At 41.9% G+C, this 144,179-nt stretch overlaps 1 protein-coding gene across 1 annotated transcript; it reads left to right on the top strand.

The window, feature by feature from the left end:
- Positions 1 to 27,687: 27,687 nt before the first annotated feature.
- On the top strand, positions 27,688 to 107,164 carry CCDC3 (coiled-coil domain containing 3). Its single transcript, XM_082257136.1, has 3 exons — positions 27,688 to 28,234; positions 35,279 to 35,444; positions 106,036 to 107,164. Exons 1-3 carry the CDS (start codon positions 27,858 to 27,860, stop codon positions 106,309 to 106,311), a joined length of 819 nt encoding a protein of 272 aa, XP_082113262.1. The 5' UTR covers positions 27,688 to 27,857; the 3' UTR covers positions 106,312 to 107,164.
- Positions 107,165 to 144,179: the final 37,015 nt, after the last annotated feature.

Here is a 144,179-nt window from a genome sequence, read left to right as displayed (position 1 = left end):
TATGCATAGTATATACCTTAGTATGGTGGGTCAAACCATCCGGGAGATGTCCAAAAAATAGTCTGTAGCAAAAAACTTTTGCTGTCGGGCAGGCAGCCTCTACTAATTGGTTAGACACAGTCTCCTGTGAATCCAATAGACAATATAGAGAGGGTATAAGGACATTATTTTAGAGAAGCAGATATTGGCGCCATGCCATTCAGGGTGCAGAGTACTAACCTGAAGATATCAAAAGGTAAGAAATATGATGCCGGCTGGACGGCCGTGACCTCCCACGAAAGCTCCAGACCGAAGGCTCCCTTCGGTCTGGGCTAAATAGCCCCCGACTGTGAGAGTCAGCACGCCGGATTGGCGTGTGACGTCAGCACAGCCCGGCATAGAATCCGCCCCCTGCTCCGGATAGGGCGGATATTGATGGAATAATCCAATCCCATGGTGCGGTGCAGTAAGGGCGGGTCCGAGAAGCGAGAACGATGTCAGCCTCTCGGAACGCGCCGCCCACTACCAGAAAGACTACGGTGATAGGGAGGGGCGGAAAACCGCCCACTCACAGTCCCGGGCTGAACCCGAACTCGGGGCCGTGCTAGATGAAAACAGCCCTGTGGTCTTTGTCTCATCAGACCACAGGACATGGTTCCAGTAATCCATGTCCTTAGTCTGCTTGTTTTCAGCAAACTGTTTGCGGGCTTTCTTGTGCATTATCTTTAGAAGAGGCTTCTGTGTGTCCACCATTGTAGCATTTGAATTAGCAAAGCAGTGAAGGATTGGCCATAAGAGGAATTACTTTGACGCAGTTGGCCAGCTTAACCACTTTAGCTCCAGAAGGTTTTACCCCCTTAATGACCAGACCATTTTTTGCGATTCGGCACTGCGTTGCTTTAACTGATAATTGCGCAGTCGTGAGACACTGTACCCAAATACAATTGATGTCCTTTTTTTCTCACAAATTGAGCTTTCTTTTGGTGGCATTTTGATCACCTCTGCGGTTTTTAGATTTGCGCTATAAACAAAAAAAAGGGCGACAATTTTGAAAAAAAACACAATATTTTTTACTTTCTGCTATAAAACATATAAAATTTTTTTTAAAAATCTATTTTTGTTTTTATTAGTTTAGGCCAATTAGTTTTCTTCTACATATTTTTGATAAAAGAAATCCCAAAAATCGTATATGAATTGGTTTGCGCACAAGTTATAGCGTTTACAAACTATGGGATAGATTTATGGACTTTTTATTTATTTTTTATTTTTTTGTTAGTAATGGCGGCGATCAGCGATTTTTATCAGGACTGCGACATTGCGGCAGACAGATCTGACCCCTAACTGACATATTTGACATTTTTTGGGGAACCAGTGACATTAATACAGTAATCAGTGCTAAATAATATGTGCTGTTCTGTATAAATGACACTGGCAGGGAAGGGGTTAACACTGGGGTGATCAAGGGGTTAAATGTGTTCTCAATTTTGCTTGCTATCCATAGGCAACACTTTAAAAGCCTTTACAGGCTACCACTTTAGATTTACAGATGAAGTCTGGTGCTAGAATTAAACAGTGTCAATTGTTCATGTGTCCCTATGAGAATGTGTAGAGGGGGAGGCTTCCCTTCAAGTGTCAGATTAAATTCAGCTCTCTGCTCTGTGCTGTGCAGTGTGTGATGTAAGATTCCCTCCCACTACCTCCGGAAAGATGAAAAATATGCTTTGATGTGTGTATTTTGAAAGGCTGTGGAGAAGAGAGGGCTGCAGGTAGACAGGTACAGCTTTTTAATCAAAAACTCATATTCTGCTATCATTGAGGTAAGAATAAAATAAAGAAATACAGTGCCTTGCAAAAGTATTCGGCCCCCTTGAACTTTGCAACCTTTTGCCACATTTCAGGCTTCAAACATAAAAACTGTAATTTTTTGTGAAGAATCAACAACAAGTGGGACACAATCATGAAGTGGAACAAAATGTATTGGATATTTCAAACTTTGTTAACAAATAAAAAACTGAAAAATTGGGCGTGCAAAATTATTCAGCCCCCTTAAGTTAATACTTTATAGCACCACCTTTTGCTGCGATTACAGCTGTAAGTCGCTTGGGGTATGTCTCTATCAGTTTTGCACATCAAGAGACTGAAATTTTTGCCCATTCCTCCTTGCAAAATAGCTCGAGCTCAGTGAGGTTGGATGGAGAGCGTTTGTGAACAGCAGTTTTCAGTTCTTTCCACAGATTCTCGATTGTATTCAGGTCTGGACTTTGACTTGGCCATTCTAACACCTGGATATGTTTATTTTTGAACCATTCCAGTGTAGATTTTGCTTTATGTTTTGGATCATTGTCTTGTTGGAAGACAAATCTCCGTCCCAGTCTCAGGTCTTTTGCAGACTCCATCAGGCTTTCTTCCAGAATGGTCCTGTATTTGGCTCCATCCATCTTCCCATCAATTTTAACCATCTTCCCTGTCCCTGCTGAAGAAAAGCAGGCCCAAACCATGATGCTGCCACCACCATGTTTGACAGTGGGGATGGTGTGTTCAGGGTGATGAGCTGCGTTGCTTTTACGCCAAACATAACGTTTTGCATTGTTGCCAAAAAGTTCGATTTTGGTTTCATCTGACCAGAGCACCTTCTTCTACATGTTTGGTGTGTCTCCCAGGTGGCTTGTGGCAAACTTTAAACAACACTTTTTATGGATATCTTTAAGAAATGGCTTCCTTCTTGCCACTCTTCCATAAAGGCCAGATTTGTGCAGTATACCACTGATTGTTGTCCTATGAACAGAGTCTCCCACCTCAGCTGTAGATCTCTGCAATTCATCCAGAGTGATCATGGGCCTCTTGGCTGCATCTCTGATCAGTCTTCTCCTTGTATGAGCTGAAAGTTTAGAGGGACGGCCAGGTCTTCGTAGATTTGCAGTGGTCTGATACTCCTTCCATTTCAATATTATCGCTTGCACAGTGCTCCTTGGGATGTTTAAAGCTTGGGAAATCTGTTTGTATCCAAATCCGGCTTTAAACTTCTCAAAAACAGTATCTCGGACCTGCCTGGTGTGTTCCTTGTTCTTCATGGTGCTCTCTGCGCTTTAAACGGACCTCTGAGACTATCACAGTGCAGGTGCATTTATACAAAGACTTGATTACGCACAGGTGGATTCTATTTATCATCATTAGTCATTTAGGCCAACATTGGATCATTCAGAGATCCTCACTGAACTTCTGGAGAGAGTTTGCTGCACTGAAAGTAAAGGGGCTGAATAATTTTGCACGCCCAATTTTTCAGTTTTTTATTTGTTAACAAAGTTGAAATATCCAATACATTTTGTTCCACTTCATGATTGTGTCCCACTTGTTGTTGATTCTTTACAAAAAATTACAGTTTTATATCTTTATGTTTGAAGCCTGAAATGTGGCAAAAGGTCGCAAAGTTCAAGGGGGCCGAATACTTTCGCAAGGCACTGTATAAGTTAACAAATATAGAACTGCTACAACCACTCAGAAAAGTGTACTCAATCACTTTGATATCAAGAACTATATGTGAATTAAGTGGTGCACTGTTCTTTTTTGAATATTTAACATTGTAATAAATAATTAAAAAATGCAAAATAAAATAATTGTAAAAAGTTTTAACATTTAAAAAAAAATATATAACTTTTTTTTTATTTATTGTAAAAAACAATAAACAATTAGCTAATTCACACAGGTTCTCTGTTATTTTTGTGTTAGTTAACCACTTACCTACAGTGCACTTTCACCCCCTTCCTGCCCAGACCGATTTTCAGCTTTCAGCGCTCTCACACTTTGACTGAGAATTACTCAGTCATGCAACACTGTACCCATTCAAAAATTGTGTCCTTTTTTTCACACAAATAGAGCTTTCTTTTGATGGTATTTAATCACTACTGGGTTTTTTATTTTTTGTGCTATAAATAAAAAAAGACTGAAAATATTGTGAAAAAACGCATTTTTCTTTGTTTCTGTCATAAAATTTTGCAAATTAGTAATTTTTCTTCACAAATTTTGGCCAAAATTTATACTGCTACTTATCTTTGGTAAAAATAACCCAAATAAGTGTATATTATTTGGTCTTTGTGAAAGTTATAGAGTCCACAAGCTATGGTGCGAATCATTGAAAATTGATCACACTTGATCACACCTGATGTACTGAAGGCCTATCTCATTTCTTGAGACACTAAAAAGTCAGGAAAGTACAAATACCCCCCAAATGACCCCTTTTTGGAAAGTAGACATTCCAAGGTATTTAATAAGGGGCATGGTGAGTTTTTTGAAGTTGTCATTTTTTCCCACAATGCTTTGCAAAATGAAGATTTTTTTTTTTATTTTATTTTTTTTTACAAATTGCCGTATTAACAGGTTATTTCTCTCACACAGCACATGTATACTTGCAACTACACCCCAAAACACATTCTACTACTCCTTCTGAGTATGGCGATACCACATGTGTGAGACTTTTTCACAGCCTGGCCACATACAGAGGCCTAACATCCAACCAGCACCGTCCGGCATTCTAGGAGCACAAATTTCACATATAATTTCCTGACAACCTATCGTACTTTTGAAGGCCCTGGAGCACCAGGACAATGGAAACCCCTATAAAATGACCCCATTTTGGAAAGCAAACACCCCAACGTATAATTTTTGAGGCATAATGAGTCTTTTGAATATGTCATTTTTTTCCACAAGTTTTTGGAAAATGTGGAAAGAAAATGAAAACACATTTTTTTTTACACAAAGCTGTCCATTTATGCAATATTTCTAACACATAGCATGTATATAGCAAAAATTGCACCCCAAAATACATTCTGCTATTCCTCCTGAGTATGGCGATACCACATGTGTAACACTTTTTCACAGCCTGGCCACATACATAGGCCTAACATCCAAGTAGCGCTTTACACAAAGTTGTCCATTTATCCACTTTAAGACTGGGCCTATTTTTGACACTTGGTGTTTACAAGCTAAAATCATTTTTTTGCTAGAAAACTACTTGGAACCCCCAAACATTATATATTTTTTTTTAGCAGAGACCCTAGAGAATAAAATGGAGATCGTTGCAATATTTTTTATCACACCATATTTGCGCAGCAGTCTTCCAAATGCGATTTTTTTGAAAAAAAATCACTTTTTTGATCTAAAAAATAAGAAAACAGTAAATTTAGCAAATTTTTTTTCCATAATGTGAACGATAATGTTACGCCGAGTAATTAGATACCCAACATGTCATGCTTCAAAATTGCGCATGCTCACAGAATGGCGCCAAACATTGGTACTTAAAAATCCCCATAGGCAACATTTTAAAAATTTCTGCAGGTTACTAGCTTAGAGTTACAGAAGAGGTCTAGGGCTTAAATTATTGCTCTCGCTCTAACGATCGCGGCGATACCTCACATGTATGGTTTGAACACCGTTTACATATGTGGGCGGGACTTGCGTATGGTTTGCTTCTGCGCGCGAGCTAACGGGGACAGGGCGCTTTAATTTTTTTTTTTTTTTTTTTTTCCTATTTATTTTATTTATTATTTTTTTATTTTTACACAGTTTAAAAAAAAAAAATGTTTTGATAATTTTTATTCCTATTACAAGGAATGTAAACATCCCTTGTAATAGAAATAGGCATGACAGGTCCTCTTTATTGTGAGATCTGGGGTCAAAAAGACCTCACACCTCACAACTACACTAAAAAAGAAAAAAAAAAAAAAAAATTGTTGAAAGAGGAAAAAAAAAAAAGCAAAAAAAAAAAGCGGCCCTTTAAACCGGTTGCTAGGCAACGTCTTTTGACGTAGCTCCGGTCCTCCAAGACCATAGAGTTGAGTGAGGGCCATCTTGCCCTCACTCGACTTCCTGTCTCTGAGGATCCGGGACCGGATAGTTTTCCCCGCTGCCGGCGGGTCCGGTAAGCTGGGAAAACGTCTGGGACGCGGCAGGAGGGGGGGGGGCACCTCTTCCCCTGCACCGTAAGGGTAATTCCGCGGCGAATCCGCCACTGGGACCACCCTTATCTGAAAGCCGACCGCCCGCCGTTTCAAAAAATACCGGGGTTATGGGGGCTATCTTCTGCCATAACCCCAGTATTTAGCTTTTAATGGCCGACGCATATAGTCGTTAGGCGGTCAGTAAGTGATTGCATGTATATGGCAAACAGGTGACGATGACTGATGGGGTGACAGGTGACGATGACGGATGGGGTGACAGGTGATGATGACTGATGGGGTGACAGGTGATGATGATTGATGAGGTGACAGGTGACGATGATTGATGAGGTGACAGATGACAATCACTGACCGGGTGACATGTGACGATGATTGATGGGGTGACAAGTGACGATCACTGATGGGGTGTCAAGTGACGATGATTGATAGGGTGACAGATGACGGTGACTGATGGGGTGACAGGTGACGATGACTGATGGGGTGACAGGTGACGGTGACTGATGGGGTGACAGGTTACGATGACTGATGGGGTGACAGATGACGATGACTGATGGGGTGACAGGTGACGGTGATTGATGGGGTGACAGGTGACGGGGCGATGGTCACTGATGGGTGACAGGCGACGGGCGATGGTGCACGGCGGTACTGTTGGCAGTCTCTGGTGACCGGTGAACTTTAGGCTACATTCACATGTGAGCGTAGCGATCGCGGGCAGAATCACTGCGATTCTGCCCGCGATCCAGAAATCATTGCAAATGGCGGGACGCCTGTGCGTTGCCCGCTGTGCGATGTTTCCGCCTGCCGAATCGCGGTAACATCACGCAAACAACGCATCACGCCCCAAAGAAACTCTTGTACTTTTTTGGGCGTCATGCGATGTTTGCGCGATGTTACTGCGATTCGGCAGGCGGAAATGGCGGCAACATCGCACAGCGTTTGGGGTGCTATTGCAAATCACGGGCAACGCACAGGCGTCCCGCAATTTGCAATGATTTCCGGATCGCGGGCAGAATCGTGGTGATTTTGCCCGCGAACGCTGCGCTCACATGTGAACGTTATGGGTGTCAATTTCTGGGCACTGATAAGGTGACTGTTGGGTGACAGGTGACATTGGGGGGGGCTGGGGACTGTGTGGGGACCTTTATTAGTGTGATTTTAGTGTGATTTTACTTTTTACATGTGTACAGAGCAGTAACTCACTATTTCTAGCTCTTCTCCCCTCACACTGGAAGCTGTATGAGGGGAGAAGAGCTAGTAACACTGAGTTACTGCTCTGTGTTTACATTTTGTGATCGGCTGTGAATGGATTCACAGCCGATCACATAGTAAACAGTCACTGTCAGTGACTGTTTACTACTGCCGGTGACAGCTGTGTTCCTACGGAACACAGTGCAACCGACATGACCGCGCTGCGCGCTCCCGATCGCGCATGCGCGGTCATCTCCCGGCCGCCTCCATTGTGATCGGCTGTGTCATTGGAACACAGCCGATCACGTGGGAAACAGCCATGCCTATTGGCTGTTTCCCCCCTGCCGGTGACCGGCTGTGTCCCGGGGACACACCGACACCGGCAGTGCACGGCGGCGCGCCCGCGATCGCGCGCCTGCCGTGCTTGAATGGGCGGACGTCATATGACGTCCGCCCAGGATAATAGCCGCACCGTCCCGCCGTCATATGACGGCGGGCGGGCGGTAAGTGGTTAATAATGATTTTAGTGTATTTTTAGTGAAAATATTGTCTTGATAAATTGGGGGGGGGGGGGGCCTCTACGGGGCCCCGTGATTTCTAATAGCAGCCCTGCCCCTAGCTACAGAGTGAGGTAGAGACAAAATGATTAAAAGGGAAGTAAAGTGTCTCTGCAAGTTAATGTCACAATGTGCTGGTATGCATCGCATACGTGCACATTATACAAGACTTACCTTGTTCAGGGTAAAAGCCATAAGTGCCCATGACCGAGAAAAAAAAAGACACCGGTGCAGGAGTGGGAAAGGTAATTGACCATGACACACACGTTCCTCGCCATGGGCCTCCCTGCAAGAGTCCTAATAAGAGGTTCTCTGCAACTGGATCCACTCTTTCCGAGGTGAATTGTCAACATATTGTGAAGGCTTATAGATTGCGAGATAAAGTGGCTTCGAGACAAAGTGGCTTCGAGATAAAGTGGTCTTCTGTTTCTATTTCCTCTTGGGTTGATATATCTTCCTCCTCAGATGCTAGTTTCAGTAAGAAGGTTCTGCAAGTGGATTTTTAATGCCCTTGTTTTCCTTTTTGTTATGAATAGTTAGCCTGGTTACCAGTGTTGTTTGGTTGTGCCCTCCCTTCAGGTTGAACTGTATTTGTATGACCCTAGGTTTCTTACTCAGTAGACAATAGAGAAAAAGGGATGTTTGTACTCTCTGTAAAATCCTTTCCTTAGAGTCCATTGAGGAACACAACTCCCTCCTCTCATATAGTATGCTATCTTAGGCTTCTTGCTACAACTGAGTAGATGTTGTTTGGGAGGGCATATAACCTTGGGGGGCTGGCTTTTTATTTCTCCTGTAGGTGTCAGTATTGCCCTAGGGGTCTTACTATCTACCTGTGTCCCTCAGTGGTTTCTTAGAAAAGGATTGTACAGTGAGTAAAAAAATCATATTATTTGTATACAGATCAGATTTAAAGTCAAATCCATTTTTTGTTTTAACCACTTAAGCCCCGGAAGATTTTACCCCCTTCCTGACCAGGCCCTATTTTGCGATTCGGCACTTCGTGACTTTAACAGACAATTGCGCGGTCGTGCGATGCTGTACCCAAATGAAATTGATGTCCTTTTTTTCCCACAAACAGAGCTTTCTTTTGGTGGTATTTGATCACCTGTGCGATTTTTACTTTTTGCGCTATAAACAAAAAAAGAGCGTAAATTTTGAAAAAATAACAATATTTTTCACATTTTTTAATATGAAATTCCCCCAAAAAAATGTAAAAATCTAAATTTTTTAACATTTTTGGTCAATTTGTTTTCTGCTACATATGTTTGGTAAAAAAAAAAATCGCAATAAGCATATTTTGATTGGTTTGAGCAAAAGTTATTGCGTTTACTAACTAAGGGAAATATTTCTGTCATTTTTGGTGTTTTTTTTAAACGAGTAATGGGGGCGATCTGCGTTTTTTTTTGCGGGACTGCTACATTGCGGCGGACAGATCGGGCCCTTGACTGACATTTTTGACACTTTTGGGGGTACCAGTGACATTACTACAGTAATCAGTGCTATAAATATGCACTGATACTGTAAATATGACACTGGCAGGGAAAGGGGTTAACTTTATTGGTGATGCAGGGGTTAAGTGTGTCCCTAGGGGCGTGCTTCTAACTGTAAAGGGGTGTGGCTAGTGATGTAACCACAGAGACATATGATCCTACATAGCAGGATCGTATGATCTCTGCAGTTAGATCAGGGAGAATGACAGGCGGCTTTGTTTTCATCAGCTGCCTGCCTTTCTCCCTCTCCACGGGGAGATCGCGAGTGACCAGCGGCCAGTCACACGCGCAGACATGTTAGGGAACGAGCAGGGGCGGGAGCACGCCTCCGGCGGCGCATGCTCGCCCCCTAGAGGCTCAAAGGCTAGTGACGTAGTACTACGTCACTTTGCCTGTACGGGGCTGACCGCCGCAGTAAATAGTCGTGCAGCGGTCGGCAAGTGGTTAAATGGCATATTCATCCAAAGGAATGCAGCACACCATATCAAATATGTTACAGGTCTGATTTTTCATGCAATAAAGTGTGCTGCGAACCCTGTCAAATAAACAGGTTGCATTTATGCAGCATGCTTTAACAGAGTAAGTTGTTTAACCACTTTAAGACTGGAAGGATTTGCCCCCTTAATGACCAGGCCATATTTTGCGATTCTGCGATAACTTTAACGGACAATTGCGCAGTTGTGCGTTGCTTTACCCAAACAAATTGACGCCCTTTCTTCCCCACAAATAGAGCTTTAGTTTGCTGGTATTTGATCACCTGTGCAATTTTTATTTTTTGCGCTATAAACAAAAAAAAAACGACAATTTTGAAAAAAAAAAAATATATTTTTCACATTCTGCTATATGACATTCTCAAAAAAAAAAAAAATAAATAAAAATCAAATTTTTTTAACATATTAGGCCAATTTGTTTTCTGCTACATATTTTTGGTAAAAAAATTGCAATAAGCATATTTTGATTGGTTTGCTCAAAAGTTATTGCGTCTGCTAACTACGGGAAAGATTTATGTAATTTTTATATTTATTTATTTTTTTAATAGCAATGGCGGCGATCTGCGATTTTTTTGCAGGACTGGGACATTGCGGCGGACAGATCGGACCCCTAACTGACATTTTTGACACTTTTGGGGGTAACAGTGACATTACTACAGTAATCAGTGCTAACAATATGCACTGTTACTGTAATAATGACACTGGCAGGGAAGGGGTTAACAGTATAGGTGATCAAGGGGTTAAATGTGACCCTAGGGAAGTGATTCTAACTGTGGGGGGGGGGGGGGCGTGGCGTGGCTTCTGAGATGACCATAGAGACATGTAATCCTATATAGAAGGATCACATGAGCTCTGTGATCATTTCAGGGAGAAGGACGGTCGGCTGTGTTTGCAATGGCCGACTGTCCTTCTCTCTTAGCGGGGAGTGATCGCGGGTATCAGGCCGCAATCGGAGCGGCCTGACATACGCATCAGCTTCCCCACTGCCGGATAGATCTACGTCGTTGCGGAGGAGAGCCACCCTGCCACAGTAAATAGGCGGGTGGTGGTCGGGAAGTGGTTAATTAACATAAAGCATAGTTTGAGGTGGGTTTTCTTAAGAGACACAAGGGGGGGGGGGCTAATATTGCCAATCCTCTTTGGAAGATGCAGGTTGTCTGGCTAGGTCATTGACCAGCTGGGTTGGGGAAAGCTTGAGCCACTGACCTGGAAAATGTACTGTATGTATCTTTGTAAAATCTGACATCCTTATTTGCATGCCTAGTCCAGGTAAGTGATGTAAAGCACTGAAGCAAGAGGATAAATATGACAGCCAGGAATCTACCATTTTTAAAATGAGAAGTGAAAGCCTCAATCACTCTAACATGAAAGGTTTCTTGTAGAAACTTTTAGGTGGGCTGTAAACACAAGACAAAGCCTAAGGCTTAGTTCACATTGATGCAAATCGGATGCATTCTTACCACATACTGTGTGAACTGGACATGCTTTCAATGGAGGTTAATGCATTTATTAACAACTCTTAAGATATATTAATATGAAGTTGTGAACTCAGTCTAGACTGTAGGGCCTTCACTTCCTTTATATTTAGATCTATATGGTGGATTATTTGATATTAACCATCAATATTTTTTGCTGCTATTTTTTGAATTTTGAGTTTTACTTACAATTGTTTGATACTTCGGTGTTTGTTAGATGTTTTCGGTCCGTTCATAGTTAATTTTTAGCTAGGTTGGGCTTGGAAATATCATTACTCCCTCTGCTGGTTGCTAGGGAGAATTATTTATATTTATATCTGGTCAGTCTCCTGGTTTCTATTCACAATTTCTGATAATAATGATAATTATTGGCGATCCACATGTAACATACTTATCTGTGCCTATATTAATTGTTGGCACAGTAGAGCCATCTAGCTTTATTAAGCAGTTTGTGTTTTTGGATGTCCTTTATGCTGCAGCTATTATTATCTAATAAAATAGTTTTTTAAGCTGCAGATCATGACACCGGAACATTCATGGCTGCATCAATTCGCTGTCCTTTTTGTTTTGTGTTTTTTAATCCTCTTTATATATTTGCTTTTAAGTATTGGCAGCTGATCCCATATCAAATATGGCGGCTGCGATATGACCCTGTGCAGTTCAGACTGAGGTGGGGCTTTGATTGTCATGTATTTATTGGTGGAGTCAGCACACCGCCCGCATCGCATTAGAAGTAATTTGTGATGAGTGCGTAGGGTCCGGCGTGCTGACGTCGCCTCGCTTCCCGGAAGGACGGGCTAGTCTATGAGCCGGCCGGCTTATTTGTTTCATGCGGTTTTTTTATTTCCTGCACAATTATTTTAATAAATTGTTTACGGTTTAACACTATGGAGCCTATCTTGTTTTTTTGAGAATACCGGACATATTAAGGATTAGTGCCTTGGAACATCGCTGTCCCAGTTGGTTGGCTGAAGAAAACGATCTCTCCTAAGGATGATATGAGCTTTTGCTCTACACAAGCCTATTTCCTCTGATTTCTGGTAAACTCATGAATATGCTAATTTAACCGGAGCACCATGGTGAAGCCAGTATTGCTGAAAATAATTATTCACCTTTATTTTCTACTATTCACCATCTTGGGACTTTCAACTACAAGGGACTTTCACTCAATTGAGTTATTTGTTCAATATTTCACTATTTTTTGTTACAACCTTTGTGATTTATTCACTATATTTGTTTTTTTTGTGACCTGTATCTATTGCATGCAAATTATTGGGATAATTCACACTTCATTGAAGAGATATTTCACTTTAATTTTTATTATTTGCTCACTTTATTTATATTTATCTGTGACAATTTGTGGTTATTGTCCATGATTGATTACAGTTTTCCAATTATTTATTTTTTTTGGCACATTTGGTTGTTCCACTTTAGATTAGCACAGCTTTTTCTTTTTCTTTACTTATGTTTGGTGGTATCTCACTATAAGCTGCAGCTGTTTGATCTCTGGCCCCATTAGTGTGGTTATATACTGGTGTTAGGCTTTCAAAGGAGCCAGTTTACACATGTCTGGGGCAGCCACGGTCCATTTTCGAAAAGCGTCCTGTGCGATTTTGGGTTCTGTTTAGGTGTGAAGTCAAGTAAAAATTTGCAGCTGAATCGCAGCAGAGCAAGTGAACAAAACTTCACTGGACTCCGGACTGCAAACCGCAGCCGGACATGTGTGAACCCAGCCTAAACATTTAAACCCAGCACTCCTTCAAATGAGAAGGAGGTGAGTGAAGAGAAGAAAATATAGTCTGAAATATGCACTGTTGTAGGAGATGTTAATTTGCATGACAAGCAAATGAAAAATAATGTTGTCACCTAAAATCAAATAACCTTATTCATACAAAAAGAGCTATTTTGAAGAATCAATCTGTATTAAAATGTATTTCACTCAATTATTATGTAAATTCCAAGAACAAGACTGTATCCATGTCAAAACAATTAAATGTTACTAAGAAATAAATGAAATAAGGTTGCGGGTTGAGGCATTTGCTGGGTAGCATGGCTTTGTTTAAAGAAGACCACCAAGTTTGTGAGAAGCATCGTGACAGAAGCCAAATTGCCATACCAACTTGGCATTCTGTACAAAGCTGTATCAGTGAATTCATCTGATGTCAGACTGAATAATAGTCTATTGTTTAAAAGCTCTAACTAGGACAGATCTAAGGCAGACTATACAAAGGCAATGATCAAGTTCATTCTCTTATATTTTGCAGTAGCATGCTAGTAAGACAGGTGTTTTTCTTTTAAAAAATGCAGTGCCATTCATCCATCAGCATATCCTACATAATTATCAGCAAATTAAAAATAGTTAGTGCTAATTTTATAATAACTGGAAGAAAGGGAGTGTAGAAGTATTACCCTTACTAACTAGTTATGTGTATTTATTAAATGAATCCCCGAATGAGCCGCTCAGAAAAGTGAGGTTCTCCGTTCTGCGCCTTGACTCCAAGAAAAACCTCAGCCCCTCTGACAAACCTGGTTGAATGAAAATCACTACAGACATAAATAATGACACAAGTGGAAAATACCTTTGTCCTGGCTGTGGATTATTACCAGTAAATAGACACACACCCGGTTTAAAATAAACATGCATATTAAATAGGCAAAGCTTAGTATAAATTGCCGTACAAAATAAATGGACACATAGCAAATAAAGCTGAATGTAACCTGCTAAGCAGAGTAGTAACTATGCTAGAATTACTGGGGGCTACTTCGTGTATCACTAGCTGGAATTAATACGGATATTAGCAGGCCAGCAATAAACAGTGTAAATAAACTTTAAGTGCAATATAAATGACAATAATACCACACTGGTTTGGAGTGCACTCTAAGGGAATTGACCTTTGAGTGCATCTCCGAAGAAGTACATCTGTTGCTGGCGAAAAGGAGTAAAGGCTTTGGGGCAGCAACAGTTAGAGGCAGTCTTTTAGTCTTGACGCCTTAGCCGGATAAAATTTTGGAACTCTTTATCCACTGGTGCACTTTGAGGCAGTCAGTAAGGCCTTCAGGCAGAGTTAGAGCTATAAGGTGGCTGGTTAGGTAGCTCCTAATGGCTCAGTCTTTAATGGAGGCAGCAAACGTTGGCCACAATGCCCTCTCATCAGACCTGTTGATACAGCAACAACGGTCCTTCTGGGTTGCCCCTGGTGACTCCACTAGGTAACGGCGCAGATCTGTGTCCCTGGATTGGCTCCACTCCTCACTTCACCTGGGGTTGCGCTGGGCTTTGTGGCTTCTCTCTGATGGTGTCCCACAGAATAGTCCTATCACCTCACTGTCCTCAGTAGCACTCCCTCAGAGAGCTTTTCCTGGGTTCCTGGCTTTCTCCTCTTTAGTAGAGTATGCTGGAACCTGTAGTTTCTCCTTCCATTCCAAAATGGGGCAGCCTGTTTTCTGGGACGATATGTCCCAAGATCATCCCCTCTGCCTTTTTTGATTGGTCTTCCTCTCTGCCCCTTGATTGGCCTTTTTTTATGCAGCCAGGAAAGGGGGGAAAGAAACAGGGCAGGCAGTGAGTGGGAATTGCGCAGAACCTGCAGCTGTCCTCTTCTAACTCGCACAGTAGCTCCATCTCTCCCTCTCGCTCTGTTCGGCTCCCCGCTGCTGATAGGAGGAGGGAAGGGGTATGGGCAGAAACAAAGAGTCAATCTGTCTTCTATCATGTAGACAGATGGATGCTAGTCACTTTTAGGTGAAACAGAAAAAGGTTTTATTGCTCACAGTCAATGGATGAGAGGGTTAGCGTTGCAAATGCTTAGACTTAAAGTAGAACTTTGTCACGTCACTTAACACAGCACAGGAAAAAGGGGCTTTAAGTTGAATCCTACACTTCTGAGGTTTAGCTTCCTTCTGTGAACCATGTGATTAGCAACAATTTATCTCCAGGAGAGGCACCCAACCCCCACACCTAAAGTTCCAGCATACAAGCCCTGAAGATACCCCCAGTGAGATCCGCTTCTGGGTCTTCATCCTGATCTAGGTCTTCTGCAGGAGTGTCAACCAGCTTCCGTGAGACTCTATCCTGCCTCTAGTGAAGATCAGCAGCTCAAGGCCTCATCACTTCTCAGGCCCACTCAGGAAGGCCTAAATCAGCAGTTCCCATACATTTACCCTCCCCAGGCCAGAGCTGGTGAGTAAGAGAGCTTGCATCAGCCAGCCCCGAATATAAATGCCCTTTTCGATACTGCACCACTGGCAAAGTAAACTCCTAGTGGTGGGCTTGGAAAAGAAATGAATATTCATAATACTACTTACTTTAGGATCTTACACTAATACCAGAGGCAACAGTGCCACCTACTGACAGAAGGGAGAACTGACAGCCAGGCTGAACTTAAAGTGGAGTTTCGGCCTATTTTGCATTTTTAGTGATTCCTGGAGTGCTCGCTATGCTGATCAACAATTGGCCATTTTCAATTTTTTTCGGGGCTCCCTTACCTCATTTTCAGGGCATTTTTGATTGTACTTCCTCCTTCACCCCCCTCTGTGGCCACGGCCATCGACATCACTTCCACCTTTGCATTGCATCCTGGGAGCGGTTTGTTATCACTCCCAGGAGGCTGGAATCAGGAAGAACTCCCAGAACACTCCCTGGAATCAGGAAAAAGGACACAGCAGATTACACTGCGGCTTCAGATGCCCACATCTAAGATGGCCGCGCCCAGACAGCGTTTTTAAAAGTACGATTTTGACTAAAATCCAATACTGTACACCTTGTAAGTATGAGAATAGCGGTTCTGTAAAGGGCGATGGAATAGTATTATAGGGGTATTTTTAGTTAAAAAAGGTATTTGAGGCTGGAACTCCGCTTTAAGGAAAGCTGAACAAATCACAGAGTAGAAATTGGCATTGGCAGACTACAGCAATGCTGAACTAAATTCACACTCCTGCTTAAAGCAGGGTGGCTACACATAATTACATGGTCCTGCTTGGACCAATGTAAGTGTAGCACTACCCCCAAAGAAGCTGCTGGAACTATCCCAGGTTCTTTTCCCAGTAGATTGCCCCACAGCCAGGCACACAATCACTGTCACTCTTTGCCTCAAAAACCAGTCTAGGGTGATCTTTTTGTTGTTTTTATTTTTGGAGTAGCTGGGTAAGGGTTGAGAGAATTGAAAAAGGAAAGAAAACAAAGAGAACTATGTACAAGTTGAGGACAGTGAACTCCTTGGCTAGGGTACCCCAGATGTCTACCACTAATACGTAAATACCGAACATATACTCTGGACAAATGACGAATGACACTGATCTGGAGAAAATTTGCCAGTTGGCCATTTATTAACAAATTAACCAATTAACATTTTCTTAAAACAGAAAAAATACATAAACCAGTACTCGTAATATATAGGTTGCTGGTCATGGGAGGCATCAAAGAACTAAAGTCAGATTGTGTAATCGGCTCGGGGACCAACACAATTCACCACAGATATCACTTTTTTACCACTTCCCCGATAATCCACCATTAACTGGGATCCCATAGGGGACGCCATAACTTAGATAGGTCACCCTATGTTTACTGTTCCAAAATTGTTAACGCCTCCAAAGACCCCAACTCCCAGAGCGCAAAGGTGTAAAGCCTTACACCCGTGGGCCCCTCCACAAATGTAATGCTCTCTAAACACCATCTTGGATGCCAAGGAACCACAAACCTGTTCCTATGGCATTCAAGGCTCTGCAGATACCGCCAGGTATCCACCTCCAGATCATGGTGCCTGACCATAAAACCACCACTGTGCATAACAAAAGGACTGACTTCCTTGTTGACCTTGATACGCGCCTTGTTCAGCTTCTTGACTGACGAATCGTATGGAACGTATGCGAAACGCATTGACGTAATCAGCGTGAAGGGACCTGCGTTTCACCTTGTGTTCCACAGCACAGCTCTCTGAACTTCCAGCTCCGGCTTTGACTTCCGGACGCCAGCTTATTGTGGCTACCTCAACAAGTGGACTCTTCTATTTGAATACGGACTGGGTGGCTGAAGTGGAGTAATCAGCCATTCAACTCTGGACTTGGTGGACTTTATGTGACAGCTGAATGGGGCCTTATTCAGAGGAATAGATCGGTTGGACTTAGAAGATGGGTGAGTCACCCCTTGAGACCACTAACCAAAATCTACTGCTACCCTAATTCCCTACGCTGTCTTAATGAACTGTAAGTGTCTATATATGCATCAGTCCACGAGTACCAGCTTAGCTGAATATTAATACCTATACTGGGACATTTTCACCTACTCCCAAAGATTATGCACTTCTTGAGAGATTATACTCTTCCTGAAATTGGTGGCTGGACTGACTAAATTGTGAATTTTTGAGGTTATTTATCCTCTCCCCTGGGCCTTCTTTGCGGACATGGCCATGACCCCTATAATGGGAACCAGTATCCAATCAACAGTTCTATTGAAATAGCCATTATCCGGGTGCCTGCTTTCGTTCTGAGCTGAAGACTGGATGTGATCTCCTTTAGTTATACTTACTTCAGTGTTAAGTCTACCATCTGAATGTGCTGAGAAGCTATCTTGAACAATTTTGTATTTCACTGACTCAAGTATCTGGATTTGCATACTTTTCGAGAGATTTTGAACGGAATGCATGTGTGTACGCTTGGGGCCTGTTTTATGTGCTTGTCTTGACAAGTTTTATTTTGTGTTTCACTGGGTGTCTGTGTGTTTTTACCTTTTGATATTTTCAGTAATTTACCTTTATGCCAGTATTTTCAATAAATTGTGAAATTCAATACCGTTGTTGGTCCTCTGTTACAACTTATTTCCAGGGTGCCCCTCTTGTGAGGGATCCCCCATTTTTATTTTTTGTCAATATCCCAGTTGTAGAGGTACCCGGTCCTATTGGACAGTGCGGTAATTGCTTTTTCTAGTACTACCAATACCCTTATTTTTGAATTTGAATGGAAGAAAGACCCTACGAGTTTTTATGCTCAGCTTCTCGAGTGACCTAGCCAAACGCTAAGAAGAGCAGCCAATAATGTCTGACCAAACCACTACAATGTCCAAAAAAATCGTGTGCAGTCTGAGAAAATCAAATTTATTATCACGAATGAGGTGGCGCATGGACCGAACGCCCAGGTCTTTGCCACCTACATGCAGCACCAATATGTCTGGTGCCCTGTCAAGCCAGGCAAAATGGTGTACTTCCGGAAGGACCCTTCACCATAACAAACTCGGAATCCCTATCGACCTAATAATGGCATCTATTCTAGAAAAACCCAGCTGACCCCATTAGGTGGGGCATCTGCCTGCTTAGACCCCCAAAACAGAAAAGAGTGCCTCAAGATCCACACGAGGCAAGCAGCAGAGTCTGTAAAAGAAAGACATCAAAGAAAACATGGCAGAAATTAATCCACCTACAACAACAGAACAACAGGACAAATAAACATAAAAGACATACTAGATCAATTCAGGACACACATACTGTATATCCTAAAGTGATCGGATTCCCATCTGCCGATGTGTTTCAAAACTGACTCATCCAAACCCCACTGAGCGGCTTCCATAGCCGCCTCGATGCGGAAGGAGTGTGAGGAGTAACTCCGAGCATCAAAACCCGATGCTGACAAGCAACTCCGAAATACAGATACAAACTGAAATTTCGACAAGGCCAACCTGTCCTGATGCATCAGAAAGGAGCCGTCGTTCTGCGGGCGTAACAGCCCAAATTCCTCCACCACAGCGTTTGGGCATATCGGGGAACCCCACATTCTGTAAAGGAGCAAATATATACCTCTGCCCACCTCAGTCTTAGAATGTCAAATGAACAGAACCAATGAAGAATGGGAACAACTCACCTCATCTGCCAGCAGCCCACCGTGCACCGTTTTAGAAGGACTTACCAATTCGCTAATCCAAAGAGCCCCAAAAAATGCCAGCAAGAATAGCTGAGACTGACACCCCCTGTTCAAAATTTAAACAGATGAAGTATAAAAAAAGAGAGCGAAATTCCAAACTGACCGTCTCAACTCCAACTCGCACTAAAAGATCCTTCCATTCCTGCCATACCTTGGAATACACCCACCAGGTGGACGTACTCAAGGAATCCTGTAACAAGGCGGCGGCGACCCCAGAGCAATTCACCACAGCTCCTGCGGACAAGGCACTCTGTGTTACTCCACATCCGATGCCAACTCTTGGAACCTGTCCAGCTGCAAACGAGACAAAGAATCCGCCAATGTGTTAGTCGCCCCCGGCAGGTGTACGGCACACAAGAATACATTTAACTGCAGACAACGCAAAACAAGATGATGCAATAACCTGATATCCGGCAGTGAAGAAGCTGAAAGCCGGTTAATAACCTGCACTACTGCCATGTTGTCACAGTTTAAACAAATTTTTCGTTTCCAGAAAGAATCCCCCCAAAGTTCCATGGCAAATAATACTGGAAAAAGTTTCAACAGGACCAGATTCTGCAATAGCCCAACCTCCTGCCACCGGCCACCAAGGAAGGCATCATAGCCTATGGAGCCTGCATCACCTGTATAAAGGTCCATATAAAAATTGCTGACAGGGCCCTGTTGACAAAGGGAATGGCTGTTATCCTGGAAAACGTGCCAAACCTGCAAATCCTTCCTATGCTCTGAATTCAGTGTAATGAAATGACGCAGTGAAGGGACCCCCACAGTAGCCGCCGACAAGCGACGGCTAAAAATCTGGCAAATCCGAATAATGCGACATGCAAAGTTGAGGTTACCGAGGAGAGACTGCAACTGCCAGAGTTGAATTTTCGGCTTACCGACTACCAAAGCAATTTCAGATTTTATCCTCAGACAAGCGACATTCCATGGCCAAGGAGATGATAACTATCCCTAAAAAACGTCAGGATGCAACCTGGTTGAGCGAAAATGATCCACCATCGGGGGAATTTGGATAAGAGAACACGGAATAACAAAGCCAAAGCCAACAACCAAGCAGCCGTCTGATCCGCATACCTACATAGGAAAGGCTGCATCCTTTCCACTTTCACTGGCATCATCCCTTTTGCCTGAAGTATTTCCGGAATGACCCCTGCCCTGCTTAAAGCAGCGGGAAAGGGCCTGAGCCCCCCTGCATCCCGAGCACTTGTGCTTGAAGCGACACCTGGAGCCAAATCGACACGTCCCCTCATTAAATTGCCAGCAGAACTCCCAGCGCTTCGTGGCCGACTGCCCAGGGGTGCTTGGACCACCGGCCCTACTCGGAAAAAAGGACGGAGAAGCCCGTGCTGAGGTCCTAAGATGCATCCACAAACTGATGTTCTTGTGATCCCATCTCAATGAAGGTCAGATGGCCTTCCGTTGACAGAATTGTTGGTCATTATGAAGCCATGCGACCCCCCATACACCCGGTGGGCCTCACTGATAGTTTCCAAATAACAGAAGAGAGCCGAGCAATTCCCTGGATGCTTCTCCCCTATCACGCTGGCCAAGATGGCAAAGGCCTGCAACCAATTGCTAAATGTGCGCGGGATCAAACGAAACCGACGCTTCTCCTTGTCTTCCTTCTTGGATTCCTCAGGCTTCAGCCTGACCAAGTTGAATTTTTCCAAAGGGAGTAACGTAAATATCTCTATGTACTCATTCTAAGTTCTCTCCCGCACTTCCTGCTTGAGATGCGTCCCCATGGGGCCCTCAAAGCACATAAATGCCTCGCCTTTCTGATCGCATACGCAGACTTACCTCCATTCTTAGGATCAGCTCCTCGCGTAGATGCCATTGTCGAGGTCCCGGCGACGACAACAGTCCTGCCACTGAGGAGGAAGCCGAACTGATCCCTGACACCGCAGTGTCACCTGTGGACAGGCCAGCAGTGGCCCCTGGCATCTAGGCGGTCACTGGGGTCGCTACTGTCTCAGGGCCTGCATCCAACCGCTGCACCAAAGACCACAAACCTGCTACCAATTCTCGTAAGCCTGAAAATGCAGCAAATGGCCCAGGTTCCGTTGCGTGAGGAGCAGAGGGTACCTGGGACATCAACGATGATCCCCTGCAACCCGATGCATTACCCCAACCCAACCCCTGGCCCAACCCCAAATCTACAACATCATGTAAGGCAAAATAAATAAATAGTATTGTGCAAATAAATTAAATTATATAGGATTAGCAAAATATATAAATATATAAATATATCAAAATGATTCTTAATAAATATCAGAACAAAAACGCACAATAATGCTCATCAAATAAAGTGCAAATAGTGCAAATATATAATATACGTGATCAATATGCAAAACTTTATGAATGGGCAAATATTGCCAAAAAAGTCCAATGATGTATCCACGTGAATAAAAAGTGCTGAAAAAAACTTATAGTTCAAAATGGTGAATCAGCCAACTAAAGGTGGCTAGTGCTCCCAGTGATAAGTGACCAGAGTGTCACAGTAAACATCAACCGTGCACCCCCTTGTGAGTGGGTGCTCACCTTAAAATATATACTTTAAAGCCTGTGTATATATGGGATCCTAATGCCCATCCATCCGGATCATTAGGGCTCCTCTCATTCAGGGCAGCTCAGGTGGATATATCGTGACACTGGCAAATATGTAAATAGAGAGCTCACAATAGTGCATGAAATGCTTTTAAAATGAACTTTATTAAAAAATTATATGTATCACTCACATGTGCCAGTGCATACCATGCACTTTTAAACAATCACGGCGATGAAATCCAGAACTAGTAGAATCGTGGTGGTATAGCGGGAGGTGCCGTGCACGTCTGCCTGTAGCTTGAATCAATATCGTATACTGAAGAAGCACAATTAGATGCAAAGGACTCACCAGGCTGATCATGGCGAAGCCCCACAGCTGCAAATTCAGACTTCACCACTGGCGAGGATTCTTAGACGTCCCCGTCTTTGGAGCTAGACAGCTCCCCTTCCGACCTGTTTGTGGCTGTGTCATCCTGGATGTCCTGGAGAGCGCTGATTGGCACTGAGAGTCTGGGCCGCTTGCCCACTGCTCCGCGCTGGCATGCAGGCCTTAACCCACCACCAACCATCCTGGGCCTCTTCCTGCTAGATCTCTGATCAGGCGGCTGCACAGAACCATCCACTAGGGTCACCACTGCACTGCGCATGCGCACAGGGGGACTGCCGGCCACTCCATCCGACTGGCCGGTGCCTGCAGAAGATCCTGCCTCGCCATTCAGGACATCACATACCAGATCTCCCACGATATGTAGGCGGACAAGGGGAGTGGTCCCCCCTGGAAGAGCTCCGCCGGCAAAGTGGGTTCCTCCCAGGACCCGCGCTGGCTACAGCGGGTGAAAGCTGAGTCGGGTCCTGAAGGATCCCTGTAGGGGCTCCCGCTGGGGGACAAAGCTCTGGGGGACACTCGAGGGCTGAAACGCTTTGGTGGCTGAGACCCCCGAGCGCGCTGTGGGAGCCAGGAGTGAATCCACATCGCCCATGGCTGGCACAGGCAGGCACACCAGAAAGAAGAAGATGATGCTTTTTTTTTTTGGGGGGGGGGGGGCCTTTAAGTTTAAGTTTCACTTTAGGTACTTCTTATATTTTATAACAGCTGCAATGTATGTAAATACAGTGTGTGTATATAACCAATGCCTTGCGAAAGTAATTAACCCCCTTGAACTTTGAGACCTTTTGCCACATTTCAGACTTCAAACATAAAGATATAAAACTGTAATTTTTTGTGAAGAATCAACAACAAGTGGGACACAATCATGAAGTGGAAAGAAATTTATTGGATATTTCAAATTTTTTTAACAAATAAAAAAACGGAAAAATTGGGCGTGCAAAATTATTCAGCCCCTTTACTTTCAGTGCAGCAATCTCTCTCCAGAAGTTCAGTGAGGATCTCTGAATGATCCAATGTTGACCTAAATGACTAATGATGATAAATAGAATCCACCTGTGTGTAATCAAGTCTCGGTATAAATGCACCTGTACTGTGATAGTCTCAGAGGTCAGTTTAAAGCGCAGAGAGCATCATGAAGAACAAGGAACACACCAGGAAGGTCTGAGATACTGTTGTGGAGAAGTTTAAAGCCATATTTGGATACAAAAAGATTTCCCAAGCTTTAAACATCCCAAGGAGCACTGTGCAAGCAGAAGGAGTATCAGACCACTGCAAATCTACGAAGACCTGGCCGTCCCTCTAAACTTTCAGCTTATACAAGGAGAAGACTGATCAGAGATGCAGCCAAGAGACCCATGATCACTCTGGATGAACTGCAGAGATCTACAGCTGGGGTGGGAGACTCTGTTCATAGGACAACAATCAGTCGTATACTGCACAAATCTGGCCTTTATGGAAGATTGGCAAGAAGAAAGCCATTTCTTAGAGATATCCATAAAAAGTGTTGTTTAAAGTTTGCCACAAGCCACCTGGGAGACACACCAAAGATGTGGAAGAAGGTGCTCTGGTCAGATGAAACCAAAATCGAACTTTTTGGCAACAATGCAAAATGTTATGTTTGGCGTAAAAGCAATGCAGCTCATCACCCTGAACACACCATCCCCACTGTCAAACATGGTGGTGGCAGCATCATGGTTTGGGCCTGCTTTTCTTCAGCAGGGACAGGGAAGATGGTTAAAATTGATGGGAAGATAGATGGAGCCAAATACAGGACCATTCTGGAAGAAAACCTGATGGAGTCTGCAAAAGACCTGAGACTGGGATGGAGATTTGTGTTCCAACAAGACAATGATCCAAAACATATAGAAAAATCTACAATGGAATGGTTCACAAATAAACATATCCAGGTGTTAGAATGGCCAAGACAAAGTCCAGACCTGAATACAATCGAGAATCTGTGGAAAGAACTGAAAACTGCTGTTCACAAACGCTCTCCATCCAACCTCACTGAGCTCGAGCTGTTTTGCAAGGAGGAATGGGCAAAAATTTCAGTCTCTCGATGTGCAAAACTGATAGAGACATACCACAAGCGACTTACAGCTGTAATCGCAGCAAAAGGTGGCGCTACAAAGTATTAACTTAAGGGGGCTGAATAATTTTGCACGCCCAATTTTTCAGTTTTTTATTCGTTAAAAAAGTTTGAAATATCCAATAAATTTCGTTCCACTTGATGATTGTGTCCCACTTGTTGGTGATTCTTCACAAACAATTACAGTTTTATATCTTTATGTTTGAAGCCTGAAATGTGGCAAAAGGTCGCAAAGTTCAAGGGGGCCAAATACTTTTGCAAGGCACTGTATATATGTGTGTGTATATACTGTATATATATATATATATATATATATATATATATATATATATATATATATACAGTATATATATATACACATATACACACTATATTGTCAGAAGTATTGGCCTGCCCTTACATGTACATGAACTTTAATGGAATCTCAGTCTTAGTCCGTAGGGTTCAGTAATGAGCTGGCCACCCCTTTGACCCTGTCACCACCAGATTAAGAAGAGGAAGCTGCTGTGACATCACTGGGCCAGCTGGAAGACTCAAAAAAAGGTAACTATAGGGTCTTTTTAACTTATAAAGACTGGGGGGGGGGCTTCAGTAAGTGGTGTCTGGGAATAGCTGGTCGAAAAGCTGGAATTCAACTTTAAAATGAGACAGGAATAAAAAATTCTAATCCTCACTGAGATAGAGGACTCTGACATGTGCGATCCTACTGCTGGTGATCTGTTAAAATCGTAAGCAGCAAGATTGCTTAATCTGGCCACACAATATGCAATCTGATTGTACAATCTTTGTGCAATCTCTTTTAGTGTTGCCACAACTATGTAATATGAGGACAAACTTATACAATCGACCGTATTCAAATTGCATGTAAGAAAGGCAGACCCTTCCACTACATAGTTAATAGTAAATCGAAAGTACATTTGTCCCTATGGAATCCCTTCCTCTCTAGCTGAGAGAGAGAGAAAGCATTCCTATTGCTAAATGTTCAAGATTCAGTGGCGCTTGGGCAGTGACAGAGTGATATCTCGCTGCTTCTGGCTATATAGAGAGCTTCTATAGGGGCACGAAGCTTCTTTAGACTTAAATAGTAGCATCGCTGACTGACATCAGCCTCACTCTATCCAAAAAAAAGTTTTGTCTATATTTACACTTTAAAGTGGAACTGTACTCGCCTTCTCTGCAGTGTCCTGGAGTTCCAGGGCTTCCTTACCGGCTGCTTGCATCTTTGGTACTTCTTCAGGGGAAAGATCTTTGGCAGTTTTGATTGGCCAGGCCAAGATAAGATCCCTCCCATGCATGTGCAGGAGTTCTTTAATATTGGCATTGGTGAAATTGTGTGAACTGGCAGGTAACAAACTTTAATGCAGAGAGAACGATACAGGCAGGTATCCTGCCTCTTCACATTCATTTTTTGTACTTAAAGTGCAGCGCCACCCAAAAGGGTTTGCACCCTACCCCCCTCCGCTGCCACATTTTGCACTTTTGGGGGGGGGGGGGAGCGAGTACCTGGTTTTGACTTCCAGCTCACACTTCCGGCTTATATCCCCACGGCAAGAAGTTCAGTCCCCTCTAATTCCCCCGCAGTCTTCTGGGACACATCACAGGTCCCAGAAGATTACGGGACCTTTCACAAGACTCGCGCATGTGCAGTAGGAAACCGGCTTCACTTCCTTTTTCACTTACTTCAGATGCCAGTGCCTGCACCTGAAGCCGATTGTAGATTCGGCTTGGGTGAGGATATTGCTGGATCCCTGGACAGGTAAGTGCCCTTATACTAAAAGGCAGCAGCTACAGTATTTGTAGCTTCTGACTTTAATTTTTTGGGGGGAGCCTGGAGCTCCTCTTTAAGTTTCACTTTAGGTGCTTATAACAGCTGCAATGTATGTATATACAGTGTGTGTGTATATACTATATATATATATATATATATATGTATATATATATATATATATATATATACATACATATACACACTATATTGTCAGAAGTATTGGTACGCCTGCCCTTAGATGTACATGAACTTTAATGGAATCCCAGTCTTAGTCTATAGGGTTCAATATTGGGCTGCCACCCCTTTGCAGCTATAACAGCTTCAACTCTTCTAGGAAGGCTGTCCACAAGGTTTAGGAGAGTGTCTATGGGAATGTATGACCATTCTTCCAATAGCGCATTTGTGAGGTCAGACACTGATGTTGGAGAGAAGGCCTGGCTCGCAGTCTCCATGCTAATTCATCCCGAAGGTGTTTTATTGGGTTGAGGTCAGGACTCTGTGCAGGCCAATCAAGTTTCTCCACCTCAAACTCACTCGTCCATGTCTTTATGGACCATGCTTTGTGCACCGGTGTGCAGTCATGTTGGAACAGGAAGGGCCATTCCCAAACTGTTCCCACAAAACTGGGAGCATGATATTGTCCAAAATGTCTTAGTATGCTGACGCCTTAAGTGTTCCCTTCACTGAAACTAAGAGGCCAAGCCCATCCCCTGAAAAACAACCCCACACCATAATCCCCCCTCTACCATATTATTTGGACCAGTGCACTAAGCAAGGTCCATAAAGACATTGATGAGCAAGTTTGGGATGGAGGAACTTGACTGGCCAACACAGAGCCCTGACCTCAACCCATCAGAATACCTTTGGGATGAATTAGAGTGGAGACTGCAAGCCAGGCCTTCTCTTCTAACATAAGTGCCTGACCTCACAAAAGTTCTTCTGGAAGAATGGTCAAACATTCCCATAGACACACTCCTAAACCTCATAGAAGAGTTGAAGCTGTTATAGCTGCAAAGGGGGAAGGAGCAACATAATATTGAACCCTACAGAGGACCGGGATGCCATTAAAGTTCATGTGCGTGTAAAGGCAGGCATCCTAACACTTTTGCCAAAAAAGTGTATGTAGAGAGCTGTGCACAGGAGATGCCCGCGCAATCTAACAGATTTGGAGTGAGCAAATATTGCCAAGTCAAGATTTACCATGCTGATAGACTCATACCCAAAAAGAACGAGTGCTGTAATAAAATCAAAAGATGCTTTAACAAAGTATTAGTTTAAGGGTGTGCACACTTATGCAACCATATTAATTTTTTTTTTTTTTATTTACTTCACTCTACCTAAAACATTTGTTTTTCAATTTAGTTGTACAGTTTATAGGATACATTAAAGTTGGAAAAAGTTCTGAAATTATTTATCTTTGTCTCATTGTTTTTACATCACAGAAACCTGAAAATGTAACAGGGGCGTGTAGACTTTTCATATCCACTGTGTGTGTGTGTGTATATATATATATATATATATATATATATATATATATATATATATATATATATTTATATATATATATCATTTTTTTTTTTTTTTTCATGTAATGCTTGCAATCACATTGTTTCAGTGAATCTATTGAAGTCACTACTCTGATCATACTACAGACCAAGAAGTTTATATTATACATCTGATGGTCATTCCTGTTCTGTAATTCATGATTGAGTTAAAGAGCTTACTCCCCCTAATGTATTGTGTGTGATGTAGCAGCAAAGGGAGGGCACAGACTGCTGGAGTCCTTTTAAACTATCTGTACAGTTCAGGCAGTTAGCAGTCTGCTGCTCCAGGACAGGACACACCACAGGGACAGTGCAAGCTTTCCATTTCTAGACAAGATGATGAATCTGTAACATATGAAAAGCCTGTATTGCTCATGGCAATGGAATGTATACTCTGTTTGTAAATCTTTGGAGGATTAATTCCTTTCCTTTACATTCGGGTGTCAAGAAGTGACAAGGACAGTGAAAAGTCTGCCATGCTGCACTTTGTGATCACAGCCTGGTTTGTGTGGAGTTGTGCCCAGGGTTGTCAGCTGTCATCAGATTGGAGGCACCTGAGTGAGGGATGCAGAGCAGAGCTGGCACAGATAATAGTCTATGCCAAGGTGTTGGCTGTACATCAGGAAACACACAGTAGTATCTTCAGCAGTATATACAATTACCTGCCATGGCAGTATGAATCAGGGGACAGCACCTTCTTCTATTCTGCAGAGATTGAAATGCTCTGTGATCAGGGATGGGGCAGTATGCTGGAGGTACCTGCAGGATCCAGGCTCAACATCTCTGGACTGGGATACTTTGACTGTCACTCATACACAGTTGTTCAGGGTCACTCCTACTTCTTCTTCCTCCGGTGAGTAGGATTATACACCAACTTTTCATTTTAAACCTTTGATGGTGTAATAAGATCAACTCGGTTGTGTTCAGCTGGTATAGTGATCATCGCATTGGTGACAAAGCTTACTGATGGGAGATGGAAGGCATGCATTTGAAAACCTTTATTTTATTAAAGCTGAAGTTTATGTTTTTTATGTTAGTTATGTGTAATGGTGTGTTTCCCATTACCTGCAGGCTGTTGCTAAAAATCTTCCCTGCTGTCACTCCTTGCCGTATACTACCCTACGCGCCTGTCTTCCAGTACTGTGAGAGTTAACAGCAGCTGCTGCTATATAAAAGAATTATACTGTTGTTCACATATATCTTAGCTATATAAATTATTATAGATAAATATAGATAAATATTTTTGTTAAAGCTGAACTCCAGGATAAGCGAAAAGGTATGCACATTTTTATTTGAACATTGGTGTGCTTTGTGTATTTTTCCAGATCTGTGTAGTAATCCAGTATGAAATGTCACCTCTGTACAGGAGCTTCCTGTAATAAAGACCTGGCACTGCTGCTCTGTCTTTATGCAGGGTGATTGGTCCTGTACCCGCCCCCTCCTGCAGTTTTCTGTAGTGGGGTGGGCCTGCTGAGCCCCTCCCATAGCTCTTCTCTCTGCACAGGCTATATTATGCAGCACAGTGGTGATGTCTTTTGTTGTCTGCTGTTTTTACAAGGTTATATCTGGGTTTGCAAAGGAATTTGATGCACACAGATTGTATTGTTATATATTTGAATAAAAGTTTTTGTGTCTGGAGTTCAGCTTTAAAACAAAACTCCAGCTAATACTTTAGATTTTTTGTTGTTAAAAGAATAGAGAAAGGATAGAACCAGATTTGTATTGGTATACGTCCTCTTTGGTGGGAGTTGAGAGACTAGAATCTCTGTCAGGTTTTATTGCTGTCTGGATCTTCTTGTCACGCTAAAACCTATTTCCCCCTCTTCTCATCAATTTAGATAGAAATCCCTGTAATGAAGGAACATACAGCAATAAAAACCTGATAGAAATGCTCTTTATCACTCTTTCCAAAACAACAAAAGTTTTCACTGGAGTTGTGCTTTAACCGCTTGCCGACTGCTCACAGTATATTTACTGCGGCAGTCAGCCCCTCACAGGCAGAGTGACGTAGGTCTACGTTGCTCGCCTGTGAGGCTCTGGGGAGCGAGCGCGCGCCCGCGGAGGCGCGCTCCCGCGCGGTCACGGACCCCCCCCCCCCGCGCGTGTGACCAGCGGACCCGATGTCCGCCGGTCACTCGGCGATCGGCGGGGGAGAGGGAGAATGTCAGGCAGCTTGTGTAAACAAGCCACCTGTCATTCTCCTCACTGTAAAGACACTGATCACACGGATCTAGTATGTAGATCCGTTGATCAGTGTCCTTACAGCTCAAGCCACAGCCAATCACAGTAGAAAGCACGCCCCTAGGGATACACACAGCCCCTCCCTCCCAAATAAAGTTAACCCCTTCACTACCAGTGTATTTTTACAGTAACAGTGCATATGTATAGCACTGATTACTGTAGAAATGTCACTGGTAACCCCAAAAGTGTCAAAAATGTCAGCCAAGGGTCCGATCTGTCCGCCGCAATGTCGCAGTACCGCAAAAAAAATTGCAGATCGCCGCCATTACACGTTAAAAAAAAAACAACAAAAATGACAAAAATCTTTCCCTTTGTTAGTAAACGCGATAACTTTTGCGCAAACCAATCAAAATACGCTTTTTGCGATTTTTTTTTTTACCAAACATAGGTAGCATAAAACTTTTGATTTTTACATTTTTTTTGGGGAATTTCATATAAAAAAATGTGAAAAATATTGTTATTTTTGCAAAATGTACGCTCTTTTTTTGTTTATAGCGCAAAAAGTAAAAATCGCACAGGTGATCAAATACCACCAAAAGAAAGCTCTGTTTGTGGGAAAAAAAGGACGTAAATTTAGTTTGGGTATGGCGTCGCACGACCGTGCAATTGTCAGTTAAAGTTGCACAGCGCCAAATCGCAAAAAGTGGCCTGGACGGAAGACAGCAAAATCCTCCGGTGGTCAAGTGGTTAAAATATGCCAGGCTATATCTGCAGGAATATAATGTCAACTGTGAGTGAACATACTCAGCATCTGATTTGTGATTATCAGAGAGGACGACGATGCATTGTGCTTCCAACTTTGGTCTAATCATCTGTGTCTTCCATCTTACTCACATGCCAATGTCTTTGAGGGTGTGTATGAGCAAAGGAGGCTTGTCATAGGTACATCCAGGAGGAGTTACAGATGGCAATTTAGCAAGGTTGTTGGGGTACTCCATAGACACTTGTGACATATTCATGGCCTGAATTGATGTGCCATTTTGTAAGGTTGCCAGTGAACTTGAGATTCCTGCCCCAGTGGGAGGAGGTGACAGAGAAGCTAGAGAGCAGGGGGTCTCAGAACCACAGTTTGGGTGATACTTTGAGTGAAGGTGATTGTGATGTAGCTTGGGGCAGAGTTGTGTATGGCTGTAGCATTCATGATAAACTGAATCGGAATTCGTTTTTGTAAAGGTAGGCCAGCGAGGAGGAATTAGCAATAGTCAAAGTGAGAGATAACAAAGGAGTGAATAAGTATCTTGGTAGTGTCATTAGTTAAAAAGAAGCGTATTTTGGATATGTTACAGAGTTGAAGGTGGAAAGATTTGGATAGTAATTGCATGTGGTGCCTGAAGGAGCGAACTGATTCCATGATTACTTCTAGCACCCTAGTATGAGAGAAGGTATTGATATTTATGTTATTGACCCTAATGGAAAAGTCGAGGGAGGGCATATGGAAGTAAGGAACAATTATGAGCTCATTTTCGGAAAGTTTACGTTTTAGAGAATGGTGTGGCATCCATACTGACATGTTAGTTGGTAAATAAGTAGTGCGCAAGTGAGGAGAAGAGAGAGAGATTTGGGTGTCATTAGCATAGAGATGTATTGGAAACAATGGGAGGCAATCAACTGACTATGGGAGGAGGTGTAGATAGAAAATAGAAGGGATCCAAGGACAGAAACTTGGGGGACCTCTTTAGAAAGAGGAGGAAAACGGAGGAGAAAGAGTTGTAGGTGACCCTGAGGGAGCGCTTAGATAGGTGGGTGATAAACCAGGAAAGAGAAGAGTCAAAATAGGACAAAACAGTGAAGTGAAGAGGGAGAAGGTGGTCAACTGTATTAAAGGCAGCAGAAAGTTCTAATAATATGATCAGAGTAGTGGTCTTTGGTTTTATCAGTTAGTATGAACCCATCAGTTTACATGTTAACCAGCTAATGTTGTTTCCTAAACGCTATGCACTATGGATGTTCAACTCAGAAAGTGGTCTTACAAACATGCCTTAAAGGATATGTTCACCTTTAGGAACATGCTACATTTTCCACCTGTTTTTAGGGTGGAACATGTAACATGTGCAAAAAGAGGGGGTTCCCCTAATTGGGACTTTATAGGCACATATTGATAGAAAAACTAATATATAATAATCAATGGCTTTATTGGGTACAAAATAGAAAACGATGGAATTTAAAAACAATAAAAAAATCTGCAAGGTGTTGTCTCTGGCTTCCTAATTACAGGACTTCAGATGGCCGTATACCTGTGAGGCACCCACCTGACCTTGCCCCCTGTGGTTCCATAAATTCAATCAAATTATAACCGCAACTGCCATATACATCGCCAGCTAGATCCAGACCAACCAGATGTTTTTATCTCTTGTACAAGCATATAAAGTTCACATGATTAACTCTGTAAGTACTCACATTTCATATATTATGTGTATTGTGAACTGCAAAAACATTTTATATATGCAGATTTTATGATTCATGGCACTTATGCTCATATTTTTGTATCATTAGAGTACCGCTATGAACTACCCCTGAAGAAGGAGAAAGTATATATCTTCGAAACATGTCGGGTTGTTAGGTTCGAGCGTCTGAGTTTTTCTTTTATCTGTCCAATGCTTGTATATTGTTTTTAAATTCCATTGTTTTCTATTTTGTACCCAATAAAGCCATTGATTATTATATATTAGTTTTTCTATCAATATGTGCCTACAAAGTCCCAATTAGGGGAACCTCCTCTTTTTGCACTTGTTTATAGGGATGTGGCACAACTAAACTTAGGTCATCAGCACCCTTTACAGAAAATGTAACATGTTCCCTCTCCTGCAGCGGCCTGATCATCCGAGCCCTCCGTGTGACAGTAGTATGGGGCAATGTTCCCTGTATCAGCTGTCACTTTTCAAAAAGAGCGCGGCCATGCGGTTTATTCTGTGAATGAATGAACTATAGGTACCAACATCCTTTGTGGTTGTCAGCTTGTAGTTCCCAGTGAACTACCATAGCACTGTTGAGCACTCTGGTAGTTCATTGATTCTTCCTGTCGGTGTGAAATTGCCTGCCCGTACTGGCAGACAGCTTAAACTGACAGTGTGCAGGAGTCCTGCATGGCACCAGCAATCTGTTGATTGCTGACGTAAAACTTTCCAGGCTCCTACAAAAAAAAATAGTAAATGCACATTTTTTTATCAACAAAAACATATGCATTTATTTATTTTTTTAAAGGGTGAACATATCCTTTAATCAAGTAATGATTGCCATGTGTATGATCACATGTCCATTTTTTTATTCCAATGGTTAAGTTAATTTGCTGTATTCTACTTTCTTTGGTGATCATTCATTTCTCTTCAGGATAAAGCTGGTCCTGGGGTAGACTGCTCAGTGCATACACAATCTAAGTTCTGCTTTGTGTCCAGTACTGCTGTATAATGTTGCGTTTGCTGTATCTCTTATCCCACTACAGATCTACCTGACACTCTTGACAGTCAATATGATACATAACACTCTGCAGTGTCGATGGTTTCCAGATACAGTGTCATTTTTGCCTAAGCTTTCATTCACTTGAAGAGACAGCATATTGGTGTCTTAAAATGTAAAACATCTGCTACGATATCAGCTTTAGGCTGGTTTCACATATATGTGAATTGGATGCGTTTTACACCCCATCCAATTCGCTTAATGTAAGTGTGAAACATGTACGGGGCGGTTGTGGTGCAAATTTGAAATGGGTATTGTGCGTTTTTTGGGTCCAGTTGAGGTGCGAATTTAGGGAAAAATTTGCACCTGAACCTGTGAACACAAACGCACAGGACACCAGACTGCAAACCACAGCTGGACCTGTGTGAACCCAGCCTTAGCAGTTTAGCGCTGACAATCTGCTTTCAGCTGATTCATTACTACAGGTTATTGCTCTTAATGCTCTATGTACTGATTAGTAGAAGAGCCTCTTGATATTCCCAAATAAAATGGCAATTATCTACATTCAGTAGGATTGATTTATTAAATATATAGCCCCCTCCAAAAAGTACTAAAAATGATATTTGATATCACTCACCTTATTCTGAAATGCTATTTACCTGAGTCTTATGCTGACCCTCTGACAGTTTTTTTTTTATTTTAGTGGCTAAGAGCAGGTTCCCTGTTCAGGAAAGTCAAAGTGTAGTCAGAAGTCCTGATGTCCATCACATGAATGATTCCCTTTAAAGAGGTTGTAAACCCACATATTTTTTTTTTTTTTTTCTTCACCCTAAAAGAGAAACACATAATGAGCTAGTATGCATTGCATACTAGCTCATTATGAAATACTTACCTTAGAACGAGCCCCCGCGGTGCCGCCTGCTTACCTCTATAACGGGCGACATGTCCAGTCGCCCGTCTTCCGGGATCGCGGCATCCGGCCATCTGATTGACCGGAGCCGCGGTGACGTCATTTCCGCGCACGCACGCGGGAGCCGACAGTCACGGCACGGGACTCTGAAGGAACGGCACGAGCGGCCGTTCCTTCAGAGCGCATTCGCCAGTGATGTCACTGGCTGTATGTAAGGTAAATATCTCCTAAACGGTACATGTTTAGGAGATATTTAGAGTACCTATAGGTAAGCCTTATCATAGGCTTACCTATAGGTACAACTTACAGAGGAAGGTTTACTTCCTCTGTAAAGTAAATCTGTTATGAGTGTAATATAGGCAATATCAGTGGTGACATTTGGTCAATGACGGTACAGCTGCTGTGTGTACATTACTGAAGCACTGGGGATCTGGTCTGCCACTGGTGAAGGGGTAGGGAACAACTGCTACCATTCTTTTCTGGCAACCCTAGCTAAATGCCTGGATAAAGGTCTAGTTTGAATTTCAAAGGGAATTTCATGCTGTCATTTTCTTGTTTTTAGAGAGGAGAGTACACATTGAAACCAAAAAAAAAAAAAAAAACACAGCGTGCGGTTGTGGCAAAGCTTCCTCCCTTGCAATTGAATTGTCCCCAAAAAATTATTTGGAGGTTCATCAGGGGTGACTTACAATTGAAATTGGAAGCCCCCTTATAATAAGGGGATGCCAGATATTCACCCCCTCCCAGGGGAATGAGTACAGGGGTATATTACTACAACTTATTACACAATCTCACAAAAACGAAAAAATGGAAATAAACACACCAACATCTTAGAAGTGCTTTAAATACATTACAAAATAAAATCATTATGAAAAAAATTAAAACTATTGTCCCTGATGAAAATCTATCATCAAGCAGGTTTCCCAATTATATAAATTCATGGTCAATCACAGTGTAAAACCATCTAAATTCTCATCAATCACAACAACCCACATCCACCCTTATCAACCTGCAGCAATCCCATTGCTAAATGACACAGCCCTGGTGCTGCGATAATATAAACACCACAGTGGGGATCCTGGGTGACGTCCTTAACCAAATATGGTCATAATCAATGATGCTCCCCCCCCCATGATCTCCAGCATTGTATTTACATTACAGCAGTGGCAAGAGTTTGGATGGGCAAACGGCTGCGATAGGCAGGCCTGCTAACAGCTTGGGTTCACCTTGTGCACAGATTTGACCTGAACCAGAATTTCATCCCTAGTTATTATACTAATTCCACTTGCAATAAAGGTAATGTTGTAATACAGCATATTTAACAACCATTTTTTATGTTTTTCTATATTGTAGAATGGATGAGAATTACAGTCTACTTCCACATGGAGTGAATTTCCAGGATGCAATTTTTGCAGACACTCAAGACAACTGGAGGTTGTTTTCCAGTCTTTTCCAGTACTCCAACTGTTCTCAAGGACAACAAGTCATGGATGAACTGGAAAGCCAAGAAGACAGTAGGGTAAGCGTCATTTATACATTTTTTATACACAAATTGACCTTACCAAACAATGCAACTGCTGTCTTTTTTGAACACCCAAAGCCTTTCTGACTTCTATGTTCACCTTTTTAACACGTACAGGCAGTGATCTGTAAATTGTAGTGATTATTGCTGCTACAACAACAACAGCAGTGTGCTGAAATAGGAACGATAAACCAATGCGCTAACCAGTATCTGCAAGGTAGAACTAAGAAAGCACATATAATGAAGATTGTATATAAATAAAGTAAATGAAAGGCAATAGCAACCAATTTGCATAGTGTCACCACATACAATAATATTAATAAAAAAGGATCAAATCAGCGCTAAAGCATAAAACAACATATATACAACATGAAACAAATGAGGGACATCAAATTAGCACAAATATTCAAGTATATTATATAGCGTGCACAACAAATATACCCAAAGTGCATATTATGCTAATTTATAGCAAAGGTGAATAATTGAGGCCACATGTAGTAGTGCAATAGATATAAGTGAAAAAAACTGTCACAAAAATTTGGAGTCCAACCATCACTTCTGCTCTTCAGCCGAGACCGGAAGTGTGTAATTTTTCACACTGTGTGATCCGGGGACCCCTCGGTCCTTTGTGAAAACTCTACCTACATTAGTTTGCGAATTTGTAAGTTACTACTTTTTGTTAATAAACCTTGGTTTTATATACTACACTATAGAGATGCCTATTTGTTTTACATGAGCTGGTCATTATCTGATATGGAGGAAATTCCTACAACTGGGTTGCCTATTATGAATGTGCATATTACCTTTTAATAAGATGAGCGGCCATTGCACTTATTGGTGGATAGTGCTTGTTTGGGATTCTGCACTGGTGACACCTTTATCACTGCATACCATTACCTATTATTTGTGGACTTATATTTATTTTATATACACATTTTTTCACAGATTATATGGACTATTGATTTTTACAACATTTAAATTTTTTTGTGACACATATCTATTGCACTACTACATATGGGCTCAAATATTCACCTTTGCTTTTAATTAGCATGATATGCACTTCATATATATTTGTTATGCACGTTATATATACTTGAATATTTGTGCTGATTTGATGGTCCTCATTAGTTTCATGTTATATATTGTATATATATATATATATATGTTGTTTTATGCTTTAGCGCTGATTTGGTTCAGTGTGCTGAATATTCTTTGCAGCTGCAGAACCAGATTGTATTTGATTGCAAATGCACCATTAGGGCATGTCTAGTGTTGTGTTTCTATCATAGATTGGGTGGTATAGAACAAGCTATAGAAAAATAAAGACGTTCTGCAAAATATTCCTTTTAGGTATAGCCAAAGTCTGTCCCCTCTTAACCTTGCCTCTCAAGCTATTTCCTATTCTTCATCTTCAGCATTTATTCTTACTTCCTCCACTTTGCCCTCTAATCTGATCTGTCATCCGCCCTGAAATATTACACTGTAAAAATGATTTCCACGGAAGGTGGTATGTGGGAGTGCCAGTAGTTTCTTGTTTATGTTAATTAAATTCAATATTTTTCATTTTCCTGTCTGTAAGCTCCCATTTTTTTACCCTTTATGTCGCTTCACATTAAGCTGCATTTTTTTGTATTATTCAAACAGCTTGTACAATATGTGTACATTTTGATATAAACAGTTGTGAAGTCTTAAAATAAATTAACATAATTTTAAATATTTTATTTGGTTTTATGCATAAGAAAATAGTTACTATTAATCAGTATTTTACAAATGCAAATATAAGTGGTGATGTCAACGGTTTTGCCAAGTAAAATGTCATACAATAAAGGAAAAAGCAGATCCCATTGTAAAAATCTAATTTATAATACTTCAGTTATGTCTCCCATAGCCAAAACTCCATTCATTCCAAAAACGTATCTTCTCAATGTTATAATCCTGACTAGGGATGGGCAAACGGTTCATGAGTTTGGGCCGAACATTTGCCGGTTCAGCCATTCGCAAACACCTGAATTTGCAGGTTGTTTGCCCCAAATTTGCAGGGTGTGCGCCCTAATTGAGGTCTAGTATGGGTTTTAAGGGTAACCAAACGCCAAAATAAATAAAAAAAAATAAATGCTGTGGATTCCCCCCCTAAACCCATACCAGACCCTTATCCAGGCATGCAGCCTGGCAGGTCAGGAAAGGGGTGGGGACAATTGAGCGCCCCCCCCTCCTTAACCCTACCAGGCCACATGCCCTCAACATGGGGGGTGCGGTGGGGCAGGGGGGCTCTGCCCCTCCACCCCAGAGCACCTTGTCCTCATCTTGATCAGGACAAGGGCATCTTCCCGACAACCCTGGGCTGTGGTTGTCGGGGGTCTGCGGGTGGGGAGCTTATTGGAATCCCCAGATCCTGCCCCCCCCTTTGTGAATGGGTATGGGGTACATCGTACCCCTACCCATTCACCAACAATATGTACAAAAAAAAAATAAAAACTGTTTTTGACAAGTCCTTTACTTAAAAAAAGAAAAAAAAATTGTGTCCCCCAATGTAAATTTATCGTCAATCACACCACCCACGGCACCCGTCGACCCGAAAAAAAAAAAGCTCCGCTCTCATTGAATGCTTCCCACGGTCTGCCAATTCAGAGTGTGGCTGTACTTATATAGGGAATGGGTGGGGCCACACCGGTGACATCAGCAGGTGGTCCTGCCCCCTTGTGACATCATCGACTGGTGCATGCTGGGTCAGTGATGTCACGAGGGGCAGGGCCGCCAGGTGACTGCAGGAATTATTCAACGGGAGCGGAGCTTTTTTTGATTTTTAATTTTTTTGGGTCGGCGGATGCGGTGGGCGGCTTGATTGACGAAAACTGTCTCGCCGTGTTTATTTTTTTGTACACTTTTTTGGTGAATGGGTAGGGGTGCAATGTACCCGATACCCATTCACATGGGGGGCGGGATCTGGGGGCTCCCTTGTGAAAGGGGGCTTTCAGATTCCGATAAGCCTCCACCCACAGACCCCGACAACTAGCCCAGGGTTGTCAGGAAGAGGCCCTTGTCCCCATGGACAAGATGCTCAGGGGTGGGGGGGGGGGGGCAGAGCCTGTTGAGGGCATGCACTGGGGGGGAACCCCATCATTTTTTTTCTTTATTTTTTTAATACCCGGGATCCGCAATTATGACCGCGAGTCATTTTAAATGGGATTTGACTTCATTTTTTCTTTTAGAAATGTCACTTTTGCTGTAGCAAGATCTATACATGCTACAGATGGGCTACTTTACAGGTACATTAAGGGGACCCCCCAGGCACTATATTTAAAGGAATTTTTCATTTTTATTGTTGCACTTTAGGCATCATTAAAATCACTGCTCCTGAAAAAACTATAATTTTTACAATTTTTTTTTTTCTATTGATCCATGTCACCCGGGCCAGCACCCAGACCCCCATACCACCTTTATGGCCAATTACTTGCATATAAGCCTTCAAAATGTGAACTTTAGATTTTTCCTGTTTGGCTCCCATAGACTTCAATGGGGTTCAGGTTAGAACATTTCCCCTGTTTGGGTCTTCTGCTACGAACCGAACAGGGGGGTGTTTGGCCCATCCCTAATCCTGACAATGCAACTGTATACAAAAACAATACTGCCGTGATCTGTATGTAGCTGTGCACAGAAACCAATCAGCTTCCAGGTTTTATTGTCAAAGCTTAATTGAACAAACTGAAGTTATAAGCCTTTTGGCTACTGTGCACAGCTGCACCAGATTTTTCACTCTCCGCTTTTCGTAAATCAACACCAATAAGTAATTGGATTAAAGGGTATTTTTTCCTAATACTTGTAATTAATCAATAAATACATATATGGAGGAGATGGGTATAATGTAATGTATTGTAATATAATAAAGGTCTTTGAATTAAGAAGTTAAGCTAAAAGGTTAAAGATCGAAGTCAGTTATGCAAGGTTGCATTTAAAAGGTAACCACACTTTTGTTGAAAAGAAAAACAAATCATCAATGCAACTCAAACCTTTTTTAAATTTAGAAAAGTAACTTCCTAGTTATGTCGGCTGTCAGTTATGAGTTTTCACAAGTCTGGTAGGAAAAATTTAAACACGATTGACTTATATGGGGGTTCTCCAGAACTGTCATTTTCTGCTCATTTAATTGGCTTGCTGCTGTTCCAAGCAGTTTTTTTTCTCAACATAACACTGGGGCTGATCATTTGACTACAGCAGGATTACCATTCCATTCAGGGAGTAGGAGGTAGGCATAGACATTGAGAAGAATGCACATGTGAACTTCAATACAAATGGCAGTTGGTAGGACCCTGCAATTAGATTTGTTAAATTCCTTGCACTGCATGGAACTTACCAGGAGAGTGTTTTTTATTTCTCAGCAAAAAATAATTACTCATCATGTAAACTATAATGTTCCATGCAATAGATGCACCAGGTCTTGTCAACCAATGTTTTCATAGTAGATGAAAGGATTTGCCTAGGCAATTTTATCCTCAAGGCATGCCGTCCAGGAGTGTGAAGAAATATTAAACTATACTAAACATATAAAATTGATCTTGTAACTGAAAAGGTTCACATTTTTAAGAAAAATTCTTAAAATTGGCGTATAGGGTAACAAATAAAGGATGACAAGAAATGCCTATACATGAGTATACATCAATTTATGCACACATCTGTATGTGATTTTAACTGTAGACTTAAAAAAAATCTGGGAATATTCTGTTAAAAAATGGAGAGAGTTATATTAATAGTAGGTGACTGTTTATAATGCATATACAGTAAATAATTCATACTAGTACAGTGTTGTCTGATAAATCAAGAGCAGGTCCAGCATGTAACATAATACATTTGGATTTGAAAGCATTATTTGACATAGACAGATATTTTGTAGTAGACTGTGCAGTATACACACATTATTAAATAATGATATAGTCCTGTGTTATAGTCTCAGGCAGACTTAAAGTATAACTAAAGGAAAAACTTTTTTTAAAGTTTTGGATGGAGTGGAGAGGGATTAGAACACCAGTCAGGTTTTATTGCCGTCTGTGTCCCCATTAAAGAGATACATCCTCTCTGTTTGTCCTGTTTACTGTTTTTATTGAAAGTCAAAGGAAAAGAAAATCACAAATTTTGGGTTGTCCCCAGAAAAGTAATAAAGGGGGAATTTTCCAATGGGGACGCTAGTTCTGGTGACCTGGTGGTCCCCAAGAAATTCCCTTAATTTGCAGGGATTTCCTCTCACTTCCTGTGTTGGCTATGGGACAGGAAGTGAAGGAAAATATCTGCAATGGGCCACAGATGGCAACAAAGATATCTGACAGGGCTTATCACTCTTTCTTGCTATATCCAAAACTAAAATAAAAGTTTTGCCCATAGTTCTACTTTAACCTGAGGTTAGTATTAGTAGAGACAAGAAAATACCTGTTTCATTTTTGTATCTGTAGTTCTCTTCAAATTTGTTTTTATAAGAACTATCAATTTTTGGGCAAAAATTTGATTTCTGCTTAATTGAAAGAGATTATATTCACACGCATATAATACTGATACATCTAGAAATGGTGTTCTAGAATATCTATAGATGCAGATATCTCCCTGACAGTGATGGGAGGAAAGATATCTGCTTGTCATGGAGTTGTCAGAGTGCCCAGACCTGCTGTGTTACTTGCCAGCTGGTAATAGAGGTCTAAGCAAGGTATTTTAAGCATTTACTCTTCTCCAAAATGTAGATTAATCTCCCTGTGTGATTAAAAGTATCTCCTCGCACCAGAGGGCTCCATGTTTCTTGAGTTTTGAAAAATTATTTTTATTGTTATTCCAAATTTGGGAAAGCTTTAAGTTAGGGTTGCACCAATACTGGTATTGGTGCCAATATTGAGTATTTTCATGAGTACTCATAATTATGAAAATGCTCTAATGGATACCTTTGCAGTGTAATTTATGCCCATACAAAATGAATGGGCTCAAAACGCACTGCAAAGAATTGCATGTGAATTGAACAGGAATGCGTTGCAATTTCTGTTTGAAACGTATGCCGTTTCCCACACCGCTACTGTTTCAACCCGGGCTGGTCATAGTGATTTCAGTTGTGTTCACACAGGAGCGGAGGTGAGATAGCATGCGATTTGAACAAGAATCTTACCTCATTCCTGTTCAAACTGCATGCGATTCTTTGCAGTGCGATTAATTTTGTATGGACTCAAATCACACAGCAAAGGTATCGGTACTCAGTATCGGCAAGTACTTGAGCAAAAGTATCTGTGCTGATAAAAATCCAGTATAGGTGCAACCATACTTTAAGTTTCATATCACTTGTACAACATCTTAAGTGGCTAAAACCTTTAACTGTACATTTTTCCTGCTCTAATCACCAATCCACATTGTGTGCGGACATAGATCAGCAATTTGTCAAAGAGATTTGTTATTTGTAGTGAAAGTCAGTTACCAGAAGCATTCCAACAAGTCCCATATCCAAGCTCCTAATCAACTCAAACTACCAAACGCTTCATTCCATGAGTCGACCTCCCTAACAGATCAGACCCTATGCTTGAATTGCTTGTGCTCTGACACCCTTCATACCCCACCTTCCTCCTCTTGACTTTATACTGAGATATTACCGTATTTTCCGGCGTGTAAGACGACGGGCGTATAAGACGACCCCAACTTTTCCAGTTAAAATATAGAGTTTGGGATATACTACCCCTCTTCCAACGCACACCAAATAAAAATAAAAAAAACATCACATTTGATTTCAATATGGTAATCCATCACCCAATATTTAGAGGATAATATAATGGGCAAGTTTTAACTCAGGAAACAAAAAAAAAAAACGGCCACTGATCTCAGTGACAGTGTTTTTTAATTTTTGAATGCATGTTTGACATAAATGATACTGTGTCACTTGAATTTTCGGTTTTCATAACCAATTCAGCATCCTGTCTGTAACGCTTTTTGCTTTCTGTACACAACCAGCCCTTCCACGTTTATTTAGTGTGATCCAGCACCTAGATGCTATCTATGATTAAAAATACTGTATGCCCAGGGGAAGGGGAAAAAAGGGATAGAGAGATAGAGAGCGGCGATGTGACCTGAAAAACATGCCTCTTTCATCTGTCTGGCCCGCCATTGTATCCTATTACCATACCTCCTCTCAGATCTCGCACATGCGCGCCTGCACTGCTTTACTGCAGTCCTCAGGAACGAGACGCAGAGAAGGAGGTACGGTAATTGGATACAAGGGCGGGCCAGACGGGTGAAAGAGGCATGTTTTTCTTGTCACATCGCTGCTCTCTCTCTCTTTTTCCATACCCCGGGCATACCATAGTCTCTGAGACAGGGAGGGTTGTGCAGGCAGTAAGAGCCACTCCAAGCAGGCATACTGCGGCCGTTTTTGAGTCCCCCCCCCCCACTGCATAGTTCAGTCGGCTCCGAAGTTTCAGCATCCGCCCTATAAGACGACATCCGGCATATAAGATGACCCCCGACTTTTGAGAAGATTTTCCTGGGTTAAAAAGTAATCTTATACGCCGGAAAATACGGTATTTGTTGTCGCTCCTTGTCTTATTATTGTTATTCAGAATTCAAATAGTGCCAACAGCTAGCACAGCTCTTTACAATCTAAAGGGAGACATACAGTTACAATACAATACAATAAAAGAGAACAATGTTTACAAGAGCTCACAATCGAATTGACTGGGGCAAGTGGTACAAAAACTGTGGTGGATGAGCTGATGAAAGAGATAAAAGATCAGTTAGTTGGAGGATTAATAGGCTTTCCTGAGGAGATGAATTTTCAAGGATCGTTTAAAGGCACCCAGAAAAGGAGATAGCCAGACAGATTGAGGCAGAGAGTACCAGAAGATGGGAGAAGCTCTAGAGAAGTCCTAGACACTCTTCTTTTTAGGTGACTCCTATCTAATATCTCTTTCACTGCAGTCAAGAAACTGCAATATCAAATAACTATACAAGATATTTGTATTGGGATGTCAGCACTAGTGGAATGAGTCAAAAGGTCACTGCAGAGGACCTTGCTCCCAAAAGACCCTGGTGTAGTTGCAACATATGCAGGCTATGTTCCTACATTTACTGGTTCCAACTTAAAGTCTGCTAATTATGATAAGTACTGTGTCTTAGAGTGTTTGTGTATTGGTATGGGCTGCTATTTAAATAAAATAGGGTCACTGTAACTTTAAGTGTAAGTTCAGGTGTACAAAATAAGCAAACTAAGCTGTCCAATATGGGTATAGTTGCATAGTGTGCTAATCCTACCTTCCAGCCAGGACCCTCTTTCTGTTTAAACAATGAAGTTCACAACCACATTTAGAAGACGTTTCTTCAACTCCTCTGCAGCCAGAAATGGCTCCTAGTTATTGTAAGGACAGAGTAGTCATCATGACCAGTGCCCCCCTAATGCTATGGGAGGGAATGCCATTTTGTTTATTTTGGGATGCACTTTTGCCGTATGCACTCTCCCGGATTACGGCTGCTGAGCTCATCTTAGGTGACAGGATAGAGTACACACTGTGCATGTGCAGCCCAAAAGAACAGGATGCGCTCCTTCCAGTGGCATTATGGGATGCTGACCCCTATGGGTGTTCGTTCCTACAATAACTCGGGATGGAGCCTTGCTGATTGCACCTTAGCATTGAATGCAACACATCCTGGGAATGAAGGAGTGAGTACTGTAATTCTTCCTCCTTTCCCTCATTCACAGAACATGTTGCATTCTGTGAAAAAATACAAGGACTTTTCTGAATGGAGAAGTGAAAAGTAAGGGGCTGGTGGCCTTTGGAACTTCTTTAATATACTGCAGTGTTTTAGGTTAGGAACTTAGCCCCTGCAAGGCTGTAAAGAGGACCTGTCATCACTGCAAAGAGCAGGGTGCAATCAGCTGAAGTTGAGATACACTTCATTAGAGGTAAGTAATGGGGTATAGTTCAGAAAAAAATATATAACTAAACTTCAGCTTTAGTTCAGTCACGTAACTGATATTTTCATATCTCATTGGACTTAGCTGAAAAAAAGATCCTTTTCGTAGCTGAGCCTGTAAAGTGTAAGGTAAGAAGGAACATATGGCCCAGGATCCATCCAATAGGTGGTTGGTGTAATGAGACATTAACATGATTTGTTGTTCCTTTGTTTAGGCATGTAGCTATTCAAATAAATGGAAATACAAGTTTTTTTTTTTTTTAATTTTAACTGGGGGGGGGGGGGGGGGGTAGGAAGTGACCAGGGACGTTGACCTCTCCATTTACATTCATGGGAATTTTTCTGTATGACCTCTAAATGCCAGAGAATATACTGCAGGGAAATTCTCACCCATATAAATGAAAAAGCATGGGATCTGTATTTGTGCCATTAGATTCTAGATGTGAAATGTGCTTTAAAAAAGCTTAAGGACGACTGTAATAAAATAAAAAATAGCAACGTGGAAATTTTACAATCACAGCGACTGTGTGCTATTTCCTTTGTGTTCTGTCTCATAAAAAGCTTTTACAGCCACAAATCTGATGAAAGGGTGAGTGCGCCTGTATATGAACAATCATCAATGCAAATAGCTACACATACAATGCGTACTTATCTGTAAGGCACAGTTGCACATTTTTGTATGCCAGAGTTCAATTAATGTGCAAACTGCAACACTTCGTATACAAAAATTGCATATTTATAAATGGTTGTGAATTTTCTGCTTTTTGGCAGAAATGAAATCCATTTAAGAAATTAAGGTACTTTTTGGAAAAAAAAAAGAAATGACATAATGGAAAAGGTATGACGCTACCCAATCAAATCTATGAATCATGCATGCGAGAGAGATACCTGGAAAAAGGTCCAGGCTTGAGAGCTGATATTACCATAAGATCCCCTGATGGCTGGTGATCAATGAGTTGGATAATTATAAGACAAATTTTGCTATAGACGGTTGGCGAGTGTGCATTTTATACACACTTTCTATGGTGGAGCACATTGTAAGGAAAGTTAAAAAAACACACATCTTTTTATCACGGTGCTTGGATTGCTTTGTGAAGATTTTGTTACAGTTTTTTTGGGACTTTCATGAAGATTGGACTGTTTGATCTGTTTTTTGTACGATTTATGAATTTGATTGAGTAGCGCTATACCTTTCCTTTTTTTCAGTAATTTCTTAAGTGGTTTTATCACTTTAAAGGGGGCAGCTGCATTCACATTTCTTTGTGTATTTTTAAAAAATTGGCGCCATCACTTATCACCCATTTTAATTTACATGTGAAACCCATGCTCGCATTCCTCAATAATAATTCGTCATGCATGAAATTAGCAACTAGAATAGCTGAGTGTCTATTGTGGCCCGTGCAGGCATGGCGTATGTTGGGTGGGCTGGATTGTACATTCCCATTACTGTACAATATAGTAGTGGAACGACGCTTGACGTTTACTACTGTTACACCAGTTTTGCCTTAGGAGTATCAATTTTATGACTTTGCTTTTAAGGTAATTGTGTACATTTCCTCTTGTATTCTTTGTATCCCACAATAAACACAGTGTGGTGACTCCTCCTGTTTCACGGTCTGTTTGAAGGTATTTCTTGCTATTCACAGCTGTGCTTTTACTGCCACCAGGTCCCCCCACAGTTGCCATTTACTAATGCCACATTAATTATACGTCTACTGATTTTTGGGTGGGGGGAAGACAAGAGAGGCTAAACACACAAGGCTCTGACAACTGGGGCATTTCCCACACCAGACGTTTGGTTTACTTAAAAAGGTAAACTATTTAGATATCTCTGAACAGACAGGAGAATGCTGGATTAGACAAGGAAAGGGGGACCATTGTGTAAAATACAGTCACTGCAGCAAACTGTACATTCTAGGGTTACATTAAGGGATTATCTTCTTATAAATGAAGGAGCAGTTGTTTTGTGACATTACCTCTTCGGTGTCTGGAAATGCTAAAATTTCGACCATATGTAGGGAGAGAGACAGAAATTTTAAAATTTGAATGTGCAGCTTTGCATTTAGATGCGTTTTATGCATAATGCTCTGACATAGTACCACAAAGTTTACCTGTATCATGTAAATATTTTGGCATCATGCAAATGGTTTAAACTTTGCACATCTATGTCTGTGACATATTCGGGAGAGATGTAACCCCTTGTTGGACCTTCGAAATACTAAACTTTACTAGCACAGGATGTTTTCTGTAATTAACAGTGTAGTTTTGTAGAAATATCTGCTGCAGGGACATAGCTGCTGTTTTGCTAATGGCAAATAAACAGTTCAGTTAGTAAATTTCCCTTGGCTTGGGAATGTGGTGAAAATTTGCGATGTAAAGCCTACTTAAAGTGTTACTAAACCCAGATCCTGCATTCACTATACAGTATCTCACAAAAGTGAGTACACCCCTCACATTTTTGTAAATATTTTATGATTTTTTCATGTGACAACACTTAATAAATTAAACTTTGCTACAATGTAAAGTAGTGAGTGTACAGCTTGTATAACAGTGTACATTTTCTGTCCCTCAAAATAACTCAACACACAGCCATTAATGTGTAAACCGCTGGCAACAAAAGTAAGTTACACCCCTAAGTGAAAATGTCCAAATTGGGCCCAATTAGCCATTTTATGGGGAGTAGGTGTGTTAAATTTGGTGTTATCACTCTCACTCCCTCATACTGGTCACTGGAAGTTCAACATGGCACCTCATGGCAAAGAACTCTCTGAGGATCTAAAAAAAAGAATTGTTGCTCTACATAAAGATGGCCAAGGCTATGATAAGATTGTTACCAAGATTGCAGTGGGGTGGCAGGTAACTAAGAACGAGGATGACAGGGGGTGGGGTATAAACAAGGTTGCAGTGGAGTGCCAGGTGTGATGAACATAAGGATGACAGTGGTTGGGTTTTTAGCAAGGTTGCATTGGGGTGCCAGGTGTGATGAGGATGACAGAGGGTGGGGTGTTTCAAGGTTGCAGTGGGGTGCCATGTGTGATGAGGATGACAGGGGGTGGGGTGTTAGCAAGGTTGCAGTGGGTTGCCAGGTGTGATGAAGATGAGGAGGAGGATGGCAGGGGGTGGGGTGTAAGTGAGGTATCAGTGGGCTGTCAGGTGTGGTGAAGATGAGGATGAGGATGACAGGGGGTAGGGTGTTAGCAAGGTATCAGTGGGTTGCCAGGTATGATGAAGATAAGGAGGACAGCAGGTGGGGTGTTAGGTGTCAGTGGGTTGCCAGGTGTGATGAAGATTAGGGTGACAGGGGGGGTGTTTATCAATGTTGCAGTGGGGTGCCAGGTGTGATGAGGATAATGAGGATGACGGTGGTTGGGGTTTTAGAAAGGTTGCAGTGGGGTGCCAGGTGTGATGAGGATGATGATGACAGGGGGGGGGGTTGTTTGCAAGGTTGCAGTGGGGTGCCAGGTGTGATGAGAATAACAGGGGGTGGGGTGTTAGCAAGGTTTCAGTGGGGTGTCAGGTGTGATAAAGATGAGAAGAAGGATGGCAGGGGTGGGGTGTTAGTGGGGAATTAGTGGGTTGCCATGTGTGGAATATGAGGATGAGGATGACAGGGGGTGGGGTGTTAGCAATGTATTAGTGGGGTGTCAGGTATGATGAAGGTGAGGATGAGGATAACAGGGGTGGGGTGTTAATAAGGTATCAGTGGGTTTCCAGGTGTGATGAGGATGACAGGGGGTGGGGTGTTAGCAAGGTTGCAGTTGGGTGGCAGGTGTGATGAAGCTGAGGATGAGGATGACAGGGGGTGCGGTGTTTGTAAGGTTTCAGTGGGTTGCCAGGTGTGATGAAGATGAGGATGGCAGTGGGTGGGGTGTTAGTAAGGTTGCAGTAGGTTGCCAGGTGTGATGAAGATGGGGATAAGGATGTCAGGAGGTGGGGTGTTAGCATGGTTGCAGTGGGTTGCCAGGTATGGTGAAGATGAGGATGAAGGGGATGGGATGTTAGTTTCCAGGTGGGATGAGGATGACAGGGGAAAGAGAGAGAGAGAGAGAGAGAGAGAGAAATAAGGAAAGGGAGAAAGAAAGGAAGAAAGGAAGAAAGAAAGAAAGAAAGAAAGAAAGAAAGAAAGAAAGAAAGAAAGAAAGAAAGAAAGAAAGAAAGAAAGAAAGAAAGAAAGATCAAAAATATGAAAAAAAGAAAACAACACATTTTTGGCATGATCTGTATTATTTATGAATTTAGAAATTGGGAAAAAAATTATTTTTAACAGTTTAGAAATACCTATTACCTCAATATGCACGTCTGCAGGCTGTAACTGATGCTGTTGAGACGTCAAAAAAGAACACTGCAAAAACATGTACAGTACAGATGTGTTATCTCCTTTATGGTAGCACTGCCTCTTGAAATCCACTACAGCCTGTGTCCTCATGCTTTTATGGGAGGCAAATCATCCATTAATCAAGGTGTAACATCCCACCCACTGTGTTCTTTTTTAGTTACCGGGCATGGAGCAGGAGGGAGGGACTGGGCTGTCATTTAGGATCTGTATACACACCCACATGTGTGATGTTATTACCATGTGACTTGACTAGCTTTGCTAAAACCAAGAAGTGTTCTCTCCAGCAATGGAGACCAAACTGAGCATGCGCAGCTGAACTACACTTAATGTGTCTTATCTAAACGTGCAGGAGGGGAGGATCTGTGCATACAGGATCACACAGCCTTTTTACACAATGCAGAGGACTAATCACTTAAGTTACACAGTGAGTATAACAAGCAGGCTATTTTGCATTTACAGACAGATTTTACTGTTGTGGGTTTAGTAACACTTTAACCACTTGACCTCCGGAAGATTTACCCCCCTCATGACCAGTCAATTTTTTGTGATCCGGCACTATGTTACTTTAACTGACAGTGGCGCGGTTTTGCTACTCTGTACCCAAATATAATGAATTTCCTTTAGGCCCCTTTCACACTTGTTCGACTCCAAAGTTGCGCCGACTTTGGAGTGCAACTTTGGTGCAACTTTGATGCAACTTTGACGGAACTTTGGATGGGTGCAACTTGGATATGACTTTGGCTTTGACCAGTTTTAATGGACAACTGTTGCACACAAGTTGCATTGTATAATATTGAGGTATGACTTTCATGCAACTTCTGAGAGTTAATGGTAAAGTCTATGGCCCTCAAGTTGCATGAAAGTCGGACCAATGTAGTGCATGAATTACTTTGAAGTTGCTGCAAATTTAAGTTGCACATACTGTATATGAATGGGTATCATTGGAAAACATGGGGGAACAACATGTCGTGCAACTCTGATGTCCAAACTTGCATGACAAGTGTGAAAGGGGCCTTACTGCTCATCATATTCATTAGCCTAAGGGAACCTGGCCTTCTCTCTAATTAGTGTGACTCTTCTAATGTCTTGCTGATTATATTTCTGATGAATATTGTATTCTGCATTCCCTGTGAGGGTCATCCTGTTTTTATTGATTTGTGTATGTGTTGTTACATGTTTGTGACATTTAAACCAATAAAAAGATAAAAAAAAAATGTAAGTCCTTTTTTCCCACAAATAGAGCTTTCTTTTGGTGGTATTTGATCACCTCTGCGGTTTTTATTTTTTGCGCCATAAACAAAAAAAGACCGACAATTTTGAAAAAAAAAAAAAAATCAAAACAATCTTTTTTACTTTCTGCTTTAAAACAAATCCAATAAAAAAATTAAAAAAAAAAAATCAAATTTCTTTATCAATTTAGGCCAATATGTATTCTTCTACATATTTTTGGTGAAAAAATCCCAATAAGCGTATATTGATTGGTTTGCTTGTATAGACCGCTCCATGACTTTGCGCCTTTTGAATTTCTATGTGATCACAGCAATGGAGATATCTCATTGATGCTTGCTTATTACTTCAGAATTGTTGTAAGTTTTCTACCTTTTAAATAAATTCTTTATTAAGACGGTTTTACACTATGTGGAGGTTGCTTATTTTCTATGAATGATGGAGTCCATAATCTACCAATAGGGTTGATCGGTTTCGAGAGTTGCGGTGTCAAACCCCTAGAGATCACTATTTCGACCATCATCCAGACATTTCCAGCTTCATGCTTGTTTGACTCATTTGAAATCATACATTCTGGGTGGTGGATGTGTATGTCACAGTGACTCCTTAAAGAGGAGCTCCAGGCACCTATCAAAAAAATAAAAGTCAGCAGCTGCAAAAAGTGTAAAAAAAAAGTGCAAAAAGTGTAAAAGTGCAAAAACAGCCATTCACCTGTCCCACAGTCCAGCGGTGAGCTCACCCCAGCTGTCTTCATCCTCTGTCCTCCCTCGGCGGCGCCGGCATCTTCATTCTGGGCACCCGGCTGTGACAGCTTGCGGCTTCATAGCCGGGTGCCCACTGCGCATTTGAGAGTCACACTGTGCATCCTGAATGGTGGATGCAGTCTTCTGGGACCTGTCAGTGTCCCAGTAGACTGCAGAAGGGAGGGAGGAGAACTTCTGCTGCTCAGAACGGAAGTTGGAGCAGGTACCTGTCAAAATCGGGTACCTACCCTGCTCCTCAAAAGTGAGTCCCTAAAATGGAACCTTCCCTTTAGGGTGGAGTTCTGCTTTAAATGGACACGGATTGCTTTATATAATCACTATTGAAATGGACATTGTTTTCTAGTTTTTCCTGTACTGTCTCACCAAATGGTGGTCATTCTTCATTTATAGTTTTTTACTTCTTGCAGAAGGTTCTACTTCTAGATTTATTGCACTTATTTTTTTATTGCACATTGCACTTTATCATTTGTATATGGTAATGCCATCATTTACTATTGCATTTACCTGTTTGTTATTAGTATCATATTTCAGTGCTGCACATTTTTTATTTCATTAACTTTTGCACAATTTTCTGTTAGATTGTAGTGCTAGCTGCTATCCTTTACATTACTTTAGCGCAGTAATTTTTATCATTTGTTCACGTTTAATTGTTTTTAATGGTCCAGCAGACTCATAGATTTGAATTGTAAGAAAGAGCAGTAAACCACGGCTGCTGTGTAACACTGCAACAGGAGGTGAATAACACACTTCCTGTACTAGAACGACAACACTCATTCTGCTGTATCTAGGGAGGAGCCATGCTCACTTGATTTGAACTTGTGACCGGGGTCACAGTTTAAAGGAGAAATAGAGTCAAAGCTCTTTTGGCCCTACTTCTCCTGTGGGTTACAGGAGCGCACTTAGTTCTGCACTCCTGTGACCTGTATTTAGCTGACAGTGGGCTAAAGCCTGAAAGACTTTAAAGTCAGGATTCACCTAGATGCCTGGACTGGCACCTGACTCACCTTCTCAGTGAGCCGCTGAGAGACTGAGCCAGTTGCTCCCACCCCCTCCACAGCCCAAAGCTCCAGTGAGCTCTAGAGGGGCAGAGCAAAGTGCTGGGGACTGAAAGTTACTTGCTGAAGACCGAGAATTGGGCGATCAACAGTTTTTGATTGCTCAATTCTCGGTCTTAGAGGAAGTGAGTATGTAAGGCTTTTTTTTTCATTAATTTCTGAACTTCTATATTTAGTTAAATGCCTGTGCTTATTTGACCTTTTTTTTGTTCTTTTCCCATCTTCTTCCCTTTTCAATGCTGGCTGGCAAAACTTCTTGTAGTTATCGCTCGTGAAGAGTCTTTTCTAGTTTCAGTGGTTTCTCTGTGTAGTATCCACATGCTGTACTGTTCTGCAGACAAAGCCACTCAACTTGGCTGGCCCTCTGTGTCTCCAAAGAAATCAAAAGTTATTTTAACTGTTTGTGCCACTGCTCAGGTATAGTGGTTACATTAAGGCATTGTGACTGTGGCAATAGATTGTTTTTGTTGGCATGCTGAATTTACACTTTTTTTTATTCATACTGTATGTCTACTTACAGTATAAAAACCAGAGTTGCATCCTTGGCTTGTGATGATTTGCTTGTTGACTGCCTACCTGTAATGAAAGTTACTACTTCAGCTTTCATCCATATAAGAAATCCTTTCGCATATGGTGTCAGAAGCGGGATAGTAAATTGAAAGGGTTAGAGTGCTAAATACCATCTGGTTACTCTGGCATTTTTATCTTAAAATCACAATTTTAGCTAAAAATAAAAGCATAAAATTAAGCACAAAGGATATAACTTACAGTTAGTATGTTGTGTCCCTTTTGCTGATTCTTCATTTAGTAGAAATCTTCCTCTTTCCTACCTCTTGCCCCTGCCACTGTCATCTTCTGGTGCGGCAGGTGTTAGAGCCTGACTAATCCTTCCCTTTTCTATTACCAGTACAAGCTCCTGGCTTAGAATGGCTCCTAAATCAACTTCAGAAGCATCTGTTTGGACATTAAAAAAGGCTTAGAAAAATCTGGGCTTTTCAGAATAGGGTCACTGTTACGCTTACCCCTAATGCGGGTGGTCAGACACTATAGCTGACTACTGTGTTCTTCCCCTATAGCAGCCCCTTTCCTATAAGGCAAGCAGGCCTACCAGTACTTGGTTGCCCCCATGACATATATACAATGCTATAGTTCCTGGCTACCATTCCAGGGCATGAGCGAACTGACCAAAGCAAGGAGGGACTTGCAGTTGTCAGACAGGTAGAATGGTTCAATGACAGTCTGGGTAAAAGGCAGACGGAGTTCAGAGGATATCCAATCCAAGGTCATACACAGGGAAATCCACTCTAGTAGAGCAGGTCAGACAGACAACTTGATGAGGTGTTTCACACACTATCACTAGCATGAGACTTAAAGCTTGGCTAGCTTAAATCAGGTTTGGTCTCCACCCAGGGTCTGGCTACATCAATCACCGTGCAGGTGGACAGACAGACAAGGAGAATACCACAGCCAAAACCAGGATGCTGGAATGAGGAGCAGGAGCGCTAAATACTCCTGACAGTCACTACAGAGAATGTATTTTATTTAGTGAAAGATTTTTCTAAGCCTTTTATTGTCCAAACAGATGCTGCTGAAGTTGGTTTAGTAGCCGTTTTAAGCCAGGCGTTTGTACTGGTAACAGATCAGGATACAGGAATTTGTTTCTAGGACTTGTGTGACTTGCCAAATGACTGCACCCATTAGACTGCACCCATTAGACAAGAGATCAGAGCACCACGGAAACCAATCCCTGTGGTTGGCAATGTATTTAAAAAAGTCGCTATGGATATTGTGGGTCCTTTAGAAAAAAAGCAGGTCATAAATAAATTTTGGTACTTGGTGGAAGTTACTGATTCAGCTTGTATACATTTAAATAACTCTATCACAGGACTACAAACACATCTTCCACTCTACATCTGAATTATATAAGTAGCAGAGAAATTTCTAGTTTAAAAAAGAGACAAGGACACTGCATTTCTGACAGAAACAACAAGTATTTTCTGTACTTTCTTGAAAAGTTTTTAGCCTTAAAGGAAACGAATGCAGCTATCATATCAAAGGCTTGGAAAACATCAATATATTTTATTTTTGTTCTTAAAGTATAACTAAAGGCAAAACTGTTGTTTTAATTTCAGATAGAAAAGGGGAGGGGTTAGAACACTTGTCAGATTTTACTGCTGTCTGGACCCCATTAAGGAGAGTCACCCTCTCTATCTGTCCTGTTTACCATTATTATTGAAAGTGAACGTAAAAGAAAATCCCAAATTTTGAGTTGTCCCCATAAAAGTAATAGAGGGGAAATCTTCCAAAGGGGATACTAGCTCTGGTGACTCTTAATTTGCAAATATTTCCTCTCACTTGCTGTTTAGTTAAAGGACAGGAAGAGAAGGTTAATCTCCGCAATGAGACACAGATGGCGGAAATAAAATAGACAGGGGTTATAACCCTCCCTTGCTCCATTCGAAATTTTTGTTTAAAAAGTTTTGCCTATAGTACTACCTTACCTGCTTGCCGACTCGGCTGCACCACCAATTCGCCAGCAGGGAGGATGATTCACGGGGCCGGCGCCCGCAATTGCCGCTGGGCACCTGCGACCCCACCTCTTCAACCTCTGCAGCAATTCTGGCAGCACTCATACGCAGTGACGGCCCGTGCATAGGGGGCGCCAGGGCGCCGCCCCCCTACCCCTAAAAAAAAGAAAAAAAAAAGAAAAAAAAATGACAAAGCGAACAAATAAAGTTTTACAAAAAAAAATTGGGTTTTTCCCAATTTTCACCACTTCCTCTGTAATGAAAGTGGTGGCTAGGGGGGGGGGGGTGGGGTTGCGTCCCAGAAGAGGCGCCGATCGGCAGCCTTCTGGGGGCGTAACCCGAGCGCAAGTCTTTGCGATTGGACACCCCCACTTTCTGATATCCTGGCTGTGATTGGTCCAGTCTCCAGCCTGGACCAATCATCATCCAGGACATCCGATCCCTGACGTCAAAATGGGGGCGGTGCCGGTGCGTGAGTCAGTCACTCACCGTCACCGCCGCTCGGAGGACGAGGGAGAAGCCGCTCACCTTCCCGCCGCCGCCGCAGAGAGGACGGACTGGATCGAGGAGGGAAGAACCCGCCGCCGCCGCCAGGTAAGTGCATTAAATTGAAGGGAGCACGCACGCTGGTCTCTGCATTGATTGGGGGACAATGCTGTCGACACTCTGCATTTATTGGGGTACAATGCTGTGGGCACTCTGCATTTATTGGGGTATAATGCTGTGGGCACTCTGCAATCATTGGGGTACAATGCTGTGGGCACTCTGCATTTATTGGGGTACAATGCTGTGGGCACTCTGCATTTATTGGGGTACAATGCTGTGGCACTCTGCAATCATTGGGGTACAATGCTGTGGGCACTCTGCATTTATTGGGGTACAATGCTGTGGCACTCTGCATTTATTGGGGTACAATGCTGTGGGCACTCTGCATTTATTGGGGTACAATGCTGTGGCACTCTGCAATCATTGGGGTACAATGCTGTGGGCACTCTGCATTTATTGGGGTACAATGCTGTGGCACTCTGCATTTATTGGGGTACAATGCTGTGGGCACTCTGCATTTATTGGGGTACAATGCTGTAGCACTCTGCAATCATTGGGGTACAATGCTGTGGGCACTCTGCATTTATTGGGGTACAATGCTGTGGGCACTCTGCATTTATTGGGGTACAATGCTGTGGCACTCTGCAATCATTGGGGTACAATGCTGTGGGCACTCTGCATTTATTGGGGTACAATGCTGTGGGCACTCTGCATTTATTTGGGTACAATGCTGTGGGCACTCTGCATTTATTGGGGTACAATGCTGTGGGCACTCTGCATTTATTGGGGTACAATGCTGTGGCACTCTGCAATCATTGGGGTACAATGCTGTGGGCAGTCTGCATTTATTGGGGTACAATGCTGTGGGCACTCTGCAATCATTGGGGCACAATGCTGTGGGCACTCTGCAATCATTGGGGTACAATTCTGTGGCACTCTGCAATCATTGGGGTACAATTCTGTGGCACTCTGCAATCATTGTGGTACAATGCTGTGGGCACTCTGCAATCATTGGGGTACAATTCTGTGGCACTCTGCAATCATTGGGGTACAATTCTGTGGGCACTCTGCATTTATTGGGGTACAATGCTGTGGCACTCTGCAATCATTGGGGTACAATTCTGTGGCACTCTGCAATCATTGGGGTACAATTCTGTGGCACTCTGCAATCATTGGGGTACATTGCTGTGGGCACTCTGCAATCATTGGGGTACAATTCTGTGGCACTCTGCAATCATTGGGGTACAATGCTGTGGGCACTCTGCAATCATTGGGGTACAATGCTGTGGGCACTCTGCATTTATTGGGGTACAATGCTGTGTCACTCTGCAATCATTGGGGTACAATTCTGTGGCACTCTGCAATCATTGGGGTACAATGCTGTGGGCACTCTGCAATCATTGTGGTACAATGCTGTGGCACTCTGCAATCATTGGGGTAAAATTCTGTGGCACTCTGCAATCATTGGGGTACAATGCTGTGGGCACTCTGCAATCATTGGGGTACAATTCTGTGGCACTCTGCAATCATTGGGGTACAATGCTGTGGGCACTCTGCAATCATTGGGGTACAATTCTGTGGCACTCTGCAATCATTGGGGTACAATTCTGTGGCACTCTGCAATCATTGGGGTACAATGCTGTGGGCACTCTGCAATCATTGGGGTACAATGCTGTGGCACTCTGCAATCATTGGGGGACAATGCTGTGGGCACTCTGCAATCATTGGGGGACAATGCTGTGGGCACTCTGCAATCATTGGGGACAATGCTGTGGCGCTCTGCAGTGATTGGTGACAATGCTGTGGCGCTCTGCATTGAAAGGGGCATGCACGCTGAACTCTGCATTGTGGGGGCACAGCACAGTGTTCATTGCATTGAAGGGGGCACAGCACAGTGTTCATTGCATTGAAGGGGGCACAGCACAGTGTTCATTGCATTGAAGGGGGCACAGCACAGTGTTCATTGCATTGAAGGGGGCACAGCACAGTGTTTATTGCATTGAAGGGGGCACAGCACAGTGTTTATTGCATTGAAGGGGGCACAGCACAGTGTTTATTGCATTGAAGGGGGCACAGCACAGTGTTTATTGCATTGAAGGGGGCACAGCACAGTGTTCATTGCATTGAAGGGGGCACAGCACAGTGTTCATTGCATTGAAGGGGGCACAGCACAGTGTTCATTGCATTGAAGGGGGCACAGCACAGTGTTTATTGCATTGAAGGGGGCACAGCACAGTGTTTATTGCATTGAAGGGGGCACAGCACAGTGTTCATTGCATTGAAGGGGGCACAGCACAGTGTTCATTGCATTGAAGGGGGCACAGCACAGTGTTCATTGCATTGAAGGGGGCACAGCACAGTGTTTATTGCATTGAAGGGGGCACAGCACAGTGTTCATTGCATTGAAGGGGGCACAGCACAGTGTTCATTGCATTGAAGGGGGCACAGCACAGTGTTCATTGCATTGAAGGGGGCACAGCACAGTGTTTATTGCATTGAAGGGGACACAGCACAGTGTTTATTGCATTGAAGGGGGCACAGCACAGTGTTCATTGCATTGAAGGGGGCACAGCTTCAAAGTCACGCAATTTTTTTACTGCGTTTTTTGGCGCGAAGCAATACCTATTACATTTTTCTTTTTGCGCCCCCCCCCCCCCCCCCAAAAATTTTGAGCACCAGCCGCCACTGCTCATACGTCCATTTCCCAAAGACAACCTCTGGATATGACGCTGAGCACGTGCACTCAACTTCTTTGGTCGACCATGGCGAGGCCTGTTCTGAGTGGAACCTGTCCTGTTAAACCACTGTATGGTCTTGTCCCCTGTGCTGCAGCTCAGTTTCAGGGTCTTGGCAATCTTCTTATAGCCTTGGCCATCTTTATGTAGAGCAACAAATATTTTTTTCAGATCCTCAGAGAGTTCTTTGCCATGAGGTGCCATGTTAAACTTCCAGTGACCAGTATGGGAGAGTGATAATACCAAATTTAACACACCTGCTCCCCATTCACACCCAAGACCTTGTAACACTAAAGTCACAAGACATTGGGGAGGGAAAATGGCTAATTGGGCCCAATTTGGACATTTTCACTTAGGGGTGTACTCACTTTTGTTGCCAGCGGTAGACAATAATGGCTGTGTGTTGAATCATTTTAAGGGGACAGCAAATTTACACTGTTATACAAGCTTTACCCCCACCCGTTCATTCACTGTTTGTTCATTCATTATTTTCTATAATAGGGTCCATGTAGTTTATTGTCATGCTCTAGTAACACACCATCTGCATTTCCCTTTCTTCTTATTGGATCTTCTCTGGTGCCCCACACTTCCCTGTCACACATTATGTTAACAGCTTATCACACGTCACTAATTTAGTGACCTTTATTTATTTTCTACATTTGGCTTATTATATATTTTCTTCACTCATCTTATTTACCATTATAGGATTTTGATGTAACCACATCCAATTTTTAACTGATGGTTCATTGGCCCAACACACTCTAGTTTATGGATCGGTTCCCCTTTTAATCGCCTACTTCCAGAATCCCAGTAAAGATTCTCATCCTCAATGTATTTATATACATTTCTATTAGTTTATTCTTTGGATTTATTTGGAGGAGCTGGCTTTAAGGCTCCGTTCACATCTAGGCGTTTTGGGGCGTTTTTGGGGCGTTTTTCTGCTCTAGGATCAGCTCTCAAAACGCCCAACAAGACAAATCCTATTCATTTCAATGGCCCCTGTTCACATCTGAGCGTTTTGACGCTGTATACAAAACGCCCAACGCTCAAAAAAGTACATGAGCTTCTTTTTGGGCAGATTACAGGCGTTTTCCATTGATCTCTATTCAATCTAAAAACGCCTGCACAAAAATTCGCGGTAAAAATCGCGGTAAAATCGCGGTAAAAAACGCAGCAAAAATCGCGGTAAAATCGCGGTAAAAAACGCGCGAAAAACGCTACGCTCAGGTGTGAATGTAGCCTTAGAAGTATTCTATTTATGTATTATTTTATTATGTTTTAATATGTCTTTGTTATACACATTTCACCTCACTTGTATGCGTCCCTTCCGACATCCCGGAGCTCTATGGATACATTGACCCGAACCAGCCACCATCCATACTCCTATAGTGTCCAGTTTCTGACCATTAATTGTTGAATAAAAACATGACCTTATATCTCCATGACTATAAGAATCTACTCCAACATTAGTCATGTAATTTACACTATTCTGTGGACCCATACAGAAGGATTACAGCGAGTCATAATTTAGCCATTAGCGTCCACGCTGTATACCATTAGAGACTTCAACAAAATGGCCGCCAAATCAGAGACATTTAAAATTCTATTTAAACCCTGCTGTCACACCACCTGGTATCCCCTGATGAAGTCACGTGTTATGACGTAACGCGTAGGGCCCTGCGATACCGGAAGTGAGGTGCAGTGCATACGAGCTCGGCGCCCATGGATGTTACATGTGTTTGCTTGATTTTTAAAGTGAGTACCTTTGTCACCTTTTAATAAATCATCTTAAAATTTTACTACACTATGGAGTCTTTCTATCTTTACATCTAAAATGGAGTAAACCAGACACCAAAGAGAAAGGCATCTAGAAGGAGCCACACATACCCTGAATGCATAGAGATTGTCAACAACAGAGAAAGTTCTCTAATGCTGTAACCTTACAGCAGTAAGGTGAGCGGCTTGCACACCCCTAGCTGAAGATTTGCATGGTTTATTTTTTATTCACTACGTGTTGACACAAAACCTGCATTTTGGATTCACAGTGTCCTGACACACAAGACTGTCATTTTCATTTATCATCGGAGACTGTAAAATTTACGTATTTTTCATCCACATCTTCATATCACTTGGTGAAGGACACTTTGCAGTGTATTTATCAATAGTTATTATCATCAGTTTGTTTATTATTCACTTCGAAGTATATCTATTTATCACTTTCTCATTTTGTATTATTGATTATTTACTACGTCACACCAGCCTTGCAGCGCAATATTTTTTCTTATCTGAGTTTATTCATTAGCTAGGGTTTTGCTATTTCTGTGTTTGCCAGCTGCCTGGGTCACCACTATTATTTCTCTTTGGAGATAGCGTGAGAGTCCCACATCATTTATTATTAATGGCTGTGTGTTGAGTTATTTTGAGGGGACAGCAAATGTACACTGTTATACAAGCTATGAGTAAGGGCTCTTTCACACGGGCGTTCCGTATGTCCGTTTTTCATCCAATCCGTTTGTGGATGAAAAACGGACATAATGTATCTCTATGTAAATACGGATGTCAGCGGATGACCATCCGCTGACATATGTTTTTCGTCCTTTGCGTTCAGTTCAGTTTTTTGGAACGGAAGAGAAACCTATTTTTTCTTCCGTTCAAAAAAACGGAACGGACGCAAAAACGGATGTCAGTGGTGTCATCCGCTGACATCCGTATTTACATAGAGATACTGTTGCTGGTGCTGTGCGATTTCTGTGATGGGGATGGAATGTCTTGTTTAATTAATCTATCTGTTGAGTGCCATAAGCATGTATTTTTATGTATATGTATGGATATCTTCACAATCAATATTGTGTAATTACTACAAATTGCTATGCTTCCAATGTTTAGAGCTGCAGAGTGATACATCAACAGAAGACACTGTAAGGGCCCTTTCACACGGGCGCTCCGTATGTCCGCAAATCATCCTATTTTTTTGCGGATGATTTGCGGACATAATGTAAGTCTATGGCATTGCGGATGTCAGCGGAATACCATCCGCTGACATCCGATTTTCCTCCTGTCAGTTCTGTTTCGTTTTTTGGAACTGAAAAAATCCTATTTTTGTTCCGTTCAAAAAACGGAAAGGAAGGAAAATCGGATGTCAGTGGTGTCATCCGCTGACATCCGCAATCCCCCATAGACTTACATTAGGTCCGCATATCATCCGCAAACGGATGGGATGATATGCGGACCTACGGAGCGGATGACAGAAATGTCATCCGCTCCGTGAAAAAAAAAAAAAAAAAGTCCCGCAGCGGACCTTTCATACGGAAAGCCCGTGTGAAAGAGCCCTTATTGCTTCTGTTTTGTTTTGTTTTGCTCTGTTTTGTTTTATATTTATATTTATTTTTATTGGTTATTTGGGTGACTAGCTATGTAACCACGCCCACAAGGGCGATATCCCCTCCCACAATTTGGAGGGTCATGTGGGGCCTGGTCACTTTATTTAAGTCATGGTCTCGGTCATGGCCCTCAGGCTCTGAGGAAGAGGCAAGGCCTCGAAACGCGTCAGCCCTCCGTCTATATGAGACATCTGACTTTTCCATTTGATGCTGTTCGTTGGAATTAATATGCTGATCTACCACGCATGTTTGTGAGTAGTTGATTTTAAACAATTGTTATTAAAAAGCTTGCTGAGGATAATGCGCTAGGCTGGTGCACCCTTTCTTTGTGTTTGTTTTAAAGAGAGCAGGAAGTAACTGAAGAAATGTAAAAAAAAGTAAATAAGATATACTTGCCTATGTATTTACTAATGCTAGCAACACAAAGATTAAAAATGATCAATGTTGATTGAGAGAGTGAAGTTCCACTTTAAGTTTAGATATAATTGAAAAACAACACAAATTAATTGGATTATTTAAATTAAGCCGATATCTTATCTATATCCTAAATATAAGTAATAAAACAACTGTACATTATATTTAATAATATTCAAAATAACTGACATCACAAACTTAGGAATTTCACCTTTATCTACTGTATTTCCTTCTAGAAATGGTGAAATAAATCATCTTAAAGCCTTAGTTTAGTCAAAAAAATGTTTTTAAAAAAATCAGCACAAGAGACTTCCCTTACAGTCAGTGTGATGAATCCTCTTGTGCTGCTCGCTGCTGGTTTATTTAATATCTTCTACCTTTGATACCCCCCCCCCCCGTCCCTCCCTACCATAATCTTCTGGTACTATGAGGGTTAATATAGTAGAGGGACCTGTCATATACGCTAATCAATTGTGACAACCCACCCTTTCCACCCTCCTTCCCTAGTCATAGAAGCTGTACTATAGTTTCTATTGATGAAAAAGGATTCTATGGGTGGAGGAGGCAGACTTTTCATATATCCACCTGTCCTCCATTCATAGATTGTTTTTTAATGTGTGTGAACCCAGCGCTGTTTAATCAAAACAAAACAATGACTTTGTATATTTCTATACTGTTTTTCGCCCAGTGCTTAAAATGTGTGATGTCTCAACACAAATACAATAAAAATTCATCGATCGCAGTTAACCTTGTTTAAAATAAAATTTGAATAGTAAAGTGCTTTTGCGTGCAGTGCTTCCAGGTGAATAAATAATAAATCAATTATGAGTCCTTCAAGATGCTGGTCTTGTTTTTGTGCCCCAGTGACAGTAGTGACAATAAAGTGCTGTGCTCCCCTTCCTATGTGCCCTCACTCACCAACTTTCAGTTAGTATAGCACCTGCAGATGGGCTGGTAATCTTTGGATTATTTGGGATAGATGGTCCACTCTTCTTTCCTAGACTTCAACAGATCGGACAAGTTCCTCATGTGTATTTAGGGAAAGAGAACCAGCAGAGATCCATTTTGTAATTCCATTTTATTAAAAATTTGTTTTGAAAGCTGATTTAACACTTACAACGTTTTCTCTTCAATGTGAGCATGTAAAACACAGTTTTGGAACTCAATATCCTCGATCTGCGCCCCAAATACCAGACTTGATGTCACCTGAAGTTCCCACCTGCCCTGTGAACAATCTATCCCAAAAAACCCAAGGATTACTAGCCCCTCTACAGGTGCTATGCTAACTGAAATTTGGTGAGTGAGGGCACATGGGAATGGGAGCACAGCACTTTATTGTCACTACTGTCACTGGAGCACAAAAACAAGAACAGGAACTTAAAGGACTCATATTTGATTTATTATTTATTCATGTGGAGGCAGTGCACACAAATGCACTTTAATACTTAACATTTATTTTAAATAGATAAATTGTGATATAGGTATTTTTATTGTATTTGTGTTGAGACATCACAAGTTTTAAGCACTGGGGGCAAAACAGTATTACAGAGTTACATAGTAGGTGAGGTTGAATAAAGACAATAGTCCATCCAGTTCATCCCGTGTAGGTGTGTGTGGCCGTAATCATCTCTCATACCCCTAAATGTTTTTCTCCTTGAGATGTACGTCTAAGAGTCTTTTGAAAGCCACCATACTTCTCGCAGAAACCACCTCTTGTGGTAGAGAATTCCACAAGTTTGTAGCCCTAACAGTAAAGAACCCCCCAAGTTTACTGAGGTTAAAATGCTTCTCCTCCAATCGCATTGTATGCCCCCTAGTCCTCATGCAATCCTTTCGACTGAATAGCTTTTTTTTTCTATGCTGAGATCACCATTGAGATATTTATAAATTGCTATCATGTCCCCTCTCAGATGTCTCTTCTCCAGGGAGAATAAATCAAGCGATTGCAGACGCTCTTCATAATTAAGGTCCTCCAATCCCCTAATTAGTTTAGCTGCCCTTCTCTGGACTCTCTCCAGCTCCAACACATCCCTCCTGAGGACTGGCGACCAGAACTGGACAGAATACTCCAGATGTGGTCGGACCAGAGTTTTATAAAGTGGAAGGATTATAGTCTTATCTCTGGAATACATCCCTTTTTTTTATGCATGCTAATATACTGCCGGCTTTGGCAGCTACCACTTGACATTGCATGCTATTGCCTAGTCTATCATCTACCAAGACTCCCAGATCTTTCTCCATTTTTGATTCCCCCAAAGCCCCCCCCCCCCCAAAGTGTATTGTGCTTTTATGTTTTTAGTCCCCAAGTGCAAAACCTTACACTTCTCCACGTTAAACCTCATTTGCCATGTCGTTGCCCACTCTGTTATTTTGTCCAGGTCATTCTGTAGGATATCTGCCTCATGCTGTGCAGTTATTGCCCTGCCCAATTTTGTGTCATCTGCAAAAACTGATATAGAACTACTGATCCCATCCGCAATGCTGTTTATGAATAAATTGAACAAGGTTGGTCCCAGGACTGAGCCTTGGGGGACCCCACTTACCACCTCAGATCAGTCTGAGTATGCGCTATTTATTACCACCCTTTGGACACGCCCTTGTAGCCAGGTCCATATCCAAGAGCAAACCCTGCGGTCGATGCCTGCAGACCTTATTTTATAAATTAAGCACTTGTATTGAAATATACAAAGTGATTGTTTTGTTTTGATTAGACCGCGCTGGGTCCACACACCATAATTTGAGAGGAACTTACACCTTATACCACAGCAGCAGTCACACAATCACTTTATAAATTGTTGCACACACCACAGTGTGGGGACAACAATATAGAAATAGATTGTTTTTTGTTTTTGGGAGCTCTAGTACAGCTTCTATGAATGGAAGAGAGAGGAGGAACGGGCGGGCATAGTTGGCACTCTTGAAACCATGTGCCCCTTGTGTTGTTTTTTTTTAAATTTGACTACACTAAGGCTGGGTTCACAGAACACATCGCATGTCATTCGCACTGCATTGCTGTGCAGATCACATGCGATGTCTGGCGATGCTAATTCAGCCATACAAGCTGCATGCCTGAAATCGCATCGCATTTGCTCCAAAATTGTGCAGGACCCTTTTCGGATTGCATGGGTTCACACCCATGCGATCCGATTCCTGTACCGTTTGACAGTCTGCACTGCAATCTGCGAACCGATCTGGGGGTGTCATTACCTTTTTATTGACTGACACCCGCAGTGGTTCGCAGAGGGCAGTGTGAACTTCCTGCGAGTGACATGCGATGCGGAAACCCGCACTGGAATCGCGCTGGTTCCCACATAACATATGTGTAAACTTAGCCTTAGGCTTTAATTAATCCCAATAGGACTGCGCACAGACTGAAGACAAATAGGGCCATAAACACCCCAGAGTGTTCTGATTTTTTTGTTTCTAGCTTTTATTTCCTGTCCTCTTTATGGTGCCTAAACACATCAATTATCTGGCAGGTTTATTTATATTACACGTCATTTACCAGTAAATGAATCCCCCCTCCACTCAAGGCTGACAGTGACTGAGCCTCCCTAATACTATGGAAGTTATAACTTCAAAGATAACAGCTACATGTCATTAACAAGCTGAAGCTGCAGTATTAGGGATTTTTCTACAGCTGACAATGCTCGGCACTGTAATGTGAACAGCATTAATAAAAATAATAGGTATCATTTTGAGTACAGTCCCATGTGGTACAACTGTGGTTAAACATACGCAACTCTAAGATATCTTTGTATTGCTCTTTAAGTAGTTAGTCTAGTCAACATTTACTCTTAAGATACAATATTTAAAGCACAAGTATACTGTTATATAAGTTTTACCCAACTTTCCCCTTGCCACCCACCCCTTTTTTTTGTACCATCTCAGAACAGATAATTTGATCACCCTGTTCCTCAAGCTGTTGGTTATATTTGCAAGTAATTTATGAGGAAGGCTGTGTTGTGTTGCATATTGCAATACAACAGCTGATGTAAGAGTTGATAATTTGCTCTCCTTAAATAATGGAACAGACCAGGGGAACCCCTGAGCCCCCTTTCTCTGTATTTATAAAAAGGAACATCTAACAAACTCTCTGTCAAAATCAGAGACTACATCACCATTAGTAAGCAATATGTGTAGATAATCAACCTTTATGTTCAAAGCGGACCTTTCAATAACTTCACAAGTATGAAGAATATGGATTAGTGTGGGTTAATCATTATAATACCTATAGCACCACATTCCTTGGTATTTTAGAGAAGTAGAAGGAGAAATTCATGGGACTTTTCAGGTGCTATATCAAAAGTAACACAACGTCATTAAAACGTCAATATTTATTTGTAAATAAGTTATAATAATGTATCCATTTAAAAACATATAGTCATAACCCATTTCAAATGGTCCTTGAATTCAAAGCGGTATTGCAATGGTAAATCCTGACATGTTTTGCCCTTTGAGCTTCTTCAGAGGATGTATTGTCCACTAAGTGACAATGGCACTACATCAAATAAAGACAATTTATATTATATATTGTCTTTATTTATTCCCACTGCCAGGAAAATTTCCACTTCTGTTGACCACATTTCGGCCCCTCTGTACAACTGTGGTTAAACATACACACCTCTAAGATACCTTTGTATTGCTCTTTAAGTAGTTAGTCTATTCAACATTTACACTTAAGATGCAATATTTAAAGGACACGTATACTGTTATTTATGTTATCCCTAACTTTCCCCTTGCCACCCACCCCTTTTTTTGTACCATCTCAGAACAGATAATTTGATCACCCTGTTCCTCAAGCTGTGGGTTATATTTGCAAATACTTTATGAGGAATGCTCTGTTGTGTTGCATATCACAATTCAACAGCTGATGTAAGAGCTGATAATCTGCTCTCCTTAAATATTGGAACAGACCAGGGGAACCACTGAGCCCCCTTTCTCTCTTTTTTAAAAAAGGAACATCTAACAAACTCTCTGTCAAAGTCAGAGACTACATCACCATTAGTAAGCAATATGTGTAGATAATCAACTTTGATGTTCAAAGTGGACCTTTCAATAACCTCACAAGTATGAAGAATATGGATTAGTGTGGGTTAATCATTATATTAACTATAGCACCAAATTCCTTTGTATTTTAGAGATGTAGAAGAAGAAATTCATGGGACTTATCAGGTGCAATATCAAAAGTAACACAACGTCATTAAAACTTCAATAATTATTGGTAAATTAGTCATAATAATGTATCCATTTAAAATTGTATATAGACATAACCCATTTCAAATGGTCCTTGAATTCAAAGCGGTATTGCGATGGTAAATCCTGACATGTTTTGCCCTTTTGGCTTCTTCAGGGGATGTATTATCCACTAAGGGGTCATGGCATTACATCAAATAAAGACAATTTATATTATATATTGTCTTTATTTATTCCCACTGCCAGGAAAATTTCCACTTCTGCTGGCCACATTTTGGCCCCTCTAAAGTCTGAATAACAAAAAAATGTCTCTTTGTTTAGTTTTTAGAGATCCCTGTATTAGAGCACAGACTGATTACATCCCAGCAGCACTAAATATAAGCTGGGGACTCTGCTGCTTAAGGCAGGGTCCCTACACCAGGTACTATATATGCCTTTTCTGTTTGCAATGCAGCTCTGAAGATCCTATCTCAGTAATCACTTTACCACCACCACCACCACAATATCCCATAACAGTAGATGGCTACATTTTTTATGTAACTCTGAGGGACCCTTGTGGGAAACTGGTCAAATTCCAGGCTTGAATCCAAAGTGGAATAAACACACGGTCTATTTAAAAAAGCTTTCACCCAGGCTTCAGAGTTTTTCCCACTTATCCAGTTGGAAACATCTAACTCCTGGGTGAATGTTGTGGGAAACATTTGTGAAGACATTCATAATTAGACCGGTTAGCATCAGGCGAATTGGCTGCAACACGTTTTTCCTTGCTGATAAGATGAATAGGTTCTTGGTGGGACCTGGCACAGTCTATGTCTCTGCCTCTGATGTTAGAAAATGTAATGCAACTTTTTAGAAGAGAGCTAAATAGCAGTTGTGATACAGTTCCTATAGCATTTTCAGCATTTTTAAGTGCTGTATTTCATACTCACCCTGGTACTTGTTGCATCTGTACTTTTGCTTATGAAATGCTACGTATGGAAACAAAACATCATATATTAAATGAAATATGAGCACTACTTATTAATTGTGATGATTAGTAGCATCTGGAACGGCCCTGTTCTTCTTTGGATGTGTAAAGGAGGAAATGATATGCTGACAAGGCATCATTTAGTAAAGCTTTAATGCTCATATTTTTCTGTCACATGTTGGAATGTTTCCCAAGCGATTAAGAAGAAAGAATAAAGACAGGCAGCAGATGGGAAGCTGTCCTTATCTACAGTTTTTAAATAATTACACACATTCAGAACTGTCATGTCCTAGAAGAAATGATAATTACTAGGGAGGCATGGATCAAACATTGAACTGTAGACAAAGTTAAGACCAGCCATTCCCAGTGAGATGGCCTTATGTCCGGATAGAAAAAAACCTGTGGATTGTGTTTTTGTCTAGAAACTCTACTTATTCTATACCAAAGATATTAGATTAAAATTCACAGAGGTCAGGTCAGAAACATTTTCTTACAGCAGAGGTCTGATTCGCATGTTTGTGCAATGATCCTTCACATTACAGCCCTCCATCTGAATAAATCCCAATCCCATTCTTACATCAGTGTCCTCATTCCCCTCTGCATATTACAACCCCCCTTTACATCACTTCACAACACAGTTTAACCTTCACAGTAATGTTCTCAGCCCTCCTTTACATCACCCCCTATCCCCTTCACAGTAGTCTTCTTAACCCCCCTTCACATCACAACCCCCCCCCCCCTTAATTCATAGCCCTCAACCTGCCTTCACATCAACACCTCTCCAACAGTAGTGTTCCCTGTCCTCCTTCACTCCCCCCTACAGCAGTGTTTCCCATTGCCCCCCTTCACCCCCCCAACCACAGCAGTGTCCTCCTTTGCCCCCCTTCACATTACCCCCACAGTATTATCCTCATCTGCCCCCTTCAACCCCCACATTAGTGTCCTCCTCTGCCCCCTATACCTCCCACATCAGATTTTTCTCTGTCCCCTTTACCTCCCCAACATCAGTGTCCTCCTCTGCCCCCCTTCACCCCCCCCCCCCCACATGAGTTTTTTTCTCTGCACCCTTTACCTCCCCAACATCAGTGTCCTCCTCTGCCCCTTACCCCCACAGTAGTGTTATCCCTTGCTTCCCTTCACATAACTCCCCACCCACAGCAGTGTCCTCCTTTGCCACCCTTCATCATCCCCCCTCCCACAGTAGTGTCCTCCTCTGACCCCCTTAACACCCCACAGTAGTGTCCTCCTTGGCCCACTTGGTCTAGATTCAGACCACAGTCCGCCATTTAGTGATGCTTGATCTATACCATTGTTTAATTTTAAAGTAAGGAACTAAACTCTCTCAATCAGCTTTAACTATTTTTAATTTAAATCCCTATGCTGTGAGCATTAGTAAATAGATAGGAAGGTATTTTAAATAAACTTGTTTTAAACTTGTGTAGCACTGCCCCCGGAAGGACTGCTTGATAATCACTTTGTGGGTTCCCCCTGATTAACAGCACACAACAAAAAGCAAAGAAAATTCCATAATTCTCCTTGGCTCACACTCCAATAATCAGTCCAGAAATATTTGGTTGTTTTTTGTGGTTTATTGTAAAATGGGGGATACGAGAAGGAAATATTGGAATACTCCAACTTTAGCTAGTCACAGTGATTGAGGATTCCTATCTTCTCTGCTTTACCATAGATTTGGAACAGCCAGGCTGTTGATTCATCCTGCCACTTTGGATGAATGTGGATTAAGCCTCTTATCCTTAAGATGACTTGGTGAACAACTGGTTATCTTCAGGACACTCTCCCTAGTATCCTCTCTCTCTTCTTCGGCTGACACCCATCCACTAACTGTCCTACTAGCAGGAGTGGCCTCCCTCAGGTCAGGCCCCTTCACACGAGTTCCTGTACTCACAATAATGTAGTCCCAGGGTCTCCAGTGTCTGCCCTCTCAGTCAGCTCTCCTGGACCTCTGGGTTCAGCTGCTCTCCACCACTCCTCTGGCCCTCAGGACAACTTCCTGCCATCGCATGGCACCTCTACAGAGGAGGAGGCAGCCACCCCCTCCCTCCGGGACTCCGCTCTTCAGCCAAAACCCCTGCAGCACATGTGCTCCTGGCTTTTATACAGTATCCCAGAATGTACTGCAGCGACCTACCCTCTGCCAATCAACAGGACTGTATCAAAAGCCTATACACCCATTTGTCAGGTTTCCTCCAGCTGTCCAACATGCCTCCCTATTGGACCAGTGTGAAACACTCTCTAGACTTAATAAATCGCATGCTGAGCACAATGAGCAGACCTCACTAACATATCCCGCTTTCTGGTAGGCAGTAAGCAATATAGATTTACCTGCAGCCCCTCTGGTAAGTAGACAGAGCTCAACACTTTACTCTCTCACTAGCACCTACCTAGGTGGGTGCTACACTTTTACTTATTTTAAACTTTCTTTTTTTTTACATTTCTCAAGTTGCTGATGATGTTATACATTCCAAGAGTTGTCATGTGCATTTTTTTTTCTTTCATCTGGAGGAGGGGATAATGGGCTTTCTTAGCTAAGCACATCCTCCAGCCTAGATGCCTGAGCTAAGGACAGATGGATTCAAGTAAGAAAAGACTACTTAACCCTTAACTACTTAAGATGGCCATGGTTAGAAATGCTAGGGGCTGTTTTTCTAAGTGATTTCTCAACAAAATAAAGCACAGAGACAAGGATGGATGGGTGAGTTTGCTCTGAATATTAAAAATGGAAAAAAAAGAAGTTTGTGGCGGTCAAATACAGTTAAGTTCTGCTTTAAGCAGCGAGATGACAGCTCCATGTTTTCAGAGCGAGCTCTCTAAAGATTTTTTTATAGATGGCTGAGTAGTCCCCCTATAATTATTTTGAGAAGATTTCACATTATTATGACATGATGCATATTTAGTGATGTCTCAATTTATGCAAAAATAGCAGCAAGCCCCTTGTCTGTAAGTATTTATGTATTTTATTTAAATTACAAAAGTACACAGATGTTTTTGTTGCTGTCACTGATCTAAGGTTTCTTTTTATTTTACAAGAGTGGCCGGGGGGGGGGGGGGGGGGGGAGTTAAAAACTGCTGGTTGATCTGCGCTTTTACTTCCCTCCCATGTAATGCCCTGCCACGGGGGTACCTTTCGCAAGAAGTGCGCTCATCAATGCCTGGGACCAGGCGGACACTTTGGTCATGTGGAAAGTCTAACATTAACCACTTGCCGATCAGCCGTCATACTTATACCGTGGCAGGTCTGCTCTGTCCCGCGAAACGACGTACCTGTACCTCATTTCGTGGGACAGCTAGTGGGGGTGCCAAAGGGGGAGCCAATCAGCGGGTCCGGCTGCCCCGATGTCCACCAGGTACCCACGATCTCTTGCCAAGGAGACAGAATGGCGGTCTGCCGATGTAGGCAGACTGCTGTTCTGTCAGCAATGAACACAGGGATCCTGTGGTCCTCCTATTTAGGAACACAGGTCTCTGTGTTCATCCGGCAAGCCCATCCCCCACACAGTTAGAAAGCACCCTCTATGGACACATTTAACCCTTTGATCGCCCCTGGTGTTAACCCCTTCCCTGCCAGTATCATTAGTACAGTAGCAGTGCCTATTTTTAGCACTGATTACTGTAGTAATGTCACTGGTCCCCCCAAAAGTGTCAGAAATGTCAGTTATGTGTCCGATATGTCTGCCGCAATGTCACAGTCCCGCTAAAAATCGCTGATTGCCACTATAGTAAAAAAAAAAAAAAAATTACATAAATCTTTCCCCTAGTTTGTAGACGCGATAACTTTTGCGCAAACCAATCAATATGCACTTTTTGGGATTTTTTTAACCAAAAATATGTGGCAGAATACATATTGACCTAAAATGATGAAAAAATTCGATTTTTACATTCTTTTTTATTGGGAATGTTTTATAGAAGAAAGTAAAAAATATTGTTTTTTTTCAGAGCTGTCGCTCTTTTTTGGTTTATAGTGCAAAAAAAAAAACTGCAGAGGTGATCAAATACCACCAAAAGAAAACTCTATTAGTGTGGAAAAAAGGACATCAATTTTATTTGGGTAGAGCTTCGCTTGACCGCGCAATTGTCAGTTAAAATAATGCAGTACCATATTGCAAAAAATGGCCTGGTTATTAGGGAGGGTAAAACCTTCCATTCCAGAAGTGGTTAAAGCAGTTTCCCAACTTAGAGATGAGCCGCCCATAACGCTGTGTGCAGTATAGTGCAGAATTCCCGTGGAAAGTGCAGAATGGGGTCCCGCCGTGCACCTGGTGCGGACCTCATGCATGCTCTTGTTAACTCCCTCACTTCTGTACCCTGTGACCAGGTCATGGATCTCAGGTTCAGTTCTGGTTGCTACTGGAAACAGGTCACTAGGGAGGGAGCCAGAACTTCACAAATTCTGGATGAGCCAGAACATTGACCCCCTCGCTACCAGAGGACCTACTACTTTTAACAGATATCATGCCTATTGACTGGTTGCTTTGTGTCTTGAACTAGTGCTTGGTTACTCATAGCAACTACATTCCTCCTCCTTGTCTTTCCGAGTTAACCCTAATGTAGTAGCTGAGCTTCATACACCATTGTGCTTTACAGACTCTTGTTCTTTTGATACATGAGAACCAACATGCCCCCCCTTTAAATAATTTCAGACTAGGCTCAGAACAGTTGACGCAACTTTCATTAAAAGTCCTTAGCATTAAAGTTCAGTGTGAACAGAGTCTATTTCCTAACCCTAACTACAAATGAAAGGCTGCCCAGGCATACCTCTACAAGGTAGGAATCGAACTTGGCATTTCCCATGCTTGAATGATCTCCAGAACCCTGGTTCCTCCTCTGTACAATTCATAGCATGTCTTGCCCAGAGAGTTGAGAGAAAGCCAGTGAGAGCCCCTGAACTCAGCCTTCTCCCATATTTATTATACTGGTAATTAAGCTGGATCCAAAAAGCACAGGAACTTAGCACACACACTTAACTCTTTCCCCCCTTAGCCCAGGCCAGCCACTACCTCACTAGTGAAGCAATACGCAGTTTGCCTACAAGTAAATGGGATTGCGATGCAATCGTGAACCAAGCACTTGCCTCACAGTAGCAGTGCAATCCCGCAATATAAATTTGTCTTTCGGCAGTTCAAAAAAGTCAAAAGAAAAAAATCAGGCATCAGGAGGTGGGCAGTATCGTGTCCTGAATGCCTGCAAACCTTTTATTCACGGTTCTCTAAAAAGTGATTAATTGCAAATCGCTTTCCAGGGAAGGTGTTAAACACTACTCCTAGTGTCTTTTTTGGGCAGATGCTGGCAAATAAGTTGTCATTAAACAGAACCTCTTAGGACAGAAATGTAACATAACAGGATCATGTAGGGTTTTACATTTGTCTATGGCTCGGGGCAGACAATGTAGTGCCTCTAAAATCATTTGCATGGGGATCCCCAGAGTTCCTGTTTCTCACAGACTAGATTGGATCGAATGATTAACACTTTACTGAACAAATCATCAATAGAATGATACATCAGTGGCAGGTGTTAATACACAGACAGATGAGAGCAGAAGATCATGAGAGCAGAGGATCCCAGGAACCCCACTTCATAACAAGACCTGCTGTGTGTAGATTAGTGGCAATCTCAGCCTGGACCCCCACCGGGCCACGCCCCAGCACGTTCCACTCTGCCCACAGAAGCTTTCTCATGGGGAAGCTTGTGTGGACAGAGTGAAACATGTTGGGGGCGTGGCCGATCGAGGGGTCCAAGCTGAGACTGCCACTTGTCTCCACACAGCAGGTCTTGTTCTGACGTGTGGCTCCTGGGATCTTCTGCTCTTATCTGTCATTGTGTGGAGCATGGGCAGCAGGCAGAGGAAGTCATTCCTAGTAGGCTGAGTGGCTCACATACATACCACGGGTTTGCAGTTAATTCATAGACACCTCAGAAGGCTCAAATCTTAAAGCAGAACTAAACTCACTTCAAGTCCAAGGATGTGTTGTCCAGGAAACCCCCTGCTAGCCGCTGACATCTTCGGTTAGTTTTCTTCCAGGTTCTGATTTCAGCCATTTTGGTTGGCCGGGCTGGGATCATGTGATTCCTAGAAATGTCATTTCTAAGAAATTGTACACTGAGTGGCCTGTTTGCATTATTTTTAAGTTGCACGTCTAGTCCTCTCGGATAGACCTGTGTCTACACTTGCACCCATCTATTATTTTAAAGCTTGTTTTTTTGTCCTAAGCCATGATCCAGTTCTCTTGCCCTCCCAACAGGGAGCACTCTTGGCATCCCCTAAGGGGTTCAGAACCCAGAACCCGTAAGCACTCACATGGTCCTTACTATTGACTCACCAAGGACAAAATCCTCTTCCTATCTCTGTTCCCACCAACTACATTGGGGCTCCACCCAGCTTTACCTAAATGCATATTGCTGAAACAAAGTAAGCAACAGGGAGCAGTTGCTGTGTAATCCTAATGTGGGATCCCAACCTAAAGGGCTTCCTTATAAGTGACAAATTAGACTATAGGAAAGTGTCTAAAATTAATAGGAACATATTGTGTGGTCTAAGAGATTTACAACAGGCACCTTCCTATGTAAATAAAAATAGGTCCTACACTACCTGGCACAAATCCCAGAGCAGTCTTTGCTATTTTCTCTTCTTAAGGTGTTGGGCTGTTATCTTTATCCTTGGTTGACTACCTAGCCCAGAACAAGTATGCAGACAGTGATTTCAAGACGTCTGACCTGCATTCGTGTTCTGGCTCAGTGACTCAATAAGTAAGGCTAAACATAACCGGCCTAAAGACTGTACCTTTAAAACCAGTTGTCTTTGGCAGCTCTCCTTCTAAGCTGACAGATTCTCTTTGGCTGTGTTTTGTCTGGAGTTCACTGTTAAATATCCAAAACTGTCGCTTTTGGTAGCAAAACTGAGCTGATGGTAGCAACTGGTGATGTATCTCCCCAGTGGGGGACATTTATAAATTCTGTTTCACAGCAAGGCAATGCTGTACAGGAGCAATAAGAAAGATTTACTATACAACTGCAGCTGGAATCATAATTCCTCGCTCTGAAGTATTAATGGTACAATATAAAACCTGCCCGACCAATTTTTAATTAGTTGATTGTTTTTAGTAATATCTTTTTTCATCAAAAGGGGCAGACTCCTTTTCAGTTGGATGCCTAGGGTGGCAGAAGATAACAAAGAAAGGAAAGACTCCATATATAGTATTTTACTAAATGAGAGACAGTCTGATTTGCAATAGATGTGGGTCTAATTTTAGGAATTTGTTTGACAAATTTCCCCCTGTGTGACCTTTAAAATTCTTACAGTATCCTTAGCTGTGTGGATCATTGTAGTATTCTTAACATGTGTAAATCTCTAAACAAGCCTGTTTCTTTTTACAATTTTATAATGAAAGTGTAGATCAGGGGTGGGAAACCTGCGGCCCACAAAATCATTGCATCCCCCCCCCCCCCCCCGCCGCTGAGCCGTATGCCAGCGGAGCTGTCAGAACGGAGCCGATGTTTCCTTTATAGTTTCGGCTCCGTCCTGACAGTGTGAGTCACAGGCGGAGTGATATTGAATGCACTCCGCCTGCCTGCGAAGAGACAGACTGAGACAGGAAGCATCGGCTTAATCCAGCACGGTGCCGCTCTTCTCTGGTAAGCATTTCCCACCAGAAGCACACACGGCAGTACCCAAAGCAGTACCACCCAGAAGTACCAGCCTGAGCCAGCAGTACCCAGAGCATTACCACCCAGCAGTACCAGCCTGAGCCTGCAGTACCCAGAGCATTACCACCCAGCAGTACCAGCCTGAGCCAGCAGTACCCAGAGCATTACCACCCAGCATTACCAGCCTGAGCCAGCAGTACCCAGAGTATTACTACCCAGCAGTACCATCCTGAGCCAGCAGTATCCAGAGCATTACCACCCAGCAGTACCATCCTGAGCCAGCAGTACCCAGAGCATTACCACCCAGCAGTACCAGCCTGAGCCAGCAGTACCCAGAGCATTACCACCCAGCAGTACCAGCCTGAGCCAGCAGTACCCAGAGCATTACCACCCAGCAGTACCCACAGCAGTACCGGCCTGAGCCAGCACTACCCCCAACAGTGCCATCCAGCAGTACCAGCCTGAGCCAGCAGTACCCATATCAGTACACTCCAGCAGTACCAGCCTGAGCCAGCAGTACCAGCCTGAGCCATCAGTACCCACAGCAGTACCATCCAGCAGTACCAGCCTAAGCCAGCAGTACCATCCAGCAGTACCAGCCTGCAGTACCCACAGAACAGTACCAGCAAGCAGTACCAGCCTGATCCAGCAGTATCCACAGCAGTAACAGTCAGCAATACCATCCTTAGCCAGCAGTACCCACAGCAGTACCAGCCAGCAGTACCCACAGCAGTACCAGTCAGCAGTACCAGCCTGAGCCAGCAGTACCAGCCAGCAGTACCCACAGCAGTACCAGCCAGCAGTACCCACAGCACAGTACCAGCCAGCAGTACCAGCCTGAGCAAGCAGTACCAGCCAGCAGTACCAGCCTGCAGTACCCATAGCAGAACCAGTCAGCAGTACCAGCCTGAGCCAGCAGTACCAGCCTGCAGTACCCACAGCAGTACCAGCCAGCAGTACCCACAGCACAGTACCAGCCAGCAGTACCAGCCTGAGAAAGCAGTACCAGCCAGCAGTACCCACAGCACAGTACCAGCCAGCAGTACCAGCCTGAGCAAGCAGTACCAGCCAGCAGTACCCACAGCAGAACCAGTCAGCAGTACCAGCCTGAGCCAGCAGTACCAGTCAGCAATACCCACAGCAGTACCAGCCAGCAGTACCCACAGCACAGTACCAGCCAGCAGTACCAGCCTGAGAAAGCAGTACCAGCCAATAGTACCAGCAAGCAGTACCAGCCAGCAGTACACACGGCAGTACCAGCCAGCAGTACCCACAGCACAGTACCAGCCTTAGCCAGCAGTTTCCACAGCAGTACCAACAGCAGTACCAGCCAGCAGTACCCACAGCAGTACCAGCCAAAATTTCCCACCAGTAGTACCTGCCAACAGTACCAGCCAGAAGTACCCACCAGCTGTACCCACCAGCTGTACCAGCCAGCTGTACCCACCAGCAGTACACACCAGCAGTACCCACGAGCAGTTCTAATCAAAACTTACCACCGCAAAGAGTGGACTGCGCTCCAGACTGACCGACGCAAACCTGGAAAACCAGTTGCGAGTAGCAACATCATCAATACTAGCTAACATCACATACCTCACCAAAGAGACACAGTTCCAGCCATCACATTAGGGGTGAGTTAATTGAATGTTTGACCAAATATAATAAGGCTAATTTTTAGGTTGATAATTTTGTACGGCCCCCGAATGATGTTATAAATATCCAAATGGCCCTTGGCAGAAAAAAGGTTTCCCACCCCTGGTGTAGATAGAGGTAGCTATATTCATATATTACTTATACAGTACATGCTTAAAGTGGTAGTAAAGTCATAGATATAAAAAGCCTGTCAGCTAACAGAGACCCTAGTGCAGGGATCTTCAAACTACGCTCTCCAGCTTCTGAGGTGCCTGTAAATTAAATGCGAACCCATGGTATGTATATGAGCCGCTAAGGCTACTACAAGTCCCAAGAGGCATTGTAAAACTCTGACATTCACAGACATGACTAGGTATAATGGGAATTGTAGTTCCTGAACAACTGGAGGGCCATAGTTTGGAGACCCCTGCCCTAGAGGATTTCTTCTGTCATAAATGTCCCCCCTGCCTGTCAGTGGGTAATGTGATTTGAGCCAGCTTGGACCACAATTACGACTTGCTTTGTGTGCCGCAGTGATGGGACTACCATGCACATGCACCGGAGTGACATCACCTCGGCCCAGCCAATCAACCGGACAAAAAACACGAAACCTGAAAGGAAGACTGGATGAAGATGGAAGCGCCAGAGACTGGGGAGAGCCCTGACAGCACATCGCTGGAAGACTCTGTTTGTAGGTAAGTCTGTCATAATGTACTAGCATGCAGTGCATGCTAGTACATTATGACTTGAACTTGTAGGGGGACCATTTCTTTCATTTTGCTCTCGAAGCTTTACTACCACTTTAGGCCGGAAACACACAGCCTGTCGTCACTACCCACCTCAACAAAAGTCAATTTAAAAATGGGTGAAATTGGTTGGAAATGTATTGGCCAAAAATTGACTACATCCTATTCTATCAGAAGCAGTCACTGTTTGGGTATTCAGGCAGCCACAGGTGTTGCGGCTGCCTGAATACAATAGCAAGCAGTGGAGATTCTACTGAACAAGAGAAATCAATGCATATATGGCTAGAATTTGTAGTCTACTTTGGCTGAAAAAAAACATAGATTCTCTTTGGTGGTTAATCCTATTGTCACAGCAGTTGTTCAAAAATGGTCCTAATTCTGAACTAGTTAGACATACAAAGAGCCAGGTAGACTAGTGAAAGACTCTATGTATTTTTATATGAAACACCTTTATGAAACATTGGAATAGAAAGCAGTAAAAAAAAAAAAAAACAACATAAAAGCATAAAAATATTGTGGTAATCTAAAATAACTTAAAATGTTTACTAAGTGAAATATACAATAATGGCCTATTGAGTGATTCAACCAATATAAGCAATTTACTGTAAACATCAAGGCTGAGAAAAAATGTTAATAATGACTACACATATTGCAATTATTTTGCATTAATTGCTGTGGTAAATAGACTATGGTGTATGTGTACCAATTAGTGTAACAACAAAAATTGGTGATTGAGACACAGATGACTGGAAGCTAAAAGAACACAGCAGACTATATTTGTCAGCTAAGTTCAATGTTGAACTCCAGGCACATGACCCCATAAGTAATTTAAGGTATATATGTCAAAGACAGAATTTCCTAAAACATCCAAACATGTAAAACCGCTTGAATAACTTTAATGAGACTGCCATAGAAAACCTTCCTTTATAAAAATGAATAGACAAACAATGTTCTTTGAGTCACACAATCTAATTTACAATAGCAAGGATTAAATCCAAATGATGGCAGCTATAGTGTGTTTTTTTATGGGGTGTAGCACATTTGTGCATGTAACACCATGTTATTATCATTACATTTTATCCTTTATGTCTATAGGGGGGAGGGGGGAGGGGGGGGGCACAGGATAGTGCTTTCCTGAGAACAATAAACCATTCATGCATTTGAGAGCATTTGAAAAACTGTTTAACTGTTTATGCAGAACAAAGCATCAGGGTTATGTTAAAGTGGAACTGAACTCAGAAAATAAGGATTTATTTTCTGAGTTAATTGTGACTTAGCAGCACCCTAAAAAAATGGAACATTTTGCCTTGAATTCCAAAAAGTAGCAATGCACTTTGCGGTATGTAAGGGTGCCTAGGCACTCCAGTGCCTGCTTGTGAGATGTGAGATTTAAGGTGCTATTGCCTTTTACTGCTAGTCTCAGTGAGATTTGGTGATTTGTGTTGCCTACTGTTTTCCCAGTTGGAGACTCTGACATGAGGAGTTCTTCCTCTATCAAGAAGAAGACATAGCACTAGGTTCTTCGGTTCGAATCCCAACTATGACAATACTATTTCTAGTCTCCCACAGAACATGGAAAAGCAATTATTTTGGTAAATATAAACTGCTAAATACCTTTTCTCATTAGTAGTATATAGCAGTCTTGTGACTTCTATCAGTTCCTAGTAAAGCTTGTAGGAGGAGTTTTCATACTGCACTGAGCTGTCCTATCAGGATCCAGGACCCCTGACCCTCTGTCTGGACAGTGCTGATTGGCCCTGTGCTTATCACGTGCACTCTCCCAAGAAAAAAAAAAAAAACTCTCTCTAGCAATACACACTAAACTGAGCATGTAGCACTGCACAATCCCGAAATAGAATCCTACAAGGTACTCAATCAGTTTACCCACATCTTGTGGGGGGGGAACGTCTCCACTTCTATAACGTCTACACACACAACACTCAGTTTAAATGGATACAAGCTCAATCTCCCCCTTATAGTCAAATATTTTTCAATATACAAAAATATTGGTGAATCTATATATTACATGTATCAACCCTAATAAGTGGTAAACCGAATAAAGAATGTGTGCACTTACTGTTATGGAAATAATGGGGTTTGGAGCATAGATATCCACGCGGTGAGCTGAAAACTTTGCTGCGCTGAAAAGCGCACTTGCGGATAATAATATGTGCCAAACGCCATTAATCCCTTGTACTGAAATGTACAATGTACAGCTCTTTTGTATAAAGAAATCTATAAATCTATCATTTATAGCTAATAAATAATTTAAATCTAACGGTCCATATCATTGTTTACAGCAACCTGGGATGCGACCACCGTGCGATAGGTCAGCACATAAATTATAAGGAGTATCAACATATCTACAAAATGTACTACTGTGGAGTCGGTCGGGTCTTTCCCTCCTCTGACATATGACTTTGCAAGGAGCCAATGCAAGTTGCATTTATTTTTAAGCTCTTGAGAGCATGCCCTGTACCTAAGAGAAAGCTCAGAGAGCCATTAGCCTCCAGGAATAAACTTCCATCCCAATTACATATATATATATATATATATATATATATGTGTGTGTGTGTGTATATAGTATCTCACAAGAGTGAGTACTCCCCTCACATTTTTGTAAATATCTTATTATATCTTTTCATGTGACAACACTGAAGATATTACACTTTACTACAATGTAAAGTAGTGAGTGTACAGCTTGTATTACAGTGTAAATTTTCTGTCCCCTCAAAATAACTCAACACACAACCTTTATTGTCTATACAGCTGGCAACAAAAGTGAGTACACTCCTAAGTGGAAATGTCCAAATTGGGCCCAATTGGCCATTTTTTTCTCCCCGGTGTCATGTGACTTGTTAGTGTTACAAGGTCTCAGGTGTGAATAAGGAGCAGGTCTGTTAAATTTGGTGTTATTGCTCTCACTCTCTCATACTGGTCACTGGAAGTTCAACATGCCACCTCATGGCGAAGAACTCTCTGAGGATCTTAAAAAAATAATTGTTGCTCTACATCAAGATGGCCTAGGCTATAAGAAGATTGCAAAGACCCTAAAACTGACCTGCACCATGGTGGCCAAGACCATACAGCGGCTTAACAGGACAGGTTCCACTCAGAACAGGCCTCGCCATGGTCGACCAAACAAGTTGTGTACACGTGCTTAGCGTCATATCCAGAGGTTGTCTTTGGGAAATAGACGTATGAGTGCTGCCAGCATTGCTGCAGAGGTTGAACGAGGGGGGTCAGCCTGTCATTGCTCAGACCATATGCCACATACTGCATCAAACTGGTCTGCATGGCTGTCGTCCCAGAAGAAAGCCTCTTCTAAACATAATGCACAAGAAAGCCTGCAAACAGTTTGCTGAAGACCAGCAGACTAAGGACATGGATTACTGGAACCATGTTCTGTGGTCTGATGAGACCAAGATAAACTTATTTGGTTCAGAATGTGTCAAGCATGTGTGGAAGCAACCAGGTGAGGGTTTCAAAGACAAGTTTGTCTTGCCTAAAGTCAAGCATGGTGGTTGGAGTGTCATGGTCTGAGGCTGCATGAGTGCTGCCAGCACTGGGGAGCTACAGTTCATTGAGGGAACCATAAATTACAACATGTACTGTGACATACTGAAGCTGAGCATGATCCCCTCCCTTCAGAGACTGGGCCACAGGGCAGTATTCCAACATGATAACGACCCCAAACACACCTCCAAGATGACCACTGCCTTGCTAAAAAAGCTGACTTACCCTGATGATGGATGGACTGGCCAAGCATGTTTCCAGACCCAAACCCTATTGAACATCTGTGGGGCATCCTCAAATAGAAGGTGGAGGAGTGCAAGGTCTCTAACATCCACCAGCTCCGTGATGTCATCATGGAGGAGAGGAAGAGAGCTCCAGTGGCAACCTGTGAAGCTCTGGTGAACTCCATGCCCAAGAGAGTTAAGGCAGTGCTGGAAAATAATGGTGGCCACACAAAATATTGACACATTGGGCCCAATTTGGATATATTCACTTAGGGGTGTACTCACTTTTTTGCCAGCAGTTTAGACATTAATGGTTGTGTTTGAGTTATTTTGAGGGGACAGCAAATTTACACTGTTATACAAGCTGTACACTCACTACTTTACATTGTAGCAAAGTGTAATTTCTTCAGCGTTGTCACATGAAAATATATATACAAGCCATTGGACAGGTAACCGTCTTGTTTACATTTAAATCTCTCTTAAACATTAGTGGATATATATATGTATACATATAAGTGACAGGTCCAGGAAGGGTAGTCTGACAGTTGGAACATGTTTCTTTTTTCGGTTTACCACTTATTTGGGTTGATACATGTGTAGTATATAGATTCACCAATATTTTTGTAAATTGAAAAACAGTTTGACTATAAGGGGGAGGTTGAGCTTGAATCTATTTAAGATGAGTGTTGTGTGTGCAAACTGAGCATGTGCAGTCTGACTCCAAAGGCTCTGTACTATTAGGAAATGTTCTGGAGTCAGTGGAAGAAGGGGAAGATCTGTGCATACAAGATCAAGCAGCCTTTTTACACAATGCAGAGGATTAACCCCTTAGGTTCCACAGTGAGTATAACAAGCATGCTTTACTGCATATACACACTGATTTTACTGTTGTGGGTATAGTAACACTTTAAATACAGTAATGGGGAAGGATCAACTACAGGGAGCTATGGACAAGACTGGAGGCTAGTCCTATGCCCGCCAACTAACTTTTCTGAGCTCATCTTCCAGGGTTTAGTTCCTCTTCAATGTCCTCTTTCCCAGTAGTGACATAATTATTCAGGTTTGAAAAAAGGCACTTTAATCTCGTTCAAGACAAAAATGTATAAATTGAAAATCTGTATCCACAGAACTCTAAACCCAGAGGAAGGCAAAAATCCTTTATGGTGCTTAGCCCAATTTGCTTCAAGAGGGATAAAAATCCTTCCTGATCCCCTATGGCAAATTGGATACTTCCTGGTTCAACAGTTTAAAGTTTTACTTTGTATCATTGTAAAAGGCAGTTATATTGTGTGCATTTAGAAACATATTCAACCTGTTTTTAATCTACAGAATTGGCTAGAACTAGCTTATTTTGAAGTCCATTCCACATTTTTTTACAGCTCTTACTGTAAAGAAGCCTTTCTGTATGCAGAGGTTAAACCATGTATATACCTTCCTTTTCACTCCTCTGTCACTCCTTTCAGCCACTAAGAGCCAAGAAAAGCACTTGGAAAGCTAAGACTCCCTGGAGTAATAGCTTACACAGTGCTATGGACTACCTGTATGACAGCACAGATTGGTCCAGCACTATCATACTGTACATAGTTAATCACATGCTTCTTCATACCTGGACATACCAGGTACTTCCTATGGACTCTTTGGTGAGCCAGTAAAAGAAAGGTAAGCATATGCTGGGGCTGTATAGATGATGAAAGTATAGGGGTTGCTCAGTCCTAAATGAGGGAAGCACAGATTTTTTTTTTTTTTTCCGTGAACCTGCAGCCAGGCTATGGCTATTTAAGTTTTTATAGCTATTGATCTGTGTAGCTGATGGCCTTGTAGAGTACTTTATCCCAAAAATTCATATCAGAAGCAATGATGTCCTTCAAAACTCTCTCTTCAGGTCTTAGCCTGGGTTGTTTTACAAGCTAAGGGTTCACAGATACTTTAATTATAAGGGGTCTCTACATGGTTGAGACTCTCCATACTACTAGGATGAGTCCTAACAAAAATGGATTTGCCTTTTTCTTGGAAATTCCCTTTACTAAAACAGGTTAATGATACAATATGCTTAACACCTGTGGAAATACAGGTCTACAGCTTGTACTAAAAATGATGTGGTATAGTGAATCCATTTCAAAGTTGTGTAGGCTTCTGTATTCCTGTGCTAGAACTGTGCAGACCATATTTCATAAGCAGACAGCACAAGAAGATATTTAACATCCCTGTCCAGTCATTTAATGGGCAAAAATGAATAGTTGCAACATTTTATTGCAACCAGATGTCAACTATTTGTGTTCGCAATGGAAGCAAAAATGCAAGGACTAATTTTTATGGCTGTAGTAAGAGATACACAGTAAATCAATGACTATGCCAATGAAATCAGTAGTTTCTGGGAAGCATTCCCATCTCTTGTGTAGGTAGTAAAGATGTTCACTTCATGTTGAGAATAACTTGGTGTGACCAAACTGGTTAACAGTAGCTGCAAACAAGGCAGGCATGAAGACAGATGTACTCTTTTTCAGCTGTGTCTGTTGATGAATGATGAAAATATTGAACAGCTCATCTATGCTAAGGAATTAGGATCCTTTGGATCAAATTCATTGGTGTTTTCACCTAAGAATACATTCCCTACAATCCAGGCTACATAGAGAGGAAAGATGCCATGAATGATCATAATGTATGCCTAGTGTATTTCAGTAATCCTAGCATACATAGATAGCATGATGCTTTGTTAGAAAACCAGATTATTTTTTTGTAGCTCTACTCCTGTAGGAGCCGCAGGATTACTGTCCCGGTCTTCCCCACAGGTTCATTCACACGTCTAGCCAGGTACACAGGTTCATTCACACGTCTCTTCAATAACCAGTCTAGGGGATGTTCTTTTTTTGTTTTTTATTTTTGGAGAACTTGGATAGGGTTGAAGGTAGTGGTGGGATACTCCAAAAACAAGAACTATGTACCACTAAGGACTTAGATATTCATCATGATAAGCTTTTTTGAAATACAGTCTTGAAACAAACAGTAGACTTCCGCTTAGTAGTAGTAGTTAAAGCCACAAGAGCAGAGTCCCTTTAGGTAGAGGATTAGGTGGACAAAGCTCTTCAGGACACCAGCCGGTGTCCCCTTTACATAGATCCATATGTAGTACCAGAAGGTAAGCTAAAACACAAAGGTCCCCCAAGATCTCTCAGCGTCTGCACTCAAAAGGCCCAAGGACAGGTGGTAGCATCCATCCTACTTTCAAGTAAAATCTGCCTGTGATACCAGACAGAGCTTCAGCAGACAGCTCCTCTCACTCAACTCCAATTAGCTCCTGGGTCTCAGCATTTAAGCCCCTCTTGGCCACCTGGGGTATCACCAACAGCAGCTTCCACCTGGGAGGACAGCGTGCCCCCCCCCCTCCAGTCTGGACTTATCTACTCTGAAAGAAAAACCCTGTGCTCAGTGTATTCACTGAATATATACCATTACCCAGCATGCCATCAGAAACTGCCTCTCTGGGATCGGCTAGGGTTGTATCAATATTCATGCTGCCATCTGCATAGCTTCACATCTATCATCCAGAAACTTCTCAAGTTTCCTGGATACAGAGGAAGCTATAGGCTAGACTGGCAGCGGCTGAACACACTGAGCAGACCTTACTAGCAGATAACCTGTTCACTGGGTACAGTGATCAGAATATGCTTTTGCCTACCAAATAAATGCAGCCACGCTGACTACAGTGTGGCAACTAAATTTACCTATCAAAAACACAAATAATACTAAATTACCTAATCCTAGCACCTTCCTAGGAGGGTGCTACATTTATGTTTACAATAAAATAAGTAGTAATTCAAAAAACAAAATTGTATTCAATAAGACCTTTACTTAAGCATATCAAAACATAAATGAATAGGTAAAAAAATACGCTTCACATATTTTTACTACAAACAAAACACATTTGTTTGGGATGGCTAAGAAGTTATTACATTTACAAAATTTTACATGATTTCATATGTTAATGCTATGTTGTTGCCTTGCACTTAAGCTTTTATACGCACTTAAAGTGTTACTAAACCCAGGACCCTGAATTCACTATATCTGGTCTCCCACAGTACACAGAACATAGAAATGCAATAGTTTTAGTAAATATAAAATGCTAAATGCCTTTTCTTATCAGTAGTTAGAGTCGTTTTGTCACTTGTATCAGTGTCTGCTTAAAGTTGGTAGGATGAGTTTTCATTCTCCTCTGACCGTCTGTCTGGACAGTGCTGATAGGCCCTGTGCTGGTCACATGCACTCCCAAGATAAAAAAAAAAAAACTCTCTAGCAATACACACCAAACTGACCATCTGCAGCCTGACTCATAATGCTCTGTTCTATTAGGGGATGGGTTGGAGCCAGTTAAAGAAGAGGAGGATCAGAGAGACAGGATAACATAGCCCATACACAATGCAGAGGATTAACCCCTTAGGTTCCACAGTGAGTAGGACAAGCATGCTTTCCTGCATATATATAGACAGATTTTACTGTTGTGGGTTTAGTAACATTTTAAGCTTCAGATGCTTTTCATTCGATGCTTTACTTCATTTCTTTATATTTTAAAAGAAATATGTAATTCAGATGCATACTATATTACAAATCATTCTGGATTTTCTAAAGTGAAGGTTCAGCAATATCTTTTCCCATTCTGACTGCCTCTCGCTAATTGAAACTTCATATTGAGCCATTCAGAGGAGGGAGACTATGATGTGTTAGGTAAGCCATACAAAGAGTGAATTTCTTTCCTGCAACCATAGATAGTGTTGACAGGGGAATCTATCTGGCCGAGTCATTGTATTCTCCTATCAGAGGGGCAGGGGAAGCAGTTCCCGCTTGGAGAAGACAGTGAATATTATTAGCGGCCATACCAGCTGCTAGCGATAATTGTATGTAAAATCTGGCAGGCTGGTTGTACTCAAGTTGATCAATCGATCAACTTGGGTACATTCAGCCTACCCATACATGGTTCAAATCTCAGCCGGTTCCTGCTGAATCGGCCAAGATTCGAACTGTCTATGGCTGGCCTTATTCCTCTGCCTTATTCGGCTGTGTGTGTATATTGAGCTTCAGGTTCATCTCGAAAAAGTGAAAAAGAGACTAGAGCTCTACCTGCTGGCTGGAAGTAAGTTGATCTTGCCTTTGTCATACTGTTGAGTGAGTGAGGTATGAAAAAATTATTATAATACTGAGCGCTCAGTAAGATGTATTCCTGGGTGAGGAAAAGGGACCAATACTACTATAGCACTGGACAGAGGAATAATGGATGCTACACACCCACTGTTGCTTTGGATATGGCAAGATTTATTACACATGTAAAGGTGATTTTCCAAATGGAAAGCCTGAGCTGAAAAATAACAGATTTGATAGAAAAATATTCAGGAAAACTGAAATGTAATTGTGAACAAAGTAATTAAATTGTCACATGACACATTTTGTGACTTTGCAGTCATATCCTCAGATAAATATGACTAAGCAGATGTGATTAATCAGACACGGTTTTTGTTTGGTTTTCACCGTTTGATTTACTTCACAATTTGGAGTTACCAGTGTCTTTGTTTATCCAGAATCTGGAAGTTTTGGACATATATTTTGGACATTTATTATTGGACTTTTTAACACACAATATTAACACACATTTTGTATTTTTTGTGGGTATCACTAAGTCACATTTTGTCATATTGTGAGATCAGTATTCATTGTGTTTACAGTGTTTAAAGGATTTTCATCACACCACCAAGAGGGTAATTCACACTTCACACATTCATTGTGTGTGGGAATCACTATTGTCACACCCTTTGGTAAATTGTCTTTACAATTGTGGTTTACATTACAAATGAAAGGATGCCTCATCGTTTGATGGAAATGAAAATGATCAACCTTACAGAGGGCTGAATTCAATGCAGCAACTGAAAATGGTACTTAGTAGTTTGTATGGCCTCGACGTGCTTGTATGCATGCCTGACAATGTCAGGGCATGCTCCTAATAAGATGACGGATGGTGTCCTGGGGTATTTCCTCCCAGGTCTGGACCACCGCATCACTGAGCCCCTGAAAAGACTGAGGTGCAATCTGGTGGCGTCGGATGGACCAAAAACATAATGTCCCAGAGGTGTTCGACTGGATTTAGGTCAGGCGAGTGTGGGGGCCATTCAATAGTATAAATTCCTTCATCCTCCAGGAACTGGCTGCATACTCTCACCACATTAGGCGTGCACTAGGACACACTGCACCAGAGTAGGGTCTGACAATGGGTCCAAGGATTACGTTCCGATGCCTAATGGCAGTCAGGGTGCCATTGTCTAGCCTGTAGAGGTCTGTGCAACCCTCCATGGATATGCCTCCCCAGACCATCACTGACCCACCACCAAACCAGTCATGCCGAACAATGTTAATGGCAGCATAACTTTCTCTGTGGCTTCTCCAGACCCTTTCACATCTGTCACATATGCTCAGGGTGAACCTGCCCTCATCTGTGAAAAGCACAGAGGGCCAGTGGCGGACCTGCCAATTCTGGTGTTCAATGGCAAATGCCAATCGATCTCTATGGTGCCGCTCAGTGAGCACAGCACCCACAAAAGGATGTCTGGCCCTTAGGCCGGCCTCATGAAGTCTGTTTCTGATTGTTTGGTCAGAGACAGTCACACCATTGGCCTGCTTGAGGTCTTTTTGTAGGGCTCTGGCAGTGCTCATCCTCTTTCTCCATGCACAAAGGAGCAGAAACTGGTCTTGCTGATGGGTTGAAAATCTTCTACAATCCTGTCCAGCTCTCCTAGAGTAACTGCCTGTCTCCTGGAATCTCCACCATGTTCTTGAGACTGTGCTGGGAGACACAGCAAACCTTCTGACAATGGCAGGTATTGATGTGCCATCCTGGCGCAGTTGGACTGCCTATGCAACCTCTATAGGGTCCAGTTGTTGCCTCTTGCTACCAGTAGTGACACTGACCCTAGCCAAATGCAAAACTAGTGAAAAACAGTCAGAAAAGATCAGTAGGGGAAAACAATGTCAGTGGCAAACACCTGAAAAAACAATCCTGTTTTGAAGGTCATATCATTGTTGCCCATCTAGTGCACCTTTTGCAGGGGCGTAACTACAGGGGTTGCAGGGGTTGCAATCGCTACCGGGCCCCATGCTCCAGGGGGCCCGGTAGCAAACCAGTGGGTGAACTTCCATGATCGCAAAGGTCACACTTGCAACCGGACCCTGGCATTGCACCACTGTGGGGAGGCCCCAAGATTGCAGGAAGGGGGCCCACTGCAGAACTTGTGAAAGAATCCTGCTGCGGGACTGTAATAAAAGGCCATGCAACGAGTGTAAAGAGCCCCAGGATTAGTGGGAAGAGCCCTGGGCTTGAAGGTAAGGGCCCCGGCCAGGGGTCTGGGGGGCCCTTCATGGTTTCTTGCATCAGGGCCCTGAAGGTTCTAGTTACGCCTCTGACCTTTTGTTAATTTAATTGACCTAAAAGCAGCTGAAACTTATTAACAAACCCCCTCTGTGACTTAACTGACCAGATCAATATCTCAAGAGTTTAATTGACTTGATGCTATACGCTGCTTAAAAAGTGTTCCTTTATTTTTTTGAGCAGTGCATGACAACTAATGTCTTGTTTTACAGTACATATTTTAGAATCAGAAGAATGTTTTTGAGAAATAAATATTGTTACGTGTGTATCCCTTGTCCTCACACAATCATTTTTTTTTCTACTCTCAGTGAGATTGATGGATGTGTGACAAAGACTAGAATCAACATGCAGGTGGGCTGTAAAAATGCCTCTCATTCAATGAGCTGTTCTCTCCCAGCTGTCTGTCTGCATATTTCATAGATATGGATGTCATCCTAACACAGAGAATAAGTAATTTCTCTGTCCTGTAGTCACATGAAGTTCTGTGCAAATACTTGGATTCATTTGTAGATATGATGTATTCATTGGTGCTATGGGAATGTATGGATTGCATGCTTCACTTGTCTTGTACTACAGTAATTAATAGGGTGGCTGCAAAGAAGTCACAACCAGTCAGTTGTGTTTAAGGTCTAAGCATGAAATGTAGAGGAAAATCAATGGGAAAAGTAGAAATATGTCTTCAATATTTGTTACCTAACAGGTAATTGTGTCAAAAGAAATTTAGATTGATGATTATACTCTGGTGGAAATAAAGAACTGATTATCTTACAGTGCAGTAACATTGTATTTAATACTGATTATATTAAATGACTATTGTTATAAAGATCCTACCGGATAAGGCAACCTTTACTAGATTGTAAGCTCTAGCGAGCAGGGCCCTCTGATTCCTCCTGTATTGAATTGTATTGCAACTGTATTGTCTGCCCTCATGTAAAGCGCTGCACAAACTGTTGGTGCTATATAAATCCTGTACAATAATATTAATATCCAGCTTTAACTGGATAACTTTTGTTTTTTTTTTTAGATTTTTTTTCCTTTTATTTTCACATGGCGATTTTGCCAGGAAGGCTCCTTTTACACTGGCAACCTTCTTTACCATTCCCCAAAAAAACAATCTACAGTGGGTCTTATTTCAAGGGACTGTGAAAGGAGTTTTGCGAACATTCAGGAGGCAATGCTGCCAGTTAATAACCAGATCACCTGGTGCAAATAAAGTGAAAAAGCCTGAAAATTTAAAGCTAAAGCAGCCACCATGTGTACATTTTGGCATGCTGCAGTATATATTAAATTTTATCAAAAGCTGCATTATACTAAAATCATCTAAGAAGCTTCTGCAAACACTTGACTTCTTCAGTTTTACTACCTTTTTAGGGGATATAAAAACCTACAGCAGCAATATCTGTAAATGAAGAAGCTTCCTATTTTTACAGCTTATTGCTACAAGGACAGTAGTGATAAAAGAGTGGGCAGGAGGAATCCAAGCAACAGCGAGCTGGAAATAGGCTGATTGACACACCTGGAAGTATCAGATAGTAGTGGGACTTGGAAGCTTTCAAGAGAATAAAGAATCCCCCCACCCATTGGGCAGTACATATAAGATTTCTTCTTTCACAGGGCATTAATACTATAAGTTTTTACACCCATTGACAGGGTCAGGTTAAATTACCAGTTCAGTCTGGAAAGTGTTTCTGATGCATTTACTTTGGCTTGTATGCAGGAATGAAAGCAACGCAATGCATGGCAAACGCACCAAAAACACAAGTGTGCGATCTTTATATTTCAATTCAAAATTGAAAAACATACACTGGAATCCACAACTGTAAAAAAAAGTGTCACAAAAGTGTGAGATGTAAAGCACCATTCCTCATTTATATGTGGATACATGGATAATCGTGTTTGTTTGGCAGGACATCCCCCATGGACAATGCCTGGAACTACTATGAGCTGAGGAGACCTTTTTGTATACAGTATGTAAATAGGTGTTTACCAATATGGCCTGAAGGCCATGCTGTAGTGAACCTGAGTGGTCAGTACAGGGTCCTGCACGATCCTGAAAATGTGCAGTAGCCAAAACTGGCTAAACAAGCTGCGTACATTTTCATCTATAGCATACGCAAGGATGTCAGTACCAAGTCATAAAGCTGCAAATGGAATTGGCAATCAAGTCACAGAGGGAGAACTAGGATGGTTGAGGGACTAGTAAAAGTTTAGACAGACTATGTTTTCAATTAGGAACAGATAACAAAGTGCATTCCCAGAGGCGAAATACATCCTACAACAACAAACAGCAAGGGACTATTGTTTGTCATGTAAAATGTATCTAAACTATGGGCTCCTTGACTTGGCTCTCCTCTCATTATTGCTCTCTTTATTGTTTGCAACCTCATAGGATGTGTCATCAGCTCTGGGATGACTGAGGTTTGTGAATATGTAAACAAATTGGCTCAGTAAACAGTTGTTCTTTTATCTTCAAGATGGGAATGATCTCTGGAAATAGATGGTGACAGGTGAGGCTGCTATTGGGGCCCGCTGCTTTAAGATTTGAAGCTGGTATGGGATAGACTACTTGAAGAGTGCTGGTTAGGATAGACAGGGAGCTCTGCGTGTACTCCCAGGGTGTGCTCAGTTAATGAAAAGATATAAAGGATGGAAGATCCCATGTCTATAGTGCTCCCATACATCTAGGATACCATGCTTTGTTCAGACAGGAATTGGTTAAAGAGTGTGTAAGCAGATGCTTACTCTGGGTTTTTTTTGTATTGTGTGTTTCCATTGTTTTTTTTTTTGTAATGTTTTGACTGTACTACCTTTGCACTGTTTAATTGTATTGCCTTACCGAGCTGGTGGTTCTTGAAAAGCGCAGGTTTGCACTACTGGCAAGATTTTCCCAGGCTTCAGTGGTGACTCTAGTAACAATATATAGGGGGACATATAAGATACCACAGTCAAAACTGGGGGCACTCATAATTTTTACTACTAAATTATACCACTGAAAAAACTAAATAAGTATATGTATATAAATGAGGTTACAAAATAGGAGAGTAATGCAGTATGCAATGATACCTTTTTATTGCACTAACCCAACACCTAAAAGACAAGCTTTCAAGAGTTTTTCTTTCTTCCTTGGGTATTGCTTCAGACCTGAGAAATAGGAAAACATTCAAAGGCTTTTCTTTATAGTTTAAAGCAATTTCAGCAAACAATTTACAATGCAATAACCCCTAGTATTGGTGCCAGTTTATGCAGTAATAGCCCAAGGTATTGGTGCCAGATTACACAGTAATTACCCCTAGTATTGGTGCCAGTTTATGCAGTAATAACCCTTAGTATTGGTGCCAGTTTATGCAGTAATAGCCCCTAGTATTGGTGCCAGTTTACGCAGTAATAGCTCCTAGTATTGGTGCCAGTTTACGCAGTAATAACCCCTAGTATTGGTGTCAGTTTATGCAGTAAAAGCCCCAAGTATTGGTGCCAGTTTATGCAGTAATAACCCCTAGTATTGGTGCCAGTTTATGCAGTAATAGCCCCTAGTACTGGTGCCAGTTTACGCAGTAATAACCCCTAGTAGTGGTGACAGTTTATGCAGAAATAGCCCCTAGTAGTGGTGCTAGTGTACGCAGTAATAGCCCCTATTATACGTGCCAGTTTACCCAGTAATAGCACCCAAGTATTGGTGCAAGATTATGCAGTAATAGCCCCTAGTACTGGTGCCAGTTTAGTCAGTAATAGCCCCTAGTATTGGTGCCTATTTACGCAATAATAGACCCTAGTATTGGTGCCAGTTTACGAGGTAATACCCCCTAGTATTGGTGCCAATTTATGCAGTAATAGCCCCTAGTATTGGTGCAAGTTTACACAGTAATAGCCCCTAGTATTGGTGCCAGTTTAGTCAGTAATAGCCCCTAGTATTGGTGCCTGTTTACACAGTAATAACCCCTAGTATTGGTGCCAGTTTACACAGTAATAACCCCTAGTAATGGTGCCAGTTATTTCAGTAAAAGCACCTAGTATTGGTGCCAATTTGCACAGTAACAGCCCCTAGTATTGGTGCCAGTTTTCACAGTAATAACCCCTAGTACTGGTGCCAGTTTATGCAGTAATAACCCCAAGTATTGATGCCAGTTTATGCAGTAATAACCCCTAGTATTGGTGCCAGTTTACTCAGTAATAATGCCTAGTATTGGTTGCAGTTTACGCAGTAATAAAGCCTAGTATTGGTGCCAGTTTACACAGTAATGAAGCCATGCTCTTAGCGCGGAGGAGGTAGGGAAGAATAATGAGACCTGCCAACCACAGTAATAAAAGTGTTAAGGCCAGGCGCGAGAGTGGCGGCGGTCTTAACACTTTTATCAACTTCACGGGAGATCTTTATAAATTCCCCATGGGTCTCCTGATGCGCTACAGTACAGGGCACCTCTCCATTTGGGACTTCTGCCCTCTGCCACACACCATGGCAAAACTAAGGGGGAAGGATGCTACAGCGTACCTCTCCATCCCGGACTCATGCCCCAACCTTTTGAGGAGGGAGGGCTACTTTAGCGACTTGGTAACCGGAACCACAATGAGCAGAGCAGGCAGATGACAGATTCGTGTCCACTCTACAGTCCCCTCTATTCTATGGGCCCTCCGATCTACTCAGAAAGAAGGGGACAGATTGGGGGGGACATAGATAGGCAGATGTAAATGGACACAATTTTGTTTACATCTTCTGCTCTAAAGAGGTGAATGGAGGGTCCGATTGGGTCCACCTGAAAAACAGACAGGCAGACCCAATCGGACCAATCATATGAAAGGGGCCTAAGGCTGCTTTCACATGGATGCACTGCAATTTACCTGCACCTCAACTGACCCCACTCTTCACTTCTTCCTCAGGATTCCGGCAGGTATTGCTGGCTGCTGCTGTCCCCCAGGTGGGTATGGCTGGTAGCTGCTGCTGGCTGTCCTCCAGGGCTGGTACTGCTAGTGGGTACTGCTAGCTGGTACTGTTGGCGGGTTCTGCTGGTGGGTACTGCTGGCTGGTACTGCTGGTGGGTACTGCTGGCTGTTACTGCTAGCGGGTAATGCTGGTGGGTACTGCGGGTGGAGCTTCTGGTGGGTACTGCTTGCTGGTACTGCTGGTGGGTACTGCTAGTGAGTACTGCTGGCTGGTTCCCGCCCACCATCCCCAAGCATCAGTGTGACAGGAGCTGAGGAAGCATGCAGGGAGAATCTCACTCTGCTGGGAAAAACTTATAAAAAGCAGGGATTCACCTCCAGGTAGGGGGCTCTATGTATGGGAAGGGAACAAGGGCTGTGCTAGGATGTGATTGCCACTTTTCTTGATACCACCCCTTGACGAGAACTCAATCAGGTTTCCAGTGACATGGACGTATGCTTTTGATCTAAGGACTAAAAGGACACTAAAGACTTTCCACAATTTACAAGATATGGCTACCTCAAAGGCCAGGGACCCCGAGGGGCACATAGGAAGCACTTTGTATTATGAATGGATGTGAAGAAGCTGTAATTGTTTAGTCATATTCTAACAACTTTAGTAAAGAAATGTTTTAGTTAAACATCTTAAGGCCTCTTTCACACATATGGTCTGTTCAGTTCATCAGTTCAGTCACATCAAAATGTATCAGTTTTTCATCCGTTTTTTTCATCCACTACCAATGCAAAAACGGATGAAAAACAAACCGTTTGTGCTTTTACAGCCGTTTTTCGTCCGATCCGTTTTTATGATGGATGAAAAATAGGGCATTCATCCATTCCAAAAAATGGACATTTACGGAAGCAGATGAAAACGGATGCTAACGGATGATCATCCGTTGTCATCCGTTTTTACATAGAGATGCATTGATGTCCGTTTTTCATCCGTCAACGGATGGATGAAAAACGGACAAACGGACCGTATGTGTGAAATGGGCCTTACCCGAAGTTACTTAAGGACATCTGTAAAAGGGTGCATGAATGCATAGCATATTACAGAACATGGTTCACACCGAGGATAAGACAAAACAAGAAAATATGCCTAATGGAGAAGGCTTTATTGCCACTGCCAATGACTTCAGTACTAGCATCTAGGTGCAAATTTCACTCAGCCGGTTGGGAAGTAGGGGTGACTTGGTGATGGAAGCTTATGTGCTATGGGTCCTTCCCTAGTGACTGCTACCCCAGTCTTGGGTCTGATTTGTGGTACGGGGGTATCCTAAGGACCCAGGCTGTATGTCACAGAAGATTGATTGGCCTCAAGGAGAATAGGCATTGGTTTAGTATAGAGTTGAACTTCAACAAATACAAATCGGTGTCACTGGGATCAGGTGACAGGTAACTTGGCTAGTTAAGTATGGTGCAAGCTCTGCGGCACCGGTGCAGAAATGTTGCACGGAAGGAGAGAGAAGTGTAATATGAATTGTTATCAATAATGTACAAAGCATAAAGAGTTAAAGAACTTTGGCATAAATTATGAGGAGTTATAACTAATGTCTGTGTAGAGAAGTAGGCTTGATCATGTCACCGCGACATCACTTCCGCCCACGGATTGCGGTGTACACTACATGATGGCTGAAATAGGTTGTTATAAAACATGCTACATACTGTTTACCGGATGACAGGTTTTAGGCACCTCAATATGTGAGTGATTTTACCTTTGTTTCTTACGAATTTGAATAAATCTATGATTTTACGCTATGTGGTATTCCCCCACTGTGTTTTTTCTGCATAATACCATCGGAGGACCTATCCAGTGAGGTGTTTGCCACAGAGGATCCCATATAGGGGTGGATCCCCCATAAATACAAGAACTCTAAATTGGACTAAGAGACCTAAAGATTACCCCTTTGAATGAGCTACCACCTAGGGCATCACCCAGGGGTGGATTCCCAACAGGCTCAAGTGACCATACTAGAAATAGTTGGTCCACGTCCGCGGTGAGTGCACATCCATGTGGGGCACTTGAATTGAGAACTAGTGGAGCACTTGTTTCATTCTGAAGGTTCCAATCACAAGCCCTTTAATCACTATATGGGACTTGTGTGGCTTTATTAGATTTTTTATGCATTTCTAGTGCGATGTATGTTTATGTTTATTATTGCGTTTTGCAAGTAGGCTTACCTTAGCATCGCAGCTGGTGTGAACTATACAACACAACCACTGAAGGTTTCCCTAACATTTATTTTCGTTTCAGGTTATCTATTCACAGGATCTGTGGCGCTAAAGTAGAATTTTTAATATTTTTTATCTGGAAAAGTGCCACTTTTGTGGTGAGCACTTCCTTAACTACTTTCCACCTGTTCTATAGCTGAAAGATGGCTACAGCATAGGATTCCAGTGCCAGGAGGCTGGTACGAGACGTCCTCCCGTGATTGCGCTGCTCACTCACTCCTTGCGGACTTGGCTGATCACAGAACAGGGTAAAGGGCCAATCACAGCGGCTCTTTACCACATGATCAACTGTCAGCCAATGACATCTGATCACGGAAGTAAACAGAAGTGGGCTATTGGCTTTTTTTCTCCTCATGATCAGTGTATGGAGAATAGTAGAAAGCTGGTAACCGGCTTCTGTTAAAGAGACATCAGTCCCAATCTGTGCCTGCCAGTGCTGCTAATCAGTGCCAGCTAGTGCCACCTATCAGTGCCCACCAGTGCCACCTAGCAATGCCCACCAGTGATGACAATCAGAGCCCACCAGTGCCTCATCATTAGTGTCACCTATCAGTGCTGCCTATCAGTGCCCATCAGTGCCACCTATCAGTGCCTCCTATCAGAGCCAATCAGTGCCACCTATCAGTGCTCATCAATGCCACCTGTCAGTGCAGCCTCATCAGTACCTCCTCATCAGTGCCCATCAGTGTCGCCTCATTAGTGCCCACCAGTGCCGCCTCATCAGAACCCATCAGGGCCGATCAGTGTCGTCTATCAGTGCCCATCAGTGCAGCCTCATCAGCGCACATCAGTAAAGGAAAAAAAATTACTTGTTTGCAAAAATGTATTTATTTTTTTCAAGATTTTCAGTATTTTTTTGTTTCTTTAGCAAAAAACAAACAAACAAAACAGTGGTGATTAAATACCACCAAAAGAAAGCTCTATTTGTGTTAAAAAAAATTATAAAAATTCAGTTTACGGTGTTGCATGACCGTGCACTTGTCATTCAAAATACGACAGCGCTGAAAGCTGGAAATTGTCTTAGGCAGGAAGGGGGTACAAATGCCCTGTAAACAAGTGGTTAAATGTCATACCTCTGTATAACTACGTGCCTCTGTCAGCCTCTAGGAGCACTAGTGAGAACTCCTCCCTGTCTCCAACTGGGCACCCCACCCAACAGCACATGTTCCCCCCCTACTTAGTTGTATATGTGGAAGACACGCAGCCTAGCACACAGCCCCGTGACACAACATTCACACCTGAGAGGCAAATAGAATTATGTTTTAATTATGGGAATTGGATATTTACATACTGTTACTTTGTCTAAGATTCCAGTTGTTTGTAATCCATCTTTGCTTTCAGCTGCCGCTTTACTATTTAAGTTTTCGTGAACAGAAAAAATCACAAGTTTGCAAAACATGTTCACAGCAAAGATAGGAAAGTATTCATGGCATCTGAGCGCAATTAGTGTGGAATGTCTGCTAAACCAAGCAAGTGCATTTAATGTATTTTTCATTGTATTTTAAAGGCAAGCAGAACTCTGCAGTACCATCCCTAGTAATATGGGACCCTCAAATGTTCATGAAGAGATAGCAGCAACAGAACAGTTTTTTGGTTGTGTTCTGCTACTTGGGTTTGTTTTGTTTTATGTGTAAAATGAATTTTGTACTCATGCATAGATTCTGTCTTTGTTTATGTATATTTCTTTTGCTCTTGTCTGACAGTTGGAACTCATGATGAGCATGTTTAGCTATCCAGGAACAAATACTGTAGGTAATCAGAGGTCAGAATACATTCCCAAGTAGAATTTTTGAGTGCAACGGTGTTTCTTCTATAATGTATTTATTGCTCTGAGAAGAGCTACATACAGTGCGTGCCTGTATTACCCAGATGACAGGGTGCAGCAAACATCTGATGAATGCTCATAAACGTTGTGAGAACTGGAGGCATTTGGAACCTGGCTTCAAATTTCAGCACATGCAGAATATGCTATTTTAATCCCATCATAAACACAAACTTTATGAAAAGTGCCAATAAAATGTCATGTGGTCTGATTTTCAAAGAACATATTTAATATGGCCTATTTACATTTCTATTCAATTTTAAAGAGTTGATCAGCAGATCTATATTAAAGTGTATGACTAAAGCTGGCCATACACTGTGCAAATTTCTTTCTTGCAACCACAAGTTGTAGGAAAGATATTTGCACGATTCCCCTATTAACACAGACAGTGTTGACAGGGGAATCAGCAAGTTTATTTTCTCCGCGGGGAGGCAGGAATGGGCAGGGTAAGTCATCACTGCAAGAAGAAGACAGTGATTATTGCTAGCGGCTATAGTAGTCACTAGCGATAATCGCAAGAGAATCCGTCAAGCTGATTGTGCCCAAATTGATCGATCAATCGATCAACCTGGTATATTCAGCATGTCCATTAACAGTTTGAAGCTCAGCCGGGTTCCTGCTCAACCGGCAGAGATTTGAATAGTGTATGGCCAGCCTTAGAGATTTTATTGCTGTGTCCCCATTTGGGAGATTCAACCCTTTATTTGTAGCAGTGACCATTGTCACCAGGAGAGTGAAAGAAAATCCAAAATGTAAAAGTTGTCCCCAGAACAAGAGGAAAAGGTAAATCATCTAGTGGAGACACTTGTTCTAGGGACATCTCTCTAAGAAGGGAATTTCCCTAACCTTGAGAGATTTTCTCAAACTTTTAGTTGCATCTTTTTCAGGAAGGGAAATTTCCTCAATGGTACACAGACAGCTAAAAAAGCTGGCAGGGGTTTTAACCCTTCCCTGCTCTAAATAGTAGTTTTGTTCAAAGAAAGCAGTCAGGTATAATCTTTTTTTTTTTTAAGAAAAGTATAACATTTGGATATGGTTGCTTGCTACCACTTTAAAAATTAGCGCTCTAAGCCTTTAATTCTATATTTAAGCCAATACTTTAGAGAGTTTTAAACTTTATGAAAAGTGCCAACTTAGCCAAATAAAATGTCATGTGGTCTGATTTTCAAAGTACATATTTAATATGGCTTATTTATATTTAATATGGCCTATTTTACATTTGCCAACATCGCCAGAAGTATTTGCCAGTTCAATCAAACCACATCCAGAAAAGAGGAAATGATGCCAGTTGCCAAATAATAATATTATAATAAAAACAAGGTACTCAGCTGCTGTAAAATAACTAATGTATACTGCCTAGTTTACTGACAGGTCGTTAATTACTCATTTCAGTGTATATAGGTGAAGCTAGCAATACATGAAACAAATTTTGACCATTTCCTGCTAAATCGGCCAACATTCGATATGTGTGTGGAGGGGATGGACTGTGGGCACTAAAATTTGAACTGAAGATCCTAGTCATTCTGACAGTTTATCTTCAGTTCTGGGAGTTCTTATCTCACTTGTTATATACTTGTACCAGGCCAGTTAGAGCACTAAAGCCAGAGAGGCAAACAGCTAGCATTTTCAGAAGGAACTTAGCAATGGTAGCCTTGGAGTTTCTCTTGTGACAGGTTCTCTTTAACAGAAATAATGAAGAATGTGTACAACAATTGTATTTCATGATGCTTTGTAACAAAATCCATGTAGGGGAGTTAGCCTTCAGCATACATGGGCTACAGGGGAAGAAGTAAGTTCTTTAGCCGTTTGAGCATTTTTGCTCCTTTTAAACATGGGTGTCAAGAGATTCCTTTAACATAAAATCCCTGGTGCTTTCCTTCACCCGGGGAGCCGCAGGTGGCGCATGCAGCCACCAACTCAAGTTAATGGTTTTAGGTAGCCATACTCATATAAACGACAAAGGCTCATGCATTGGCATTTACCCAGGCACACTCATAAGTTTGTCCCTGAATGCACCACTTTTGTGTTTGGAGAAATACACTTTGGGGCGCAGTGGGTGGCTCTGTTGGCATCCTACTGTCCGACATCCTTTAACTCAAAGGAGCCAGGCATATCATTTTCAGCCCAACAGTGACTGCAGCCTATCAGCTGCAGTCACTGTTTGGCAGAGCCCATGAATCTGCCATTGAGGCTATTGCATTCTGACAGCTTACTGCTTACCCGGAAATTTGTTCATCTAAGTTGTTTAGCACAGGTGTGCACAGCCTATTGCATTAGGGTGTGCACCTCAAAGCTCAAACACACATGTGTTTGTGTATATACTGACGGTGTCAGTAGAGCAGTGGATGATATCAGTAGGGCAGAGATTGGTGTCAGTAGGGCAGTGGATGGTTTCAGTAGATTTTATTTGTATTGTTTTTCTTTTTTCTTTTTTTTACAATTTTATTTTTATTTATTTATTTTTGGGAGCCCCGTTAGGGGGCTTTGGTTAAATACCAGGAGTTTAAACAGGGGGCATTTGTGCTACACAGAGTGATTAGGGTGTGCCCAGTCACACCTGGCACACCCTGTGCGCACGCCTATGCTGTTTTGCACAGTTAGAGGAATCTGTTACCTTTCTATCCCTGCAGCCCACAGACTGAACAAAAGATTTCTAGTATTTGCAGATTTAGATACACTGTAAGTTAGAATTCGTTTCTAGCCAGCACTTAAAATACTTTTTTCACTTTGGTGATGAAGTCAAACCTTTTTTTCAAACTTGTGAGTTTTTAAGCAGCATAATTCTGCTTTTTTACTACATTAGAGCCTCTGTTAACATTATGCCTTACAAATAAATCTATACTTCACCTTTGATGGAATAACCTACTAGTTAGGAATCTCCACTTGACCTTTTGATGATTCCAGCTTCTGGCAACAAAGGCTGAAAGAGCCAAATACTTCCAGCAACCTTCCTCTGTAGATTAGGACCCTGTTCTCATTGAACCGCAGCAAGCAAAACAGAGTAGGGTTCATTTACTCTTTCAAGTCAATTTGGAAGATGTGTTTAATGACCAAAAAGTAACATAACCAAAGCCTATGACCCATAAAGGGCCTTTCAGAGCATATGTAGATAAATTCTCTATTTATGGCCTCCTTTGAAAGTTACCAAATGTTATGTAGTCAGTTTTTCACTTCAGTGGACTGGTGATTATGAGAAATGCATGATTAGATGTGAAATGATTTCTGTATACTTTGTATCAAACATAACTAGATATTCTGCTTAAAGTACACCTTTCATGAAAGAAATAGGTGGCCTCCTCCTTGAAGTTCTCCTTGCCTGGCTGACATCAGTACTTCTGAGTCACAAGTTCAGAACAAGCATGCAATAAAGAAAAAGTAAGCCTTCTATATCACTGTACTTGTTTCAGAAACTTTAAATATTGAAGCCAAAGCATCAACATGACAACCAGTAAAATAGCATTCTCAAATAAAGAGCTTAGAGCGGCAGCCTACATATTCCTCATGACAAATTTTGCAATTTTCAACTGCAGCTCAAATCCCAACACAAGAAGACAGAGTTATATATCCAATGCATCACAAAAAAAAACAAATATTTATTGTCCATTGTAGCACCCCATGTGTACAACGTGTATAGTAGATAAATATAATTTAGGCTCCACTGCGAAGCCAGGGTTAATTGGTTTGTCTACAGTTAGCTGTCAGGCTCTGAGGGCTGGGTCTCAGTCACCTCCCCCTTCCGCAAGCTTCTAGAAGGTTCTAGAACTTAGTGGGTGGTCGGGCGAAGACAGCAGCCTGAATATTCACGGGGACACTGCCAATTGCTCACGGAAAGACTGCCAAGTAGATGGAGAGTGCCCCTTAAGTATTCTGCAGCCTGGCCAGGAGTTGAGAGCGTGTTCCAGGATCCAGAGGTCCTGAGGGGACCCCTGTGCTGGGGGCTCTGCTGCGGGAGTGCAGTCTGGGATCTATTCTGAAAGTTGGGAACAGTTGTCCTCGGAGTTCTTCTATAAATACAGTTCTGGGCATCCCATATTACCCTAACCCCATCCAAGTTAACTACCCTAAAAAAACAACAAAAACAAAGACCTGGGACTGGTTCATTGACTGTTGGTTGTTGTGGAAAATTATTATTGCCTGGCTGTGCAGGACAAGGGGGGACCCAAAATTCAGCGGTCCTCTAGGGGGTAGCGCTACACTATTATCTTTTTTCCTGTACTTTCCATATAATTTGACCCATTTCTACCTGCTATCTGTATACCTCAGCACAATGCTCCATACTACTGATCCATCAGTAAATACTGTACCTTCACATTGACAGTCACCAGCTCACACTGGTGGATGGTGGCTGTAAATCTTGGCTGTTGCTAAAAGCGTTGGTCTCCACTGAAGATCAGAAACTGATCACAGAGATTCCCAGTCGTGATCACTAAAACAATTATGGCAGCGATTACATGCAAACTGGAGGCAAAATAAGACTTCAGCTTGCAGATGGCACTGAAGACATGCAGACAGAACATGGCAATGATCATTTGTTTAATATTTTAATTGTCAGATACAATTACAGTATTAAAAAATAATTTAGTTAACTAAAAAATAGATTATTTTGCATTTTTGTCAGGCTATAAGAAAACAGGACATGATTTTTAATTAAACATTGTACAATGAGAACGTTTTATTTGCACCTAAAATGAATATATAGAGAAATAATTTAGATATGCCAATTAGCCATGGAGATACTGTCAAGTAACGAATACATGCCAAGGCAGCTAAATTTGAGCTGGGTTTATAGGCATCAATGATCTTTGGTCATGAAAAAGTTAAACCACAGTATTAAGTAAGAGAAGAAGAAAATATATTTTACAGCTTTTCCTATTTTTCATATTTAAAATTAATAAATAGAGATAACTTTATGATGTAAGTGGAGCCAGAGCAAAACAATAATTAGTCTTTATATTTAAAAAAAATACCTTAGGATAGTATCTAATATTTGAGATTTTATTAGAAAAATATCAAAACTCACTTGAAAATGTTAGCAGTGATTTGTATTTCATGTACACACATTTTTTAGTAATGATTTCAGTATCTGCCATAAATACATTTATGGTGGGAATATCGCATTTTAAAGTGATTGTAAATGATCACCTTGTAAAACAACCCATTTAGTTTAAAATAGAAATGAAAGGCAAAACATTTTTGTATAGATATAAAAATACATTATAAATACCCTTTTCACCTTTTTTTATAAGTGATCATATTTCCCCTGTTCTCAGCTACATGAACTGGGGGGAGCAGAAGCAGCAGTGTACTGAGCTTCCCAGTGACTGGCTGTGCAGGGGGGGACAAGCCTGATCATTGGAGGAGAGAACATTGAGTTCCCCGGCATAGCTAGAGAACTGACCACGGTGTGTTCTCCTGCTTAGAGGGGTCAATTTTTAAGAAGAAAGCAGAGGGACTAGCAGGAACACCAGGGATTTTACATAAAGGAAGCAATATAAAGAGAACAGAATACTTTTTCATACAAGTACATGGTACAGCTGGCACATATCAGGAATATGAAGTGTTGGTGTAACAAGCGCTTTAAATGCTTTTTATGTTTATACTATCAGTGATGTAGACAACTGATGCTATAGTATACAAAAACAATTTAGGCAATTGTGCACTTCCAACCTTGTGGAATTGCTTGATTAGTGCTGAAGGCTATAGCCTGCAACACTTATCAGTGTATTCTGATGTTAGGGAAGTCTTCGCGTTTTCAGAAGACACTAGCTCAGCAGGATTAAGTGTTTGGATGGGAGAATCTGGTCAGTTATTTTCATTCAAGTCACTAAATAAAGAAAAAAAACCTGACTTATCTATAGTCTTCATTACTGACCCGATCACCAGGTGAAAACATAGGGTACAAAGCATAAAAAATAATGCAGTCACCACAGCTAATGGCTAGTAAACGGCAATATGTTACTTTTTAGGTTTTGGGTTTAATACCACTTTAATCAACATTAAAAATATTTACATCAATTTGATCTCCTGTATCTAAAAAATTAAAAAAACGTAAGTTTCCAATAAAATGTATATCTAGGTGTCACGTACCTGATCCGAGGCCAAGGTGCTGAGAGGGCTCCCCTTGTGGCTAAGGGCGGTACACCCCTGAAGGTGGTACAGGCGGTGTAGCACTCAAAGAAGCACAGGTTGCCAACAGGGTCCTGAAGAGCTAGGCCAGTGATCACCTGGTGGATGCTGGAAATTACAGGATACACAGCAAGACAGATGTCTCTAGGGAACTCCAGATGTACCTGGAAAACTGGTGCACACAGGAAAAAGTAGTAGAAACCAGGCTGAGGATCAAACACGGGTAATCAGCCTGGAGACAAGGCAGGTAGCTGAAACAGGAACTTGGCCGAGGTCACAAGAGGAAAGCAGGCAGGTAATAATAGCAAGGCCAGAGGGTCAACTCCAGGGGAAGAAATCAAACAGGTCAGGAACAAGCCGGGTCACAACAGGAAAATCCAAGGAAAGTACACAGGGTTTTCAGGAAAATGGGAAGGCTGGCAACAATTCAACAATTTGGCGGAATCAGTAGCAGTCTTAAATAGGCAAGCAAGTGGCCACATCTGTCACGTTATGCGCGCACCATTGCGTACTCGTGTTTGCCAATTCGCCTTTCTTCTGCGCTCACACTAGTTTACATTAGTTACATCTAGATTAGTTCCAGATAGAGTTGGGAATGATTAGACCATCCGTCAAGTTTTTTTTTTCTTTCTGTGTGCCAATTGGAGATGTTCGCCAATTTTTTTTTATACTGATAACCATTGTCATCAAAAAGAAAAAGGGGAAATCCAAATCTTTAGAGTTGTCCCCAGAACAAGAGGTAAAGGAAAATCTAAGAGAGGCACTTGTTCTGGGGACAACTGTCTAAGAAGGGAATTCCTCTCACTATGGGAGATGTCCTGTAACTTCCTATTGCGTCTCTGGAACAGAAAGAGAAAGAAAAGCTCCTCAATAGTACAGTACACACACACAGGGCCGGCGCTCCCGCTAGGAAAATTAGTCAGCCCCCTAGGGCGCAGTGCTGCCTAGGGGGTGCAGCCATGGCCGCTGACTTCCCCACTTGCTTGTCCAGGGAATATGAGGGGCTGAAGAATGCCACCGGGCTGGGGCTCTGACTGACTCGCCTGTGAAAGCAGCAGCTGTGGAGGACATCTGTTACTGGCCCCGCACACACACCAGCAACTCTATGTAAAAATAAAAACAGATACTCTTTAAGCATAAGCTGATCTTAAAAACTGGAGGAATAATTCCTTTGTTTACAACAAGAGGTCTCTTGGCTTTCTACACTGCCTATGATGTGAGCTACTTTGAAGCTGCTTAGTTGAAGCTTTACTAGACCTCTTACTTGGTAGGCATGGGACAGATTGTTTTCTTGTCCAACTGTTAAAATGATCCTACCCATGAACCAGGAAATATATTCAAATCGGATAAATGAACGTTAATGGTTCATTTTAAGATTTCCTTAATATTGAGTAAACCATTATACTAGCAAAATACAGGGACAAACCATCAAAACATCTGACCTGATGAACAGACTGAAGAGCAGTGTTCATTATATAACATTATTATTCATCCTGCTAGATGTGGTCAGCCAAAAAGTTATTTTAGCGTTTTACTAAACCGCCTAACATTTAACAACATTTAAAAGTTATGGGAAGTAAACAGCTGAAACATAAAGTTAAAAATAATTCATATTACTCCTTTCTGTGCGAAATTTGGGAGGAGCAGAATGAAGAACTTTCAAGTCAATTCACTTATTCCATTCTGAGTTGAACGAACACAAGTGACATAATGTCTCATGTTAACGCCCAGCAAAAAGGAGCAAAACAGTGGTTTGCCAGCATACAAATTCATGTTATTTTAAAAAGTCAGATTGTTCCTCCACAAATAAATATTTGTATGCAGACAAATACATTTTTTTAATTTGCCAATGTGGTTAAATTAATAATTATGTAATGTGAAGGTCGATGGCTTTGGATTCGGTTTGAATGTATATTTAAACTGCCTGACTCTTTACATATGATTTTGAACTCGTGCATTAGTAATTGTATTGAACTTATCACTCATTCCTATGTTTGTGGCAAGCTTAGGGGCAGAGGAGGCATTAAATTAGATTAGGCTTCATGAGGGTGCCCAGTGCACCAGGTGCTGTGTGCATACTCTCGTAAGAACATGACTGGTTTACTTTATCCATAGGTACTAAAAATCCATTAGACAAGTATTCTTATCTTTTCTCTGACAGTAAATGCCACCATGTTGGTATGTGTAATAAGTTAGTTGTCCTTGGCATTTTACTCATAGCACACTCTTTTTGTGTTGACAGCTGATGTGCTCATCGATCCAGAGTGCACTGTTTGAGGAAGAAGACAGAGTAAAGAAGCTTCAACAAAAAGTGGCTTCCCTTGAGAAACGCAACAAACAGCTCCGGAATCGAGTAAAGAAGGTCAAGAACTCTTTACGGCAAGCTAAAAAGAATGCCAGAAACACGGAAATTATTAACAGAAAACTGAATGAAAAACTCTCCTCAGTGGCTGGACAGATAACACACATGAATTCTTTTATACAAAAAAATTCTCATTCTTCATACCTCAAGGTATAGTGCTTTATACCAGGTGACTCTAATATAGAGTCTGTGCAAAATCAACACAAAATCTGCATTGTAGCTCAGATTTATGGAGCTCTAAGAAATATGTACTAGGAAACCTTAATGGAATTTAATTAGAAAAGAAATGTGTGAGTCTTGGCTGAGAGTTGTGTCAATCTTATGTGAAAACATATATAAATTGCCCCCCCATGCATGCTAATCTATGCACATTTTCATCATCATTTTCATTCAGGTTTTTAGGTGTAACAGGGTACTTTTTTATTGCTAGAATAAGCATATATATGCCTCTAGAAGTTGTGGGCTGCAGCCTTTTGCTGACCATACACTTGGCAATTGTTTACAGTTTTGAAGCTTTCTGTAAGCTTTCAACCACTGCTGGTTACCACCCAGTGTTTTAATCAGTTATTAATTTGAAGTGATTGAACACCTGAAATTGCTGGTAAAATCGCAAGGGGAATCCAATGGTTTTTTAATCATTTAGATACGTAGGGGCATATTTTTAAAGTGGTCAGTCAACACCCTTACAGTGGTGGTGGACACACCTGTGTGGCCTTGTTTGTGTGCACTCTTGCATCTGCATGGCTTGTGCACAGTCCTCTGATCGACTGTGATTGGACACACCAGATCATAGGAAAAACAAACAAAGCCAATGAGATTGGCGCTGTACCATATGAGAGATGTGACTAATCACAGCGATCACAATTGTAAACAGTGTAGCACTGTTTTCATTGGTGAGCCCTCCCCTTCTCCTCACAATAGAGGAGCACTAAGGATATAGTTAATGAGTCAATTCAATAAATTTCCCAGCTGCAGCAGAGGAAAGAGCAATAAAATATGGGGCATTTAGGGTCCCTGACCACTGGGTTTTTTTAGAGGGGGGGGTACGACGACGACGAAATCTAGTTCCTTTGGCTATGCACACATCAATTAAAAACACACATTGGTCATTAATCACCACCAAAAGAAAGTTATGTCGGCCTCAAAAAATTAGTACAGTGTTGCATGAGCGAGTAATTGCTAGTCACACTATCACAGCACTAAAAACTGAAAAAAGGCTTAGGCAAAAAGGGGGTGTAACATGCCTGTTCTGCAGTGGTTAAAACATATGCATCTGGAAGGTTCATTTGGGGTGATTGGTGAATGTCAGATTCACTGCTTTATTAAAATTCCTGCCTAAAGTGTATAAAAACCCAAAGAAAAAAATTTATTATATTGTAGCTCAATAGTCCTTAGAATGTGGTAGCTGTATTCGTTTTCTTCTTTTTCGCCCTGTTCCCCCCATATTTTCACCTAGTAATCCTATGAATATCACTCTTCCTGTCCTAGGGTGGCTATGCTAACCTACTCCACTGCATCTGCGGAGGGAGCTATGGTTGTCACTAGACCGCTCTCTTGATTTGGACTAGTCACTCCTTTGCCACTCTTTATTTCAATTGAATACGGAGGTATTCTTTTGTAGTTCACAGGAAGTAGCTGGGAAAAGATAAGAATGTTTCATATATCAGTACAGTGTATAGGGAGTTACAGGGCACTAGAATTCTGGGATAAAAAACTGTTATTTTTCTGTACTTAATGAAAATGTACTTAACCTAAAAGATAAACGAATGCAGCCACGACATTTAAGAACTGGGAAGCTGTAAACCATTTTTTTATTTTGGGATTTATTTATCCTTTATATCTGTTAAAAATGTTGTCAAAAGCTGATGGAAAACTTCAAGGCCTCATGCACACTGGACGTTATCAAAATGCCAGTAGAAAGCTGTAGCTGTAGAAGGAGTTTTTTAGCTTTTTTGCAGGTAGCATTTTTAAGCGTTATTTAGCATTTTTCAGCTGTAGCGCTTTTTAGCTTTTTTTTAGTAAAACTATATACCCACAAAAGCTTATGGCTCAAAAGCATTGATAAACGCAGAATAGCCGCGTTTTTCAAATTTTTTTTTTTTGGGTGTTTTTCAGCTTTTATCAGAGTTATAGCATTTTTACAGATGAAAAACTCCTCTCAAAACCCACTAGTTCTGGGGTTTTTTTCCAGCCAGAAAATGCCCCTGCCAAAAACTGCTAATAACAGCTTATGTGTGCATGGACACATAGCATAACATGCTGGGGAGTTTACTGGCTGCAGAAAAAAATGTCTGATGCCAAAAACAGAAGCTGTAAAATGTTCAGTGTGCATGAGGCCCAGTGAAGTTTTAGTGCATTGTTTAGTTTTGTTCAGCCCCTGAAGCCAAATTTTGGCATGGCACCGGGATATGGTTATGTCATTTGTGGATGGGCTTTGGATCACATGGAATTCGTGATCTGATATCTACAAGCAAAACATTGACTCAATAATTACTAGTAATAACTGACCATCTATTGGGCCATGCATGGTTTAGCTTTGGAAATACAGTATCTCACAAAACCCCTCACATTTTTGTAAATATTTTATTATATTTTTTTTCATGTGACAACACTGAAGAAATGACACTTTGCTACAATGTAAAGTAGTGAGTGCACAGCTTAGTATAAATTTGCTGTCCCCTCAAAATAGCTCAACACACAGCCATTAATGTCTAAACCGCTGGCAACAAAAGTGAGTACACCCCTAAGTAAAAATGTCTAAATTGGGCCCAACTAGCCATTTTCCCTCCCCGGTGTCATGTGACTCATTCGTGATGCACAAGAAAGCCCACAAACAGTTTGCTGAGGACAAGCAGACTAAGGACATGGATTACTGGAACCATGTCCTGTGGTCTGATGAGACCAAGATAAACTTATTTGGTTCAGATGTGTCAAGCGTGTGTGGCAGCAACCAGGTGAGGAGTACAAAGACAAGTGTGTCTTGCCTACAGTCAAGCATGGTGGTGGGAGTGTCATGGTCTGGCGCTGCATGAGTGCTGCTGGCACTGGGGAGCTACAGTTCATTGAAGGAACCATGAAGCCAACATGTACTGTGACACACTAAAGCAGAGCATGATCCCCTCCCTTTGAAGACTGGGCCGCAGGGCAGTATTCCAACATGTTAACATCCCCAAACACACCTCCAAGACGACCACTGCCTTGCTAAAAAAGCTGAGGGTAAAGGTGATGGACTGGCCAAGCATGTCTCCAGACCTAAACCCTATTGAGCATCTGTGGGGCATCCTCAAATGGAAGGTGGAGGATTGCAAGGTTTCTAACATCCACCAGTGTGAGTGGAAGAGGACTTAAGAGGGTTAAGTTAGTGCTAGAAAATAATGGTGGCCACACAAAATATTGACACTTTGGGCCCGATTTGGACATTTTCACTTAGGGGTGTACTCACTTTTGTTGCCAGCGGTTTAGAAATGAATGATTGTTTGTTGAGTTATTTTGAGGGGACAGCAAATTTACACTGTTATACAAGCTGTACACTCATTACTTTACATTGAAGAAAAGTGTAATTTCTTCAGTGTTGTCACATGAAAAGATATAATAAAATATTTACAAAAATGTGAGGGGTGTACACACTTTTGTGAGATACTGTACAGAGAGCGCGCCAGCCTAGTGCATTATCCTAAGATATCTTTTCTTATTAAAATATAATGATAGGTAATATATTCACAAAACAGTTTGTACATAAAAGCTTGTCAGTGTAAAACCAGCTTCAAATCCTCAGTACTTCACATCACACAGAGGGAGAATGTAAGTCCAAAAGGCTAATGTGTCTCAAGAGACTTGTCCTCTTCTTAAGAGCCAAAGAATTTTATACCCTGCAAAAACACTTAAAGAGGTGCTCTAAGCTCCTGCAGAAAAAAAATGAAAAGTCAGCAGCTACAAGTATATTTATATACCGTATGTATGTGTGTGTACAATTGTATATTGATTTTTATGCATGGTATCAATAAATGGAAAGATCTTAAAATCCATGGGTTTACACATTCAGGGGGGGCAAAGTACATATGCTTATGTTACTCACATACCAATCCTTACAGTCTATTCGGCTGATAATGCTGTGGGGCAATCAAGTTAAATTGTTGGCGCCGTACATGTCCAAACATGTGCTGTGGCTTATAGAATGGGACACATTTAGGGCAAACACAATTTGTCCCATTCTACAAGCCACAGCGCACATTTGGACGTGATTGGCGCCAACAATTTAACTTGATTGCCCTCCAGCATCATCATTTGAATAGACTATAAGGATCGTTATGTGAGTAACATAAGCATATGTACTTTGCCTCCCTGAATGTGTAACCTGACCATATAGATTGTAATATCTATTTAGTTATTGATGTCATGAATCAATGTAAAATTGTACACACATATACAGTATGTTTTTATTACAGTAAGATTATTATTGGTTGTACCTTATAGGAAACAGCCCCTGCCCAAGTGGGAGGTGCTTTTTGCTTACATTTGTCATACCATTTGGATATTTAGGTTTTGTTGCAAGGTATAAGTTCTTTGGCTCTGAGGAAGAGAGAAAGTCCCTCGAAACGGGTTAGCCAGTTGAACTTACATTGTCCCTTCATGTGATGTGGAGGATTTGAAGCTAGTTTTACTCTGACAAGCTTTTATGTACATGTTGTTTTGTGAGTAAAGTATCTATCATTACATTTTATTAATAAAAGATATCTGAGGATAATGCACTAGGCTGTTTGTTTTATGGTTGCAGTGTGTCCAGACTACCCCAGTCTTGAGACGGCAGCAAAGTGTGGCATGTCTGTGAAAGCCAGGATGGGAGTATAGAAATAAGAGTCTACAACTTCTAGGAACTATTTTCAAGGAGGTTGCTTATTTGTTTGTTTGGAATCTTGATATCTGTCTGTGGTTAGAGGACCTGGACATGTTTGACTGGATAAGGCTAATGATACTAATTTCTATGAAAGCCAGGAGACATAATCCAAGTTCAGGGAGAAACAACAGTTGGTCATGTTGGAAAATTTAAACTGATTGTAATTTTTTGCCTCAAGATAAACTGTCCTCTTCCTCCACAGATCAACATACAATTTCAGTTATTCTGGGAAAGCAAGTTTTTGTCAGTTTGTAAAAAAAATAATAAAAAAAAAAAGACATCCTATTAAGACCTATGTCCACCTTTAGGAAAGAGTTTAAATTGTTGGAAAATTGTCTTATAAGTGAGTAATGGTGATGAAGGATGAACTAGAACAATACATGAGTAACAGTGGGTTTAAGAAACAATTTGTCATACCATGGCAGAGGTCAGTGTTTGAATACTTCCAGGGCTTCTTTAGCACCAAGAACACTCTTCTGCAAGTTTATATCAACTTGGTTAGTGAATGACTTTTGTAGTTGGGGGGTTATAGACTGATATCCCATATCTAACCTTGTAATAGAGATCAGAGCAAATAAACAGGATCTCTAGGCAATGGATTTTACCACTGAAGTCACGGCGGTAAGCATCTTATGTTATGTAGACTTTATAAGCATTATTTTTTATTCATTTTATAGAAAAGCATCTACATCTACAACCTACTTTCTTGGTATTGTCTTGTAAAAGAGTTGCTGGGCAGCTCCATGTTTCTATGATTTCACAGTTATTAAAATTCAGTGTTTGTGTTAACAGAGTTGAGTGGTTGATGTATTTTTTATAGCATGGCAAAGGTCAACAGTGTTTTTGAAGCAGTGACTTTGATTAATGATCCTTTTTCATGTAAAATAATTCACAGTGTTTTTCTTCCAAGTAATATGTATATTTAAAATGTTTTGAAAATATTTGCACATAGTTTGGCAATAAACACTATTTAGACAAAATTTTCGATTGTGTCATTTTATACATATATTTTACATCTGCAAAAAGACAACTGTATAGCAGTGGAAAAATAAATTGTGATCCATTGTTTTGCCTTTATGTTTAGATAAGAACCAAAGTTGATTGAATGTCTTTTGCACCACCTTCAGAATATGGGGTTAAAGCTAAATGCCACACAATATTAAAAGAAATTAAAATTTAAACATATAATATGTTAATTTAAAATATTTGAGGTACACCACTGTGCAAGATGTAGAGAAGGGACTTGCAAGCTTGTTTCTTCAATTACTTCAAAAACATCCTGGAAGCCTTGAAGTCCGGAGTGCTCTCATTTGCAAATAATGGCTTTGGTAAATTAAGTCGCACATGGCCCGAACCCATGGTCACCTCCCTTTTCCTAATATTGATCAATGAAGCTGTCCATTTTGGACAATACCAGATTGGAGGAAACAGGGGCAATGTTCACTTTAGTTCCTTAAGTCTCTATTTGCATTTTAGAGCCTCCCAGGCTCTGGTGCTCCACAAAGTGAAGTGAAATAACGTGGGCTTCTTAGACTGTTTGCTTTACATTTCTGCCAGTGGTGCTTAAGCAGTTTTAAAGAGATTGTTCAGCAGGCTTTCCCCCTTTTCCTCCCTGTGACAGTAGTTATTTTGGGTGGGGAACTCGTGGAAACCAGCTTACCTTAGAGAAGTCGGGAAACTCTTGTTTCAGTTTCCCAGACCCCTCTTATGTGTAAGTCACCCTGTGTCTATTAGGGGCACAGGGTGACCAAGAAAATGATGGAACACTACCTAATGGACACTTAGAATGTGGTTTGGATTACTTCAAAAGGGACAGTAATATTTATCAACAATATCCCTTAATAAATCTATGATACATTAATTCCACTGTATCAGAATGATGGAACAATGTATGAGCTTTGCCTCATAGACTATTGTAGTAGGTAGAAGTCGAACAGTCTGCTACTGGGGTCTCCTGTTATTGTCTTATTTGATAAGGTGTTCTGTGTTTATACGTAGGTTAAAGTGTAATGTACTTTGTTTTAGCTTGATGCCGGCAGTCTGACCTGGAGTGAGATCCTGATTAATCAAAGCATTGTATAGGTGTGGATTCCCATTCATTCATATTGTTTCTGTCTGGTGTCTAATTTGATTAACTCTTGGAGGATCCTCTATGATGGGATTAGCCTTGTGTCAGCTGTACCTCGTTATCTAAACCATTGTGTGATGTTTTGGGTAAATATTTGGGTGGTCACTGACATACGTATGTACTTCTCAGTGTATAAAAAGCCTGTATTCTTATTCAATAAAGAGTTCCAGATTTGCAGCTAAAATGAGTTCTGCCTAGTTCTTGGTTGCAATATGCAGCTATAATATCTGATATCTATGTTCATGACTGGAGGAAGCGGTACACTGACAGAAGCACTCAAGCGCAGTCACAGGTTCCCTCACACTCCCTACTTTTGGTTAAAAATTGTATAGTATATAGTAGGGTTGCGTTGATACTGGTATTGGTATCAGTGCCGATGCTAAGCATTTGCATGAGTACTTGTGCAAATGCTCTGATACCTAAAACCAATACCTTTGTGGTGCGATTTGAGCCCATACAAAATAAATGGGCTCAAATCACACTGCAAAGAATCGCATGTGATTTGAACAGGAATGCGGTGCAATTCCTGTTCGAATCACATGCAGTTTCCCACACTTTGTGAACCCAGGCTTGTCATAATGACTTCACACTGGAGCAGTGCTGGAAATTACATGTGATTCGGGCAGGAATTGCGCCGCATTCCTGTTCAAATTGCATGCAGTTCTTTGCAGTGAGATTTGAGCTCATTCATTTTGTAGGGGTTCAAAACGCACCGCAAAGGGGATGGAATTTGGTGTTGGCGAGTACTTGAGCACAAGTATCACTACTCGTATTCACCGGAAAAAAAACAGCTATCGGTTTATCCCTAGTATATAATATTTATAAATATTCTATATTACTGCTTTGAGGCACCAGGTGGCTGTCTCAAACAACAGCGGCTGTGACATAACGGATCCTTCACTTGATCTTGGTTCTTTTCTTGTAGGGGATTAAGCAAAAAAGCAGAATGAGGACAGCAGTTGGAGTTTACCATGATGTTTCCAGTCAAACTGTAAATAAATACAGATATTAGCTGGCTAAAATCATATGACAAGCTCTGTTCAGCCACAATGTGCCCTTAAGGCTGCATTTACATGTCAGCGTATGGATCGCGGGCAGAATCGCCGCGATTCCGCTCGCGATCCGGAAATAATTGCAAATTGCGGGACGCCTGTGTGTTGCCCGTGATTTGCAATAGCACCCCAAACGCTGAGCGATGTTGGCGCGATTTCCGCCTGCCGAATCGCGGTAACATCGCGCAAAAGAAAAGCGGGACGCATTACGCTCCAAAGAAGCTCTTGTACTTTTTTTGGCGTAATGCGTCCCGCGATTTTTTTTTGTGCGATGTTACCGCGATTCGGCAGGCGGAAATCGCGGCAACATCGCTCAGCGTTTGGGGTGCTATTGCAAACCACAGGCAACGCACAGGCGTCCCGCGATTTGCAATGATTTCCTGATCGCGGGCTGAATCGCAGCGATTCTGCCCGCGATCTATACGCTGACATGTGAATGCAGCCTTAGGGTTGCCCAGTAAAGAATGAAACAGATATTGCCATCCCACACCAAGGGCATCAGCATCTGCTGATCAGTGTCACAACAAGACGAGAGAACCAGTGTGTGTCACACAGGAAACAGCATGGTCAGAGGTGTACTCCACTCTTTTCATTTCAATAGGTATTATACCATAATAATTGCTGCGCACTGAAGTCACATGTAAAAACAATTGCAATATATAATACTATACTAAAACATGTAATACACAACACCCAGCAAACATTTCAACTGTTTTCCTTAGTGGATGCTCCATATACTTATTAAAAAATAAAATTGTCTTAATCAAACAGAGCATTGCATATGTGTAATTGAAATATCCTGAGAAATGCAATGGCAATAAATGTGCAATTGGAACTGGCTGACGTCATTATACACTCATCGGCCACTTTATTAGGTACACCTGTTCAATTGCTTGGTAACACTAATTGTTAATCAGTCAATCACATGGCAGCAACTCAATGCATTTAGGCATCTAGAGGTGGTGAAGATGACTTGCTGAAGTTCAAACCGAGCATCAGAATGGGGAAGAAAAGGGATTTAAGTGATTTAAACGTGGCATGCTTGTTGGTGCCAGACAGGCTGGTCTAAGTATTTAAAAACTGCTGATCTACGGGGATTTCCACACGCAACCATCTATAGAGTTTACAGAGAATGGCCAGAAAAAGAGGAAATATCCAGTGAGCGGATGTGTGGACGAAAATGCCTTGTTGATGTCAGAGGTCAGAGGAGAATGGGCATGATAGAAAGGCAACAGTAACTAAAAAAAACACTCGTTACAGCCAAGGTATGCAGAATACCATCTCTGAATGCACAACACATCAAACCTTGAAGCAGATGGGCTGCAGCAGCAGAAGACCCTATGTTTTACACCCAGGTTTTTTTTTTCCCACCATCAGAAGTTGAGAAGTTCCCAGACTCTTTATACTTAATCTCTGAAGGTTGAGGTGGTGCTTCTCTCAACCTCTAAAGGATAAACTGCTTTTGCAGTCTTTGAAAACTTGGCACTCTGCATTAAATTACATATCTCCACTGTCCACAACCAGATCCCCTTTTGGCATAATAATAATTCACCAGAGTTTCTTTCAAGATCTTATCCAGAAAGCTAGTATAAACTGGGAATCTCCCGTATGAGCCACATTTTGTTGAATGATGGAATTAAAAACATTTGATCAGCTAAAAGCAAAATTCCAACTGTATAACCATATGCTTTTTCCTCTACTTTCAGCTCCAACATACTGCCAAAACTCAGTTTCACACTAATATTTATACCTTTTCAGACAACTCCAGAGTCCTGCTGGGTTAACCCCTTTTAAAAATAATCTCAACCATATGTCAAGTGCTCCTTGTTCAGCTTTATGGAGTGATGGCATCTACCAAACAAGGTAATTGGATGTTGGTTCAACTGTCTTTGCCAAAAAAAAGACAAACAATATATATTTTCTGAAAGCAAAATCCCTGGAGAAAAAAAATGATGGGTGTTGCAGTATTTTATGTCACACAATATTTGTGCAGTGGAATATCAAATGCAAATTTGCAGAAAAAATACACTTTAGTATGTTTTAGTGCACACAAAAATAATATAATACTCATTTTTTTTGGGGGTAAAATATAAAGGATGATGTTATGCTGAGTAAGTAGATACCTAACATGTCACACTTTATTTTTGCATACACCCATAGAACGATGACTCACTATGGTACCTAAAAATCTCAATAAGTGCTGCTTTAAAAGGCTTTTCAGGTTACCAGTTTAGAGTTACACAAGAGGTCTGGCACTAGAATTATTGCTCTCACTCTGATGTTCGTGACAATACCTCGCAATTGTGGTTTGATTACCATTTACACTTGTGTGCGGGACCTACGTGCGCTTTCGCTAAGGTGCTTTCAATTATTTTTTATTATATATTTTATTTAAATTTATCTTTTGCACTGCCTCTTTAATTTTCATTTTTTTAATTGACCTTTATTGCTATTACTAGGGATAAACAACCTCCCTTGTGATAGCATGGGCCAGGTTAGTTTTTTGGAATCGGCATGATATCATTTGGAAAAAAGAAAAGAACTTCAGTAAGACAAAGCAAAGTACCCCACTGCATCAGAGCCTTTCCTTAAATCAGGGTCCCCATCAGAGCCGACCTCACATCATAGTCTGCCCTAGGAGTCTCCCCTTACATTGGGGTCCAAATTAGAGTCCCTCATATTAGGGTCCCCACCAGAGCCCCCTTCACATCAGGGTCCCCAGCAGTATTCCCCTCACATCAAAGTCTGCCCTAGCAGTCTCCCTTGCATTAGGGCCCCCATTAGAGCCCCCTTAGTTCAAAATACCTTCTTATATCAGGGTTCCCACCAGAGCCCTTCATACATCAGGGACCGCACCAGAGTCCCCCTTACATCAGAGGCTGCCTTAGGAGTCCTTAAGGCATCTGGGTCTCCATCGAATTACCCCTATATATAAGAATCCACATCAGAGCACCTTATTTTTAAGGCATCCATCAGAGTCCCCCTTGCATCTGGATATCTAACAGAGTCCACCTTAGAAATCCCTCCTTACATCAGAGTGTCCATCAGAGTCCCCCTTACATTAACATACCCATCAGACCCCTTGTTACATCAGAGTTCCCTTTAGGAATTCCCCCTTGCATCAGAGTACCCTTCAAAACCACCCATTACATCAGAATCCCTATCAGAGCCCCACTTACATCAGGGTCCTCCTTTAGGGCCCCCCTTACATCTGAGTGTCTATCAGAGTCCCCCTTATATAAGAGTCTTCATTTGAGCTTACCCTTACCTTGCACACAGCATGGCTGTAGTCATTGTATATTGTATATATATGAAATGGTAGAATAAATAAATAAATCACAATCAGTAAATTAGGAATAAAACAGTCCAGAGTAAACAGTGACTTTTGTGCTCAAAAATATGTATAAATGTCCTTAAAAATGTCACTAAAAAAAGTGAATCTTGTTTTACTAAGGACATTTATACATATTTTTGAGCACAAAAGTCACTGTTTACTCTGGACTGTTTTATTCTTAACTTACTGATTGTGATTTATTTATTTATTCTACCATTTCATATATATTTTTAACTAAACACCCATGCACTTTAATATTTATTGAATAATTAATGATCTACCGGATATATATATCATTTTATTTCATGATATAATTTGTATAATTAATCACAATTTTTGAATGGATAGTATTATCCAATAATTCTTACCACAGCAAGCGCTGTATTTGGTCTTTCAGACCATTCACCCACAAACTACCTCATTTTCTACAGCAGCTGCTATTTCACATATTTATTTATTTATTTATTCTCAGGTATTTAAACTTATTGCACTTTATATCCTACCCTTTCCCAGTGGCGCGTGGAAATATACTACGTATATTTATCTACACATATATATATAATATATATATATATATATATATATATATATATATATATATATATTAAATTACTGCATGCATTGGTGCATCCAAATCTTTAAATTCTGTGCCTAAGATTATTCCTGGTTTGCAATTTAAATAAAATAGCCAACACAACTCTTTTTTTATGTGTGTAAGTAGCTTTAATCTGGGTAACTGCCAATTCTACAATCCAAAGAACCTTTCTATGAGAACTAGGCAGTCATGCTTGACTGCCTGGGGGATGTCTGTGTTAGTGTCAAAATCTATCAATGTTACCTGGTAACATCTGGTGCGTGAACAGTCCCAGTAGAGGAAGAACTTGATAATAGCCTTCAAATTCAGGAACCAGTTTTTGAATCTTGGCCTGGTAACAGATGTTGGGAATCCCAATAGGAGGAGGAACTGCAAAGACTTGGGGCATAGTAGGCTAGTCAGGCAAAAAGAATCAAGTCTTTAAAATGGATAAAATTTGATGAAAGTGGTTTTAACCCCCCCCCCCCCCCGTACTGTTTTTACCTATAGGTAAGCCTATAACAAGGCTTACCAATAGGTACTGTAAAAATCTCCTAAAATTGCACTGTTTAGGAGATATTTACATTGCATGCAGGCGATGAGGTTATGAGCGCATGAGCTCTGAAGGAACGGCATGTGCGGGAGTGACATGGCTACGGCCAGTCGCACAGCTGGAGTCCGCTGACCCAGGAAGGAAGATGGGTGAAGACAGATGCGGCCTCCAGTGGGGACAGCGCGGGCTTCGTTTGCAGGTAAGTGTCACATAATGTGCTAGTGTGCCTTGCATACTAGCACATTATGCATATACTTTGCAGGTAAACAAAAATACAGTTTGTTTTCAAGATTTTACTTCCTCTTTAAAGGTAGGATGCAACACCCAGGTTTCCTATACTTTAAACAACACGTGTAGTAAAATCTGGAATAATACAACCAGATCGGAGCACTTAGCACTGAGTTGGAGGCAGACATAGTGGCCAGGAAAAATACCATAAAAGAAGACAAACAGAGGTCAAGGATCGAGCCCCAGTGTATACCAGTGAACATTTTTTTTTTTTAAATTTACTTAACACCTAAACCCTAAACCCTATCCATTATATGGGTTAAATTTAAGCTTACATTTCTCCCTACAAAAGTTTAATATCCTTCGCTCTCAGCTCCAGTGTCCTGGCCAGTCTTGCATTGCCCCGGGATTCTCTTGTTAGAGGGGGTAGTTGGTCCTCAATATCACTAATCCTACTCTCCACAGCAGTTGTTCTCTCCCTGACCTTCTGCAATTCCTGTCTGATCAGGGACACAGCTTCTGTCAGGCCTCCAAACTGGTCTTTTAAATGATCCACCGAAGCATTGCATTTGTGGATAACCCGCAGAATGTCAGCAAGGGTGGGTTGCTTACACTCCTCTCCCTCCCCCTCCATAGCATCTAATGGCCCACCGTTTGGATCCATACTGGCATCATGGTGTGCTTCACCCCCAGCCAGGGCAGTCCCTGATGTACTGGGGCTGTTCTCCATGCCGCCCTTTGCCCACCGTTCTGTCTGCTTGCCCAGGCGATTTTTTGTGTAAAAAAGCGCATATCGCACTGCGTCTCTTTTGGGAAGGGCTTGAGGGGTTTACATGACTTACTTGTGGATTCCTGTTTGTTCGACCCCCTTGGATTCCCCTGTGGAAGGCCTGTTGTGGTGCCATTTTGAGGCCCAGATGTTGCAGCGTCTTCTTTCATTTTGCGGCACTGCATCACCGGCGATCAAGGAGATGATTGCTGCAGAACGTGCTCAAAGAGATAAAGAAACTCCACATAGTGTGATAACGTCCAAAATCTGACATTTATTGAAAGGTTAAAAAAATTAAATTTTCCATAAGAATGACAAGAAACACATGTGTCTTGAATGGGCACAGTATTGAGAAGAAAGCTCACTGAAATCCGACGTCCGTTTCGTCCTCTTGGATTTCATCTGGGGTATCTTTTACCTTTCAATAAGTGTCAAATTTTGGATGTTATCACACTATGTGGAGTTTCTTTATCTCTTTGAGCACCTGAGTCAGCTAAAGAAGGACTACACATCAAGGGTCATTTCAGCAAGTTTATATACCCAAAGCATATGTGAGTCTTTTGCCATAAGGTAATTAGAGTGCACTATTTCTGGTCTCCCAAGTTTTCCCTTTTGGTGTTTGGAGCACTGGCGGTGTCTTTTCCTTTTTTCTACCTTGGAACACAAAATTACATCCTTTTCATAAGGATACATCATTCGGACTTGGACACTTTGACTTATTGATTTTGTTTGCAAGATTGCACTCTATTCGGTTCTCATTGAAAGGTGGAAGCATTATTGGACTTTTTGCACATTTTTTTGCACTTTGCACTTTTGCTACTGTTTATACACTTGTATATATGATATTTATTATTAGAATCTTGATTTTATTATTTGTCACTACACATGTTAAATCATTCCATACCAATTTTAGCACTGTACTTTTTATATATATATAGGCTGGGTGCTATAATAGGTGTCCTCCTAGGGACAACCTATGCTGGGAACCAAGCAAGTCTCATGCTCGTGTATCCTGGCAGGCTTGGTGATCATAGGATACAAAAAGATTAAAGAGCGGAAATTCAAAATCACAAGCTTGTCAAGCTGGAAAACAAGCACAGGATAACAGGAGCAGGGACGCAGGCATAGACAGACTATAGTGCAACGTGTGTATGCAAGTAAGTTACTAATATACTAATGACCAGAAAAGTATATGGATGTTTTTATATATATGCACTGGATGTAACAGTTTATATGCACATCTTGTATATCCTGTGTATACAAGTGGCACTTGCTATTCTGTCTAGCAAATGGGCTTGGATGCATTCATGCAGTGGTATTTTTGCATAAGTAGCACGGTCCTCAAAAACCTGCAATGTTATCTTTTAACAATTACATGGGGTAGTCATATTTCTAAAACACGCTGTTCGGCTCCCTTGGTTAGTCATCCTGTGTGTAGTTCCAGTCAAAAATGATATCACGTACACAGTGTTTCTAGCACAGAGGGTCATTAATCATGATAAATCAGACTGATATAATTACTTCCATTTTGTAATCTCAGTGAATATTGTAAGTTTAACTGCATACTTGCAACAGGGGCAATCAGGAGTGCCCCTTTGGAGGACCTTTCATCTAAATGTCACTTGTGGCTCTGCACTTTTAAACTCAACCACACTATGATAGGCTCTTGATCTAGGCCAGGGGTCTTCAAACTATGGTCCTCCAGTTGTTCAGGAACTACAATTCCCATCATGTCTAGTCATGTCTGTGAATGTCAGAGTTTTACAATGCCTCATGGAATGTGTAGTTCCACAACAGCTGGAGGGCTGTAGTTTGAGGATCCCTGATCTAGGCCCTTGGATATGCATTCCCTTTTACTGTTCAGCAACTATTGCATAGACAGCATTTCAGTGGCCAGAACAGCCTCTGATCTGGCAAAGCTCTTCTCACAGGGGCTTCCTCCTATTTTGCCTTCAACAGACAGGTCTCTATCCCTAACCTGCAACAATTCTAAAACAGGCCCAACATCTAAACCAGACCCCAGACAATGACATCACCACTTTAGGAAGCACAGGATATGTCCAGCACTGGTTGGCAATGGGGAATCTTTCCAGCCATCTTATGCTTTTTTAGTGAGATAGCATGTCCTGTTGGGAACTTGTTGCTTTTCCCTACATGAGCAAAACACAGGTTGACTTTAACATGTTGAATTAGAGTAACTAGGTTGGAATTCACAAAGGAGGCAGAAAATATAACTATCTATTAATATTGATAAAAAGTAGATTTTTAATCCAGGGAGAATCTAGTTGCCTTAGGGGATCAAGAAGGATGTTTTCCCCTTCTGGAGAAAATTGGACCATACTTTATAAAGTTATTTGTTCTTCCTTTTTCTGGATAGTTGTAGGTGTGGAAACAGAGCTTTTTATTTATGAATTTGTGTCTTTTTGACATATGTCTTTTTGGCAACCTGACTAACTGTTAGCTTATGACCATCAGCCATGTACCCTGGCTGATCGTAAGTCCTGCTTCCCGAGCTCTGTAGATCTCCATAAATTTATATTTCCATTGGAATCACTTTTTAAATCATATTTTTCAATTCCCCTAAGCTATCTAGTGGACTTATATATTGTTCTGGAAAATCTCTAGAAAAATCAGACGTATGTTATTATATAGAAGAATTCTTTCATGGTACAACCTAAAGAATTTTTGAATGATAGGAAAATATAGATTCAGAGAACTCCACACAGAATTCACATAAAACCATAAAGAGGGATTCAGGCCTACCTGCTAGCAAATACTTGAAAGCTTTTGTTACGACTGAGCCTGCAGTTTTCTGCCTATGTAATTGTAGCGCAACCCGAAGAAGCCACAAGTAGAAATGGGATCCCCCACCCTGTACTGCCAGGCACACTTGAGTCAGAGAAAAGTCTAGTGTTTTTTTTTATATTTTATTGAAGGGAATAAACTTGGATGGGGAATAGGGGTATTATGGGATGCCCAATTGACTTCAGACAACTTCAGTAATGACTTTTCTATATACAGTCTATATGCACTCCTTCTCTTTATCCAGCACTAGCTTTCTTGCAGAACTCCAGCTGGCACACTGTTTTGTGGATCTGACAAAGGCACTCAGACTAAAAAAGCAATAGCCCTTTGCAGGTAGTAACCCAAAGCCCCCTTTAAGTATATAGCAAAAAGTCAGTGTCCAGCTTACATCCCTGTGGCTACTGATCCAAGCCCCACCTCTTCAGGCACTGCCATACCGCCTAGCCTGTAGCTGCCCCTTTCCCTAGCCCTCCTGGCTAATTCTACACAGTCCTCCCAGACTGACACTTCTTCTCTCCACAGTCCTTCCAGACTGCTCAGTCACCAGCCCACCCAGCTGACTCCTCAAGAGATCTTCGGGGCATGCCAATGCCTCCAGGAAGGATTCCTCTGTGTGCTGTAGAGGGTTCCTCCAGCACCCGATGTGGTACCTGCCCCTTGCCAGGCCATGTTGCTGGGGATTGGCTGGGGCCCTCATAAATACTCCAAACAGCTTCTCCTAGACTCCACTCTTTACTTCTGGAAGCTTCTCCAAGGTTCCAGAGAGCAGGGGGAGTTTCCAGAGATGTTGCTTGCTGAGTCACTCAGCCCTGACACAGATTCAACCCAGGTCTGACTCTCAGCCAAGACAAATTTTCCTACACTAACAACTAACTATGTATACATCTTATCTAGCACACTAGAGGGTGCTACCTAATTCTAGTCCTTAATTTCTTTCACATGTCTTGATTGGCTTCTGTGCTCACCTATGGGCATTGCCCTACTGTTCTGTGGGTTTATATATCTTTTCCCTTCCATAATTTCCTGGCCCACCTCACAGTTTTTTTCCTTATATATACATGTGCTTAATGCAGCCTGCATTACCTGAGCAACTTCACAGTTCTCTGAGCTTCTCTTTCCTACTATTATGTGTATTATGTGTCTGACTTCCCATGTACCGACCTTGGCTTTGTTTACTGTCTATGCTTGCCTGCTGCCCACCCTGACTTAGGCTTGTTTCCTGGATTTCCTTATACCTCCTGCAGTTGTACCCTGCGCAGGCTAGTGGTCACCGCATTTTCAGCTGGGCATCGACCTGGTTCAAGCTTGATGCAAGTCCATCGCCCGCTTCAGGGGCCCTGGTTATGAAGCAGGCTGGGGCTTAGACTCCATGTCCTGGGAAACACTGAGTTGGCGATCTACAAGGGCTCACTATCATAGACACCTGACAGCTTTTAGAAACAGGACAATGTCCAATGTTTTTAAAAGTATTTATGTGCCTGGACCACATTTATTTGCAGAAAAGACTCTCAGCATACTTATACTACATCAATTAGGTAGCTGAATGGAGAGGAAGAAAACAGCAGATACCCTAGATATGTAAGGAAAGACTGACAAATATCCCACTGCTCATCATTTGCTCATAGTGACAACTGGTCATCTTTAGCCAGCCTAAGTTTCCATGTCTTTAAATGAATTGTCAAATAAATAAACAAATTACCATTTCAAGGCTACACAGTGTGTTTAATACTATATCTACTATTCAAAGCTCTACCAAATTTAGCATGATAATCTAATTGTAGCCATAGCAGACTGGTCTTGTAGGCTTGCAAGGCATATCCACATCTTCAAACCTATTTGGTTTTCTTTTCTAAAAGATTATTTTAGGATATGTTACCAAAATTATGAAAAACAGTAACAGTGTTTAAAAAATGAAAATTTACCATGGTATAAAGTTACATATAAACAAAGAAAGACAATGTGACTTTCTTATCATAAGTTCACTTGAAGTTGCAATCTTAGTCTTTTATTTATATGATTTTTACAAAATAATTAATACATAAGTGTTACTTTACAGTTAACAAGTCTTACTTGATTTGATTTGTAAACCTTGGCACATTTGGCTTGGCATGTTACAGAATAAAACAGTGAAGAAAAAAGGTCATGTATGCTGTACACTAATCTCATTATTAATCCAAGTCAGGTGGATAAAGCCATTTTCACTGAACCTCAAAATAGGAACACTTGGCGTTCATTCTCTGTCTAATTAAATTAGTTTAAATTTGTCTAAGTCTTACTTTTCTATTTGTGTTTTCTTAACTGTGAAAAAGAGCACACATCAAATGACTCATGAAGGTGAATGTAGACAATAAACTGCTAATTTGGGGGAGGATCTAATGTTTGTGAGTTAGCTGCAGATGCAACAAACTGAGCTCGGGGTCTGAATTGAAATAATAATTAGACAGGTTAACCACCCTTTTGTAATCACTGTTTTTTTTATTTTTTATTAGTTGGCACCAGAGGTGTATACAGCCTATCACATTTCCCATAGGCCTAAACATGAACAGTTGTTTGAGTTGACCATATTTAGAAATGTGATGGAAGATTCCTAGGGGAATCAAATTATGCCTGCACGTCTGACCTTTCTTTAGTAGTTGAATAGACACAATACAATAATCAAAAAAAAAAGAAAAACAGTATTAAAGGGGTTTCAAATTGCAAATATCATTTGTCTATCTTTTTTTTCTCTATGGTCTCTAGCTTGTAAAACAGTGTTGTGTTCAGCAACTCTCTCTAAAAATGGTCAGTAAAATAGGCGATTTGTCAGACTTCCAAAGAAGACAAACCAATGTGGCCCATCTATCCACAGTCTTTGTGGTCAAGACTGCATACGTAAAGCATTGCAAGATCGTTTGTAAAGTAAAATAATGCTCTGAATCTTGAGGTAAATCTAAAGCATCTAAAGCATCCTGTTGAAACCATTATCTGTTTCACTTATTCATCCATAGCTAACTATAATCAACAATTATTAACTCCCCTTCACCCCTTAGATATAATTTTTATCTGCAAATTTTGATATTCCTATTTTTTTTCTGCTTTTGCTAGTTTTATTTGTCATGTTTTCAGCATTGCAAAAAAAATGCACAAAATCGAAAAAAAAAGCTATTTTTTCCATAATCTTTCTAAAATAACTTTGCTATGCCGTATACCAGAAAATCATTTTAGTATAGTTTTAAATGGGACACATTTTAGAATAAAACGTATACAATATATATTCAGCAGAACTGCTTTTTTCAAGCTAATACTGGTAAAAATAGAAAAAATCCCTTTTTCATTTTGAGTCTCGGTGGTGTGTTTAGTGATTTTTTAGGGTAGACCATCCATTTTAAACGTTTTTTAGAATTAAATAAATGTTCAAATAGCATTGGACCTCAGCTTACCTCACCTGAAGAAATCTGACTAGTTTTGCCCCTTGAGGTTCTTCCGGTTCAGCAGAGAACTGATAGGGATTCATAAGTCTTCATAAAACCGAGACAAAAAACCTAAAGGAGTATGATCAGTGGGGTAATTTGGAGGGGCAGCAAACAAAGGTAAGGCTTAGTGATGAAAATAAGGTTTGTACAAATATACTGTAAGTAATGTTCTAAATCTAAATAAAGGTAAATAATAATAATATAAATGATAATACTAAATAAAGTTTAGATTTTATAATTCAATATTTTTATTGAAAAGATTTGGCAACAACAGAAATAACACCGGACCAAAGCCAATTCTCAGGTTGTCATCATATCAAGACACAGGCAAATAAGGTATGAACAGTAAGGATAAGTAAAATGCAACATCAGAAGAAAAAGGCATACAACAGGTAAAAAAATGTTCTCAGGTAATATCCAAAGGTTAAATGTTCTATCCATCATCGTCAAGAAATAAAACAAAATGTAGTCCTGAGCAATAATGGGTCAGAGAGTAAACACTTCTTATCGCTAACCAGGAATACAGCTATGTATGATGGAGGGCAGGAATAAAGGCATTGTATGTATTGAACTGGTGGGTGGAACGGGAGGGAGGAAAATAATGGGTAAGGAGTAGCGGGGAGAACCCCGACACTAATCCCTGAGACTATCGTTGGGCACACAACTGTATAAGGCCCTAAAGACAACCGAATTAAAGTTTAGATTTTAAATAAAATTAAAGATAATATGCAAACAATCCCCCTTTGTCAATTCCTTTGGCTACTGTTCTCACTGTGTGTTTTTCTATCCTGCTTCTCACACAAACTTATGCTGGCCATACAATATGCGAAAAATTGTTCTAACTAATTTTTGAAAAACGAACACGCGACGATCGTGCCATCATGTAATGACCACATTTTGAACTATAAATCGTTCAATGGACATAAATTATTACATTTTTCATTCATTTTGTCACATATGCCTAGTGCAAACAGTTCGGGCGAGAAACACATTAACCTTTGAATTTATTGTTCATTCGGCAGAATTTTCCAAACTGTTCCTTCGATTTTCCAGCTTTAAAAAGTTAAAAATGATTTTCTATTTGTGCCCATTAACTGGACGAAAAATGAAAGAACGGACCAAATGACAGATTTTGGAACGATTTTTCGGCTGGTGTTTTGGCTGGTATTGAGATGCCTTTGTTATGATGATTATCAATCATAAGCATGACACATCCTCAGCACAGCCCCTGGTCCATTCCAATAAGTCTTCCACGATATTCCACATGTTTTACCTTACAGGATTTGGGTAATGTACTAGCTACATTTGATCAGAGGTTTTTTTCTTACCGTAGTCTATCTGAAGCATGCCCTATGCTATTGTCTTTGTATGTGCTCGTGCACCTCTTCTCTGTATGTACTCAAAATGAATAAATCTTTATACAAAAAAAAAAAATAATAATAATAAAATGATGTAGAAAAAACAATTATTTTGACCATACTTTATTTTCTTTTTAATTTTAATATTTTTCTTATTAAGTTTAACAAAATATATAAGCATTTGTATAGTAACAAAAAATTTTACAACCAATTTCCGAAATACATTCAGCATTTTTGTTTCCTTTTTTGCTTATTTCAGACATTTAACAGATCATACTCTTAAATATATCTAAGCAGTGAAATGTACTGTACTTCCGTGGTCATCATATCTTTGAATGGCTGTTGTACATTACAGTTCCTTTCAGTGTGAACATGTGCTGAGTGACCAGTTCATTCACATTTCGAATTAGGAGAAGACATGACTTACAAAAGAAGCATTCATGTAAAGTGAGATAACTGTCTGTTGTATGTCTGGAATTCCTTAAAGATCTCTCTGTCCAGGAAATGAAAGCAATAAAAAATCCATCTCCTTGAAGAAAATAAGCAAATGCCTCTAATTGCTGAAAGAAGCTGTGATTTCCCATTGCACCCCAGATTCTCAAAATGTTATACATAATGCAACAGACAGGGTTGTGGTTTTCATCTCCTAAAAGGAAGTTTTAAACATACCGCTACAACATTTGTTTTTCATACAAACATGATAAAATGTTTAGATGGAACTTTATAAAAAAAAAATTGTGAGTGTGTATGTTTGTCTAAATATCCAAAAGCTTTTTTCCAGTTTTGGATAGAGAAGTTAAAGAGGAATTCCAGGTATGGATGATTTATACATTGGTACATTGGTCCAGCTTTGACCAATGTAACAATCTATATAGGAAGTAAAAGGAAATCTCTACAAGGTGAGTTCAATTTAATTCTAGACAGTTGTCACTGAAACATCTCCACTGGAAGATTTCCCCTCACCTTTTGTTCTGGTGACAGCTGTAAAATGTTGGATTTTGCGATACTTTCTGCCTTGGTGACAATAGTTATCAGAACAATTAGAGAAGGTGAATCTATCTAGCAGGGACACAAACAAAAATAATTTGACAGAGGTTCTTATCTTTACTACTCTATTCAAAACCTTTTGGCTATACATACTCTTTAAAGTAGAATTCCAGGCTAAAAATGCTGCCTTCCCTCTCCTAACACCTATGCTGACTGTACCTGTATATATTGTACTTACCTATTTTCAGCCCACTGCTGTCTGGCCACGTGATCCCCTATGTTAGCCAGCGGTGGCTGCAGGGAAGAGGAGGGAGCAGTCCTCTCCCCTGCAGCCACCGCTGACTGACACTGGAGAGCCAGATCGCATGACTGAACCAGAGATGGCTGAAAACAGGTAGTCAGCATAGGTGTTAGGAGGGGGAGAGAGCATTTTTAAGACTAGATAGGTTTAGCCTTGAATTCTGCTTTAAGTAGAGCTGACTGCTTGCCTAGTTGTTGGTGCAGTACTGCACAAAGTCTACATGTATGTTATTACAGCTGATACTGTTTCTTATAGGACTAGGCAAAGATAAGACAACAGCAAAAGCATGCATTAGTCAGCAAAATGAACTTTACTAATTATATTCATTGTCAAAGCAAACTGTGTTCGTTCCACGAGTTTATCAGGATTTTTTTGTTATTTAGTAATGACTAGGGATGATCGAACGGTTCGGGTCGACCATCGGTTCGACCCGAACATTGGATGTTCGATATTCGGCCGAATACCGAACTTTTTGCGGCAAAAGTTCGGTATTCGGCCACCAGAACCGCCCAAAATGCACTGGGACAGGAACTGGGCTTTAAAAGCCCGTGATTGGCCCAGAAACGTCTGCAAAAGCCAATGAGGGGGCAGGAGTCTCCTAGGAACGTGATTGGAGTGACTACGGGGACCAGAGGCCAATCAGGAGTGAATACGCCCCACACTATATAAGATGGCCCCGCCTAACCCCTAGCACAGTTATCCAGAGCCTGTTGAAGAGAGTTGAAGCAGTTCTGTCTGACTCCTGCTTGCTACACTACATTTCCTAAATATCGAGTGGTTCTAAAGCTCCATATAGCAGAATTGTATTTAGCTTACAGCCAGTGTAGTTAGATACAGCGATTGTGCTGGTTCTTAGAGTTAAAAAAAAAAAAAAAAAACTTAAGGGACAGTGTCAGTCTTCTGCTGTATGGAGCTTTCTATTTAGTGGAAAGGGATATCTAGTGTAGTTAGGGAACTTTGTACTACATTAGTTAGATTTGAAAATTTAGTTTCTGTAGGGAAAGTGTGAGGGTTCTGTTTAGTGAGCACGTGGCACAGTGCTGCTCTATCACAGCAGGTATACGTGCTTGCTAGGCAGCAAAATACAGTGACAACTTAACGCCTGTTGTTCAAAGCGTTAGGTGCACTGTACAAAAGCCTTTGCAACTGTGCGTGACACGCAACTGCTGTGCTGTATCCAGCGACAACTGTGGGTCGCATAGCAGTGTGCGTTTTTCACCGCACACAGTTGCCAACGCATCAGTGACAACCTAACGCCTGTTGTTCAAAGCGTTAGGTCCACTGTGCAAAAGGCTTTGCTACTGTGCGTGAACCGCAACTGCTGTGCTGTATCCAGCGACAACTGTGGGTCGCATAGCAGTGTGCGTTTTTCACCGCACACAGTTGCCAACGCATCAGTGAGAAATATGCCTGGTAGACCAAGAAAAGGCATACGTGGCCCTGCTGCGGAAAGGGGCACAGCTTCTAGGGTGTCTAGAGGCAGGGGTGGACGTGGTGGTCAGTCCTCAGCCAGGCCACCATTTGGATTGTTCTCCGGCAGTGGCCAAGCTATACGTCCACAGTATGTACAGGAGGTGGTGGACTATATGAACAAACCCTCATCATCGGCATCATCTGCAACTACAGTGACCCAGGCAGAGAAAAGTGGTCAGTCTTCTGCAGGTGTCAGAACAAATACAGATGAGTCCATGTCCACCTCATGTCCTCCCTTAGACCCAATTTCAGACATGGCAGAGGAGTCAGCTGAGCTGTTTGACCACAGTGTCGGCCATCTACTCCAGCCTGATGCTCAGTTCTTTATGGAGTCTGATGTTGGGTCTGAGTTTGAGGAGGAGGCAGAGCAAACAAGAGGGGAGAGCAGACGGCCCGCTCCATCTAAGGCCGCACCTGTTGTCTCCCAGGCCAGGCCTGATGCTCAGTCTTTGATAGAATCAGATGTTGGGTCTGAGGTTGAGGAGGAGGCAGAGCAAACAAGAGGGGAGAGCAGACGGCCCGCTCCATCTAAGGCCGCACCTGTTGTCTCCCAGGCCAGGCCTGATGCTCAGTCTTTGATGGAGTCAGATGTTGGGTCTGAGGTTGAGGAGGAGGCAGAGCAAGCAAGAGGGGAGAGCAGACGGCCTACTCCATCTAAGGCCGCACCTGTTGTCTCCCGGGCCACTATACACACCTCATCTTGCTGGGCCTTTTTTGAGACATCCCATGCAGATAAAACAGTTGCGATCTGCAAGATTTGTAAGAAGGGTATAAAACGTGGCAAAAATGTCAACCACCTGGGTACAAGCTGCCTAAACAGGCATTTGACAACCCACCACTCGGCCCGTTGGCAGGAGCATTTAAAGAACCCACAAAAGGGCCAAAGATCGGTCAGTCGGCCTCCTAGTTCTCCTCGCGCTCCTCCTCATGCTCCATCTGCTCCACCTGCTCCACCTGCACATCAGTCTGTTCCTGGCCCTGCTATAGTCACTCGTCACCTGTTGGCAGCCTCCACTGGCAGGGATGATGATATAGCAGGCAGTGTCGCATCTACCTCCAGCACACCACCAGCTGTAACATCTAGACGCCAAATTTCGATTCCACACATGCTGGAACGAAAAAAAATGTATACTCCCCGCCACCCACATGCCCAGCGTCTAAACAGTAGTTTGGCTAAACTACTGGCTCTGCAACTATTACCATTTAACCTGGTAGAGTCTGCTCCCTTCCGTGACTTCGCAAAATGTGCAGTTCCACAGTGGCAGGTGCCAAGTCGGCATTACTTTTCCCGTAAGGCCCTGCCATCCCTATACCAACATGTGGAAGGCAATGTAGTGTCGTCCCTGGCCAAGTCAGTCAGCCGTAAGATACACTTGACGGCTGACACTTGGTCAAGCAAACATGGGCAGGGACGGTACATTTCTGTCACTGCTCACTGGGTGACACTGCTTGCCAGTGGAAGGGATTGTAGCCAGGGCTCGGTGCTGCAGCCAGTGTTGCCCCCACGTCTGCAAACAGCTGGTGGTGTCGCTGATCCGGGTAGATCGATCACTTCTACCCCCTCCTGCTCCTCCTCCTCTACCTCCTCCATGCCCTCCTCTGCAGAATGGTCCTTTGAATATGATGAGGTACCACGTAAACGTTCAAAGGGCTATTCTATGTCTCAGGCCAAAAGGTGTCACGCAGTGCTGCAGCTTGTGTGTCTAGGGGACAGGCAGCACACTGCCCCTCAGATTCTTGGGGCTCTGCAGGCACAGGCCCAGAGGTGGTTGACACCACGCCAGCTGCAGCCAGGGATGGTGGTTACTGATAATGGGTCAAACCTCCTGGCCGCCCTTCGTCAGGGAAAGTTAACCCATGTGCCATGCCTGGCGCATGTCCTGAATCTCGTGGTACAGCGGTTTTTGAACTCGTACCCGGGAATGCAGGATGTGCTAAGGATGGCAAGAAGGGTGTGCAGTCACTTCAGGCGGTCGTACAGTGCCACTGCACGTTTGGCCGAAGTGCAGCGCGAGTTTCACCTGCCGGTACACCGCCTCATCTGTGACATGCCCACCCGCTGGAACTCCACCTTGGCTATGCTGCAGCGCCTGTACACGCAGCAGAGGGCCCTCAATGAATACCTATGCGAGTACGGCACCAGCACTGGCTCTGCGCGCCTGGGCTTCTTTTCACCACGGCAGTGGCTTTTGATTAAGGATGCATGCGCTGTCCTCTCGCCATTTGAGGAGGCCACAAGGATGGTCAGCCGGGACAGCGCATGCATCAGTGACACCCTACCGGTACTGTTTTTGTTGGAGCACACTCTGCGTGGCATTATGGACAGGGCACTGGAGGCAGAGCAGCAGGAGGAAGAGGAGGACTTCCTTGCCTCTCAAGGCCCCCTTTATCCTGAGAATCCTGACCCCATTATGCCTAGCTCCCAGAGGCCCGAGCAGGATCCAGGGGTGGAAGAGGAGGAGGAGGACGATTCTGCGGGAACTTTTGCAGGGTTTGAGGAGGAGGAGGAGGAAGACATGCGGCAATCTGCAAGGCCTAGTTTGACTCCCTCGGGACACTTTGGAGTAGTACGTGGCTGGGAGGAGGAGGAGCCCGTTGAAGATAATGTCGTTATGAGTGACCCCGAGGAGTCAGCTTCTCAGGCCTTCGCTAATTTGCGACGCATGGGAAACATCATGCTCCAGAGCCTGCGAAAGGACCCCAGAATCAAGGCCATTAAAGAGACTAACCACTATTGGTTGGTCACCCTACTTGACCCCCGGTACAAGTGTAAAGTCTCAGAGCTTTTCCCATCCACCCAGAGAGTCCACAGGATCAAATCCCTTGAGGACAGTCTCAAGAGGAATCTGGTGAACACGTTCCCCGACTCCCGTAGGGTGCAGGGGCGAGGACAACCTACCATGGATTCTACTGGTGGTCACGAGAGGAGCGTTGGAGAAGGCGTGCGGTTGACGGATGCCTTTCGGTCTTTTTTTAGTCCTCACCGCCCAGGCCTCTCAGCTGCCACATCGCATCGACACCGTCTGCATCACATGGTGAACGATTACGTGAGGGCACAAAGTGACACAGAGGGCTTTTCATGTGACGAATCCGATCCACTGGCATACTGGGTCTTAAGATTAGACCACTGGCCAGAACTGGCCCAGTATGCCATGGAGTTGTTGGCCTGCCCTGCTTCCAGTGTCCTATCGGAACGGGCATTCAGCGCAGCAGGAGGATTCGTCACAGACCATCGAACTAGACTCTCCACCGACTCAGTCGACCGTTTGACATTCATTAAGATGAATCAGTCGTGGATATCAAGCTTTGATGCACCTGATGCAGACCTTGTAGACTAGGCTATCGTTGTGATGTGGCAGTTGAGCCTCAGTTTAAGCCTGGACCATGGTGCCACCCTCAAACCCTCCTCTCATTCTCTTTACGTTCACAGAACCTCATTTTGGTTATGACAAAAACGACAATGTTTGCGCACCTGTTCCACAGGTGCACACCTTTACAATTTTTGGGCCTCCTTCAACACCAGCTCTTTGGGGTTAAGGTGGGGAGGCTATGCTAAAACAAAAACGACAATGTTTGCGCACCTGTTCCACAGGTGCACACCTTTACAATTTTTGGGCCTCCTTCAACACCAGCTCTTTGGGGTTAAGGTGGGGAGGCTATGCTAAAACAAAAACGACAATGTTTGCGCACCTGTTCCACAGGTGCACACCTTTACAATTTTTGGGCCTCCTTCAACACCAGCTCTTTGGGGTTAAGCTGGGGAGGCTATGCTAAAACAAAAACTACAATGTTTGCGCACCTGTTCCACAGGTGCACACCTTTACAATTTTTGGGCCTCCTTCAACGCCAGCTCTTTGGGGTTAAGGTGGGGAGGCTATGCTAAAACAAAAACTACAATGTTTGCGCACCTGTTCCACAGGTGCACACCTTTACAATTTTTGGGCCTCCTTCAACACCAGCTCTTTGGGGTTAAGGTGGGGAGGCTATGCTAAAACAAAAACTACAATGTTTGCGCACCTGTTCCACAGGTGCACACCTTTACAATTTTTGGGCCTCCTTCAACGCCAGCTCTTTGGGGTTAAGGTGGGGAGGCTATGCTAAAACAAAAACTACAATGTTTGCGCACCTGTTCCACAGGTGCACACCTTTACAATTTTTGGGCCTCCTTCAACACCAGCTCTTTGGGGTTAAGGTGGGGAGGCTATGCTAAAACAAAAACGACAATGTTTGCGCACCTGTTCCACAGGTGCACACCTTTACAATTTTTGGGCCTCCTTCAACACCAGCTCTTTGGGGTTAAGGTGGGGAGGCTATGCTAAAACAAAAACTACAATGTTTGCGCACCTGTTCCACAGGTGCACACCTTTACAATTTTTGGGCCTCCTTCAACACCAGCTCTTTGGGGTTAAGGTGGGGAGGCTATGCTAAAACAAAAACGACAATGTTTGCGCACCTGTTCCACAGGTGCACACCTTTACAATTTTTGGGCCTCCTTCAACACCAGCTCTTTGGGGTTAAGGTGGGGAGGCTATGCTAAAACAAAAACTACAATGTTTGCGCACCTGTTCCACAGGTGCACACCTTTACAATTTTTGGGCCTCCTTCAACGCCAGCTCTTTGGGGTTAAGGTGGGGAGGCTATGCTAAAACAAAAACTACAATGTTTGCGCACCTGTTCCACAGGTGCACACCTTTACAATTTTTGGGCCTCCTTCAACACCAGCTCTTTGGGGTTAAGGTGGGGAGGCTATGCTAAAACAAAAACGACAATGTTTGCGCACCTGTTCCACAGGTGCACACCTTTACCATTTTTGGGCCTCCTTCAACACCAGCTCTTTGGGGTTAAGGTGGGGAGGCTATGCTAAAACAAAAACTACAATGTTTGCGCACCTGTTCCACAGGTGCACACCTTTACAATTTTTGGGCCTCCTTCAACGCCAGCTCTTTGGGGTTAAGGTGGGGAGGCTATGCTAAAACAAAAACTACAATGTTTGCGCACCTGTTCCACAGGTGCACACCTTTACAATTTTTGGGCCTCCTTCAACACCAGCTCTTTGGGGTTAAGGTGGGGAGGCTATGCTAAAACAAAAACGACAATGTTTGCGCACCTGTTCCACAGGTGCACACCTTTACAATTTTTGGGCCTCCTTCAACACCAGCTCTTTGGGGTTAAGGTGGGGAGGCTATGCTAAAACAAAAACTACAATGTTTGCGCACCTGTTCCACAGGTGCACACCTTTACAATTTTTGGGCCTCCTTCAACGCCAGCTCTTTGGGGTTAAGGTGGGGAGGCTATGCTAAAACAAAAACTACAATGTTTGCGCACCTGTTCCACAGGTGCACACCTTTACAATTTTTGGGCCTCCTTCAACACCAGCTCTTTGGGGTTAAGGTGGGGAGGCTATGCTAAACAAAAACTACCATGTTTGCGAACCTGTTCCACAGGTGCACACCTTTACAATTTTTGGGCCTCCTTCAAAGCCAGCTCTTTGGGGTTATGGTGGGGAGGCTCCGCCAACACCAAAACTACCATGTTTGCGCACCTGTTCCACATGTGCACACCTTCATAATTTTTACGCCTTCTTCAACACCAGCTCTTTGGGCTTACAGTGGTATGGCTCCGCCAACACCCAAACAACAATTTTTGCGCACCTGTCACACAGATGCATATCATTGTAATTTTTTTCCTTACAAAGGCAATTATTGCTTTCATTACCAGCACTTTCATAGGGATATGGTGTCAAGGCATCGTCCCCACCACCAAATGCCCAATTTTTAAGCATCCTTTACTTCTATTCAAAGTCAAGAGACAACAGTATTCATCCAAAACATCTCTAATCTTGTTCACTATGCACTACATTGTGGCCCCTACCCCTAACCCTCAATGTATCCGTGCATATATGTCTGTTTCTTGTGAGATTTCAAGTTAAAGTGCACCAAACACCATTTTACAAGAAATAAAGTGCAATTACATACATCTTTGGACTTCTTGAAACATTTGGTAATAAAAGCCCCATTGTGGAAATACACCCGTTAATTATATGCACATTTAAAGAGACAGCACCTTTTTCCAAAAAAACCTCTAATCTTGTTCCCAGTGCACTGCATTATGTCCCCATCATACACATTGGCTGAGCCGTTGATTAGGAGCAAAAGAAAGGTGCGGTTAAGCAAAAAAGTCATTTTTGAAGGTTTGGTATGCTGTAATTCTGGTTCTGGACATGCTACAGAGCTGAAACTTCACAGGTACACCTTTTAGAACCCCCAGACACTAAATCCAAAGAAATCTCTTTTTTTTTTTTTTTTTTTAATTTTTTCAATAATTGGCTATCTATCAAAAACGACAATTTTTAAGAACTTTTTTTTGTGTGATTAATAGTCCCTGGGGCATGACCCAGAACCCTAGGCACTTTTTAGGGGCATTTATTGGGTTTTAGGGCTTAAAAATGGTGTTTTTTGATTACAGAAGTTCGGGTCCCATTGATTTCAATGGGGTTCTGAAATCCAAACCAAACTTTCGTGAAGTTAGGGTGTTCTGGTCGAACCGAACTTTTCAAAAGTTCGATCATCCCTAGTAATGACTAGAATCATTGGATTGAACTCCATAATAAACTTCAGTTACCTTTCTAGATAGCAGTTATGCTGTGTGTGGCTCATGGTCATTATAACATGGGTTACCAGAATAGGACAGGCATGTGTTAATGAACACTAGCCATCACCAGGAGCAAAACTGTTTAATTAGGCAACATACGTTCGCTCCCTTTCTTGAAAAGGGGAAATACAGAATTTTTTTTTTCATTTATATCTGTCGCCACACTAAACTCTGCATTTAATACATTAAAATAGATTTATTTTATGGCAATTATTATAAACAAAATTCAAAAACTTGTGTTATGTGTTGAACTCATCCAATCTCCTGTAGCTGCTGCTCAATAAGTGCTATGCCACTTGGGGAAAACTATCAGATATTACCACAGTGCATACAGTGTATCCAACATCATATGATAAAAAAAAAATATCAAGTGTTGAATAAATGTTTACAATAATCAAAATTAAAAAATGTTCCAGACTCAAAAGTGATTCATTCCATAATCATCCATCTTCCAATAAAGTGCTCGGTGCTCAATAGTTCATAAACAAAGTCCTGAAATGCTCTAGATAAACATGCCATGAAGTGCAGTACACACCCCTCTTGTGCCCCTACTCACCAGAGAAAATAGACCCTCAGCTTTTCAGTCTGGGTAATGAGTTTACATAATATGTTTATTTAACACTTGATTTTTATTTTTTCGTTCCTCATATGATATGGGATACACTGTATGTGCTGTGGTAATATCTGATATGATATGAAATCGTTAAAATACTGTTTGATAAATATAATGTATAGAATTTTGGCTAACGCCTGTCCATTCTCAACAATCTACTGTTGATCACTTTTAAAAGTACAACTAAGCAGCTGTTGTCAGACTTTCATTTGACTTTTTTCCCTAGTGACCTTTTATAATGGGACTACAGGCGGTCCCTGGGTTACAAACAAGATAGGGACTGTAGGTTTCTTCTTGTAATGCACTGTAACTGCAAGCCAAGTATTTGGCTTGCAGTTTTGAAGTGGCCCCATTTACTTGGGCAGCTGAGATTGACAGGTGGGTAAATTTGCAGCAGTCACAATGCAAAGCTGTGGCATGTGAACAGCCCCCTTCGGCATCTGTATTGTCGGTATTTGGTGGACGGTCAGGGGGGCTGTAAAACCATGGCTCAACTGCCTCTTTTTATCATCCCTGGCCACCCACGTGAAAGAGGACTACAAGTTGAACAGTAGCAAATTGTAGTACAGTTTATTTTAATGTATTTCTTCTGGAATCCTATGTCTTACTTATCCCCCTTGCTTGAGGGCCTTGATTCTGTTAATTTTAGACATCAAAAAGAAAATGCTGCCAATCCCAATTAGCAAACATTCATTTTAGGACCCTGCTTTATTAATGAAGGAATATCATAGTTCTAACCAATTGAGGAAGAAGGGGATAAAGCGCAGTTTTGTGACATCCATGTCCTTATTCTCTGACTTGCAGCGTCAATATCTAGGTTCTTCTGAATTTCCCTAGCAGTGACAACAGCAGACAGGAAAAAGGAAACAAACTTAAACATTGTGCAATCTTACAATGTATCTAATAACCAATTAGAGTGCCGGGACAAGGTCATCCAGCGCCCAGGGCAAGGATGCCAAACTGTGCCCCTCCTTCCCTTAGGGTTAGGGTCAAGGCGCCCCCCCCCCATCCCTGCAAAAAAACATTGCGCCCAGGGCATCCGACCCTCCTGCCCACCCCTTACCAATATTCCTGGATCTTTTTACAGTCCCACCAAGGGGCGATCAAAGGATTAAATGTGATCCTAGGGGGTGTTTTCCAACTGTGGGGGGATGGGCTTGTGAAATCAATACAAAGACCTGTGTTCCTAAATAGGAGGAACACAGGAGCTCTGATTCCTGAGAAAACAACGTTCTGCTGTGTTTACAACAGCAGACCACTGTTCTCTCTTCACAGGGAGCGAGCCGGCCCTGTAGATCGGCTTTCCCACTGGCGAGTGGGTGTGCGCACGCCCCCAGGATCGCGCCCGCCATACAGGTACGGAGATTTGCGGGAACCTGCCAACCTGCCGCCGTATACAGGCGGTGGCTGGTCGGCAAGTGATTAAAACCATTCTTTGATTGTGGGTTTTTCTTGGTCCTGACATTTTTATGGTATTACTCCCTTTGCTGTATTTAGTAAATATGGCACTGATGTGCATTTATATTGTTTTTTGGTCTTGTCTAAATTGTGCCATAAGGAGTGCTATGGGTCATCTAGAATCTCTATTCCCGTTATTATCCTTATATACAGCTGTACTTCTTACCAATATTCCTGGATCTTCTTACAGTCCCACCAAAGATGTGCCATGGTGCCTTTTTGAGTACATCCCCTCCAACACAGAGGGGACTTATCTAGTTGATATTTTTGCGCCTTATCCTGTGTAATATACCATCTTGCCAGACATTTATAATTAGTTTATATCGTGTTTATATCCACTGCTAACTGGTGTACAGCTTTTATTACTCTATTTACTTGAAATTCTGTCAAACGTGTCCCTAACTCCTTTTCCCATTTTTCAAAGAATGGAGGTATTTTTGGTTCTTCCAACATCATAAGTATAATGTATATCTGGGATATTCTCCTCTAATTGGTTGCGGTAATGATGTTACAAAATGTTTTAATTGTAAATACCTCCACTCATCTAATAATATAAATTCGTTTTTGTATTTCAATTTTTGATATGTACAAATGTTCCCCTTTTTTATTATAACCGTCAATTGTGCTTTTTTAATCCATTCCCCAAAATGTGCCCCATTTCCTGGTAAAAAAAAATTTTGTTTCTCCTAGTGAAATTAGTGGTGAATTATGTTCACATTTCACTAGTCTATAAATCGTGCCCCACACCTTAAAAACAATTCTAGTCATTTCGTGTGTATTTCTGTCAAAAATTCTATATTTTTGTGGTATCTAAATATTTTTGTTTAATTGAATTCCACTTAGTGTATTTTCAATCCTCACTCAACTTTTATCATTTTTATATTAGACCATTCTATCATTCGTGTCAATATTATAGCACTGTAATATCGTTTAACCTCCCTGGCAGTCTGTTTATATCAGAATTTTTGTGCTAAAAGCGGTACATTGTTTTGCATGGAAATATGTTCTTTTATATTTTAGGCCTGTAATTCTTAGGAATATCCCACTTAAATCTGTCCAAACAAGTGTCTAGTAGACATCCTGGGCATGATAAAGTTTGAAACACAAAATCATAAATTATAATATAATAATAATACATTTTATTCAATAATATAATCAAACCAAAAACACTGAATTATGTACAAACAAGTGGTGCGATATTACTAGTCATTGTAATAAAGGTTTAGTAAACATCTCGGGTATGAAATATTTTGAAACAAAGTCCGATGTCACAACCGGGACAATAGAATCTGGTTTCTTTTCTTATTTTCCTTTCACTGTCATCTCTCTTCAAGCAACAAACCACGCATATCCTTGTAGGTGCTGACTTTTTCTCAGTTAGTGGGATGTAGTCCATGAAGTGACGACCAATCAGGCATTCCGGGTTGACAATGCCAACAGCACGACGTCCAGATCTGTTCACAGCCATTGATGGTGTTTGGTGACTTCAAAAGATTTGTTTGGCAACTTTCCAAATAAAGTCTGCATGAATCAAAGGCTTGTCACTCTTGTTTTTGAGCAGAATGTAGGCTCTGTCGACACCTCCCATGGTGTTGTTGTAGTCTATCACTACTTGTGGAGGTGTTATGCACTGTACTTATTAGGCATACATCTTTCTTGTCCTTCCATCGCAGTGTCATCATTTTGCCTTTCTGCCAAACATTGGCGGCATGTTGCGCCGGTTCCATAGGCATCAGTTTTGTTGTGCAGTAGAACCTCATAAAGTTCAGGAGATGTATAAAAGTTGTCCATTGTTACACAATAGCTCTGATTTAGCAATGGCTCAATTAGTGAAATTATGCCATTCCATAATTACTGTATTTTTCATCAAATGTTGTTCCTTTTCCAGTGTATATCACAGAATTCCAAATGTAGCCAGTTGATGATTCGCACAGCATGTAGGATTTTACGCCAAATCGTGCCCTCTTTGATGCAATGTATTGCACCCAGCTGAGCCTTCTCTTGTAGGCCATTTGACTTTCATCTATGCTGATGTCTCTTTCTGGCACATAGCTCAGTTGGAAATTCTGAAGAATCATTTGATATACTTCCCAATTTTTTTTTAGTTTTGGTGCAGGATGAGTAGTTTCATCAAATTCTTCATTATTTTCAAAGTGCAGATATTTCATTATGAGGGAAAATCTGTATTCTGACATGACCGTGCCAAACAATGGAGTGGCAAGTAATGTATTGGTTGTCCAATACCACTTCTGCAGGGGTTTCCCCACCACTCCCTGAAGAATTATTAGGCCCAGAAATTTCCAAAGGTCATCTTTGGTCACTGGTTTCCACTTTCTGCATCTTGCAAACCTCCGATGCGTAGCGCATTGTTGGTCTTTGTACTGGTTGGTCTTGGTAACAATTTTTTCAAGAACCTCATTGGTCAAAAAAAATTGGAGGTATGCCAAGGGGTTGTCATGTTCAACATCAACTTTCATACCAGGTGCTCCTGTAAATGGGAATCTTGGGGGCGCTGCCTGATCCATACCACAGTCAATAGAGCCCCAAGTCTGCACATCACTGAGTTCAGTCGCAGAATCGTCGATGTCGTTGTCACTTTCCGTACCTGATGACGAATTTTCCCATGAATCTCTATAACTCAGTTCTTCAAGTAACATCCAGTCTTTCTAAAAGCGATTTTGCGCAAAAAGTACGCTTTTTGGACGCCATGGTCGTTCTCAATTTTCCAGGCACAGAGAACTGGAAAAGCACAGCCAGGGCACTGGAAAAGTCAGCAAGTGAAATCCTGAGGTAAATGACTTGACATACAGTGTAATCTGCAGAAAAAGTGCACTAACGTAATTCAATATACTGCAGTAAAAGTACCCTGATGCACTTCAATACACTGCAGTAAATATGCCCTGATGCAATTCAATATTCTGCAGTAAAAGTGCGCTAACAGGCTTAAATATACTGCAGTAAATGTGCACTAACGCACTTCATTATACTGCAGTAAACATGCACTAATGCACTTCAATATACTGCAGTTAAAATGCACTAATGCACTTCAATACGCTGCAATTTTACTATGTGCAGACTAAACTAATACTTTGGTGTTTCTGCATGAGTCACTTTGGGTGGAGGGGGCTTATGGAACCCAGAATACCTTAGAGAGGTCAGGAAACTCCTTGTCCAGCTTCCCCAGCCCCTCCTATGTGTCACCCTGTGTCTATTAGGTGCACAGGGTGACTGAGAACCCCAGTCGGATCTGCACTAACCAGACTCACAGTACAACCACCCACATTGGTGTTTAGTTTTTAGTGTTTAGTGTTCCCCCGATTATCCTGGGTTCTATATGTGTGGTTTGTGTTGAAAGAATGAAAGGCTTTTTCACTTAGGACAGTAAAATTTATGGACAATATCCCATCAAGAAATATATTATGGTACATTGGTTCGACCTTTTCAGGCTGTTTGTAGGAGTTTATCTTATAGACCATTGCTAGATAGTTTAAGGTGGGGTTTGTTCTTGTTAAGTGCCTGTATCGCATTGTTCTATTGTTTCTGTCTGCCTTGGGAGCAACCTATTATAGGATGTATATGTGTATGTGGATTAGCTGCTAAAGGGGAGGGGGGATTGTCCCAGAGTGTATATCTTTTGTGCCTGTGTTTGAATAAACTGTCTTATGCTTCCTACCACCATACACTGATGTCTCGACAAGTGACTGGGTGGGCTAAGGGATCTTGGATTGTGCTGGTACCAGGCAAGGGAAGCATATATGGCGGACATGCTCTTCTTGAGTATGGTTCCGTTACATTGGTGGCAAGCGGTGGGATAGTGCTTCCTTTCTGTGAACAAGTCCAACAGGGATCCAAGATCGGGATCGCAGACTTCAGTCACCCCAGTGGAGATATGGACCTGGCATCAGAGTTGTAGGAGCTGCTGCGGATTGCCCTTTTAGCAATCCCTAGGACTGCATCTCTGGATCAATACTTGGAGATCAGGCAGCAGATTCGGGTGGTGGTCTGGCTTGGGCCCTCGGGTCGCTGGTACACACCAAGGTAAGTGCTTTCCAACCCTGGGGCAATGGGCCTGTGACAAACAAGAATTGCGGATGCCATTCCTGGGAGAGTGGCCCCAGGAGCAATGGGTGTCCCAGTTGGACAGGCTGGTCCAGTAGGAGATGGACAATCGGTATCGGGCTCTGCAATGGCACGCAGAGCAGGAACATTTAGGAGAGACAACAAAATGCTCTCCGAAGGGAAATTACTTTGGTGGCCCTGGACTGCTGTTGGAGAGCCTCACAGATGTGTTTATGTTTGGCAATGAAGGGGAACCTACCCTTGAGGACCTGAGAGAACAGAGAGAGGCTATGCTCGGTCTCGCAGGGGTCTCAGAGCTTAACCCTGTTCTAGAATACTTTTTAAGGAAAGAACAGCATCTGGAAAGGGCATACAGGAAACTGCTAGAACACATTCAGCAGCATGCCCCAGAATCGGCAGTGAAAACTCCAGAGATTGCTGTCCCCAAAGCTGAAGTGTTGACGACAGGGCAGAGGTCTGCTAGACTCTGCCCAGCACCAGTAACATCTTCTTCGTTCCTCGGACAGGAGATGGTGAACCTCTATCCCCAGATACCAGTTCCAGAGACTGGGGATTTAATAGACTTTTCTGCTGAGGAGGAACAACCCGGTGAGCCTCCAGCAGAACAGCTGGCTTCAGAGCATGGCGCTGTTGACCCCTCCATACAACAATCAGTGGCCCTGAAGGATTTGTGCAAGGCTGTCGATGTTTCACATTACTTCCAAGTGGAACAGCTGGCAGCTTGGCAGAATACTCCTGGCCTCTGCCCACAACAATCAACTATACAGGAGCTCTAGGGAGAGAATGCAATCGGCACCTCACAGTTGCAGTTAGAGCTGATATCGGTGGATGGGACTACGGTATACACTAACAGCAACCCAGCAGAAGAACTTGCAACAGGGCAGAGTGCTGCTCGACTCTGCCCACAACTAAAAGAAGATGGATCTCCTGTGGTAGTGGATGGGACTTCGGACTCCACTGACACAACCCCAGAAAAGGATCTGGCATTGGGACAGGAGGACATCAGCCTTGTTCTGCAAACACTGGGGGATTTTCTTGTGCTGTTTGCTTGTGCTGTATAATTTGGCCCCTTCTATCACCTAAAAAACATTGTTAATCCTGCCTGGCTATACCCTTCCCTCTGTAAACTGACCACAGTATATCATGGCTGCTGAGCCCTGACACCGTGGTTAGTTTACGTGCCGTCATCCACAGCTCTTCTGTCCTCCCCTGTCCTCTCCCCCCCTCCCTCCCTGCCTGTCTGCTCCTGTGTCAGTGTCTGCCCCCTCCCATTCTGCTGCTGTAGTTTAATTTAATGTTTTATATAATCCTGTT

This window comes from Pelophylax lessonae, assembly GCF_965119305.1.
Source record: "Pelophylax lessonae genome assembly, chromosome: 4".
NCBI classification, from domain to species: Eukaryota; Metazoa; Chordata; class Amphibia; order Anura; family Ranidae; genus Pelophylax; species Pelophylax lessonae.
This window is presented reverse-complemented; position numbering and strand designations above follow the sequence as displayed.

Bases quoted from the DNA above. Each gene is read 5' to 3' on its own strand.
- CCDC3 (XM_082257136.1), top strand. From the start codon at position 27,858: ATGCTGCACTTTGTGATCACAGCCTGGTTTGTGTGGAGTTGTGCCCAG. The intron at 28,235-35,278 runs GTGAGTAGGATT...TCTATATTGTAG, and splicing joins TCCTACTTCTTCTTCCTCCG to AATGGATGAGAATTACAGTC. The intron at 35,445-106,035 runs GTAAGCGTCATT...TTGTGTTGACAG, and splicing joins AAAGCCAAGAAGACAGTAGG to CTGATGTGCTCATCGATCCA.